General features: G+C 38.5%; 4 protein-coding genes and 2 pseudogenes across 11 annotated transcripts in view; 4 read left to right on the forward strand and 2 right to left on the reverse strand.

Annotated features, from left to right (window-relative positions):
* The window catches only part of LOC306850725 (putative JmjC domain-containing histone demethylation protein 2C), a 66,990-nt gene extending 26,843 nt beyond the window's left edge, over positions 1-40,147 (reverse strand). The window contains exons 1-3 of the mRNA XM_079386549.1: positions 39,760-40,147; positions 27,367-27,537; positions 12,107-12,220 (exon numbers count right to left, since the gene is read on the reverse strand). Coding sequence (XP_079242675.1) covers positions 12,107-12,220; positions 27,367-27,537; positions 39,760-39,888 — 414 coding nt within the window. The 5' untranslated portion in view covers positions 39,889-40,147. The remainder of the gene's footprint in view (positions 1-12,106; positions 12,221-27,366; positions 27,538-39,759) is intronic.
* Positions 40,148-42,500: 2,353 nt separating this feature from the next.
* On the forward strand, positions 42,501-44,912 carry LOC306850734 (dr1-associated corepressor-like). Its single transcript, XM_079386564.1, has 7 exons — positions 42,501-42,649; positions 42,736-42,808; positions 43,391-43,484; positions 43,567-43,683; positions 43,789-43,891; positions 43,997-44,054; positions 44,165-44,912. The coding sequence occupies exons 1-6, from the start codon at positions 42,608-42,610 to the stop codon at positions 44,036-44,038; spliced, it is 471 nt and encodes a 156-aa protein (XP_079242690.1). The 5' UTR covers positions 42,501-42,607; the 3' UTR covers positions 44,039-44,054; positions 44,165-44,912.
* Positions 44,799-52,684, reverse strand: LOC306850731 (activator of 90 kDa heat shock protein ATPase homolog 1-like). Its single transcript, XM_079386561.1, has 9 exons — positions 52,451-52,684; positions 50,787-50,977; positions 50,590-50,672; positions 49,884-50,001; positions 49,680-49,768; positions 48,688-48,816; positions 48,039-48,140; positions 47,832-47,883; positions 44,799-45,891 (listed from the first exon to the last, which is right to left on the reverse strand). The coding sequence occupies exons 1-9, from the start codon at positions 52,528-52,530 to the stop codon at positions 45,719-45,721; spliced, it is 1,017 nt and encodes a 338-aa protein (XP_079242687.1). The 5' UTR covers positions 52,531-52,684; the 3' UTR covers positions 44,799-45,718.
* A 7,562-nt stretch (positions 52,685-60,246) lies between these two features.
* On the forward strand, positions 60,247-71,359 carry LOC306850038 (alpha-amylase-like; annotated as a pseudogene). Its single transcript has 7 exons — positions 60,247-60,414; positions 60,608-60,725; positions 69,343-69,465; positions 69,538-69,637; positions 70,689-70,810; positions 70,924-71,049; positions 71,146-71,359. The product of its transcript is annotated as an alpha-amylase-like (transcript).
* A 2,318-nt stretch (positions 71,360-73,677) lies between these two features.
* On the forward strand, positions 73,678-85,995 carry LOC306850039 (mutS protein homolog 4-like; annotated as a pseudogene). The gene is made up of 18 exons: positions 73,678-73,789; positions 77,392-77,568; positions 78,453-78,563; positions 78,737-78,852; positions 79,339-79,512; positions 79,850-79,979; positions 80,055-80,097; positions 80,761-80,828; positions 81,118-81,192; positions 81,566-81,630; positions 81,905-82,074; positions 82,435-82,784; positions 83,695-83,897; positions 84,134-84,267; positions 85,130-85,245; positions 85,383-85,522; positions 85,598-85,686; positions 85,818-85,995. The product of its transcript is annotated as a mutS protein homolog 4-like (transcript).
* A 1,826-nt stretch (positions 85,996-87,821) lies between these two features.
* LOC306850726 (kinectin-like) lies at positions 87,822-121,393 on the forward strand. 6 transcript variants are annotated; one of them, XM_079386550.1, is made up of 36 exons: positions 87,850-88,070; positions 95,714-96,351; positions 98,538-98,723; positions 99,353-99,499; positions 99,868-99,998; positions 100,123-100,236; positions 100,821-100,943; positions 101,094-101,206; positions 101,330-101,474; positions 102,479-102,563; positions 102,643-102,851; positions 102,947-103,015; positions 103,094-103,131; positions 105,432-105,522; positions 105,618-105,686; positions 105,775-105,803; positions 107,138-107,228; positions 107,450-107,518; positions 107,653-107,690; positions 108,861-108,951; positions 109,041-109,153; positions 110,409-110,481; positions 110,630-110,670; positions 110,773-110,863; positions 112,472-112,558; positions 114,595-114,684; positions 114,811-114,909; positions 115,031-115,120; positions 115,239-115,331; positions 116,777-116,845; positions 116,973-117,056; positions 117,726-117,809; positions 119,280-119,363; positions 119,493-119,582; positions 120,164-120,274; positions 120,567-121,393. In XM_079386550.1, the coding sequence occupies exons 2-36, from the start codon at positions 95,715-95,717 to the stop codon at positions 120,603-120,605; spliced, it is 3,813 nt and encodes a 1,270-aa protein (XP_079242676.1). In that variant the 5' UTR covers positions 87,850-88,070; position 95,714; the 3' UTR covers positions 120,606-121,393. The 6 variants fall into 6 exon arrangements, with proteins under 6 accessions (XP_079242677.1, XP_079242676.1, XP_079242679.1 ...); XM_079386551.1 differs by lacking the exon at positions 117,726-117,809 and having other exon boundaries at positions 87,822-88,070; XM_079386553.1 differs by lacking the exon at positions 117,726-117,809 and having other exon boundaries at positions 116,973-117,047.
* The last annotated feature ends 503 nt before the right edge of the window (positions 121,394-121,896 follow it).

Here is a 121,896-nt window from a genome sequence, read left to right on the forward strand (position 1 = left end):
CAATATTTTCCCGATATTTAAGCATTTTTCCATAATTGGATATAAATGTGATAAATAAAATTACATCATATGACACCACAATGATTGGCCTCATCAGAGACAACGATGAGACTGCTTACAGGGAGGAGGTACAGCACCTGGCTGCATGGTGCGCTGACAATAACCTGCTCCTCAACACCAGCAAGACAAAAGGAACTTATTGTGGACTTCAGGAAGAAAAAAAGTGGAACGCATGACCCCATCCACATTAACGGTATGGTTGTTGAACGTGTCTCCAGCTTCAAGTTCCTGGGAACCCACATCTCGGAGGACCTGACCTGGACCACCAACACATCCAGCCTAGTCAAGAAGGCTCACCAACGCCTCTTCTTCCTTAGGACACTGAAGAACCACCTGTCTCCAATCATCCAGCGGAACTTCTACCGGTGTGCAATTGAAAGCATCCTGACCAACTGCATCACAGTCTGGTATGGGAACTGCACAGTTGCTGACCGCAAGGCACTGCAGAGGGTGGTGAAAACCGCCCAACGCATCACAGGGACACCACTTCCTGCCATTGAGGACGTCCAGAGAAAACGCTGTTTACGTCGAGCTCGCGGCATTCTTAAGGACTCCTCTCACCCTGACCATAGACTGTTTAAATTACTGCCTTCTGGGAGGCGCTTCAGGAGCCTCCGATCAAGGACAAGCAGACTCAGGAACAGCTTTTTCCCTACAGCTGTTTCCCTACTAAACTCCCCTCACACACCACCACAAACTCTTCACCCCTCCCCATCATTAAAATCGGTTAAAAAACAAAAACAAAAAAACATCCACACACTGAGTACTATGCACTGGAAATTTTTATTTCTATGCACTTTCAATGTTCATTGCACTAGTATTTATATATCTTAATGTATAGCTTATTCATATCCATTTGTAATTATATTCATAGTTTTTGCTCATAGTGTACATACATTTACTGTACAATCCATCTGTATAGTATGTTCATATCACCCATCTGTATATCATACTGATAGTATTTAAAAAATTTGTAAATTATGTCCATAGTACTACTGCGTTATCTGTATATTCTGTACATATGTAACTATTGTAGACACCGTACCTCTGCTTATTGCACTTCTGGTTAGATGCTAACTGCATTTCGTTGCCCTGTACCTTACATGTGCAATGACAATAAAGTTGAATCTAATCTAATCTCAGGATTTCGAGAGGTCTGATAAATTGTCAATAAGGTCTAACCAAAATTGTATTGTCTTTCTGTTGGCACCATGTATTTTGGCCATCTTGTGGATGTTTTGAGAATTGTGCGCAAAATTGCAATTGCAGCGCATCTGAGGGGAGATGAGACAACAACAACAATGGCGTGCAGGTACTTGATTTGCTGTAGTTTGTAAACGATTTAATTTTACAGTCATTAATGCACAAATTAGATGTATTACATAAATGCCTGATATAGTTTATGCAACTTGGCTCTAAAAAATATGATAAATAAGATACTCTGTCAAGCCCTGTCCCTATAAAGATATAACTTTGCCTGAAATAACACAGCCATGAATTAGCACATGGTGGAAATAAAAGCGCTGAATTGAATTCTCTCTCTGTTGTCTATTAGTCTCGTGAAGTCGCAGTCATGTAGATAATCCGTCAAGTCCTCTCCCAATAAAGACATAACTTTGCATGAATTAAATAACATAGCCATGAATTAGAGCATGTTGGAAATAAAAGCATTGAATTTAATTCTCTCTCTATTGTCTATATGCTCATCATTAGTCTCGTGAAGCCGCTTTCATATTGCAGTTCACTCAGCGGTTGATGCTCAAGAAATGCTCAGCACGGCCACCGCATGTAACTTTTAACAAGATTCACTTTTTTGAAGCACCCTAAATTGTATTAACACTTACTATATAACCATTATTTAGTTTATAAACATCTAAATTAATACAACTCTATGGAAATTCTCTGCAATCGATCGCAGTTTGAGTAGCCTATAGTTCTGTGTAAATGCATAGATAAACCGCGCTGTCAGCAGCATAATTTAGAGCAGGGGTTTTCAACCTTTTAGGACATGCGCCCCCCCCCAAGTTTGTCTAATTTCACTCGCGCCCCCCCAACACCCAAACCACTTCCTCAGAGTTTGCTAAACATTCTGTAATATTCTCGGTATATAGTACAGCATGTGTTCTATGCCATGCCTCGTCTTATTCGTTTTTGTTGATAAATGTTATGTAAGCTAGTTTGTCATTTTAACGTACTGTTTTATTGTTGTTGTGCATTTTAATTAAGAACAACAATGAATCCATCTTTTGTTTTAGTCTTAAAAAATGAAAGGTGTATAGATATAAACAAAACACAATGATATTTTCTTGTAAAATGTGACACCAAGATCGCGAATTTGAAATGAAAGCGCACGAAAAAAGGAATTCCTGTTCACAAAATTTAAATCACAAATACCGATGAAAAAGAATGAGTTGAATGTTGAACACTTTCGTTACCATATAACTATAAACTATGATAAAAGTTCATCAGCATGCATTGATTAATCAAATGTTCAAATGTGCAAAAACAAAAAAACTAATTGCAACCAAATTATGTGCTCGTGCGACCAACTGAGAAAGTTAGTCGCAAAAGTGAGATCAGTGGGAAGAATGAGTCTAGAGCCCTGCATGAAAGACTGCTAATTCTCAAAACATTTTTTGTTAAGATGACTGAAAGGAGGAAAAACCAAAGTGAAGTATGGACTTGCTTCACGCAGTCATTTATTTACTTTATAACAGTAAATAAATATCGGTTCTGCATATCGGTTATCGGGCACATAAACATGCAAATAATTGGTATCGGTATTGGTTATAAAAAAATCAATATCGGTCGATCACTATTCATAAGCCCTGTGTTTCCCTGCCTGTGTCCGGTCTGATCGTCTTCTGTGTCTCTCGCGATCCCTCAGTTTCTTTAAAAAGTTCTAAAGTTTAAAGAAGTTCCTCGCCTCCGCGCTTCCCTGTTCCAGGAGAGAGTGTGACATTATGACAGTTATAGCAGACACAACAAAATCCAAATCAAGCACCGATAAAAACTCAACTGCACTAAACAGAATTGATGGATGCGATGGTTGTATTTGTATTTTTAGAAACCGAAATGCACGGTTGAGTTTAGTCATCAGCCAAGGTTTAGTTTTGAGGTTTAGTGGTTTAATTCCAGTTTCAATCAAAGTTCCATTTGATCTTTTTCTCCACTGTCATTTCTATGTTCTACAGGATGAGAGAGGTGAGACGAGACATGCTGCTGCGGTGAGAGAGACAGACAGGATGGGCTGATAGAGTCGTACGCAGAGTGAGATGACCTCAGTCTAGCGCACAGCCAAAGCATCACCACGGCAACATGTGCAAGAGAGACATCGGGCTGATCCAACTATTGCATCAGGAAGAGAGAGATGGGAGTGGGGTGATGGAGAGAGAGAGAGACGGAGAGAAGGAGAAACAGAAAAAAGGAGGGGGAAAAACAGACATACAGACAGATTATTGAAAAGGATGAGCTAGTATGTTTGTAGCAGCATGTGTTTACGTATATGTACAGAGAAAAATCATAGCTGGAGAGAGCATGAAGAGAACAAACTCGTGCTCCTTCCTCCGGCGAGAACAGCCACACACACACATCCAGAGAGAGAGATACAGAGGGTTAGAAATAGATGATGCTGAAAAGTGCTTCATTGAATTCAAATTTGAGAGCAGAGAGAGAGGGAAAGAGAGGGAGATGTGCGTGTTTTAGAGAGGAGAGACAGAAAGGCTTGATTGAGAGGGACAGAGAGAGAGAGAGAGAGAGGTGTAGAGGGAGGGTGTTGAAGTAGATGAGATAATGACAAACAGAGGAGAGTGAGTGAGAGAGGAAGGATAGAGTCGCAGACTGACACACACAGAAAGAGTGCTCATAAAAATCAATGCAGAAGTCTGAAGACCTGTCCTTCAGTAAGAGAGCAACTACAAGTGCTGGATCAGAGACAGAGAGAGAGGCGCTCTTACCGCTTAAATAAGAAAACCTGTAATATATCACTGACAGATGAACAGAAATATCTACAAAGCAGATCACAGATTTCACTAAATGTAATTTAAAGCTGAAGACTGATTTGTTTCTGTTAAAACACTTCCTCCTATGCTTTACTGACACAGCAGTTCAGCCACTGGTGTGAGTTTGGGGTGAAACTGCCTGAATCTATGACCAATTTAGCAGATTGAGGAAGTAGAATTGAAGAAGCAGCTAGTTTTAAAGTCATATTTTTGATCATAATTGTTGACACAAGTAGCACAGAAATTCTGTTCCGTTAATAAATGTCTCCAGAATTATTTTGGATGATTAGCGCTATCAGTTGTGTGTGTATATATATATATTAATCTTTTTCATTTTATTATCAATAATATTTACTAACAATAATTCAACATCCAACTCATCAAATCCCAATGAACAAACTACTGATGCATCCATACAATGCGGCTTATACCAATGTTTAATAATTAGTTATGACTGATAATTGAAATACACACACACTACAGCAAAAGACAGAAATAACTGACTTAAAACCAATTTTTAGCTGCTGAAAATACTAATGTTCTAATAACTTCGGTCACCACTGCATACATACATACTGATAAAACAAAAAGCTGCTAATACAGCTATTGCCCCTGATAATCCTGTTGAACATTATAAAAGGCTGTTTCATATTGGTCATGCAGTTTATGATTTATTTAGAAAGATAAAATGTTTTATTATTAGATTGTTTCCTTTGTTACTACCATCATAAGTTTATGAGCCAATTATTATTTGAAGGTTTAATAACATTTTATTTAAGTGAAAGAGTGGATGAGAGTGAAAGTATAAATTAAATGAAAAATAACTCTTGTGAATGTATGTGAAACAGAGATGGAAAGCAGCTTTTCTTTTACACACACACAGAGTGAAGTCAGTGTGTTTGTGTGTGTGTGTGTGTGTGTGTGTGTGGATTGAGGGTGGCTGACTCACAGCCGAGTGTCTTTCTCACCACAGCCTCAAAAGGGAAAGTGTTCCACAGAGCCTAATGGAAACCACTCTGCCTGCTTTTCCCTTCAGTAAACCTCTCCCCCTTCTCTCACTTACTTCAGTCTATATCTGTCATACACAAGAACACACACTCACTCGCGCAGGAAAACACACTTTTTGGAGCTTCCTAAAAACAGCTGCACTGTTCCCATTTCAGCTTAACAGGTCAACAGTGCTTAACCCTTCCCTCTACACACACACACACACACACACATCCTCTCATTACTTGTCCACTTGCATACTTTCTCACATACACACACATACACCCTCCACTGGCCCCTTAACATGTGCTAAGTAAAAACACAGCTTTGAGTTGTCAAGGAAACAGCAATAAATACACACAATCCTCTGTACATGCTCCATTTTCCCTGATAGATCTCTCTCACACTTTCTCTCCACCTTTATCTCTTTCTGTCTCTGTCCTTCTCTCTCTCTCTCTCAGGCTGCTCAGTAATTCACTCACGTCTCAGAGCTCAACATTCAGAGCTGTGGGTAATAGAGCAGTGGAGAGAAACACAGTATAGTAAGTAGAGCAAAGAGTAAAGTTGAACATAAAGGGAACAGAATAGAATAGTTGAGTGTAGTACAATAGAATAAAGTAGAACAGAGTAGAACACAGCAGCACTGAATAGTACAGAGAAGAACAGATTAAAAGTGGAAAATAACGAAATCAAAAATTTGAGTACAGTAGATTAGAATGGGACAGAGTATAGCGTAGCACAGAATTTAACAGAACAGAGTGTAGCACAAATAGACCAGAACAAAATAGAGTACTGTCAAGCACAGTGAAATAGAATAGAATAGAACACAATAGAACAATGAAAGGCTAGAGCAAAGTGGGGTAAAACAATTAGGGATGCACAGAAATGAAAATTGTTGGCCAAAGCCGAAGCCGAACAAAATTAAACACTGGGCCGAAGGCCGAATACGGTTTTTCGCATTTTTTCTCCCATGTAGGCCTATTTTGCCATTTTTTTTCACTATTGCATAAATTAAATAGCCAAAATGTGCTTTTTACTGTTTTTTCCTGCTTTTCAAATAAAAAAACAACAATTTAAAAATATTTACACTGAACATTTTTTAACATTCTATCAGACATTATACCAACAATGCACAATTTAACTTAAAATTAATAAGTTACTGAATTAATATTTTTTGCCAATTTTTGGGACCCCCTTCTTGAATCAGACATGTATTTTCTACAGTACAAATAAATGCATGCCTTGCCGAGCAGAAGAGACTTCTTTTAAAACATTAGAATATATTACAAGTCCCAATTTGAACACTATGTGTGAATGTTATAATAAATGTACAGAGCTCTTGTAGGGTAATTACTATTATTGTCTTATTTTTTTATTTTATTTTACAGAACAACAGTAAAATAACAATACTAACATTTATGAATGTTGATGGAGTTGTTGCTTTTTCTTAGATTTTATTTTGGCAGAAACCCACAGGAAGATCTTAGTGCTTCTTTTTGTTGACAACAGCATGCAGATATTTAAATGATTCTCATTACGAATTTGGGAAGATGTTTGTCGCACGTATCACATTGTCACATGTCCTTAAAAAAATTGACAAAAATGTTATTGAGCAAATGACGAGTAACAGTGTTTTAGCACAGATCTTCCTCGCTTTGGACTTTGAACCCTGGCGTCGAGAGCTTGTGCAGCGCTGTTTGAATGCAATCCATGCGTGTTTTTGAAAACGTAACATTCTGCAGTTTATTTGCTAATCATTTAAGGCCAATTTGCGATTTCAATCATCACAGTAACCAGCAACAACCACCTCTTCCTCTTCTCATCAGAGACATGAGATGCAGCACTAAACAGCCTCTCGCTGTCGGTGCTTCATGCTTGTAATGAATTTTGCGTCTTTGGCAGTTTTAAATACTTCCACACTGCAGACGTGTTTACTGCATTAGTGCGTGCCTCTATTTGATCGCGTCACGTCATTGTTCAGTACAATTTATTCTGTCTTTTTGCTAATTTTGCTAAAAACTATTTCGGATGCCGAACATTCGGTGCATCAAGTAGAATAGAATATAATAATAGAGTAAAGTAGAATAGAATAGACTACAACAGCACAGTATAGTAGAATGGAATAAAAGAGTATAGCATAAAATAGAGTGTATTAGAACAGAATAGTAAAAAATATATAATAAAAACGGGAACGTGGAGAACAGTAGAATAATAGAAAAGTGTAAAGTACAATAGAATGGAAAACAATACAGTGTAGTAGAAGCATGGTAGAATGGAGTACAATAGAATATAATAAAATAGAGTAGCATAAAATAGAGTTTAGCAGAGTGGAGTGCATTAAAATATAATAGAATACAACAATAAAATAGCATAAAGTGGGCAAGTAATTAACAGAGTAATATAACAGTGGAGTACAGTAGAATTAAAAAGATCAGAATAGAAAAAAAAGAACAGAGCAGATTGAGTAAAACAAAATAGATAGAATGGAGAAGAACTGAACAGAATAGAGTAGAAAAGAACAGACTAAATGAGGACAGATGAGGGCAATAACAACATACAAAATAAAATGTAACTGAGTAAGAGTATAATTAAATAGAACAGAACAGAATAGAATAAAGTAGAACAGAGCATAAATTGTACAAACAAGTACGTACCACAAAAAAAAGAAATGTAGTAAAGTACAGTTGCACAGAATTAGAACAGACTTGAATAGAATGGAGTAGAGTAAAACAGAACAGAACAGAGTAGGGTAGAACAGAACAGAACAGAAAAGATAAAGAGTAGAACAGAACAGAGTAGAGTAGAGTAGAGTAGAACAGAAAAGATAAAGAGTAGAACAGAACAGAGTAGAGTAGAGTAGAGTAGAGTAGAACAGAAAAGATAAAGAGTAGAACAGAACAGAGTAGAGTAGAACAGAAAAGATAAAGAGTAGAACAGAACAGAGTAGAGTAGAGTAGAGTAGAACAGAAAAGATAAAGAGTAGAACAGAACAGAGTAGAGTAGAGTAGAGTAGAACAGAACAGAAAAGATAAAGAGTAGAACAGAACAGAGTAGAGTAGAGTAGAACAGAAAAGATAAAGAGTAGAACAGAACAGAGTAGAGTAGAGTAGAACAGAACAGAAAAGATAAAGAGTAGAACAGAACAGAGTAGAGTAGAGTAGAGTAGAGTAGAACAGAACAGAACAGATAAAGAGTAGAACAGAACAGAGTAGAGTAGAGTAGAACAGAACAGAAAAGATAAAGAGTAGAACAGAACAGAGTAGAGTAGAGTAGAGTAGAGTAGAGTAGAACAGAACAGAAAAGATAAAGAGTAGAACAGAACAGAGTAGAGTAGAGTAGAACAGAACAGAAAAGATAAAGAGTAGAACAGAACAGAGTAGAGTAGAGTAGAACAGAACAGATAAAGAGTAGAACAGAACAGAGTAGAGTAGAGTAGAACAGAACAGAAAAGATAAAGAGTAGAACAGAACAGAGTAGAGTAGAGTAGAGTAGAACAGAACAGAAAAGATAAAGAGTAGAACAGAACAGAGTAGAGTAGAGTAGAGTAGAACAGAAAAGATAAAGAGTAGAACAGAACAGAGTAGAGTAGAGTAGAACAGAACAGAAAAGATAAAGAGTAGAACAGAACAGAGTAGAGTAGAGTAGAGTAGAACAGAAAAGATAAAGAGTAGAACAGAACAGAGTAGAGTAGAGTAGAGTAGAGTAGAACAGAAAAGATAAAGAGTAGAACAGAACAGAGTAGAGTAGAGTAGAACAGAACAGAAAAGATAAAGAGTAGAACAGAACAGAGTAGAGTAGAGTAGAGTAGAACAGAACAGAAAAGATAAAGAGTAGAACAGAACAGAGTAGAGTAGAGAAGAACAGAACAGAAAAGATAAAGAGTAGAACAGAACAGAGTAGAGTAGAGTAGAACAGAACAGAAAAGATAAAGAGTAGAACAGAACAGAGCATAAATTGTACAAACAAGTACGTACCACAAAAAAAGAAATGTAGTAAAGTACAGTTGCACAGAATTAGAACAGACTTGAATAGAATGGAGTAGAGTAAAACAGAACAGAACAGAGTAGAGTAGAACAGAATAGAGGAGAGAAGAATAGAATAGAATTGAACATTCTATTCTATAGAGTAGAACAGAAAAGACTAGAGTAGAACAGAAAATACAAGAGTAGAGTAGAACAGAGTAGAGTAGAACATAACAGAACAGAAAAGACTAGAGTAGAACAGAAAATACAAGAGTAGAGTAGAACAGAGTAGAGTAGAACATAACAGAACAGAAAAGACTAGAGTAGAACAGAAAATACAAGAGTAGAGTAGAACAGAGTAGAGTAGAACATAACAGAACAGAAAATACTAGAGTAGAACAGAACAGAGTAGAATAGAACAGAACAGAAAATACAAGAGTAGAGTAGAACAGAGTAGAGTAGAACATAACAGAACAGAAAATACTAGAGTAGAACAGAACAGAGTAGAATAGAACAGAACAGAAAATACAAGAGTAGAGTAGAACAGAGTAGAGTAGAACATAACAGAACAGAACAGAAAAGACTAGAGTAGAATAGAACAGAGTAGAATAGAACAGAACATAACAGAAAAGATAAGAGTAGAACAGAACAGAACATGTGGGATCAGAGTAGAGAAGGATTGTGGTTTAGAGGCTGTTCCTCACAGAATTTACAGAACTGCAGCATTCAGAACACATCAGTGTCATGTCCCAGTGCTTTATCTAGACTCTAGTCTCTCTCTCTCTCCCTCCTAATACTTCCCCTCCCTCTGCCTTGTGTTTCTTTCTCACAGCCTCAGTTCCCCTTCCACACATACACTCAGATGAAAGAGAGGGGGTCTCTCTTTTATCATCCATCCACAGGCATCAGAGACCGGGAGTGATGAAATGATGCAGTGGTGTGTGTGTGTGTGTTTCTCCACAGCTCACAGTGAATGTAAACAGTTTTACGCAGAGGGCTACAGCCCTGTGTGTCATAGTGTCTTCTCCTGCACTAAATTTTATGATTGCGCCATGTGATTATGATAAACAAACACAGCTTGCAGGCGTATGTAAAGACTGAGGAGCATGTGTCTATGGCTAATTACACACCCCTTAAAAAAAACACACATTCAAACACTGCCAAATTCACTGTGAGAATAAGCTCTAAAACACTATAAACTAACATATATTACATACTGCAAAATATTTTTAACCCCTTCAGCATACCCTGGACTGTGTAAACTAAGAGATTATTATTCCATGTTCAAACCATTAAGGTTTCAGGATAATATGAAATGTTGCTCTTTCTTTGCTCTTCCCCAAACTTTGCAAAGCTGATGTAGCTTCTATATATAATTTTGTGGGAAAAATACTTGATCATGTTTTTTCAATAGTGGGTTTCCCTTTGCCAGTGACCCCTCAGATTCTTTCAGTTAAACCAGTATTATTCTTCAGCCCCCAATTTTTTTTTTACATTGGCAAAATGGCAACTAATCAACATGCACAATATATATTTAGATCTGAATAAATTTGCTTTGACATGCCATGCAGTAGATTGACTTTGACATGCAAAAAGTATTTTTAAGGGTTAAAAAAAACATCACTTTTCTCATGTGATTCTCATTTCTCAACCCCAGGCAGCTGTATATTGCTGGCCTCATTGTTTCTACTAAATGTACTAATTGTACATGTACATTGCCTGTCAAAAGTTTGGGGTCAGTAAAAAGTTTTTTGAAAGAAATTCAGTTTATTCAGCAAGGATGCACAAAATTAATCAAAACTGACAGTAAAGACGTTCACATTGTTACTAAAATTATTTCAAATAAATGCTATTCTTTTGGTTTCCACAAAAATATTAAGCAGCACAACTGTTTTCAACTGTGTAATAGTAAGAAATAGCAAGAAATGTTTCTTGAGCACCAGATCAGCATATTTGATTTGTTTCTGAAGGAATATGTGACACTGGAGTAATGACAGGAATCGCATCACAGGAATAAATTACATTGTAAAATATATTATAATTTTACTCTATTTTTAATCAAATAAATGCAGTCTTGGTGAGAATAAGAAAAAAATATTAAAAAATCTTATCAACTGTAAACGTTTGAATGTTATTGTACACTACAGAACATATTCTGAACACACAGAACATACTCCATAAACCCTGCAAAAATACTGACAATATTCTATATAAACATCCTCTAAAAACTATTAGATGAAAAGCCTTCGTTTCAGTGCTGTGCTGTCTGCTCTGTTAGTTTGTAGTTCATATAGGAGTATTATTATAGAAATCTATATTCCTGTGTTTACATCGTAATGCTATTTTCCATCAGTGTTTCCCCTGCAAAGCTACATTTAAATGGACTTTCAGCCGTTTAGTGAATATACATCTCATTATTCAACAAGTTTTATCACATTTCTTTCATTGCCATAGGATGAAATGGTACTTTTCAATTAAACAGATTGTCTGGGACATACACTCCTAAAGGCGCTTTCACAAACTCTAACCGGCACTACAAACACAGACTAATTAAACCAGTAATGACTGGGAAATATCATCATACATCACACTTTTATGAGGAGGTCTGAGAAAGCAACGACACAAATCATATCTTCAGCAAAAAATATAACACCTAGAGCAACAGAGAGAGGCTGAGCATGGTGGTTTATTAAATATGGTGGTGTTGATAGTAAATAAAATGAACTATTTTTTTCAGTATAGACTGTAAAAGGACATGAGAAAAGACTAAGTGAATTATTTAATGGTTTAAAATATAGCTTTCGATGCAATCGTATATATATCAGTATATCTTTGCTCTGATTCATTATATTCAAGGATCTTATGCTGATATTTTATGAATGCGTTTCATTCATGTCATAAAAGACTTCATGTCTAAAAAGATCTAAGAAGAAAACTTCTAAACTTTCGACATTTTAACAAAACTTTTTATATGCAGTGGACTATAATTTCATCACACTGTTATTTAATGAATCTCAATCATACATGGTTACACAAATGCAATAACAAAACACCCACACACACATGAATCTGAATAAAAACAACTTGCGCACACACCTCGAACGGCTGGAGCTCCTCCTGTTCTGTGTAGAACTCCAGCTGTCTGTCAGAGATGAACTCCACCACTGTCCAGCCTCCTACGCATGACTGACCAATCAGAGGCCGGAATCTCTGTAAAACAAATATCACAACCAATCAGTCTCAACACTTCATCAGAAGACTTCATCACAAACGTTTCAAGACCAGACAGTCTTGAACTCATGTGACTGTTCATTTAAAACATTATTGTTAAAAAAAATTTACATAAATTATTCTTTACAAACATAATAAAAGAATTTCATTTTGTTTCGCACCACATGATATTTTACAGAAATAGGATTAGAGTTTCTGAGGTCTTTCCTATTTTATGTTTGTCCATTTGACCATTGGACTTTTTGGTTAAGTAATAAGTTTTATTCTCTTTTCTTTTTTTTTTTCCAAAATCTGCATATTAGAATGACCTAACCGCTATGTAGTGGTCAGCTGGTTGATTACATACAGTACATACAGTAAGCATGTCAAACCCTGCGCACTGTTGAACTGACCAATGTGCGTGTGTGTGTCTGTGTGTGAGCCAATATCTTGTGAGAATTTAGTATCTTTCATTGATCAAGTCATATTCTCTATGCATGGTTTGCATTTATATAAATACTAGGCCAGCACACTCAGTTTCCATGTCTGGCTGCCTGTTTCGTGTGTGTGTGTGTGTGTGTGCACGCTCATGTACTGTAAGTTGATGTGTATTATGCAACACAACAATTTTCAAGTCTTTGAGGTATCCTGAAGTGAAACCTAATCTACATGCAGCCACAGTGTTATGGGATGTGACCAAAAGTCCAGCCAGCGTGGAAAACGACTTAATAAACATAATAAATAATGTCCTAATGAAAATGCAAAAAGGCTGGGGTTAGCTTTATGGAATACAAAATATCATTAGCTCGGTATAAAAAAAAGACAATGGAAAGTCCCCAACAAGATAGAAAACCAAATATGTGTGTGCTTTTGCAGAGGCCTGATGCATGTGATGACTTGAGCCAAACATCAGTCATCCAAAACCTCAATTCACAAGTACTGTGTGCCAGTCTGACTATGTATGTGTGTGTGTGACTCATAAACCATGAGCTGGAGGGTAAGGGGACAAACAGAACCTGTGTGAGCTATTTTTAGACACTCTGCTGTGTGTAATGCACTCACACACACTGCACACAGTTACACACGTTTACCGCACTGTGGTTGGAGACTCTGTTCTGTCAGTGAGGCAGACAGACAGAAAGGACAAACAGTCAGGACAAATATTCTTTTGCAGAAACTGCATATCGACTGACTATGACATCATGAGCACAGTAAACGCAAACACTAACAGATGAACTAATACAAACCTGACACTAAATATTAATGAATAGACTCATTTAAAATACTATAGGCCTACATAAAATAATCCAAGGTAAAGTGATCGACCAGGTTGATCTTTAACCATTTTGTGACTGTTGCCATTGGCTTGTTATAAACGAAGCGGTAGTCATTTCAGTTAGAAAATCATCAAAGAAGGCATCAGTTAGAAATCATCAACATTATAATAATAAATATGTTCCAAATATTTATTAAAGAAATTAATACTTTCATTCAGCAAGTACACATTAAATTGATCAAAAGTAACAGTAAACACATTTATTATGATTTTATAAAGATATCTGAAGGATCGTGTGACACTAAAGACAATGGTTGATAAAAATTCAGCTTTACCATCACAGGAATAATTTCTATTATACAATTATAAAAGTAAATATTGTGTCAGATAGGTGTTCATAGCTGTTTTAAGTAGGTCTCATTTCCCATTAATAATTTAAATATTTAGAATATAGCAGCATATGTTGCCATCATATTGCCCTTCATCCATCCTCCAGTGCAGATATCAGAGTTGGCTATTAAAAATCCTAATCAGCCGATCACTATGAAAATCATTAATGCATTATGTAAGGTGTCCATGTAAGAATAAACCAGTGTCTGGAGTGTGATAGCACAAAGTCCAATCTTACTCTAATCATAAACTTAAATGAGATCCACTCCATCTTCAGTCCATGCATGTCTGTTTAATAACTTGCACACCGTTTCCTCTCATGCTGAGAAGTTTCCATTGACTTCTGTCGTTTTATAGTGAGCTACTGATATTTTCTACCCCCAACCCTAAACGTACCCCTCACAAGTATGTGTGAAGACTGCAAACGTGTGCAGACCTTTTGATGACCCGATGGGTCACGCTTACAACATGGAGTTGTAAAAATGCAAGCAAAGTTTTTTATGGAGCTTTATTTATACATTTTGAATACTTTGCGCTTAAAAATAAACATCTAGATGTCTGTTCAGTCCCCAATGTAACAGACAACACAAATTAATTGTTGTGCTTAAGTGATAAAAATGCGCAACACTTTATGTTTTAGTACCAAGTTATATGTAATATCTAATTAATTTAATTTAATTGAAATATAAACTCAAACGGAAGATTTTCCATATCTCTTCTTTCTTCTGCAGAAGATATAAGAAGATATTTTGAAGAATGTTGCTAACAAAACAGTTTTGGTGACCATTAACTTCCACTGGACACTCGCTGAGACATTTCTCAAAATACATTTTATATGTTCCACAGAAGAAAGAAAAACCATATAGGTTTGGAACGGCACGAAGGTGAACAAATGATGATTTTTGGGTGTACTATCCCTTCAGGTCTTAGTTAAGAAAAATAAAGCTACAGCTGTGAGAAATAAAGTCACAATTACATGAAAAGAAGTCAATATTTTGATCTATAATATGTCAGAACAACAGAAATAGTCAATTTGGAGAATTAGGGTACTATTTTATTTTTGTAACTGTGGCAGAAATTCATAAGTGCTTTAAAAAGACATTTTTCTCATGAGAACCGCTGACTGCTTCCCAAAATGTAGGTGATTTCATGTTTTACGGCCATTGTGGTGACATTTGATCACCGCAGTGTAGGCAAAACATGAACCACACACACACACACACACATCTCATTCAACACAAGATCAAAATCTGGATCACAAACGCACACGTGATCAAACTCTGCATGGAAGCCTCAGTGATCACACACACACAAAACTACTTTCCCCTCTCCTTCTGTCCTTTCATTTCTCTCTCTCTCTCTCTCTCTCTCTCTCTCTCTCTCGCAAACACAATCTAGGTCACACACCTGCTGAAGCACGGCCATACACCCTCACTCTTGGCAGAGCACACAATGTTGCCATGGTTTTAGAGAGTGTGTGTGTGTGTGTGTGGAACATTAAGACTTCTTTAAGCCTTTAAAGCTGCTTGAGTCTGTCTCTACACATGCTTTGAGGGACAGAGAGTGTTTTTGTGTGTGTGAGGGAATGTATGAGCGTCTATATTCGCATTTGAGACTGTTTATATTTTGTGTGAAGATGGATGAGTGTATGTAATTAGAAACGTCTGCTCAGCACAAAGCCACATTTAGGAATACTTATTAAAATAGGTCAGAGTGCGTGTGTGTACACACACACACAAATACACAGAGAGACAATCAAACACAAGCAGGAGTCGCTGCTGATTGAATAAACAGAGATAAAACAGAAACAGTTAGATGGTAAATGTCATATCAGTCCACACCCAATGACAGAGAGAGAGTGACGCTGGGGAATAACAGCAGTGTTAATACTGACCCTTGGGCTATGACATACTGACACGTGTCTCGCCGCAGTAGCTGCTCTTTAACCCAAGCAGGATCAATTTCAGCTCGTCCCTGTAAGTAACGTGTATTTTCATTCTACTGCACTGAACTAGTGTTCAACAGGAAGGAAAATCACTGTTATATGCCAACCGTTTCACCATGAAAACATAATTAAAAGGAGAACAAACGTGAAGACTTTTGAGAAGTCTAGTCAGATTTGGCTTCTGAGAAAAGACCCAGGAAACTCTCGTCTCCTCAAGAGTTTCAGAAGCACAATGTCTCATACTGTGGTCACAAGCTAGACATTTACATTTTCAGTAGTTATCATCAAATCCTCACAAGACCATATTATTTATGCTAGCCACCTGAATTTTATAGAGCTTCACACATACTTTATATTATTTCAGCAAAAGAATTTTAAGAGAACGATCCATGACAAAGTTTGAGGTTTAAATGAATCACTGAGCTATGAAAGAGCAATCTGTGAGCAATATTGTCCTCTGGAGTAGAACTAGTGCTCAAGAGCTCCTAAATGTTTCACAGCAAGGCAGAGAGTGTTTCTGAGTTGTCCTCCTCTGTTCTCTGCTCTCTTTGGGTAAACGTGACCTTTCGTGTCTGTTTTTCCACCTCTTGGCGAGAATGCAGTCGCAAAGCTTGTTCTGGATGAAGAACTGCCTCTGCTTTGAATTTCTGATGAAGAGATTCAGCTAATACTTTCTTTTCGGTGCTTGACTGCTTTCAAACTGCTCTGATTTAGTGTTGAAATCCCGCCAAACTCAAGCTGTCTTTCATGAGAAATCTTTTATAATGGAAAAATGTGATTCATGTTTTATAACGTTATTTTTCCAAGAGTAGTTTTGCTTAAGAGAAAGCTTATTTGCTAAAGCTTATTTTCCCTTATATTTAAATTTAATTTATATTGTTAAATTTAATTAATTATATATATATATATATATATATATATATATATATATATATATATATATATATGTGTGTATGTATGTATATATACACATTATAAATATACACAGTACACACACATATATTATGTAAACAAAAACTTATATTTTGGAAGCGGTTAAATCAACAGCACTAATATTATATATCTGATTAACATATCTTTCTCCTAATATTCCTTAAGAGAAATACAGAACGAGTGTAAAAAGTTAAGCAAGAAAAGCTCTTTATTTCTTTATTCTCCATTTAGAATGTTTGAGATTATATTTTTAGTATTTATTCATATTTTTTTTTAATTCTAGTTCAGTAATTGTACTTCAACATTTTCAGCACTTCAGCTTACTTTATTTCAGTTAGTTGCAAGGGCAACATTACTAATTTTAAGCTATTCAAGTGTCTTTCTGTGTCTAATATTTTATTTTATTTCAGGCTATTTCAATTCACAAAAACACTTAAATACTTTAGTTTTAGTTTGACAATAACAACACTGAAACAGATCTCATTGATCTTTTTTTCTACAGGTTGAGCACTACTTGTTTTCAACATGCAGGCTGGACATTTCTTGTTTGTTTTCTTCATATTTTTCTGTAATTGTACCTCTTGAATTTAGAGTCTTTAAAAAGTGCTTTAAAAAGTGCTTCTTTTGGGTATTATTTGATTAAAATGCACCAGCTCTGTTAAGAAGCTATCATAAATCAGTTTTTGTGTTTGTGTGGTTCACTGAGCTTCTGTTAGGTTGTTGAACTCACTTTAATGCACAATAAAGTTGATACTGCAGCAGTGCGATAAGAATAACTCTGTGATCTGATATTTCACATGACATGACCTCAGATTGAGCTCTAGTTGACCTCCCTTTGAGTTCAGCCGTTAAATGAACGACTGCATGTCTCTGACCGTAATTCATGGCACAGTGGGGAATAGATGTATATGTATGTGTTGTGGGAATTACTTTAATTGATGCTTATTGTCACAGCATACAAGTTTCAATCTGTACCTAAAGAAAATATAGCCCCAAAAAATGTTCAGGGAAACCAAAATTTGACATCCTGGGAATGTAGTGTGATATGAGTGCTGATCCTCGCACTTTGCTTCATGACAAATGCAAACACACAGAAAAACCGAGAGATCTCCCAAAGTGCACAAAGACGGACGGAGAGGTTCTCTTTCCTTTCTCCTTCTCTCGCTCTGTTTGTGTGTGTGTGTGTAAGAACCCTCTTTGTTTTGGCTCTCCAAGTGGCTGACACACAGCCAACAGCCAGACAGAGCCTCAGTGTGTGTGTGTGTGTGTGTGTGTGAAGGAGAGAAAGAGAGCTACAGAGAAACCGGGTAAGAGAGAATGTGTGAGTGTGGTGGGTAAATTTATGTCCAGCTGAGTGAGTAAAAGTGAATGCACTTCCACAGAAATGACGCTCTCTTCTACACACACACACACACACACACACACGTTGGTTTTTGTGGTTTATGGGGACTCTCCATAGGCGTAATGGTTTTTATACTGAACAAACTGTGTGTGCTATTGCCCTACACCAACCCTACACCTAAACTTAGCCCTCACAGAAGACTTTGTGCATTTTTAGATTTTCAAAAAAACACCATTTAGTATGTTTTTTAACATTTTGAATTACGGGGACATAGGCAGTGTCCTCATAAACCACATTCATATTGTAATACCTCTGTCATACCCATGTCATTATACAAATGTGTCCTCATAAACCACATAAACGTGCGCACGCACACACGCGCACACGGTAAATAATAAAATAGATAGAAAATAAATAGAAAATACAAACATACATCATTCATGACCTTTGCTCTGCTGTACACACAAGCAAAACTAACACACACACCAGACCTGGGGCAATATACACACAAAAACAAATTTGCCAGTCATAAACAGAACTGTGTGTAAAAACTTTTCTGCTACACACACAAACACTGGCTCTCTGCTGTGGATCTAGGTCATATTTGTCTCTCTAGACACCAGTTAAACACACACACACACACAAACACATTGCCTATTACCTCCACAAGCACCAAATTACAAGCTCAACTGATGTTGCTAATGGCAACTTGGACAGACATCCACAACTACAGTCTTGCTCTGTGTGTGTGTGTTCTTGTTTTCTGTTTTCGTTAGTGTCATGGACAAAGCAGGAAAGAGGGACCGAGAAAGACACTTTCAATGTAATGATCAAATGAGTTAGCAATTCAGAGGCATAAACTCCCTCTCTCTCTCTCTCATAGACATACACACCCACACGCACAGACATACACACACCCACATAGTAATGGAGTCAGTTCCTGACTGAGTCACACAACTGATTAGTCATTTGGCAGCTATCTGCATATGTATGTGTGTTGAATATGAATAATTTGCTACAGTAAGAGATGAAAATCATTAGAGGTTCGTTTTGCAAAAAAACAGACGCATACATCTGGCTGCGTCTGAAAACGAGTGAGCAGCATGGACAGCATTTTTGGCCATTATAAAAACAATTCAAACGCACTTATGATGCCCAGAATTGCTGAATCAAATACTCAAAATGAACTTTGCATGCAGAATGAATAAAGTGCCTAATTATACATACAATATGACAGTTCAAAGCCAATGTTTGAACAACCTGTTGTCCAAAAATGCTACTTCAAATATACAAATATTTAAATCCAACTTATGAATGAAACTATGATTCTCAAAAATGTTAATTCGAACATATGGATATTGGAATCAAATGTTCAGATGCATCTACAAAGCATTCAAATATTCACGTTAAAGATTCAAATGCACTCTGATGCCCCGAACTGGTGAATCAAACACACAGTATGAACCTTCAAACGAACAAATAACACCCAAAGATGATGAATCAACCAAATGAACATTCAAATCCAACATATGAATGAAACCTATTCGCAAAAAATGCTCATTTGAACAAAAGAAGGTCAAAATCAAACATTTAAAACTATCTACAGTCCCAAAAATGCTGAACAGAAAGTTCAAATATTCAAAATGCATTATAATACCTCAAAATCCTGACTCAAACATATGAAATTACAAATTCAATATTCAAATGACCTATGATTCCCCAAAATGCAAAACCAAACATAAGAAAGTGCAAATCCAATGAACATGAGGCTCAAAAAACACTGATTTGAGCATATGAACGTCTAAATCCAACATTTAAATGAGCCCATGATTCCTCAAAATGCTGAATCAAACATAAGCAAGTACAAATCCAACGTTCAAGAAAACATATACACACATACAAATCTAATGTTCAAAAGAAACAGTCTGGCTAGGCAGTTCACTGACAGAGACAAGATGTGACCAGACATTTGTAAAAACACGATACAGGACAGAACAGGATGTCCATGAAGGGCAAACGTAGAAACATCAGCCTTTATCCACCGATTTATCCAAATTTCATCAGATTCATTCCTGGAAACAAAGTGAATTCAGTTTGTGAGGAACTTGAGATTAATGTGTCGTCTGTGGATTTCCTGAATCCGCTGTGATTCATTAAAAAAGACATTTAGGAAAAATGAGCAAGTAAGTGTGTGTGTGTGTGTGTGTGTGTGTCTGTTTCTCCTGCACACACACCTTGAGTCTAAGCAATCACAAAGCAAACAAACATCAGTGTGTGTGTGTGTGTGTGTGAGATCCTGTCTCTTCCTAAATGATGACATCATTGGCGCTGAGTGGAGCTCATCACACACCCAGGCTTATAATCTCTTAACCTGGATCCATTTAACCACCTGCCATTACTGACAGCAGAATCATCAGAGAGAGAGGCAGACAGACAGAGCACGTGTGTGTGTGTCTAACACACAGCAGAGCTCCGACACGTATGTAAACACTGTGGAGGGCGATTTTGTGTGTCTGAGTGTGTGTGTGTGTGTGTGTGCGACTGAGAATTAGTGAGTGAGAGAAGAGAGAGCGCGAGCGCGTCTGGTGGTAGATGTCGACATGTGGTTAGACCGTTACAGGCACGGTGCCAAGAACAGGCGAGGGGGCGGGGGTCTCTCACACACACACACACACAAACGCACTAAATATAGAGTCCTGCCGAGGCTTCAATCTCACACATATACATTGTGAGATGAGTACAAATGCATAGACAAACAAGTATGAGATGAACGGATACCAACATGTAGGGCCCTATGATTCCTGCGATGTGGAAATCGCAGACAGAATTGCTAAATCGAGTCATTAATGCAGAATTTACTGTATAAAGGTGCACTCACGTTAGGAAAAGCAGGCAAAAATAGGCAAATTTTTCAATACTATTAATATTTTTCAAAACATTCTGTTGGTCAGCATTGCGACTTTGTGTGGCCAACATGAACATGAGTGAAATCTGCATGAGGAACTACATTGGGAATACGGATTCCTATTGAAATGACTGGAATTTGCCCATGAAATATGCAATGTGACCAGACCTTAACGTGAAATGTCACAAAAACAATATTTGGATTAATAAAAAGTAAGACTGTGCAATTAATCAAATTCAAATTATGACATGGACTAGTGTCTGTTATATTAAACTGCAAAAAATACTGGGTAAATCTCTGTTGTGCAGCAGTTTATTTGACAAACAAACAATAAATAAATAAATACATTTTTAATTTGAACAAGTTTTATTAATTAATTTTATAAACATGGTTTCTGATGATAAATTTGTTTTAAATCTTAAAACACAAACTATATCAAAATTAAAGAATTTGTGAAAAAATAAAATGGAATTTAAGAAAAAAAAACTTTATAGGGCCCTACCATTGTTAAAATTTTAATAAATGATTAAATTGTTAAAAAGTTTTATGAATTCAATTGATTAGACATGCTTAATTATACCAATAAATCTAAACCCAGAACAATTCTAATGATAACCACAGAATTTGGGAAAAGATGAAAAGCATTTCAAAGGGCTCTAACTACAGATCCTTTTGTGAACAACTGTGTTATGAATTGTGTGCGTGTAATAAAGTCGGAAACATTCATATAGAGGGAAACCAAGAGTGATGAGAGAGAGACCCCAAACCCCCAGAGGAAATAAATTTCCTAGGACACACAGAGCCGTGCACACAGGCGTGCGGTTGACCTGTTATTCTGTGGGGTCATGGAGTAATGTAAGCTCTGCAGCTGGTACATAAATATGACTTTGAGAGCAGAGTCCAAGGTAACTCGAAACAACTCTACAGCTGCGTACAAACACACACACACACCACTAACTCTGTTTGAACTACATTCAGACTGATGAAGTGTAGCGAGAGACGGCGCTCTCTGTTCTGTGCTCTGCTGGTCTCTGGGAAGGTAGAGAAGGAAAAAAACGAAAAGACAAATGAAAAGAAAGTGTGCTTGTTGAAATGATGGCACTGCTGTGCAATGTCCCTTCGGAAATAAAGCACAACTGATGCCACACTCTCATGTGAAATGGGCACACGTTCACGTACGTCATATAGCAAATCATGAAATAGTAAATCAGATGCTGAATGTCCAGTCTGTGAAATCTCAGCTATGTATGCAGATGCATGGCAGACTGCATGAATGCTGTGTTAGTGATATATAATAATAATATAGTCATCAAGGCTGATCAAACACAGTAAAAACTGTAAATTCTGCAAAATATTATTACAATTTAAAAATGTCTATTTTAATATATATCATTTATTCCTATGATGTTAAAGCTTAATTGTCAAAATCATTGCTCGAAATATTGCTTTTTATCATCAATGTTGAAAACAGCTGTGCTGCTTCATATTTTTTTTAATTGAGATTCTAAATATTGCTATAGATACTTAAAATGTTTATATCAATATATTTTTATTTATTTATATGTTGATGCACAGTATTTCCTATATATTTAAATTAATGAAGCTAGCAGGTCCTCTAAATAAAGTGCAACTGAAACCATCATAATGTATTGCAATGAATATTGCATTGTGAGGTAGTTTATGATACAATAACAGTAAAAAAAAAAGTGCAGCCTGAAGAACAATGCCATGTTTGTTTAGTAAAGGTTAGCCTTTATCATAACAGGAGTCATATTCATATAAAAGTTTTAAAGGTGCACTAGCATCAGCTGTTTAACAGTAAAACGAAAAAGTCAAGTAACCTAAACTACAACTTTGTGGCAGAAGAAATCTTAACTAACATTTTAAATTGAACTTGAGAAACAAATGCCACAAATGGGTAATGTGGCTTCTTTAAAGCCTCTCAAATAAATGTTAAATAGTTTTGAGTACAAAATTAACTTTACACTCTCTCTCACCTCTCATTTCCCAGAAGCCCCTCATTTCACATTCGTAAAAACGCAGGTCTTTCTGTTTTCATAGTGTCAATGAAAAAGCCTGTAAAGGTCAAAACGTCTCTGTGCACTTACAAATATGTACAAATTTCCGCACATGCACACAAATACGCATACATGAAAGTAAAAACACATAATCTGTTCTTCCTCCTGACACATTCACATTCGAGTGCGTGCGTGCACACATTGACTGGCTTTCATCCCGTGAGTGAGCGTCTGTCTCTCCCCGTCTCTTCAAATCTCTCTTGCTCTCTCTGACAAGTACACTGACATACATGCTGTGTTAATTTTTGACAAAGAAGGTCGGATAGTGATAGAGAAAAGAGGGCCAGGGAGATTATACCAGAAAGAGAGAGATAAAGAGAGAAAGAGATGGTGTGTGTATGTGTGCACGACGTGTGTGTAGGTCACTGTGATAGAGAATGGCTGCTGACTCAGTGATATTCTACAGCAGAGAAAGTCACAAGCAGATCTCTGTGTGTGTGTGTGTGTGTGTGTGTGAGAGAGAGAGTGAGAGAGAGAATAAAAAAGGAAACCAAAGTGTGGCTGTGGCTGTTTCAACCCACATGAAAATGTATTGCTCAGAGGTTCTTTCTCAGTTATATTTAATTTAAGTTTCTACTAAAAGAACAGAGAACAAATGAGATTACCGTTGACATACCATGAAAATATAGAGTATTATGTATTAGATATTAGGGTTTCATTCATATGATGGTATCTAATGACAAAGATTATGCTATGCCATATCCACAACACAGTTTTTAAAAACACTGATATCAATCTGCACACTATCGTATGTAAACATTTGCTATGACAAAGATTATGTTGGATCAATTTCTGATTATTTACCATTATTTTGGAACAATTCAGAATTATATATCAAAATATGCTAAATAATGTATAGTTCAAATATAAATTAAGTTTGACATGTATAGGGGACAATAACAATATTGATCTTGCTGCTGAGCAATTCTGCCAATTTCAGTCAGACAGTCTCCAGTGTCCATATCGCTTTTATAACAGCTTCAATAATGGTTCATCACATCATATTTAAAGGAACACTCCACTTTTTTTGGAAATAGGCTCATTTTACAACTCCCCAAGAGTTAAACAGTTGAGTTTTACTGTTTTTGTATCCATTCAGCCGATCTCCGGGTCTGGCGGTAGCACTTTTAGCTAAGCTTGTAAATGTAATAAAATCTAAAGCTGTTTTTGCACTGATGCCAGACTGATTCATTTAAATTAGTTATGGATTCTTTAAAAATAATCTTATCTTTTGGTTTGCATTTACCATAAATTCCAAAAACAACAGAAAATAATCAAATTACATCAAGTTTCTTTTATTTGTAAATGATTTAATTTGTTTAAAAACTATGTGAGATGGTTATTTATAATATTACAGCTCAGTTACGATATAGTCTATAAATGATTGACGATGAGAGAGAGAGACTCCGTGTCTGTGAGTTTAACCGCTTCAAGAAGAGTGACGTTACCAGCTTGCTACTGAGAAATGTCATGTAGCTTTCAGCTGCTAATATATTTTGTTGATAAAGTAGCAGGACAGCACTTACAAGTTTCTTTGAGCTTGTATGTTTCCATGTGTGTGCCAGTGCGTCTCTGTATTGTACTGCCTGTACTAAAGGGACTGTGCTTTCTGTCAATAATAAAATATAATTTTATAGGAAAAACAGGGAAATATTTTATCCTAATATTTGTCATATGTACTGGCTTGTGTTCCTTTGCTGTTGTAGGCTGTAAGGACCTTTGAAATAACTTAAATCATTTGGCGAAGTAATATGGAACTATAATGTGATCAAGACCTGTCTGGAACTACTTTAGCCGTGCGTTTCCTGAAGAATAATTGCACACCTTAGAATGTTCATTAGCCAAACAGAATCAAGCTACTATTCAAACGTTTGGGTAAAAGTAATAATACTTTAATAATAATTACTAAATTAATACTTCTAAGGCCCGTACACACTAAGAATGATAACTATAATGATGATTATGTTAGCATCTACACTAATGCTCTCTAACATGATTAACTGTGATTATGTCATCTGCTGCTTTAAATACTCAAGCTCTTTAAAGTCAGAAAATTCAGATTGGCTGTCAGTGTTTCATTCATCAGCTGGAAAAAAATTGCTCTGAAAGTGATTCTAACAATCTTGTTTCTGTGTTGTTATTGTTATAGTTGTGGTGTGGACTTCCCTATACTCACAGAATTAGAATAATTATTAAAACTGTAGTTATCATTACAGTTGTTATCTTCCTTACTGTGAACAGGCTTTAATTCAGCAAGGATGGATTAAATTCATCAAAAGTGACAGTAAAGACATTTATAACTTTACAAGATTTCTATTTCAAATGTGGTTATTTTAAACTCTATCAAAGAATCCTGAAATAATGTATCGCAATGGTTTTCCACAGTGATAATCACAAGAAAACCTATAGCATCTTGTAAGTGTGTTTGTGGGGGAGACCAAGATGTGTGCGTCATTGAGAAAGAACTAAAAGAGGAAGAGGAGTAAAAAAGAGAAAAGACTGTGCATGAAAAGGGAAAGAAAGAGGTGAATGTGTGTTGGCAGAGTCAGATAAATGAGAGGAAAGAGATGAATCAGTAGAAGCTGTGTAAAATCGCTCTCTCTCTCGCTCTCAGATGTTGCTACAGAAATACCTTTTATACTGACCACCCTGACACACAATAACACTCTGCCCAGCACACACACGCTTGCACTGTTTTATCAAACACCGCTATAAACACACAGTGCTCTGAATGGAGGAGGTCCACACACACGCTCTTGTTCACTCTTATCTCTGCAGCCCGTTGGCCAAACAAATCTCTGTTGCCACAGTTACCCCATTTACCCATGTAAATGGCCGTAACCCATGGTTACTCCAGGTTACGCACGGTAGCCCATAATAACATGTGGTTAGCCACGGTTACATGCTGTCATAGATGAGGTCACATAATGCAGGATTGTAGAGTATGAGCCTGTAGTGCATTAAAGTCTTTGATCTTCAGTCTGGAACAAAGTGGAAAATGTTTTTTTTTTCTTTATGATACAGAGGCAAATAATAACAGCAGTTAGGACATATAAAACAGGTGACATCAGCCATTCAGTCTCCTTTGGTGGAAACGGTCCAGATATGAAAACAAAAGCCCATCAGTTTAATTCATTCTGCGCTGAGTGACTTCATAAATGCATGTGTTGTTGAGTGTTCAGACACAGGCAGTCTCATGTAGCGGACTATCAGCCTAAAGTGTGGTTCACACTGCAGCTTCAAGCAGAAGTCAGACTGACATTACAATCGCTAAAAACCACAGCTCGCTTTTGAGCATGACGTTTAAGGACTGCTAAATCAGTATTTTTAAAGAAGTGCTTCTTGCACCATTTTTCACGGCCAATAAAACGACAAGATAATTACAATTAAACAATGAGTTTTCACAAGAAATTAACATATGAACCAGTTGTTTTAATGATTCAGTCAGACTCAAAAGTATCACTTTTGAATCATTCTGATGAATCTTTCGCTGAAGCACTATGCATTATGAAATCATTTACTTACAGTAATTTATTTACAGTTTGTGATGCAGATGCAGTCAGATCTAGTGCCGCTTCATGTTTCTTTGTGAACTATCCATGACACTGTGCCTCGTTTATAAAACAAAATGCTCTGAACAACCCTCTGACATGATACGGGATGCCATTAAAAATAAACTATCCACTTGTTTCTTACACTGTCCTATTGACGACTCAAGCACGTTGACTGTATCCGAAAGCAAACACGCATCTGTATACTGTATCCACGGTAGACAAGATAGCGGCAGTGATTGTAATTTCTAATTGCTTTTGACGCAACATGACACTCGCATTAAACAAGTGTCAGTGGCTGAACACCAGTGGGTGGGGCCTATGGCGAGAAGCTGACTATTTGTAGTTGTCTTGCTCTGGAGGCAGCGTTTATGCAAATGTTTGTGCACCCCATGATGTCATATGTCAACTTAGGTCCAAATGAGCCGTTTTTGGAGCGCGATTAAATAAATGCTTCATTTATAAAAAGGAGGATGTTTTAAACTATGAAACTTACGGTATGTTTCAATGGTACAAAGATCTCTTATATGCCAAAAGACCAAGGCAAATTTGATTTCTCATGTCATGAACTCTGATAAAAAGACTGATAAAAACCAATGCACCCCAAATCTGACTGCAGGAAGCTAGCCAATCACTTTCAAGTTCTTGCCATTTTTGTGTGTAACATGCATCAGATGTCCATGAATAATTTGAGCAGCAGCACTTTCAGGGCTTTTGTGGACTCACCAGGGCTGGTTGCAGTCTCCTCTTCTCCTGGCTGCTGCTGCCGCCACCGTTTGTTCCGGTTCTTTTGGTGGCCCAGACGAGTTCCTGCTCCAACAAAACCACCTCACATTCCTCTCGGAGTCTCCTCCACTTCCTCTCTGCGCTCTGCTCGCCATCCCAGTGCACGCACACCTAACACATGGAGAGAGAGAGAGAGAGAGAGAGAGAGAGAGAGAGAGAAAGAGAGAGAGAGAAAGAGAGGGGGTTAGTAGGTTGCGGATGTATGTACAGACACAGGTGCATGTGCACACACAGCATATGTGTTCACAATTAACTTGATTGATGCAGCTAATTAATAGATGATCGAAGGTGATAAATCTAATAAATCAGAAACAAATGTCAACACACCAACTGCATACTTAACCACTTGCACAGAAAATGTCTGCTTAGAAACACACAAACAACATGAAACGGCAATGAAATAGATTAAACGCAAACATATGTGTTGCAAACGTCCACATGATGAAAGGACATTCTTGGACCACACACACACACACACACACGATCACACAGTCCTGTCCACATCAAGATACACATTTTCATGTGTAAATCTGAACTCAAAGATGTCACTTGCATTTGTCACCCAGTGTGTCATCACAGCATCATAAGAGCTGCGTCTGACTGATGACTGAGCCAGACGAAATTAAAACTCACTCACCGGCTGCAATGAGCCATTCAGCTCTACTGCAGCATGACAACATGGCTCAATCTGTGACAGATCTGAATCACAAAGTCACCCAACAGAAACTCACTATGAATACAGCACTGAGATCTAGCTCACTCGTAGTGATTCCGAATTCCAATTCATGAACTGAGAAAACATCAGCAGGTAAGGTTAAATAAAGAGGTGGAGGACTTCTGGTCCATGTGGCAGGAGAACGAGATGAATCTGACAGGGCTGGTAATAAAGCCTTAAGCCCCGTTCACACCAAGAATGATAACTATAAAGATAACGATAAAGTTCTAAAAATTGTTCTCAATATTAAAGAATATCAGAGTCCACACCACAGCTATAACGATAAAGGCAACAGAGAAACGATATCATTGGAATCACTTACAGAGCGATTTTTTCCAGCTGATGAAGGATACAAACACTGTCAGCCAATCAGAATTCATCCTGCTGTAATGATCTCTTTACAAGTGGCAGATGAGCGTGCGCTTAGAATAAACAGATGATATCGTTTGCTGGTGTGGATGCTAATATCGTTATCTTTATAGTTATCGTGCTTGGTGTGAACGGGCCTTTAGACATGGTTTGATCTTGTTCCAAAATAGAATTTTTGAGAATTGTAGGTCCATTTGGATGATTTGATTTGAATATCTGATCAAGCATGTCTAGATATTATAACTAACTACATTTAAAAGTAGTTGATTTAAACATCTGAATGTAAATATAGAGTGCATTTTTGGGCATCGTAAGTGCCTTTAAAAGTTTGATTTAAAAGTTTGAATGTTCACATTTAGAATGTTTGATACTGTATTTTTGGCTAGCATAAGCATGTTTTAACATTCATTAAAAAAAATAAAAAACGCTTAAATGTTGATTCAGTATTTCAGAAATGTGTGACCCAGTTGCTCAAATGCTAAAGGAAATCCAAGGTCACAGTTTCTATTTCCAAGTAACGTACTGCTGAGAAAATGTATAGCCTGAAATTAAATAGAATTAAATAGAACATAAAAACGTATCATACTTGCATTTAAAAGTCCATTCAAATGTCCCATTCAAAATGTTGTTTTTTTTTAATTGAATCTGCATTTCTGAATTGTTCGATCAAACAATTTTTGGCATTATATGGACATTAAAATTTTATTTTAACATTTAAATAATCATAGGCCTGTTCGGCTAAAATTTTGCCAGTATAAGTGCTTTTGAACACTTGACGCAAACTTTTAAAAATGTCGGACATCTGTATAGCCTGAAATCACTGTAAGTTACTTTGGGTAAAAGTGTCTGCCAAATACATACACGCTAATTAGAATATTCAGCATTTTTGGCCATTCTAGGTACATTTTGGAAGTTCAGTTTGAATGCTTGAATGTTTGATTGAGAGCATTCTAGGTTCATTCAAATGTTAAATTCAACATTTTGAGCTTTATAGGCATAATCAAACATTCACCGCATTGTGAAACAGTCATAATTAGATCATCTTGTGTTTTTGAATGAAGATCAGAAATGGTTATGGAGAGACAAAAGAGAGTCACACAGTTCTTCTACATTGCTCTATAATAGCAAACTTCACAGTTCACACTTAATAAAGCATACAGACACGTGTCTGTGTGTGTGCACGTGCCAGACAGATGTAGGGACACAAACCCTACAGAAAAATTAAAAAAGCCCTAAAATATAATGCATTGCAGGGACACATATTGCCATTGGTCAAGATCATCAGAGAGAGAGAGAGAGACAGAGACAGAGAGAGAGAGAGAGAGAGAGAGAGACAGAGAGAGAGAGAGAGAGAGAGAGAGAGAGACAGAGAGAGAGAGACAGAGAGAGAGAGACAGAGAGAGAGAGACAGAGAGAGAGACAGAGAGAGAGAGAGAGAGAGAGAGAGAGAGAGAGAGAGAGAGAGAGAGAGAGAGAGAGAGAGAGAGAGAGAGAGGAAAAAGGACATTTTTGAGTTGCTATGCTACCAACCTCTCTCTGATTAGCTCTCCATCTCCCTCAACTCCTTCTATTCTTCCTCCTGTCTTTCAATCTCACCTTTCCCCTTCATCTTCTCACTGTCTCTTTCACACAAAAACATACTCAAACTCTCTCTCCCGGTGTAAGGATGCGTGTCGGACACCGAGGTGATTTACGTGCACTCCTGCCATTATCTGCAAGATGTGTGTGCCTGACCGAGAGTGTGTGTAAGAAGGGGGGGGAGCGTGAAAGGAAAACAGCAATTATTCATTTAGAGGAGATCATTAGTCATAGAAACCAGTCCTACTGCCTTTTGAAACCACACACACACACATACATTCACACAGAGCTTCATCTGTCCTGCGAATGTGAAGTGAGTCTACCATCACGTCAGGTTGTCATTTTTCACAGCGGCTGTTTTTTCTTCTGCGTGTGTGTAATTACGATGATGTATGTGTGCTGTCTTTGGGTGTGTGTGTGTGTCTCAGACGGTATTTACAAGTGTGAGTGAGCTAACAAGAGGTTTTTTTCCTGCTATTCTCACACACACACACAAGTGTTGAATATGTGTGTGTGCAGCGAGCTATTCGGCCATGAAGAGTCAACAAGCTGTAACAGGTCAGAGAAGCATTTCACACATGCAGTCACATGGCCGCACACACACACATGCATACAAACTCACAGGCACAACTGAAAATCAACTCAAGCATTGCATACTCACACTCCTGCAGTATCTCTTATTGACAGACTGCAGGAGAGAAACATTTACACACACTCTCTCGCTCTCAGTAAACACTTCCCTGAGGCTTGTGGGAGGGAAACATTCACCGGCATCAGATTTCAGCCTGGACCACGTCCAACACTCCGGCAGAAATGTACTTATAGCATCAGCATTTATACACACACAACCTGACACTGCCTTCCTGTCTGACAAACCACACACACACTCTTTTTTTTTTTTTACTGGTGGTTGTTCATGAGATGTATGTGTAAATATATTTTGCTAACAGTAATAATCAGTTCTGATCATTTCTGCAACACAAGCGAGGAGTGAATGAGAAGGGTCTGGTTGTGTTCCTGATGAAACCGACACTGTGTGTGTGAAAGGCGAGAGAGAGAGAGAGAGCGAGAGAGAGCGAGAGAGAGCGAGAGAGAGCGAGAGAGAGCGAGAGAGCGAGAGAGCGAGTCTGGGGAATAAAAGCATACTGCCAACATAGTAGCATGAGACTATCATGTGACTGTGTGAGCGTGTCCGTGTCTGTTGTACATACTGTCTTTAGCGCTGATGAGTGCAAACACACACACACACACACATTCACAAACTGTGATCCACAGAGGCGCCTCACTGATCAATAATTTACTGAGCGGAGAAAGAGGGAGGAAAGGTGGGCGGATGAGAGAGAGAGAAAGAAAGAAAGACAGACAGAGAACAAGGGAGAAAAAAGCGACCGATGAAGAAAGTGAAAATGTGAGTGTCCATGTTTATAAAGTCGACTCACATCAGAGCTACATAAAACACAAGGTGTGACAAGCATTTCTCAGCTAATTACTGCAGCATTCACCTATCTGTCATTAACATTTAAAAGTAATTGTCTGTGCAAATTACAATAATTAAACAGATAAACAATTTATTATTGTTTTAATATGATTCTATTTTATTTGATATAATTATTTATATGAATTGAAAGATAACTAACATCAAATGTAATTAATATCTAATGTTTAACATGAACACTGTGATGTAGAGCAAACCATTAACATAAGTTGATGGATCAGTGTATTTCTAAATAAAATGCATTGCATCAGCAAATAATTCGTTGATGATGAATTTTGTTGATGATGGTCTAGTCAGTGCAATGCTTACATTTTGCTCAAGTTGTGAGTTTGGATTCTGATTAGGGATGTAACGATTACCGGTTTGACGATAAATCATGATAAAATTCCCCACGGTTAGTATTACCGTTTCATATTTGAATTTTCATTAAAACCGTATTCGATTACCACAATCTGAACAACTCACGATAAATAAATACTGTCCAGCATAAAGCAGAGTGTAACAGTCTCACGTGCGCACAGCAGCAGAGTAGTTTCGTTTTGAGTGAAAATAGGACGGAAAAGCTGGGAGGTTTTAAAAGAGTGCTGAGGGAATTATACAGATGAATATATCAGTGAATTAATTAAATGAATGTACCTCTGAAGGATCTGACTGTCTTCAGAAAAGATTCGATGGCATTTTGTTTTCATCTCAGCTCCATGTAATACCTAAAGGAAGTGTTCTTAAACACAATACTGCTTTGTTCGCGGAGTTCACGGGAATCAGCTGTAATTCAGCTTTTCCATATAAAGCGCCACAGAGAGTGGCTTTACAGACACTTATTTACATTCAGCCTGTGTGCAGTTTCTGTCTGGCCAAAAAACGCACCAAATTTGCATGCCCTGCTGTAAATTTTAACCGGTTGATGAAAAACAAGCTTATGTGGATTCTACACATTTAAACAATTCAGTTAAGCTATACAGAATTATTTATGGAGCAGAAGTGGATAGAGAGTTGGACTTGTAACCTGAAGGTCGTGGGTTCGAGTCTCAGGTCCGGCAGGGATTGTAGGTGGGGGGAGTGAATAACCAACACTCTCTCCACCCTCAATACCACGACTGAGGTGAGACCCTTGAGCAAGGCACCGAACCCCCAACTGCTCCCCGGGCGCCACAGCATTGGCTGTCCACTGCTCCGGGGGTGTGTTCACTACTGTGTGTACACTAGGATGGGTTAAATGCAGAGCACAAATTCTGAGTATGGGTCACCATACTTGGCCACACACCACTACCCCCCTCCCCTTCCCCTTATTAATCAATTATCATTTTGACTTAACTCTTTTCTTTAAAGGCTGAAATGTGAGGTTTACCTTTATATGAAACTTTTTCAAAGCTTTATTTGAACATTTGCATTATTTATTTGAACATGCTATTAAACTGGTGTCAGTCAAGTTGTCATTTAAAATCCAGACCTCATTGGTAATGTTATTGTTTTAGTGATTATGCAAAAAAAAAGTCATTTTATTTGCTGTTTGTTGATTTTTAAGTATAAAACTTGAAGTGATTTATGTTTCGGTACTTTTTGAACACATTTTAACAATACCGTGATAATACTGATAACCGTGATCATTTTGGTCACTATAATCGTGATGAGAAATTTTCATACCGTTACATCCCTAATTCTGAATTTAATGTGATTAGATATAGTAGCAAAGTTTTATTTTTAAGGTTTACGGGGGAAGACTCTTCTGCTCACCGAGGCTGCATTTATTTGATCAAAAATGCAGTAATATCATGAAATATTATTACAAACTGTTTTCTATTTGAATATATTTTAAAATACAATTTATTTCTGTGAAGGCAAAGATGATTTTTCAGCATCGTTACTCCAGTCTACAGTGTCACACGATCCTTCAGAAATCATTGTAATGTGATGATTTGCTCAAGAAACATTTCTTATTATTATCAATGTTGAAAAAAGTTTAATTTTTTTTTTTTAATGTTTATCAGCTTTTGTCATAACGTAGTGTTAAGTAGCAAAATGAAATGCACTACAGTCTGAACCTGACAGAGACAGACTCTATCAATGAAGGTGGATGTGAGCACAAGAGTGTGTGCGGTTAGGTGTGGTGGAGGACTGCATCGTACATGTGAGTGTGTGTGTGTGTCATGAAAGAGTGACCCAGAGCTGTGATTTAATGCCAGCAAACATCATAATACTATAACCTACAGTTAGTGTGCATGACAAGAGAGAAAGACAAAAGAAGACACCATATCCTTTAATTGCTTCATATTATACTAGCAAAGCAGCAGCAGGCATTCATTCTTTCACAGGGAGAGTGAGAGTTGGACACCTTGTGCGGCTGTTGGCCAGCTCTCCAGTCCCGTGACTGTGATTCTGTCATGCATGATATTCCGCAGTTTAAACAAACGCACTCTCCTCTGTCTGCCAAACACACACACACACACAATCTCTCACCTTCACACTCTCTCCTCCGCACATATAAAGACACGAAAACATTCACACAGATAGTGTGAGAGTCAAAGAGATGTGCAGGATTACACAAAAATCCAAAACAACCACACATCCTGCCACCGAACTCCCCAGGGCTGTTAAATCAAAAGACAGAAAGGATTTCACAGAGTTCTGCAGGACTAATAGGAGATTCTCTTTCTCACACACACACATCAATGCAAGTAATGCATCATCAGAAGGAGAAATGACAGAGTGGGAGTTAAAACAGCTCTGTATTGTTGTGTGTGTGTCTGTGTGTGTGTGCACGTTTTTGTGACAAATGAGGACATCAATTTGTATAATGACATAGGTATTAGAATCAGAATCAGAATCAGAATGAGCTTTATTGGCCAAGTATGTTTACACATACAAGGAATTTGTTATAGTGACAGAAGCTCCACAGTGCAACAGAAGGACAGTAACAGGACAGGACACAGGTAATGAAACAAAATAACAGGAAATAGCCAATAACCAATGTACAAAGCAGCAAAAAAAACAAAAAAAAACAACACAATATATAATATAGGCGACTATTACAAGGTGAAGGTGACTTTTCAGGACATTGACCCATGTCCCCACTTTTCAAAACGCTTATAAATCATACAGAGTGAGGTTTTTTGGGGAAAGTTGAAATGCACAGTCTCCTGTGAGGGCTAAGTTTAGGTGTAGGGTAGGTTTGTACAGTATAAAAACCATTACGCCTATGGGATGTCCCCAAAAACAAGTGTGTGTGTGTGTGTGTATGCGTGTTTTTGTTTTTATATACCGGTGGGGACTTAAACCTGAATACACACAGACTCATGGGTACTTGTGTCACAGTGGGGACCTAAATTGAGGTCCCCACGGGTAAACAAGCTTATAAATCAAACAGAATTAAGTTTTTTGAAAATTTAAATATGCAAAGAGTCAAGTGTAGGGCAATAGAATATACGGTCTGTACAGTAGAAAACCATTACGCCTATGGAAGTCCCCACAAGGATAGCGAAACAAGTGTGTGTGTGTCTGTCTCAGTAGGGCTTAAATCTACAATCACACAGCCTGAGCTGGACTTCTTACGTATTTCAGGAGATAAGCTACAGCGCACACACACACACACACTCATGCAAAATCTGTCTGGTCTGCAGAATCACACAGTGCTTCCCTGGCAAAGCTTCAAACCATCTGCCAAAGGTCAAGGGTCAAATGAAAAGAAAGCTGTATATAAAGAACACCAACACACGCATTTTCCAGACTGACTGACTGAGAGGGTCACATAAACATATAAACAAGAATTCACAACTTTAACAAGGTATTAGAGAGAGAGAGAGAGAGAGAGAGAGAGAGAGAGAGAGAGAGAGAGAGAGAGTGTTTAGAAATGTTTTGCTTCTCTCCACATGAGCTAATTAAATTCAACCCTTGTCTCTGACACTGCAGAACCATATATCTGTGTCTGTGTGTGCTTATGTGGGTGTGTGTGTGTGTGTGTGTGTGTGTGAGTGTAGACCGACAAACACACGTGCGGAGAGCTGGAATACGGTCCTCAGTGCCAGCATATGCACGGACGGGGAGGGGAAGAGGAGTGCTTAAATAGAGCACAGTACAAACACACACAACCACAGAAAAAGACAAGACAGAGACGAGGCCAAGCAGAGACATCTGGCTTTAGTTAATGCAGTGCAGAACAGAATTAGAGCGCTATCAGAGCGAGTCGATAAAAACACACGCGCAGCTGAAATTAATAAATGTCTGCATCAGACGAATGATATCACTGCAACATGCACACTTGTGCAATCCAAACAAAAACACTGTCTGCACAAATAAACCCTCCATCAAATCTGTGTTTGCAACTTCTTTAGTGGATTAGACTGCTATATAGATTGTTAATAAGAGTTCAAGAAGCTACACTGTGAATATGGTCATGGTTAAAGTCATGGTGTGCAGCTTTACAATATAAGCACAATCATATTTAAAAATTCTCTACTTAATTTCATAGGGAAAAATAATTTAGCATGACCGATTGAAGCTATTTGGTTACACTAAAACAATCTCATGGTAATTCACAACTATTTTACATTTTGCCGAATTAGTCGCTAATACGTATGAACTTGCATCATCTAATTTCCTGAGATCTGCTTACGCCCAAGTGACGCCCAAGTTATGTTTAGGTGTGGGGTGGACTTTCTTAGTTTAAAAAAAAAAAAAATAGATGTCAGTTCATGCGAAATTGTTTTAAGGGTCAGATCACTGAGGGTCAGAAGTTTTAATTAAAAAATGTGTCATGTGTGAATGCAATGATATTTATGTACATTTCACAAAAATGTTTAATTGTGTCATCAAGAATTTCCCCTCCTTCCAAAACGATAAGTCTATCTTTGAAACACAAATGAAGATATTCAATAAAACCTGAGAGCAAAAGAGCTAAATTAAATCTGTTAATCATATTACGTGATTGTGTCACTTCAGAAGATTTGGATTAAACCACTATTCGTATGGATTACTTTCATGATATCTTTTTGAACTTTCTGAAGCATCAAAGTGTTGGATGTCTGGACTTTTAATGGATGTACAGAAATCTCTCACTTTTCATTAAAACATCTTAATTTGTGTTTTGAAAAGAATGAAAGTGTATTTTTTCCATCACATTTAATTCATACACAGAATAAAGATATAAAATCGGTCTCTGTAGCAGTACCTTTTCAAAATGTACATTTTACATTTTATACACTTTAGGAACTAATATGTACATTTAAGGTACCAATATGGACGCTTTAAGTACAAATGTGCACCTTTTGAAAAGATACCATCCCAGTGACAGCTTTTATATCTTTTTTTTTCTGGCAGTGTAGCTGTTAATATTTGCGTGTGTAATTTAGTACAGCTGGTTTGCCATATTCACCCATCAGCATCCAGGACTGCAACCATCTGTTTTATTGTATATCACACAAAGATAAGAAAACAACATTCTTGTATCATTCCATGACATTTTCCTGTAGTTTTAAAACTAAAAATAGAGCATATCTCAAGCTGTCAAGTCCAAACACACTGCAGATATTTGGAAATTCAAGCAAACCAGTGTTTGTGGTAAACCCCTGAGAATACAGCACAGTAAAACAACAGGTTGTGAAGGAGATGAGAAGCATTAGGAGATATCTGTGTGTGTGTAATACGGCAGGAGGTTGTAACCTAGGGAAAGCTGTCAGTCACACAGCTAAGCCGCTATTGCCACGGGGGCGTCGTCTAGCCAATGGTGTAAAAGACAAGAGTCCCCAAACACAGATACACACTAACACACATGCACTTACAGTCTCATGAAATACACAAATACACCAAGACAGAAAAGCAACAGCTGTTCTGATGAACAAACCGAGCTGTATATTCCCCAGCTTTAAAAATAAAACTACAACCACCAAAGAGATTTTTTACAGCAGATCTAAACTGAGGACACAATCCAAATAAATTGACTAAAGTACTATAGGATTACAGTTTTATCTAAAATAATTGACCTCACAGAGGGTGAACAAACTCTCATACAGTGAGAAAATCCTGTTGGTGCGAGTTTACAACCACAAAGAGCCTGTTAGACAAACACACACACCCTTCAGATATACAAGCAATCCTGCACCTGTACTGGGAAAATGAATGACAGATATGCACGCACATGAATGCAAGCCTTTGCCAAACATGATCTGATCTGAGCAGCAATGCGCAGTAACAACTATGCATGCTTTCTTTCCCTCTCTTTTACACTCGTACACAGCTGGAAGCATATGACAGCACGACTAAACTATCAATGCACACAAACTGTCAGAAGAGAATGAATAAAACACAGGGCACTTGCCGAAGTTTCTACACAGAAAAAACACAATTCTCTATTTTTTGCACCCTAGTGGAACACATACTCTACATTTGATTTACACTTTAAATGTCATTGAAACAAGCCGCCACAACTTGTTCAATCAGTTACGCAGTGCGCTCCTCAGAGGGTGATCTGCTCTTTCGCTGAGCACTATGTAGGAGGAAAGTGTGCCTTTGACCCTCATAATTAACTTCACAGTTGTAAAAATGCAAATATGTCTACTGCGGTGCACAGGGTGCCAGCAAAGATTCAAATGAATGAACTGTAATGGCTTAACTGAAGTCAACTTGCATTTAGTAATGCGCAGGGTTCCCACAGCATTTTGCAAATGAATATCCATGGCTTTTCCAGTCGTTCATGAGGGCTTTATGGATTTTTAAAAGCATTTTATATCTTTGAAATATGTATATTAACTCTTAACTTTTTAAGCCACTTTATGCATGCATATATATATATATATACTTGATTCATACATATGGATGCATATGTAACTACAGAAATTAATTGCATGTGCAATTGCATGCAGATATTTTTAAATATAAATACTATGTATGTACACAATAAGGGCATTAGGCCTACATCAAATTATTAATAAATGTTAGTACAGCTAAAGACACTTCATATAATGTGGGTCCATATAGATAACACTATTTTACATTGTCCTTGCTAAACGTCACATGTACTTACCATAGAAATAACAGTAAGTTATGCATGTAACCTGTAAGTGTACTACTTTTCCAGGAAAATACTATTTCAAAATCCTGTTTTCTTGATTTTCCATGATCATGGGAATCCTGAATGTGGATACACATCGGAAAAGCTAACAAATGCTAGTAACACATATTACATGATGTTATATTGTGTATTAGTCAAGTCACCTGCATCTCTACAGCAATTTATACAATACAGATTATGTCTCAGCAGCTTCACACACACAGAAAAACAAGGGGCCAGAATTGTACCTTTCGGGGTACAACAGCTTGTCCCTGGAGCAGTACCCTTAAAAGGACATATTTGTACCCTTTTACCCCTAATAGGAACATACTAGTATCTTAAGGGTACTAGTATGGTTAAAGGTACTAATATGTACCTATTAGGGGTAAAAAGGTACAAATATATCCTTTTAAGGGTACCGCTCCAGGGACAAGCTGTTGTACCCCAAAAGGTACCCTTTTAAATCTGATAAACAGGAAAACAGCAGAATCGATTACTGAAACTCAACTATGGAGACAGTAAATCTCCTTATTTAGTTCAAGTCAGTTCAGTGTTGTATTACTAATACTTAAAGTGCAATTACATACATATTCTCAGATAAGTACATACTAGTTATTCACTAGTTATTTCGCAGTAACGTTACTCGCATATGTAAACACATTAATGCTGTAGTACAAAGCGTATCCGTTCTTTCTCAAGATCTGTTTGAAGTAAATACAAATATACAAAGATAAAAGGGATGTGAATATAAAATAAGACACCTCGTGATGAAGCTGTGGTGGAGTGATGGAGTCATTAGTGCAGTAAACTGTCTCACAACAGCTGATTATAGTCCACACACACACACACACACACACACACACACAGTTGCTATCTCTCTCTATCATAGTAACACGCCCAGCCTTCGACTCATAGTAAACGCCGCCTGAATGTCTGTTGACTAAAAACTGACAGAAACAAACCTAACGTGACCAGCTTTCAAAACAATCAGCTTTCGCTTGTCATATCAGCGGTTCCGCCAAACTTTTTTTCTGACAAACAAGCGAATAGGAATTTGTAGAAGTTATATCAACTGGAAAAGGCTCAAAAACACGCGTAATTTGTGGTAAATGAGGGTCGTGAGGTGAGTTTTACCGTTAGCGCAGGAGAGTCGCAGGCGCGGATGACTCCGGCTCTCCAGCTCCAGCGCGAGATCCCCGCGAGCTCCAGCCGCTCTCCGCCGCTCACGCACAGGCAGCGCTTCCCCACCAGCTCCGCCGCCATAGTCCCGCGAAAAGTGCGAGAAATGTCCACGGACAACAAGCAAACTTCCTCCTACTGCGGGCTACGGTGTTGACACATTATTAAAATATGGTGATTAAAAGTAGATTTTTGTGAGTGTGAGTACAGGGGGATAAAATTCCCTGCATAAGTCCTCTGGCGAACGCTTATGTCTCTGTGCGCCGAGAAACTGATTTACACTGAGAGTAGTAACAGTCATTATGGCTCTCTCTCTCTCTCTCTCTCTCTCTCTCACTCACTCACACGTGGTATTCATCCGCCCCAGTCAAAGCACACAGGACTATCAGACCGCAGCGGGCAGACTTCTCCGTCCGCCAGACTTCACTCCGCTTTCTCAGCGCACTGCCACAGACTACAGAAAACTAGTCCCACGTCTGCGCTTACATTCTGAACTTGAACTTCACAAACACATGTTAAAATTACAGTTTATAAATAACTGATTGGTTTTATAAGAAACTGCAACTTTATCGCAAAATACAGTCTAACAACACCAAATTATTTTATCGACCTTATAGGTGCCAAACATGTCACATACTAAGTTAAACATAACATAAAAGTATAAACAAGAACGTGTACTATTTATTTGTTTGTTTGCTCGCTTGCCACAATTTAGTACTGTTTGCTTGGAGAATGCAGGCATTCTTAATACAACTACAGCTGAATTACTTTAGGCCGCGTTCACACAGCAGCAGAATACAGTTATCAGTCCCGTATTTGAGTCCTTAATACGGTTACGTTCACACACAGTACGATTATTTACGGGTGTGACAACCGCATTCTGTAACCGAACTCACAGACGTAAATGACTCCCGTTGACTCCCGTTGCTCGTTCATACAGACAGTATTCTAAACACAACTGTAAGCTGCTGTGTGAACGGGACATTTCGAGACTCACACCTGTAAAGAAAATGCGGTTGTCAATCCCAAAAACGGATAGTTTTGCTTGGAGAAAGCACACATTCTCAATACAGCTACACCTGAATTATTTTTTAATTACCTGATTATTTTATGAACCTTGCATTTATGTCCATTCTCTAAGGAAAACGGTTTGGTAAATGGAAATAAATAAATAAATACCCGCTGCAGATTCATTTATTTATTTAGATCAGACACCACTTTTTTCCTTGGAGAGTGCACACATTCCCAATATAGGTACCTGAATAAACTATCTCTTTCACCCTGTAGATTTAAAAGTGTTTTATTCCAAAGTAGACCTAATATTTTGTAATTTCTAATATGACCTGGATATAATCATGTGTATAATGTTGCTAAAAGCATCCAAAAGTGGTGTTAGTGGTTAATTCTGTATCAGATGACTAAGTGTATACTTGGAGCGGCATGACTGGTGTTGTCATGTGAATGGTAAAAATAAACTCACTTACGCAAGCATAATCATAGATATGTGGTAACAATGAGGAACTATTATTTCTAATGTCTACATTCCGGGAACCTCTCAGATCTTATGCCATATAACTTTCTCAGCTTTTCAACGTTTAGGAATGTAAACAGTCCATTGACTGAGGGAAAAACATTACGAATTTATAATGTTGTTTGACCGTCCTCATGTGTCGTGCACTGGAAATGCAGCAGACTGCACTGAACTGTCTTCTACAAAAATGATAATTGTATGAATATACTAAAAATGTAAAAAAATGCAAGGCTCCTGTCCTCAGTTTGCACCAGTCAAGAATAGTATGACTTATTGCAAATATATATATATATAATATTTATTATTTAAAATGACAGTGCATTACATAAAACATTAACTGGGATCTGGCATCTACTAAGAAAAAAAAAGTAGCAGGAAAAAAAAACTTTTTGCAGTTACTTCTAACCTGCAGGTCTCATTCTCAATCAGGGTTATGTCAGCTAAAAACAGTCACCTTAAATAAAATTAACGTTAACTGAAATAAAATATTAAACATAAATAAACACGTTTTTTCATCTAGTAGCAAACATTTCTCATTGTATATTTTTTTTTTACAGTCTATGTTTTAACTTGAGACACTAAATACAAATTACTCTGCAGGGTCACTGCAGCAGGTTCGCCTGATCGGTAATTCAGTAATAAAATGTGACCCTGGACCACAAAACCAGTCTTAAGTCGCTGGGGTATATTTGTAGCAATAGCCAAAAATACATTGTATGGGTCAAAATTAATGATTTTTCTTTTATGCCAAAAATCATTAGCATATTAAATAAAGATCATGTTCCATGAAGATATTTTGTAAATTTCCTACTGTAAATATATCAAAACTTAATTTTTGATTAGTAATATGCATTGCTAAGAACTTCATTTGGACAATTTTCTCAATATTTAGATTTTTTTGCACCCTCAAATTCCAGATTTTCAAATAGTTTTATCTCCGTCAAATATTGTCCTAACAAACCACACATCAATGGAAAGCTTATTTATTCAGCTTTCAGATGATGTATAAATGTCAATTTCGGAAAATGTACCCTTATGACTGGTTTTGTAGTCGGATTTAAAAAGAAAAAAAAATGTTAGATGAATGTTTACAAACCTCACGCCGCACGTGACAGGGGCGTGGCCTCTGAGGAGCTCGACCCCCTGGTTCTTTCTCTCCCCAATCATTTCTCATTCAATACTTCCTGTGAAAGGTAAACAAATGGCGCTCCGCACTCCAAAGTGTAAAATGGTTCAAAATGTAAGCCGAATACGCTTATTTAAGAGTTCAAAATGCCCGGACAGAAGAGAAAATATAATGTTCGCTTTCCACCCGTGAGTATTTCTTAATTTTCGTAGTTTTATGAGCATTGTGTGAAGCCTCCTCAGACTGAACCTCCTCCTCTTCTCCACATGGTCAGGGACGCATCAAGAAAATAATGCAAAAGGACACAGAGGTCGGACGAATCGCTACAGCGGTACCAGTCATCATATGTATCCTTTCAAAACACCCAATGTTGAATGCTGGTGGAGAGTCATTCGTAGTCAAGAGTCATTTGCGAGTTGATTCTTATGAAGCGTGTAAAAATTCTGGGTTTTATTTATTTTTTTTAAAAAGGAAAGAAATAAATAAAGAAAAAAACAGTCTATGCACTATTAATATCTTTTTTATTTTACCATTATAATCATTATACTTAAATAGAAGAGTGGACTCGAGAGTCGACTCCAAAAGAGTCATGTCCTCGACTCTTCGATTCTTTTGTTCTAACGACTCCTTAGTTCATATTTTTAGAACGCTGTGATTGGCTCTAAACAACATTCTAGAAACCAATCACATTGCTTATTTTAACTTAATTCAGACTTTTCAGGCCAATTATAAACTAAACTATAAAGTAATTTAGTTAAATGTCTAAATGAATATAACGTTTTTTAAAATTGCAATGACACTAAAATAGACAATTCCCTTTATGTAAAATATGTATGTTTATTTAAATAAATTAATCTATCTATCTATCATCATATTGTTCATTATTCATATGTAGTTCTTCATGCTATGCTCCATAACTGCAGATTTAGCTAAAGCTTTAGAAATGTTCCTCAGATCCCTTCTCACCATGACCAGTAAAATAACCCAGTCCAGGAACAGCAGAGTGATGTCCATAAATCACATGTGAGGTTCAAAATAGGCATCCTCTTGTCTCTGTGATTTTCCATCAATTTCTGTTCTTTTATTATACTTATGATCTTTGTAGGAAACAGTGCATTCATTCAGAGAAGTTGTTTGACTTCCTGAAGGATTTGGCAGATGAGGCCAAATCTACTGCATCAACATCAGAGTGCAAAACTAAGGGCAAATGGCAGTCACACAGGTACAGTATAATTTGTGAAAATGCACAGGGGCCCAGCAAATAGATAAAAGCAGATACAGTGTTTTCCATACAAGCCACCATTGTAATCAAATGCTCTTCCTTTAGGAAAAGGTGGCAAAGTGCGTCTATCAAAGCCAGGGCACCGGAGACGGAGGAGCCGCCCCAGAAAGCCACCAATGATTTGGTCATCAACAGTGATTCATCCAGTGTGAGTTATTGTGATTGATTTTACTGACACAATGTTAAGGAACTTGACTAGGGATATTTGTATTTTTAATCTTGTCAATGTTCTTTATGTACATTTCTTTTTCAGGAGTCTGAGCTGTTCATCTGCTTGGAAACTCATTCACCTTGACCGGGCTTTTGAAAAGGTGAGATTTGCGCTGATATAGTCATGTTGAAAACTAACAGATTATAACTACATCAATCCCAGTGTTCTGCAAATTGTAACTTTTCCTTTTACTCTTATTTGTTTGACAAGATCTCTCGCTGAAAACTGCTGTGTTATTTATGAAGACCCAGCATGGGGGGGGGGGGGGGGGGGGTGTTATTGTTATTCTTAGCATCTGACATTTTTAATTTGTGAAATTGCTCTGCTGTGGTATTATATTGACCACGAAATTAATGATAGAATTTTTGTTTTCCAGGGAGTTTTAAATTCCGATAAAGAAAATCATTTGTTTATTATATACGAGATTTTGAGCAGCTCCACTATTTTTCTTTCAGTTGGATTGGTAATTAAAACTGTAGTTTGAACTGTCTAATGTTTATAATGTAACATGATTTTCTGAGCTGAGGCATATGTGATTATATAATATTTATAAAGGCAAATATTTATTATTTTCTTTTCTAGCGGTCACCGTTTTGTTACTATTATCCGCAGTAGGTTACAGGGTTCTTTAAGCGGCATATTGTATGACAAAGTCAATTGTATTTTATAGTAAATGTTCTATAAGGTATATTTTAAGATGTCAGTATTACACAATATTGTATAAATATGCATTTTCTACTCCTAACCTAACTACTGTGATATATGACAAGATGTAGTAAACAAATGTTTAAAATAACCAAGAATCTATTATAGGGTAAAGCAAAATAATAGCTGAATAAAATATATGAGTATGATGTTTCAAAGGTACTTTTATTTTAAGTAAATGATGCTCTTTGCCTGGTCACAAAGTGTGATTCAGAAAATGTACAAGAAAATAAATAAAACTCAAACAGGCCTCAAACATTTTTCTGGATCGTAATTTGGGGCAAAACAACCGGCATTTTCTTCTGAGTGACTTAAAATTGGTCTGTGGTTCCCTTTTCAAACATTTCAGCAGCTAAAACCAGGCAAACCCTGTAAAAGCTGAAATACAGTACTTGCAGTAATATAAAGCAAATAGAAAAGCAGTGATCTAAAAATAACCAGTTGTGCATTCTACAGGATTTTCTTTTTAATACAGTCTGTTTGAGACAAAAGAAACAGGCTTTCTGAGGCTTGCATCTGTTTTGGTGAATATAAATGACTGAGTAAAAATCACACGTTCATAATACTATTAGATGTACATGAATTACTCCATTTTTTTATCAGAAAGAAACATTAAGTGGTCCGAAATATCTCTTTATTGTTCTCTCTCCAAACCATCTTCAAGAAGATCCAAAGGAATGGATCAAACGTATCAAAAACCACCAAGTGCATAAAAGGCACCGTTCAACCCTGTGTCCCTTTCACAGGACAGAAGTGCCATCAGAGAGTAACCATGCTAAAATAAGGACAGTATATTACACACATACACATATTTCATATGACTCAAGTCTCCTCTTTAGCACTCATCTCATCTATTACATTTCTGATTTTTCCATCTTTTTATTTACTGTAAACGTCAAAATCATCCAAATAAAGGAACGTGATAATGGAGCAATGTGATGCCTGCTGTTCAGTAGTCACATTCTGATCTTATCTTTTGTAGGTGGAGCAAAAGGAACAAAAATAAAAACAATAAAACAAACAAAAGAGCCAAAAAACGGAGGCTGCTACTTCCTGGGCTCAGCAGAGTCGTGCGCCATAGCCAAATGTCTGTTTAATGGCATGGCAGTAGTACCTCTGCCAGCCATCTCGTGTTCGTTCCTCTTCATTCTCAGGAACCGCTCGACACTCAATCTTTAACTCTGTCTCGTTACCCTTGTCTGTGAAAGTCAATGTCACCATCGCATAGTGCTCTGAAATAAAAAGGAAAGGACAGACAGTGAGCGTAAACAATGAGCAGAGATAATCAGCTAGGCGTTTCTCAAAGTCAGCTGTCAGACAGTAAAAGAGAGCTGGTAAAAACAATATTTATAACGTGGCATGCATCAAAAAACAGACCACAATTTATTATTATTCTGCCATATATTGAACTACACTACCATTTAAAGCTTTCTGGTCTAAGAGATTTAGGTTTAAGTTTTTAATTTTTTTAAAGAAATGTGCTTATGCTCTCACTTAAGGCCTTTTTACACTGAACGTGAAAATTTGCTGCAAATGTTCATTGCTATGGCGCTTTTAAATCAAAACAATAGATCCCCGTGGGGCTATTCACACCAGGCACGATCATTCGAGGATTTTTTTTGTCCTGTGTGTCGTTTTTTTCCCGTCCCTCTGCGATGAAATGGCCATCCAATCAGATTTTAAATTTAATTTAATTTAATATGAAAGCAAACAGACATATGAATATGATAATATATTTTCTGTATGGGTTTTAATGCAGCTCAAAGTATTTTCATAACAATAAAGGATGTTTATGACAAATGATAAGCAGGTGTAGCGTTCAATCCATTATAAAACATACAAAGAGTGCATGTCTGCCTATTATAGAATAAAAATCCACTTTAGATTAGTTAGAAGTACTCTATGGTTTAACCAAAGACATTAATAATCACATAAATACGTTTAAAGTGTAGCTTGATGTTAATTGTACCTAATTATATTTTAAAGGAGTCCTATTATGCTTTTTCACTTTTTGAATTTTAGTCAGTGTAAAAACGATCAGATAAAACGATCTACAAACTTACAAATCTCAAAGTCCATTCCAAAGGGAGATATTTCGGTTCACCAATCACAACGCTCTGGTACAGCTAACCAATCACAACACATTTTGTTTTTTGGAAGGCGGGCCTTCATCAAACCCAGAACTAATCGAGCCGTTTGTGCCAGGCTGGGGAGAGAGGTAATGTAAATTATGTGAAAAATAATGCGAGCATTAGAGCATGTTCTAGTACACCCCCAAAACAAAATCAAGACTTTGTAAAAGAGCATAATAGGACCCCTTTAAGATGTATTTTGGTAAGCATTATAGATAGTTTATATTTCTGGTATAGAACCAAACTTTATTTGCGATACAGAAAGGCACTAAATAAAACTTCTTCTATTTATCTTAATTTAGTGCTGTATATTGAGCAGGAGATGCTGTTAAATCCATATATGAGATACATATCTGAGGGGAAATGCATTATTGGTCAGCGCCACCTAATGTGTAGGTGTGAATTAGCAGATAGAGAACAATGGTTTCACACTCGGTGTGAAAGCACAGTTCGTCGGTGATTCACCTAGCTTTTTCACATCACGCTCAGAGTGAAACAGCCTTTAGGCTGCATTTATTTGATAAAAAACAGTAAAATCAGTAATATTGTTAAATATTATTACAATTTAAAATAACTTTTATATTGTAAATTAATATTTTAAATGTATTTTATTCCTGTGATGGCAAAGTTCCAGTCTTCAGTGTCACAAGGTCCTTCAAAAATCATTCTAATATGCTGATTTGATGCTCAAGAAACATTCCTTATTATTATCAATGTTGAAAGCAGCTGTGCTGCAAATTTTTTTGGGGGGGGGGAAATTGTGATTCTTTCATCAATAGAAAGTTCAAAACAACAGTATTTATTTAAAATACACATAGCATTATTATTGTCAATTTAATGCATAATTGCTAAAAAAAAATGAAGGTCTGTCCATTTTTCCACACTGATAGCTCAGTTGTTGATTGGCTCTTAGCATCCAACACTTACATCATTACTAGCAAACAGTGTAGATATAACACACTAAAATTTATCTGTTTGCAAAACTTGCAAATGCCAGTGTGGTCACTCAATTGTCTGCAGGGTGAGCAAACTTCTCTTACCACAAGGCCATGAGTTGAACCTCCACTTCATGACTATCTTCTGCTCAGGAACCTGTCAAACGCACAGAACATGGATTCATAAATCAAATCATAATTCTGTCATCACTCTCGATCGTCACTGAATGTATTTTTGGCTACATTGTTGATTTAAAGGACAGCGTCTCTTCCAGTCATCAAGCTTTATGTGATTTGAAACCGAAATCTCACCAGCTCCTGGAACTCTCCATTCACGTTTCCATCCAACAGGCGAAACTTTCCACCCTTCTCACCCTCAACCACAGCACTGCTGCGAGTGAAAGCCTGCACCATCTGTAACACACCATTTGTCATTCCTCTCAAACAAAAGTAATCACTAATTAGAAATTATCTGCTCATTAGGAGTCAGTGGCTATGTTTCCATCCAAAGTTACGAATTAAACGGATACGCAAAATTAAATAAAGCATGTTTCCATCCAGCGAGTTGAAGAGAACAAAATCATCACTTCCTGATTAATATCAGGTAAATATAATTCGCTGCAGTATAGGAGAAGGCTCTGTATATAATGTTCTTTGTATAGAGCGTGCAGACGAAACGCGGTCATGTTCTCTTATTTTCCGAGTCTGTTGTTTGATCTGATTTTATACCATCCCATCGCAAAGTCACATGTCTTTTTTGATGCGCATTAAGGAATTTATTCTATAAAAGTGTTACCATCATTGTTTATGGGCATGTTTTCTTACCGGATAAGAAATTTATTATGCACATCTTGGCATTTCCATCCAGGATTTTTTATACAATATCCCAAAATGCGCTTAAAAATAGGTAGATGGAAATATAGCTAGTGGCTGTCAGCTGTGGTGGCGGCAGAAGACTCACATCCTGATTAAGAAAGACCCTGTAAAGATCTTCTGGTGAGGTGAGGAAGGTGTCTTTTAATGAGAACTTGCAGGTGGGGATTTTTACCCCTGTGTTAGGAGGAGGAGGAGCAGCGCTACATGAGCCAATCTGAAAACACAAACACATAAGTTTAAACTGAAGCTGCAAGCCAATTTGATCACCATCTGTGGTTGAACAAAGCATACAGTATGTTAAGGTGACCAGATATAACAATGGAGGGTTGGCCGTTAAGAACTGTCCATGTTACATGCTAGCTAGTCGACTAAGGAAAATTCTGCACAACACCACTATTTATTGTAGATTCAAGCCAACCATGATACAGAAGCTGGAGCTTGTTTTCTGTATTTACAGATATGACACAAACACATAAGAATGAATTACATAAGCCTGGCATTTTCCCACAAAATCCAACCCAGCTGCTCAAAACAAATCATTATTGTAATGATCGGGACTGAATCAGGATAAAGCAATAATATGAATTTGAACACTGACCACTTTAGTAGCAAAGCTTTAATAACATTTTTAGCATATTTAAATTAATGTTTTCAATACATCATGACATGATTTGTCCATAAACTGTGGCTTTAAAACATATGGGGACACTAAAGCATGTATAAATGTTCTAAAATACATTTTCACATTGCGTTATATAACAAAATATCAAAGCAAATGCCATTTATTTTAATGAAAGACAGTACAAAGACAGCAATGGTAATGATAGAAATAGATTAAATGTTCAAAATTAGAGCTTACTCGCTTCGTAGACTCACCAAAAATTGCATCCACTAATGCCAATCAATTGGTTAGAATTAAAAAATGTAACATTAAAAGAGAAAAGGTTTGACCACTTGTTTGTAGATGCTTCATGCTTTGATATGATGTATTTAAAACAAACTCATTCATGTGGCCAATGGGTAACAAACAAATCAACTTATTCATAGTAGCACTTAGAAGTATAATTTATAGCTCACCTGAGTTTTGTTTGACTTGGTTGTTGCTTGCGCTGTCTGCTGTTTCATCACGCCATTAGCTGTTGGCAGGATCATGCCCTGTGTGAACTCTACAACAGATAATAACAGATTATAACAATCCACATCCAATAGACAATGCCGTAGCAGCAATGCTTTTAAAACTCATATGCATGGTGCTGGTTTTGGCGTCTCCGTGAAACTTACCTGTTTTGAGGAATTCCACGTAACTGGCCAGCGCCATGCGGATTTTTTGGACTCCCTCGCTCCTCATCAGAGAAAGCAGCTCTGTCTCGGGCTCATCTTTACAAAGACTCACACTGATCTGCGAGTGACCCCCCCCAAAAAAATACTCAGACTCAATTTGATCACTTTAATAGTAGATATACTCAGCATAGCTATTGAATCCATCAACAAACCAATTACTTCTGTTTTAGATACTCTAGATGCGTGCGTCTTAACCTTTTTTTTGGCTCCAAGCCAAGATTTTTTTTTTAAAGGCCCCATGACTTTTCCAGTTCTGTGTGATTTACAGAATAAGGATTTAAAGAAATATATTCAGAATGTCTACCTGATAAAAACATGGCATAACTAGACACGTATATTCATTATAAAAATACTCATTAAGTTGTAAGATGTTTGTACATGAATTATCCAGGTCTAGAAATCATACTTTTAAACTGAGGCTTCCTCATATATCCAGGTTTCCAACACAGTGGAAATAACAGTTCAATTCAATATTCAGTATTCAATATTTAATAATAACAGTTAAAACAAAAAATGAATTAAAATAAGAAACATCTTGATTTTATAGTCATTTCATCTTATTGTAGATCCTTTTAATCTTGAGGCCTTAGTCTTACGTAAAGAATTTAGTCAAGTGAAGGCACAATACATAAGTTGTGTAACTTACATCAAGGTCATCCATGTCATTTTCATCCGAAAGGTTTGGAACTTCAATATTCCCCTTGTATTTGATGCCTGATTTTGATGTCCCTATGTGAACAGACAGCCCAAATCATGTAAATAGTTTATAAAGCCACCAAAATAACTGATAGTTAAATATTTATTTGGCCATATTCATTCTCTGATCCAAATCTCTTTCCTCACCTGTCCAGTCAGCCTTCAGATTCCACTCATAGAAGAATATAAGCTTCCCTTTGCGGTTATTGATGGATGCTTCTCCCTCCAACTTGCTGACCTCGGTGATCTCACACTTGCCTTCTTCACTCTCCACCTGCAACCCCATGAGCAGCTCCTTCAGCTTCTCCGATGACCAGTTTGTGGCGTCCCTCTCGGTCCTAATAATACAAGGCATATGCATTCATATTACTCCATTATTTGTGCAGAGTTCAACACTAAGAATTTTTCCTCTGACCCAGTGGTTTGTACTTGCCCTACCAAAATTGACATTTACTCTGCTAAAAAAAAAATAATAATAATAAAAAAAACAATAATTGACCCATATAACCTTTGTATTCTACTAAAAGATTAAGACACCAAAACTTTAGATACTCGTGAATCTTCAGAATCGTCTATTACAATTTCGATATAACAGTGAAAATATTAGTCTCACCACTATAAATTGTGATTAGCTTTCAGGTATGTATAAATCTCAATTTCGACTGGTTTTGTGGTCCAGGGTCACAAATGTAAAGATCAACAACAGTCGGTAATAAAATAAGAACAAATTACAAGCAATAGGACAAATAAATACAACAGAAAAAAAGAAAACTCTGTCAAATAGTGCAGGCGCACTTGACCTTACGTTTAAAATTGCTTAAATGTTTAAATTCAAGACATAAAAAGACATGCAAATGCTAAACGTTTGTGACAAAGCATTGTCAATTGTATAAATAATAAATAAATTATATGCAGATCGTTGATGTCGATTTCCATTTGTCAGGCGTCAGTTCTTCGAATGAACCAACTAAATTATTAGGCTATAATAATTAGCATACACATGTCTCCACAAATACATAAATGTCCTGAGATTTGAATGTAATTCAATGGGAAACTGAACGAGCAATACCTTATTCATGAAAAAATACTTTTCCAGGCCTGTATCCAAAAAAAGTAATATTTATTGTCTTTATTTCCTGATTTTCCATGACTCAACCCTTGACAAACCATAGATTTATGTCACTGTCTTGCTTAATTATGCTTCTTAATGAGGTCATAGTTGAAACTGAAGTATTTGACAGACTGACATATAACGGTTGAAATGCTTCAGCTTACGGTTCCTTCACTCATTATATAATTCTCCTGATATAATTAGCTTCAAAATCCGCGTTAACCTAATTAAACTCCCATTTATCACGCTTCATCATATAATTTGCTCGAAGAAAACCGAGAGTATGTAATATTCCGTGTCCATGCTGCTGAAACTGAGACGAACAGCGTAAACGATGAAAACTGTCCGACGACGACAACAACAGCTGACAACCCAAGTAATAAACGAACAAACACAAGATTTTCGCCAGCTATCGACAAGAGAGCAGTCGCATTAAAGATGCTGTGAAAGCATGGCATGAATAAACTTGAGACGAGGCTAACGGACGACTAGCAAGACAACACCGTTTCACTTTATTGATTAAATAACCACCAAAACAACAACAACTTAAGCTATCTCAGTCGCAGCGAGCTGTCCCGTTGTCCTTCTTATATTTTCTTCGGCCGAGTCTTCCTGAGTCAAAGAGGACAGCTCGGGTGACTGTGCTTTAGCATTTAGCATCAAGATGGCTCGAGTGAGTGGATGTGCCGGTGACTCTCACCAGTGCCAGTTGTTGACATTTGTAGCATCCGCTCTCTCCTCCACGATCCAGCGAGGGTCTCCTTCTCCCCACTTCGCCATAATGATTTAATACAGCTATTCTGCTGAAAATGAATGAAGCTGTGGGTTGTGACAGAAATGTGTCCGCCACGCGTGAACTCTCGCTTCTGGAACCCTCTCGACGGCTGCCTCCGGTTTTGTTGCTCGTAGAAATTACTGGAAACGGAAGTGAGTCGCGCTCAAAGCTGTCCGTGCTAAACACTGGCTGCTCGGAGAAGATTCCGCTCGCGAGTGTAGATGTAGTTCTGTTTGTTGGTATTATACTAACAGTTTGTTTGTTTTAGGACATGAACCATAGCAGTGATATTTATTCTTGGAAATGCCTTGTAGCAGGTAAATTATGAAAGAATTTAGCTGGCTTTTGAAATGTATTATGCAGAATGGTAATGTATAATGTATAATGTATGAGTATATGTAAGTGGCAGATTACTTGTCTATAAATAGACGTTGTTTTTGCAATGATATAAACATGAAAATGCGAAAAAGGCAATGATTACCATACGATCACTGAAATCGTCTTAGGTTACTTATGTAACCCCAGTTCCTCGAGGGAACGAGACGCTGCGTCGACGACGCTTTGGGGAACGCCTACAGCGTAACCGGCTCTGAATACCAATCAAATCTGTCCAGAAAATGGGAAGGGACGTCACAGGGGAGGTGACGTAATGACCAGCTGGTATAAAAGCATGTGCGGTGAAACCGGCATCAGCTTCTAGAATGAAGCAAGTGCTGGCAGGGATGCCGGAAGTGTGGCCCCGTGACGCAGCGTCTCGTTCCCTCGAGGAACTGGGGTTACATAAGTAACCTAAGACGTTCCTATTCAGGAACTCGAGCTGCGTCGACGACGCTTTGGGGAACGAGATACCAACGGCACCAGACTTCCACGCCCCTGCCCTGTGTGTCCAAAGAGGAGCTCAGCTATGGCAAGAGAACGGAAGAACCTGGAGTGGCTCGCATGTCCAGGCCATAGAATCTGACAAAGGTCAGAGGCGTGGACCAACCCGCAGCATTGCAGATGTCCTGGATAGGGACACCTGCGAGAAAGGCCTTGGAGGCCACCACACTCCTAGTGGAATGAGCCCTGACTCCCAACGTGTGTTGGGACACCACAGCCAGGTCCCAAGGAGGGACCCGAGACCGTACCGGAGGCCTTAGCCTCAGTGCACCACGGAGGAAATGTGTAACTAGGGGTTGTGCGCCCACTGTCAGTCCACCAAGAGGGGTGTGGTAAGCAGAAATTGCCGCCACATAGACCTTCAAGGTGGAGTGGGCTAACCCTGCGGAGAGTCGAGCCTGCAGGAACTCCAGCACTGTACCTACCGAGCAGTTAACTGGGTCGAGCTGGCGATCTCCGCACCATGAAGTGAAGCCACTTCAGGGCGTACCGTCTCCTCGTAGAGGGAGCTCTGGAGTGGAGAATGGTCTCAACAACCTTGGTTGAGAGACCGGAAGCTATGAGCTGTGCCCCCTCAGGGGCCACACCCACAGCTTCCACAACTCCGGGCGGGGATGCACAAGGTGCCTCCTGCCTGTGAGAGGAGATCCCTCCTGACTGGAATCTCCATGGAGAGCCGTCGGGGAGGGAAATCAAGTCCGAGAACCATACTCGGCCCGGCCAGAACAGGGCTATTAAATCAGCCAGAGTCCGTCCCGGCACACTCTCACCAGAACTCCGGGGAGCAGAGCAATCGGGGTAAAGGCATACAGACGAAGCCTCGGCCACGTCTGTACCACGGCATCCAGCCCCTCGGAGCTGGATGACGTAGAGAGTACCAGAGGGGACATTGCGCTGCCTGAGTAGCGAGGAGGTCCGCATGAGCCTGGCCAAACACTCTCTAGATCTGCTTCACCACCTCGGTGTGAAGCATCCATTCCCCGGATAACAGCCCCTGCCTCGACAGGGTGTCTGCTCCCCATTGAGATACTAACTCAGATGCTCAGAAGGGAGCGGCATGCTCAAAGGTGACCCTCAAAGTTGAGGGGAGCAATGCCAGCTCGACCAACCAGGAGAGCTCGGCCTCATAGCCCACACAAGGATCTGGTGCGCCAGCCTGTACAGGGGGCACGAACCGCAGACTTCCTTGGTGGTTGCTAAAAGAGACCACCGATGTGTTGTCGGTGCGAACTAACACATGGCAACCTCTTAGGTCTGGGAGAAAGTATTTCAGAGCCTGAAACACGGCCAGCATCTCGAGCCTGTTGATGTGCCAGGCGAGATGATGACCTCTCCACCGACCGTGGGCAGGGTGGCCACTCATGACCGCTCCCCAACCGGTGAGGGATGCGTCCGTCGCTAGCGTGCGCTGCGACATGGAGCTCCCCACACCAGGCCCTGGGACAAGAACCAAGGTTGTCGCCACATGTCCAAGGCACGTAGGCACCGCCGCGTGACCTTGATCATGCGAAGCGGGTTTCCCCTCGGGGAGAACCCCTTGGTCTTAAGCCACCACTGTAGGGGTCTCATGTTCAGCAGGCCAAAAGGTATCCCATTGGACGCAGCTGCCACCAGACCCAGCAGTGTCTGAAACTGCTTGACAGTGAGTGACTGGCCTTCTTTCACCCTCCTGACTTTCGTGAGGATTGACTCGATCCGAGCAGGAGACATACGTGCCTGCACTGTGGTCGAATCCCCACCACCCCCAGATAAGTGGTTCTCTGTAATGGAGAAAGCACACTTTCCTTGGGGTTCAGTCTTAACCCCAACACTTTTAAGAGAGCGAGAACAACACCTCAATGTTGAGCCGATAGAGCGAGAATCAACCAATGGTCGATGTAATTGAGTATGCGGGCGCCACGTAGCTAACGCGGCGCCCACACACTCGTAAAAGTGTGGGGTGAGAGTGCTAGGCTGAAGGGAAGCACCTGATATTGGTAAGCTTTGCCCCCAAAAGCAAACCTCAGGAACTTCCTGTGAGTGGGAAGGACGGAGACATGGAAGTATGCGTCTTTAGATCTACGTGTCAAACCAGTCCTCGGACTTGATCTGAGATACTTACCTGCGCATCTTGAACTTCAGTCTTGCAGACTGAGCGGTTCACCTGATGCAGATCTAAAATGGGACGCAATCCTCCATCCTCCTTGGAACCATGAAGTACCGGCTGTAGAACCCGGACTCTCTTTGTAAGGAGGACCCACCTCGATGGCTTCCTTCCTTAAGAGAGTATCTACCTCTTGTTCCATTACCAGAGCCTGCTCAGGGCCCACTAACGTGGAATTCACCCCATTGAATTGAGGCGGATGAGAATCGAACTGGATTCTGTAGCCTCTCTCTACAGTGCGCAGGACCCATCGAGACACATTTGGCAGTAGTATTCACGCTGCGAAATAGTCTACTAAGGGAACCAGTCTCTCGAGACTGGCCTCTGGTGTAACCCGGAGCGGCTAGTTTGGTGCCCTGAAGCGGAACCCTGGCAGGGAACGGCCGAACTAGCTGCTCCAGAGACCCCCGAAGGGGTGGCGAGCATCTCAGCTCCGCTACGATAGCGGGCGGAAGAAACTGAGATATGCGCTCGCTGGAGACCGCTGCGCCCTGAAGCAAAAAAGGCCAGAAGGCAAAGTGGGGCGTCCAGAAGGAAGGCCCTGTCGCGGTTTTTCATAAATCCGACAGGGTCAACCAAAGATGCCTTTCCGCCACCACCAGGGCTGCCATAGATCGCCTTGATGGTCTCCCTGGCGGCGCGGAGAGACAAATCAGCGGTTTTGCGGAGTTCACCGATGTGCTCCGCACTAAATCCCTTGCCCTCATCCAACTACTTGAGCAGGTCAGCCTGGCATGCCACCATGATGTGCAGACATAAGCCAGCCCGACCTGCTGCCGCGTACCCCTTGCCTTCAGAGACGACGCAGCGTCAGGGGACAGATAGCTCGCAAGCGTCTGTTCCACCCGCGGCATCGCTCTGTAACCGCGCTCACTCGTCCCCATCACACTACCGTAGTAATAGAATGAGGGGACGAAAAGGCGGACCGAAATATTTTCCCTACGATCTCGACACCTCAGTGTGGAGGTCGGGGAAAAAAAGGCAGGCTCCGATGTGGAGGTGAGTCTGAAACCGCAGAGAACGCTAGTATAACCCTCTCTGTGGTTTGACAAGACACTCCACAGGCTCCTCATATGGGGCGACAGAGTGGGTGCAACTTGCTCGACGCCTCCCATGTCAACCTCCTCGGAGGAAGACGCGAGAAGCGCCGATGCCGCTGCCCGAGGGGAAAAAAACCGCCGCGCGTGCTTCCGGACTCGAGGAGCGGTCGCGGGATCCGGCAGGTGAGGATGGAGAAAGAGACTCGCTCGTCTCCGATCTCTCTGCCAGATCCCGTTGCGAACCCCACGAACGCCGTCTCCGCTCCGCCTCAGCGGAAGCTGGTCCAGTGCCGCGGGGAACGCTAGTGAAAGAGCCCTCTCCGGAGAAGAGAGCCTTTCGGGAGCGAAGCACACGCAGAGGAAAACCCTCGCAGTGCGGACAGACAGCCCCCTCGAGGGCTGCCTCCGCATGCCTCGCTCCCAAGCAAAGCACACAGATTGTGTATATCCTCCGCACACAAATAACGTTTGCATGGAAGAACACAGCCCGTATTGCGCCTCACTCCTTTTCCCACTTCGCTTTGACATGTTTACAAAACAGACAGACAACGGTAAATAGGACTCACAAGACACAGAGCGCTTAGCTGAATGACAGAAAGCTGATGCCGGTTTCACCGCACGTGCTTTTATACCAGCTGGTCATTACATCACCTCGCCCGTGATGTCCCTTCCCATTTTCTGGACAGATTTGATTGGTATTCAGAGCCGGTTACGCTGTAGGCGTTCCCCAAAGCATCGTTGACGCAGCTCGAGTTCCTGAAGATGAACTGCGTAATTCATCTCCTATTATTAAAGACAGTGTTGTGCAAGTTACTTCCAAACTGTAATACATTATAGATTACTTCTTACTGTTATTTAAAAGTAATTCCTTACCTTACAATATTACTGTCTTAGAATTGTAATGTGTTGCATGACTCCTGTATTACTTTTGAGTTACTTTCACCAAAATAACTACAGAAGTAGAACTTTCTAAAATGGCAAATGTACTAGAGCCCTGCCTCAAATTTAAGCCCTAGCCCGACCCGTGTCCGACAGTTTATCAGAATTACCGACCCGTGTCCGACAGTTTATCAGAATTACCGACCCGTGTCCGACAGCTTATCAGAATTACAGACCTGTGTCCGACAGTTTATCAGAATTACCGACCAGTGTCCGACAGTTTATCAGAATTACTGAACCGTGTCCGACATCTTATCAGAATTACCGACCCGTGTCCGACAGCTTATCAGAATTACCAACCAGTGTCCGACAGTTTATCAGAATTACCGACCCGTGTCCGACAGTTTATCAGAATTACCGACCCGTGTCCGACAGCTTATCAGAATTACCGACCCGTGTCCGACAGTTTATCAGAATTACCGACCCGTGTCCGACAGTTTATCAGAATTACCGACCCGTGTCCGACAGTTTATATCAGAATTACCGACCCGTGTCCGACAGCTTATCAGAATTACCGACCAGTGTCCGACAGTTTATCAAAATTACCGACCCGTGTCCGACAGCTTATCAGAATGACCGGACCTGTGTCCTACAGTTTATCAGAATTTCCGACCCGTGTCCGACAGTTTATCAGAATTACTGACCCGTGTCCGACATCTTATCAGAATTACTGACCCGTGTCCGACAGTTTATCAGAATTACCGACCCGTGTCCGACAGCTTATCAGAATTACCGACCAGTGTCCGACAGTTTATCAAAATTACCGACCCGTGTCCGACAGCTTATCAGAATGACCGGACCTGTGTCCTACAGTTTATCAGAATTTCCGACCCGTGTCCGACAGTTTATCAGAATTACTGACCCGTGTCCGACATCTTATCAGAATTACTGACCCGTGTCCGACATCTTATCAGAATTACTGACCCATGTCCGACATCTTATCAGAATTACTGACCCGTGTTCGACATTGGCCATAGCCATTTCAACCATTTTGAATGTCCTGAAGAAGAAAGAAGCCACTGGTGTACTAAGTAACAGACATTGAACAGGTAGACCACGGAAAACAACTGCAGTTGATGACAGAAACATTGTGAGAGCTGTCAGGAAAGACCCTAAAATAACTGTAAGTGAGATCAGCAACAACCTCCAGAGGGCAGGAGTGAAGGCATCACAATCTACTGTTCGCAGAAGACTTCATGATCACAAGTACAGAGGCTACACCAGAAGATGCAAACCACTCGGCCAGTCTACAGAAACATTTTGTCTGCCAATTTAAAGAAAGATGCAACCAAACTGATTTGGAGATCCTTCATCATGCAGCAAGATAATGACTCAAAACACACTGCCAAAACAACAAAGGAGTTCATCAGGGGCAAGAAGTGGAAGGTTTTAGACTGGCCAAGTCAATCTCCAGGCTTAAACCCTATAGAGCATGCCTTTTATCTGCTAAAGAGGAGACTGAAGGGGGTAACCCCCCCCCCCCCCCCCTATATTAAGTCTTTTTCACTTTAATCTGTTAATTCTATCTGTTCCAATACTTTTGCTTACATCAAAAATAGGTGGGTTCAAACAAAAGGTGATATCTTCTAAGTTGTGTGTCAGTGTCACGGGACGCCGTGAAAAGACGAGGTCAGGGTCCAATTGCAGGTAAGGTTCTTTTAATGAGCAACAAAAAGGCCAACACGGCACAAAAAACAAAACATAAAAGGACTGGGACACAAAAACGGCAATGAGGTGCGTGTATCCCAGCCCAGAGCAAACACTCGAAACAAAACACTGCAACACATCCAATGACAAATAACAAATAATGCAACCAGACAGAGTGGTAGGAGAGGGGAGACTATATAGTCCGTGGTAATGGGGAACAGCTGCGGGTGTAATGAGTGTGGCAGGTGTATGTGATGTGGCAGGTGTATGTGATTACGTGAGGTGAGTCCGGGAGGAAGGGAGATGGTGACCTCTAGTGGCGACAGGGAGAAGCACAGGGCCCAGACTCGTGACAGTCAGATCCAGATGAAAATACCTGGAAATAAAAGCCGACATGTAAATTTCTTGTCTGATATTTATCTTTTGACGTCAAACCCAAATGGTTTCAGTCTACAGCAAAAATAAAGGAATTGGCCTCACTGTCCCAATACTTTTGGAGGGGACAAAAGTATGTGTGTGTATCTATCGATCTATCTATCAATTTAAAATTTAAAATCATACACTATTTCACTTGTAACAAATAACCAGTTCTGACAGTAAATTGCTTTTGGCAGCACTGTTTTATAGATAATGGTTTGGCATAATCTGAGAGAAGTCAAGGACAAGAGCTACTAATATTGCGAAACAAAATCAGATGGTGGAAAGCACTGTTTCTTTATAACGAGATTTAAAACAGATGAGATTCTTCAGCAATAATTTAGTCTTAGTTTTTTTTTTTTTTAACTATCATGTGAAGTTTGTGCATTAGAGAAACAAAAGACATTACATGTTCGTTAACGCATTTGTCTTTACCATTTACAAAAATGAATTATTACCAACTGCAATTTAAACATTAACATTGGGAGTCGGTTCAGGATTTCCGTGTCGGTTCAAGCAACTACACCGTGAGAGCAACGGCACTTTACATGTGTTGTAGTCTCTTCGACTGTAGATTATTTTTCAGCATTCATTGCATTGTGTTTATGACGCTGCGATCACTCACCCTAAGCTGTTTTCCTCTGCACAAAGGCACAATGAAGCTTCTGATTGTGGCAACACTTGTTGGACTGTGTCTTGCCCAGCACAACCCAAACACTAAACATAATAGGACCACCATTGTTCATCTGTTTGAGTGGCAGTGGGCAGATATAGCTAAAGAATGTGAGAGATACCTGGCACCAAATAGCTACGGAGGAGTTCAGGTATGTTTATAATTCTTATTGATTCCAGCACAAATTCGCCTGCACTATTTTTAAGTAACAAAATGATAGATGTGATTGTTTTGAGACTTCCTGAGCTTTCAGATTAGATATGGACAGAAGGTTTTGAATGATAAAGTATTATAAAAATGTAAAAACCTATACAAGAAGTTCTTTTTTGTGTTTAATTTTCCAGATCTCTCCCCCAAGTGCGAGTATTGTAGTGAACTTGGAAGAGTGACAGAATTCAAGTACAGTGCAAAACTGGGTAGAGTCATTCGTAAATGGGACAAAGAAAAGCTAAGCTATCTCAAGTATGAAAGAGTAATTTAAATTATGATACAGCGCTCTGGAAAACTTGATTCTGATTGGTCAAATGCAGCATTGAGTAGCCATATATTCTTTTATACAGTGCTGCTTGAAAGTTTGTGAACCCCTTGCAGAATCTGTGAAAATGTGAGTCATTTTAACAAATTAAGAGAGATCATGCAAAATGCATGTTAGTTTTTATTTAGTACTGTACTGAGTAAGATATTTTACATAAAAGATGTTTACATATAGTCCACAAGACAAAAAAAATAGCTGAAATTATATAACCCCATCAATTAATTATGATCCGGGGGGTGAAAACTTTTTGAATTTGAAGAGCAAGGTAAATTGTACTTAAGTTGTCTTCTGGGAAGCATGCAAGTATCTTCTGTTGCTTCCGAAGGGCAGTACTAAATGGAAAAAATATATATATTTCTACAAAATAAGAAAAATTGACATCTTCATCCTGTTCAAAAGTTTTCACCCCCCGGCCCTTAACGCATCGTGTTTCCTTCAGGAACATCAGTGAATGTTTGAGCCTTTTTTAATTGTTGTTTTTGAGTCCCTCAATCGTCCTCAGTGTGAAAAGATGAATCTCAAAATCATACAGTCTATTCTGTCCCTCTATGTCCTATAGTATTGTATTAGTTCGCTGGTGCATTTCTTTATTTTTTCCACTTGGGGTCAGTATCTCCTTTAGTGTTTCTTTTGGGTTCTTCTTCATGGATTATAACGCGTGTTCTTCTCGGCGCTCGGTGGTGATGTGCTGACGCTGCAGGAAAGTTAGTTACACGCGGTGTGAGAAAATGTCCGGAGGTCAGGTGTTGACATTCTTCCCTCTTCTCAGTCCCCTTATCTTTGGGAAGCTTTGGCATACCATAATCTGTAAGTTATTAGCTGCTAATTTAGTTTTTCTTTGTTTAGTTATTTTTTTTGGTACTTAAGAGGTCATTTAACTCTTTCAAGCAAAAGGTTGTTTGTTATCTAATCCAAGTCAAGCTAATGTTGCTAGCTTCTGTTTAGTATGTGGTTGTACAATATCTTATAAGTCAATGTGAACAATACTTTTACTCAATTTAGGTCGTCAGGTTGTACATACAGGTCGTAAAAAGTAAAACTAGTAGCTTTCGTTTACTGTGTAGCTTTGATTAAGGCTTGCTGAGTTCATGTTCTGCTAAATCTAGAGGAAAAGAGTCGACCTGTTATATTCCTACTGATATGTTGAATAGTATTTTGAATTGCCTGTGAATCTGTGCTCTGAAAAACTGCAGTATATTCTGCAACCACATGGTGGCAAACTGTATCATTTAAAGATGTAATGTTGTGATTCTTATATCTTGAACTCTGGTCACTTCCAGTATTTAAATTCACAGCTATGAGTCTTGGTTCGTTAAATAATGTATTTTTAATTACATTTGCTTGTATGTTCACAGTTTTACAATCAAAAAAGAGAGGTCTTCAGTAAAGACACTAAGAAGAAAACTGTGTCCTGTTATTCCTGGAACCACCTTCTCTTACTGTTTAGCTCACTGCATAGGCTGAGTAGCCACACACTCAACCGAGGGCAGAAGAGTAAAAAGATTATCTACTTATCAAGCACCCAAGATGTCTCAGCCTGAAGCTACACCGCCTATGTCCCAGATGGTGGCCCGGTCGGAGTGCTACTCACGTTCTTCACGCTGTTCGTCTACCAGCCAAGTTGCAGCACGAGCCCGAGCAGACGCAGAAGCCGCCCGCACAAGAGCACAGTATGCCAAACGCCAGATCGACATGGAGGTTGAGAAGGCGCGCATCGAGGCAACGCTAAACGCTCTGAAAAAGGAGGGTGAGGCTGAAGCAGCGCTTGCTGCAGCTCATGTCCTGGAAGCGGCAGCCGACGAGGAGCACCACGCCATCGACCTCACTGAGCAAGGCATCTCCCCTAGGACGCCTCCTTCCATCAGACGTGCTCGAGACTATGTGAATGCTGAATTCACCAACTTCAGTTCGGAAGTGAAAGAAGAAAAGCCTGACACAGGACAACTGGTCAGTCATAACGACTCTCACTATCTACAACAGAGCCAAAAACCAGTCGCTTCCTCTCCAGGTGAACATCTCACTGATTTTGTAGACAGGGAGCAGCTGAAGTCCCCTCCTACATACATAAAAATGGACATTTCATCCCAGCCTAGACCTTCAGCGACTCCTCAGACGGAACTGTCGCATCTAGCAGCCTACCTAGCACGCCGTGATCTGCTGACAACGGGATTCAAGGTTTTCGACAATCGTCCTGAGTCCTACTTGTCCTGGAAGTCCATCTTCTGCAACGCCATAGACGGCCTCAGCCTCAAGCCCAGCGAAGAGCTTGACCTTCTAACCAAGTGGCTCAGCGGGGAGTCACTTCAAAATGCTCTGAGGATCAGGGCGGTCCATGTGAACAACCCACAAGCAGGCCTCCAACGTTTGTGGCAGCGTCTAGACAAGAGTTACGGCTCTCCAGAGGTAGTCGAGGCATCACTCTTCCAACGCTTACAGACTTTTCCAAGGATATCCAATAAGGACGCTCACCTGCTGCAGGAGCTTGCAGATCTTCTGCTAGAGTTAGAGTATGCACAAAGTGAAAATTATCTGCCAGGCCTTAGCTTTCTCGATACCCCAAGGGGGATAAACCCGATAGTTGAAAAGCTCCCTTACGGACTCCAGGAGTCATGGGTGAAACAAGGGACAAAATATAAACGAGACAATGGTGCAGTTTACCCACCTTTCTCATATTTTGTTCAGTTTGTAAATGACTATGCTGAAATGAAAACAGACCCTAGCTTTATGTTACAAAGTTCAAACATAGTAGCTCCAAGAGTTGACAAAACTCTAGTAAAACCAACCAGATACAGAGTTCCTGTTGCAGTGAACAAAATAGATATCAGTCAAACAAACAGCACAGCTCAAACATCCGTTCTCAATCCGGACAAGCAGTGTCCTATTCACCACAAGCCCCATTCACTCGCTAAATGCAGGGGATTTAGGACAAAAACACTGGACGAAAGAAAAGGTATCCTCAAAGAACACGCTATTTGTTATAAGTGTTGTTCTTCCACAAGTCACAGAGCTAGAGACTGTAAAGCCATTATCCAATGCTCAGAATGTAATAGTGATGTGCACGTGTCCGCCATGCATGCTGGTCCACCTCCGTGGACACCTAAAGACTCTAACCCTCTGCCTCAGAGCCACGGCGGGGAGTCCGATTCCCCAAGCACTGTAACTACAACCAGTTGCACAGAAGTGTGTGGCCAAGGCCTCAAAGGTAAATCCTGCTCTAAGATTTGCTTAGTCAATGTGTATCCCCGCACATTCCCCGAAAAGAAAAGGAGGATGTACGCCATGTTAGATGACCAAAGCAATTCATCCTTAGCCAGGTCTGCCTTCTTTGACATGTTTAATGTAAAAGGTACCATACTCCCATACACCATGAAAACATGCGCTGGCTTATCAGAGATCGGAGGGCGCAGAGCTAGTGACTTTGTGATTGAGGATGTAAATGGAAAAGTGTCCATGCTGCTGCCCATACTAACAGAATGTGATCAGATTCCAGATAACAGGGAAGAGATTCCCACCTCTGAGGCTGCATCGGCTCACCCTCATCTACAGACAATCGCTTCGCAGATTCCTCCTCTGGACCCATCAGCAAAAATCCTCCTCCTCTTAGGCAGGGATATCATCGAAGCTCACAAGGTTCGCAGTCAGGTGAATGGCCCAAACAGTGCCCCTTATGCTCAATGCCTTGATCTGGGATGGGTAGTTATAGGCGATGTCTGCCTCTCAGGTGCCCACAAACCCACAGTGAACACTTATAAGACAAACATTCTTGACAACGGCCGCCCTACCTTCCTCAGGCCCTGTGAGAACAAAATCCATATCAAAGACAAATACACAGAAAGCTGTCATACACTTAAGACACAAGCTGAATTGGGCAGACACATTTTCCAGCAAACAGCAGACGATGACAAAGTGGCACTTTCAGCAGATGATGCTTTGTTCTTGGACATTATGCACAAAGACTTTGCAAAGGATGATGCGAACAATTGGGTAGCTCCTCTCCCGTTCCGCACCCCCAGGCAGCGTTTGCCCAACAACAGGGACCAGGCCCTCAGTCGCTTAATGTCGCTCCGCAAAACGTTGAAAAGGAAACCTAAAATGAGGGAGCATTATGTTGAGTTTTTGGATAAAATCTTCAGTAAGGGCCATGCCGAACCAGCTCCTGCTCTTACTTCAGACCAAGAATGCTGGTATCTCCCAAGTTTTGGAGTTTACCACCATCAAAAGCCAGAGAAAATTAGGGTAGTCTTTGATTCGAGTGCTCAATGTAGTAATGTTTCTCTCAATGACGTGCTACTAAAAGGGCCGGATCTCAATAACACTCTTGTGGGAGTTTTGATGCGTTTCAGGTCTGACCCATACGCAGTCATGGCAGACGTGGAGCAAATGTTCCACAACTTTCTGGTCAGAGAGGACCACCGCAACTACCTTCGCTTCTTGTGGTTCAAAAACCATGATCTGGATGGGGAAGTGCAGGAATTTAGGATGAGAGTACATGTATTTGGGAACTGCCCCTCCCCTTCAGTGGCTATCTATGGACTGAAACGGTCAGCTATGGAGGGAGAGGGGGAATACGGCAGTGATGCAAGGGAGTTCATTGAGCGTCACTTTTATGTAGACGATGGACTGAAATCATTCTCTTCCGCAGATGAGGCCATCGACATTCTCTGTAGAGCTCAGAAGATGCTGGCTCAGTGTAATATACGCTTGCACAAAATCTCGTCCAACTGTCCTATCATCACAAGTGCTTTCCCAAGTGAGGACCTTGCAACGGACATGCAGGGCCTTGACCTCTGGCAGACTACCCCACCTATGCAGCGCAGCTTAGGCTTGGGCTGGGATCTGTCCTCAGACCTGTTCAAGTTTCAGGTAACAGTCAATGAAAAGCCCTTCACTAAACGAGGAGTGCTGTCAGTCATTAATAGTGTGTACGACCCGCTTGGCTTTGCTGTCCCAGTCATTGTAGAAGGCAGGGCCATAATGAGAGGCATTTCCACTGACATTTGTAAATGGGATACCGAACTGCCTAAAGACAAATTACAACAGTGGCAACAATGGAAAGACTCCCTCAAATATCTACAACAACTTGAAATCCCCAGAATGTACACCTCAATACCACTATCTGCAGCTCTAACTAAGGAGATCCATGTTTTTTGTGATGCCTCCACTAAGGCAGTGGGCGCTGTCGCTTACCTCAAACTCACAGATAGAGATGGACACAGTGAAGTGGGTTTCCTTCTCGGCAAAGCACGGCTTTCCCCTAAACCAGACATCACCGTACCTAGGCTTGAACTTTGCGCAGCAGTCCTGGCTGTGGAGGTGGCCGAGTTAGTCCTGGAGGAGCTGGACATCGCTGTCGAGCAGGTGAACTTCTACTCAGACTCCAAGGTAGTGCTCGGTTACATCTTTAACAAAAAGAGACGCTTTCATGTTTATGTGCATAACCGAGTGGAACGTATTAGGCGCTTCACACAAGCTCACCAATGGCATTACGTGCCCACTCATTTAAATCCTGCTGATCACGCCACACGAGCACTACCCGCTGAGCAGCTCTCTAACTCCACATGGATCAGTGGACCCGCTTTCCTTTCCAATTCAGGAGAAAGTCAAGCACAGGCAGAGTTGTTTGATCTTGTAGACCCAGAGACTGACAATGAACTGCGACCGGAGGTCACTACTTGTGCCACCTCTCTCTCAGAGGATAGACTCAGTAGTGTCAGATTTGAAAGGTTTTCGAGTTGGAATGTACTACTTAAAGCTATATCCAAACTCCAACACATTGCCCTGTCATTTAAGCCGAACATAGAGGGCTCCTGTCATGGCTGGCACAGCTGTAATGAACATCTAGCTGAAAAACAACTCAACCAGGCCAAGAACACCATCATCCACACTGTTCAAAGAGAAGTTTACGCTGAGGACATAAGACAAGTTGAGAAAAGTGTGCCCCTGAAAAACTCAAGCCCACTTAGTAAACTGAGCCCTATTGTCGACACAAATGGAATCCTCAGAGTGGGCGGGAGACTAAAACGTGCACAGTTGACATCGGACGAAACAAATCCCATACTCATCCCTGGAAAGCACCACCTCGCCCAGCTCATTATAGAACACTTCCATAAGAAAGTATGCCACCAGGGCAGACATTTTACTGAAGGGGCAGTCAGGACTGCAGGTTTTTGGATTGTGGGTGGTAAAAGAGCAATAAGCAGAGTGATATTCAACTGCGTCACATGCCGCAAACTAAGGGGCAGACAACAGGAACAGATCATGGCTGAGCTACCTGAAGACAGGTTGTCCACGGACCCTCCTTTTACATATGTAGGCCTTGATGTGTTCGGCCCCTGGCCTGTCACAGTCAGAAAAACGCGTGGTGGACAATCGGACGCTAAGCGATGGGGAGTCATATTCTCATGTATGAGCACACGCGCCATCCACATTGAGATTATAGAATCCACGCAAAATCCTCGATGCAATGCTCCTAGAACATAGAAATGCAAAACTTACCCATGAGATATTAGTGACATTAATGGCTGAAGTCACTGCAATAGTAAATGCTCGTCCGCTCACGGCAGTTTCTACAGATCCAGAAAATCCAGCCATTCTTACCCCTGCCATGCTACTCACACAAAAATTTGCAACCCCACCAGTCCCACCAGGTCAGTTTGAGAGCAGGGATCTTTTCAGAGCGCAATGGAGGCGCGTGCAATACCTTGCAAATGTTTTCTGGAGCCGATGGCAAAAGGAATTCATCTCAGGACTTCAGAACCGCCGCAAATGGAAAACAGTTAAACCAAATTTGCAAACAGGAGATGTTGTTCTGCTAAAGGAGGCACTTGAACATAGGAACAACTGGCCACTTGGACTCATCACCAAAGTCTTTCCGAGTGAGGATGGACTTGTCAGGAAAATAGAGGTTAAGATTTTCCGCAAGGGGGAACTCAGATACTACACAAGACCTATAAGTGAGGTTGTGTTATTGGTGTCTAAAGACAGTACTTAGAATCAGGTACTTGTTTCATTGTATTTTGTCTGTAGTTGCATGCTAGTTATGGATGACATTCTACTGATGTCAGGCGGGGAGTATTCTGTCCCTCTATGTCCTATAGTATTGTATTAGTTCGCTGGTGCATTTCTTTATTTTTTCCACTTGGGGTCAGTATCTCCTTTAGTGTTTCTTTTGGGTTCTTCTTCATGGATTATAACGCGTGTTCTTCTCGGCGCTCGGTGGTGATGTGCTGACGCTGCAGGAAAGTTAGTTACACGCGGTGTGAGAAAATGTCCGGAGGTCAGGTGTTGACATTCTTCCCTCTTCTCAGTCCCCTTATCTTTGGGAAGCTTTGACATACCATAATCTGTAAGTTATTAGCTGCTAATTTTGTTTTTCTTTGTTTAGTTATTTTTTTTGGTACTTAAGAGGTCATTTAACTCTTTCAAGCAAAAGGTTGTTTGTTATCTAATCCAAGTCAAGCTAATGTTGCTAGCTTCTGTTTAGTATGTGGTTGTACAATATCTTATAAGTCAATGTGAACACTACTTTTACTCAATTTAGGTCGTCAGGTTGTACATACAGGTCGTAAAAAGTAAAACTAGTAGCTTTCGTTTACTGTGTAGCTTTGATTAAGGCTTGCTGAGTTCATGTTCTGCTAAATCTAGAGGAAAAGAGTCGACCTGTTATATTCCTACTGATATGTTGAATAGTATTTTGAATTGCCTGTGAATCTGTGCTCTGAAAAACTGCAGTATATTCTGCAACCACATGGTGGCAAACTGTATCATTTAAAGATGTAATGTTGTGATTCTTATATCTTGAACTCTGGTCACTTCCAGTATTTAAATTCACAGCTATGAGTCTTGGTTCGTTAAATAATGTATTTTTAATTACATTTGCTTGTATGTTCACAGTTTTACAATCAAAAAAGAGAGGTCTTCAGTAAAGACACTAAGAAGAAAACTGTGTCCTGTTATTCCTGGAACCACCTTCTCTTACTGTTTAGCTCACTGCATAGGCTGAGTAGCCACACACTCAACCGAGGGCAGAAGACAGTCACTGCTGGAAAGGGTTCAAATATGCAAAAGATGCTGGAAAACTGAAGATTCTGCAGGACCTGGAGGATTTTTCTGAAGAACAGTGCTCAGTTTAACTGTTCAGAACAAACAAGGGACTCGCGAACAGCCATCACAAAACAAAAAAACAGTTGTAGATCATCCAGATAACCACACACAGTATTAAGAACCAAGGGTTCCCAAACTTTTGAATGGGGTTAATTTAATCATTTCAGCTGGGGTTTTTTTTGTCTTGTGGACTAAATGTAAACATATTTTATGTAAAATATCTTACTCAGGACAGTACTAAATCAAAAACAACATGCATTTTGTATGATCTCTCTTGTTTTGTTAACATCACTCGCATTTTCACAGATTCTGCAAGATCACAAACTTTAAAGCAGCACTGTATATGCTTGTTTTAATCTGCATTTGTACTTAAAACCTTGCTGAGCATGATTTTGGCTTCTAGGAGTTATCGAAAGAGTTGTAAACCGTGTTTTGTTTTAGGAACTGGGGAGAGGGTTGGGGTTTCATGCCTTCTGATAGAGCTGTGGTGTTTGTGGACAATCATGACAATCAAAGAGGCCACGGCGCTGGTGGAGTTTCTGTTCTGACATTCTGGGACTCTAGGTAAAATATTTTGCAGAAGAACTATGACTATTCCTACTGTGAGTGGTATGTTTTACATTGTGAATTGTTCAGGCTTTATAAGATCACTGCAGGACTCATGTTGGCTCATCCATACGGTCTGACCAGAGTCATGTCTAGCTACCATTGGGATAGACATTTTGTGAATGGAAATGGAAACGCTTTCACAAAAAAATAACGATTACATCAAAGTCTTATAGTTGGTTAAACCCACATGCTTGACATTACATGAATGAATAGTAGGGCTAAAGGCACAGTGGGGTAAAAGGTGCATTTGATTTGATTTTCCCCTAAACCACTAGATGGCACAGAACCCCACTGCAGCACTGTCCTAAACATCCATGTTTCACTTTAATAGGTGTAGGTGGAAATTTGGCTGATGTGATTGCAAGGAGCAATGAAAAGTTAATTCTGCACTAAGCTGATCTAATAATTAATGTTTATTAAAAATGTTATAGATTTATGTAGCAAATAAGAATAATTAAAAATACATTACCAAACATATTTTGAGACCACTTTCTTGTTAATATTCAGTTTTGTTCAAGGTAATTAAATCAACAGTTTATTTGTTGGTTTTGAGGAAGGATATGTGAAAGTATGGTATTTGGGGTAAAACACGTTTTGGACTTCCATGACTGGATGAGCACGGTTCAAATGATCGATACAATTTTAAGTTGGCATCAACCTTAGAGATAATCACCATATTTATAATGAAAATGTTTTATTTGAAAATATTAATCATATTAAAAACATAATTTGTTGATAATGTAAGGCTGTATTAAATTATGTGATCTCCTTCAAGCACTGTAGTTTTTTCTTTTTTTTTTTCTGTTTTTAAAATGATCAAATTTTAATGGCAGTATATTTATCAAATAAGGCTATTTTAATTATTTTAGCTATTGAAATCAACAGAATATTGTAAAAACTGTGGAAATTATTTTGAACAAGTGTCAACCATGATGGTGAGCCTTTTACTCTGAGTGTGTCTGTACAAGTTTATATAACATTTAAACAAAACACACTACTTTTATGATTTATTTTCTGACAAAATGTGTTGCTCCTTTTAATGTTTTGTGAAAATATATGTATTTTTCTGAAGTCATGTTCAGTGGGACTAAAAAGCACATTTTCCTTAACTTGTGCCATGAGTGTGCTAAATGTTCAGAAAACCTGAGCAAATAATGTTTTGGTGAAATAAAACACAGGATCAAAATGACTGGATGGGCCCTCCAAGCAATGCCAATGGATCCACTAAGCCAGTACCCATCAACCCAGACTCCACCTGAGGGGACAAGTGGATCTGTGAGCACAGATGGCGCCAGATCAGGTGAGTGTGAGGGCTTGTTGTGTGTTTTTTTGTTTTTTTTTTAAATGGGTCTGCTGAACACATTTTCCTAAAGTCAAATCCCAGCTGTTCACTTGCTTTATTCCCCACCACAGAAATATGGTGATTTTCCGTAATGTGGTCAATGGCCAGCCTCTCTCCAGCTGGTGGGACAATGGTAATAATCAGATCGCCTTCAGCCGTGGCAACAAAGGATTCATTGTCATCAACAATGATGATTGGTGAAAAACTTGCAACACTAATCCATGAATAATGAACATTTTATAATACAAATTGGCTCATAACCACTCCGTAACTGGATTTAATGAATGTCCCAGGGCACTGAATGTGATGCTGAACACTGGCCTGCCCATGGGTACATACTGTGACGTGATCTCTGGAGATAAGAGTGGGGGCAGTTCCACAGGAAAACGGGTGTCAGTGGGTTCAGATGGACCCGTCACTTTCAGCATCAGCAACACAGATGAGGATCCATTCATTGCCATCCATGCTGACTCCAAACTAGATTCAGTGAGGATAGAATTAAAATAAAGCAGGATCAATTAACAGGTTGAACTTTTGTTAACAATCACAGTGAATCATATGAAAAAGATAAACCACAGTGTTTTATACAGAACCGTAATCTCCCAATTCAGTGAACAAGCATCCAAACAAGTCAGTGTACTGTTAAAAATTGGTGTATCCAACCATGTCAGGGACTGGATTGTGTGAACTCTGCTGTCTACATTTGGATGACACGACATGTGAAATAACAATGCAATGTTTAAACTTTTCTTTTTTTTTTAGTATTGAGTAGCATACTGTATTTTAAAACAGTATTTAGAGCTTATATCTTATAACATAACATCTTAAACACAAGATTTTTAATGATAATGTTTAAATAGTTTATAAAAAAATTAAAAGAAAGAAAGAAACGACGATAATAACATATAGTTACCAACATTACCACGCGAGCATAAAGTGAAGCTGATATTGGCGCGAAAATCAAACGCCAGAAGCGACCGTTTATTTTCCTATTTGCAGGATTTTGATTGTTCCTGAGGTGAGCCCACTATATAAATCACTTAAATGTGTTAAGAATGGCTGTATAATCATATATTCTATTGAACACAAATAGAAATATTTCAAATGCGGAGTTTATTGGAGGTAAATGATGACCAGGTAGCTATATTGGTTACAGTAACAGAGCCAAGCGGCGAGAATCCATTTAACTTTACTTTACTTTTTATGAACACATCCACTTCAGGGCTTTGACTTAATAAAACGTTATAAAAGAAAGGCATAAATAAACATCTACGTTCTTACCGTTCAGCTAATAAAGTAAACTGAGTATATTCTACTGTACTGTAGCCTATAATGTCTTGTTATCATTTTATATTTCGGAATTTAGTATTTTGAGAAATATTTAGCAATAGTTATTTACTATTGCTTTGAAACATTTCCTATTTTCACAGTAGGCCTACTTATTGAAACCACGCAACTGATATTTTAGCTGATATTGGCACGAAAATCAAATGCCAGAAGCGACCGCGGTTTTCTGTCAAGATTTTGATTGTTTCTGTGGTGAGTAAATTATATTTTTTCCATTATATAAAATACTTAAAGGTGCCATAGAATGGAGAACTGTATTTACCTTGGCATAGTTGAATAATAACAGTTCTGTACATGGAAATGACATACCGTGAGCCTCAGACACCATTGTTTCTTCCTTATGTAAATCTCGTGAATGCAAAAGACCACTGAAAAATAGGCAAATCGGAACACAACACAGACTGTTGTGGTGTTGCAGTTGAAATCATTAATATGTACACACCCAACATTTGCATATACCCACCCATGTTCTACCGAATCATCAGACGTTGTGCAGGTATTGTGAAGAAACATGCGAGGACAACAGCGAAAATGGCAGATCATGTAAATAAATGTTATGTTCCAGGCTGTGCAGGGGGTGTGAAGTGCAGGGATGGGTTGGTGTTGGTATTCAGAAAGGCACGGAAAGCAAATAACGCGAGCCACTAAGGCAAGGGTCTCCAACCCTGTTCCTGGAGAGCTACCATCCTGCAGACTTCAGCTCCAACCCTGTTGCAACACACCTGTTTGTAATTATCAAGTAGCTCTGAACACCTTGATTAGCTGGTTCAGGTGTGTTTGATTGGGGTTGGAGCTGAAATCTTCAGGAAGGTAGCTCTCCAGGAGCAGGGTTGGAGACCCCTGCACTAAAGGGACATGGTTAGCTTCTTGCTGGCGGTAGCCTGTTACATTACAGTACATAAGATTTCACTTAGCACATAAGTAAGGAGAGATGACAGACCATAAGATAATAACAGACCATTTAATTCTAGGGACAAATCCTAGGGTTGTAAAACAGTTTCTGGAGATCTGTTCTACGCTAGAGAATCTTTCTACGCTACTTTAGTATAAGTATATTTTGACTTTGCTGCCCTAGTGAACGTTTATGTGCTACAGTATCTACATATAACCACTAAATGGCGCAAAAGCCAATATTGACTGGAAAGTAAGAATTTCAGCTCTAAATCGAGTAGTTTAATTACTATTTTAGGCGGATGATGATGATGATATTTTAGGATTTTAAGATGTCTTGGATTTATCTGTGAAATAGAAGCTATACTATATAGGCTACCTCAGTGAAAAGCGTGTATGTTGTGAACGACATGTATTATACTGTACTGTATAATGTCTTTTTTTTAAATAATTTTATACTTAGGAATTTATTATTTTGAGAATTGTTTTGCAATAGTAATTTACTATTGCTTTAGCACATTTGGTTTATTTTCACAGTACTTATTGAAGGTTTTCCCATTCTTTTCTGAAGCTCTGTGAAAGCAGACATGTTTTGTAGCAGCACTGAAGAGGTGACCCCAGGTTCGAGCTCTGAGGCCGGGCCGAGCAGCAGCACTCTTACCCCACATAACCTGGTCTACTACAGACATGTACAGACATGTAGACTTCTCGTTTGGCTCTGTTCGAAGGCGGTCGCATTTTTCTACCCTCCCTATCCTGAACTTCCCTGCTTGCTCTCTCGTATTGTCTTGTCCTTCTTAAGAGACTCTCGCTGCACTATTTTACAAAACCGAAATTATGGATCTGATCAACTGGTCTCTTAACGCAATTGACACCATCTTCTCGACTAGAAGATCGGGATCTGGAGAACCGGAATGTCCTGCTGGGACGTTTGCTGCTGGCTACACGATGGACGCATGGGAGAGATGGCGGGTCGTGTGTCTGGCGGCTCTCTCCGTGGAGGACATTGAAGACATCTTCTTATTCGGAACCATGATAACTGGGTTTCTGCTGTTTGGATTAGGCGTTGCCCTAAACTATCGGAAAATTAAGGAGACGGGATTGGCTATCCAAAACCTCTCAAGGCTGCCCGTCATGATTGAGGCTGTTGGCAGAGCGATCGGCTCTGAAACAGTCGATTAACCGCAATATGGATTCGATCACGGCTAAGCTCTCGGCTTTGGAAAGGAAAATTGATGGACAAGGAGATCAGAATGGACAATGAGAATAGCTGTGAAACCAGAAGACAGCTGTTCGCCCAAAGTCAAAACAATCTTATCTCTTTCCGGCTTCCCAAAACAGAACGGCTTGGCAAGGCCGCTCTGGTATCAACTCTCCTGTGAATACTGCAGGGAGACGCTCTTTCTTCCCTCCCCCATCAAACACCTTGTTATTGGATTGGATTGGATTGGATTCAATTTATTGTCATTGCACATGTAGGTACAAGGCAACGAAATGCAATAGAGAAGAAGAAATACAGCATAACATGAGGAAAGAGAGGAGAAAAAAAAGTGTCCTCACACTACGTCCTTGGAAGAGAGTGCAGTGTGAGAACAGACAAAAAACCTCAGCATAAAGCACAGTCAACACAGGAACATAACTTGCATAGTAATCCTAGTTCAGACGAAACAGCCATCCGGCCAGCCGCCATTACAGCGCAAACCCACGGACCCGTTAACACCTGACAGGATGAAGCGACGAAGGCGTGGGATGGGGGTAGGGAGGTGTATGAGTGTGTGTATGTGTAAGTTCGTGTGAGTTCGTATGCCTTGAAATCCGTTTCGCCAGTACTCCAAACCAGTTGTCTCAGTTCGCAGGTTGTGATGCGACATAGCAATTGCCATGGAAACGACCTTGGACAGAGCACAAGCGCCCGACAATAACAAGGTGTTTTTGGGAGGAGGGAATGGAAGAAAGAGCGTCTCCCTGCAGTATTCACCGGAGAGTTGATACCAGAGCGGCCTTGCCAAGCCGTTCTGTTGTGGGAAGCCGGAAAGAGATAAGATTGTTTTGTCTTAGTGCGAACAGCTGTCTTCCAGTTTCACAGCTATTCTCATTGTCCATTCTGATCTCCATGTCCATCAATTTTTCTTTCCAAAGCCGAGAGCTTAGCCGTGATCAAATCCATATTGCCCACAGACTCCATCATGACGGGCAGCCGTCAGAGGTTTTGGATAGCCAGTCCCGTCTCCTTAATTTTCTGATAATTTAGGGCAACGCCTAATCCAAATAGCAGAAACACAGTTATCATTGTTCCGAATAAGAAGATGTCTTCAATGTCCTCCACGGAGAGAGCCGCCAGACACACGACCCGCCATCTCTCCCATGCGTCCATCGTGTAGCCAGCAGCAAACGTCCCAGCGGGACATTCCGGTTCTCCAGATCCCGCTTTCCTAGTCGAGAAGATGGTGTCAATTGCATTTAGAGACCAGTTGATCAGATCCATAATTTCGGTTTTGTAAATAGTGCAGCGAGAGTCTCTTAAGAAGGACAGGACGATACAAGAGAGCAAGCAGGGAAGTTCAGGAGGGAGGGAGGGAAGAAAAATGCGACCGCCTTCGAACAGAGCCAAACGAGAATATTGTCGGGCGCTTGTGCTCTGTCCAAGGTCGTTTCCATGGCAACTGCTATGTCGCACCACAACCTGCGAACTGAGACAACTGGTTCGGAGTACTGGCGCAACGGATTTCAAGGCATACGAACTCACACGAACTTACACATACACACACTCATACACCTCCCTACCCCCATCCCACGCCTTCGTCGCTTCATCCCATCAGTTGATAACGGGTCTGTGTTCGCGCTGTAATGGCTGCAGGCCGGATGGCTGTTTCGTCTGAACTGGATTTTCTATGCAAGTTATGTTCCTGTGTTGACTGTGCTCTATGCTGAGGTTTTTGTCTGTTCTCACACTGCACTCTTGTTCAGGAGCGTAGTGTGAGGACTATTTTTTTTCTCCTCTCTTTCCTCATGTTGTGCTGTATTCTTCTTCTTTATTGCATTTCGTTGCCTTGTACCTACATGTGCAATGACAATAAATTGAATCCTATCCAATCCAATGTAACCCGTAGACAGCAGGATCCTCCATCGTCTTCTGGCCTACTGACTTCACACAGATCCGATGATGTTAGGAACCGTGTGTGTGTCCAGGATCAAACACTGCCACTGACACTGGTGCTCAGACAGCTGTGTTCACAGACACAACACCGATTGGAGGTGACCACTGGTAGAACACTGAGCCGCTAAAAACGGCTGCATCCTGTGGATCACCTGATTCAACCTGATTGTCCGGAGTCAAACACGGCATCAAAATCTATATCTGACTTTTATCGTTATCTCCATATTTCCCTGCAATTAGTTTATGTTGTTAAAAAATGCTGAATATCCTTTTATGGCACACAGCAGGCAAGCATTATACTATAGTATTTCCTCCAAAAAAATGACTTACAATAACAATTTAAATGTATTATTAACTACATTATATGCATATTTACTTATTAGTTGAAAATATTTATTTATTATTATTCTTTATAAAACATTTAGTAAAGTGGCTAGGGGGTCCCACAAGCTACGCCCATGATTGTTTGGCTCCCTAAAAGCACCAGTGAAGATAATGTGGACTGAGAAACATAACTAAAAAGATTTTTGAAAAATAATAATTAATTATAATTAAATAATTAAAATAATTTTTCAGTCAATGCAAATCATTTTTATTCTTATTCAATGTGGTTACGAAAAAGGGTCCAACCCCTTTTCAATATCCAAATTGAACAGAATAAAACTTATTTGTAATGACTGAAAAAATATTTCTTAATTTTGCTCTCAAAACCAGATTGATGCATTTAACTTTCGTACAATTTTTGTACAAATGTGCAAGATTTTCTTTTGGAAGACATTTCCTCACAAACGGTAGGAAATTCACAAAATATCTTCATGGAACATGATCTTTACTTAATGTCCTAATGATATTTGGCATAAAAGAAAAATCAATAATTTTGATGTGTTTTTGGCTATTGCTACACATATACAGACTGGTTTTGTGGTCCTTTCTCCTTAGCTCAGAGCCTGATAAACATCAGTGGAAGAGCAGACAGGATCAGCTCTTCTGTGGGTTCATCTGTCCACACCTGGATCTCCAGCACTCCATGGCTGAACCCCTCAGAGACACCTTAACAGTATTCAGCAAACTAACCCTCTTTCTGTAGTCCTGATTAAATCTTAAATCAAAACTGATAACGCATTGTACAACTATTTTAACATAGTGACAACGTCTTCATCTGCGTCTGCGTCTGCGTCTGCGTCTGCATCTGCGTCTCATGCGGCCTCTGTGATAGTGGCTGTGGAGGGACGTGGTTTAGCTCGGGGGGAGCATGGCCAGTAATGTGAGATGCCCAGAGCTGGTGCTCTCACAGTTTGCAGACACTGGAACTTATGCTAAGGTAAAGATCCATCCATTCTCCAAACCACAAGGGTATGGTAAAAATGAAACCTGTTATAAATTGTAAAAACAACACACATTTTGGCAATAATATTTAATTGAGTGATCAGAGTTTTAAATGTTTGAAACTTTTTTTGTTTTTACTGTACTATTTTAAATCAATTTTTAAACGTTTTTAAATTTCTGGTTTTATTGTTGTGATTAATTTTTATGATTATTTTGCTTCCTTTTATGTAAAGCATTTTGAATTACCATTGTGTATGAAATGTGCTATATAAATAAACTTGCCTTACTAAACCTTAGTGTAAGAAACTTAAGTTTACACTATTCATTACATGATGGAATCTAATAGAATTTGCTCCCAGCTTGGCTTATTTTAATTAAGAACATTTACAGGGTAAATACTAAATTTATAGATGCTTTAATAATAGGTCATAAAAAGTAAGTAAATAACATGATAGCCCCAAAAGTCTCAATAGTGGCTGTATCTATATCCATTCCAGGTGCACAATGTTTCTTCTAGATATTAAACTCATTTAAGCAATTCCCCATTGCATACAGATAGTATGTTTGAAATGTTTTAAAATAAAATTAGCTAAAATGCTTTGCTCTGGGCAATTCTCCAGAACAAAATCTTTCACACAGTGAACCATGACAGAATTAAAAAAAAAAAATTAATGACTGCCCAGAATGTAGTGTAACCAAGAAAATGGATTTTTATTGGTCTTTAAGTAAAGTCATTACTTCATTTTTAACCATTTTATTGCTATTTAATATGCTTGCGAGGTGAAGATTTTTTTTTTAATTAGAGACAGTATCATGCAGTAGAGGACGACATTCTTTGTAAAACTAGCACTTACAAAATGATGCTTAATTTTAATACAGGTTATTACCAAGCTCCATAACCTGATGCTTCTGGAGATTCTAATGCCAGACACTGCTAGTGTGAGAGGACAAGGAACCAAACTCTACACCCTCATCACAGAGACTTTCCCGGTATCATACGTTTACTGCATCTATCCTGGCTATAAATCAGGGCTGGGTGACATACAGGCTGTAAATTAAAACTATTGTTAGAGATTGTGCACACACCTTTATCTGATTTAATTCAGAATTACAGCTGCTTCTTTCAACTGAATGCAGAATATTTGCTTTTGCTATGTGTGCAGTCAGTCACATTCACTGCCTTTCAAAGGAAGTACTTCAATGAGAAGAAGGGCCTGGAGTACACACAGCAGCTCTGTGTCCCTGAGTTTAGCACTGTCCTGATGGAGGTGCAAACCAAGTAAGTCATGGATTCCTAGGGTTCTTTTTCGAGTTTTTGTTTTAGTTCCAGGATTCTGGATGTGCATGATTAGTCACATTATTAGTACTAGTATAGGAACTAGGGCTGCATGATTAATCGCATACTATTGTCATGCGCATCTCGTCAGTAAAGCCCGTTCTTTGATTAGCTGTAAATCTCCATCACCTGCTTTCAGATGGAGCGGCATTTAATACACAGAGCCGTAGTTCCCTGACAAGCCACGCAAAATGCAGGCCTAATAGGAACTCCTCCTACATGTACTCATAAAAATTCTCAAAGTAAACATGATCTCATGGTGACCTTGCATTGTGTCAGTGTGAATTATTTGACTGTTTCAATTCTGTTTCAGATGAGTGATATCAATGTGTTTTTATAAATGCAATAATCTGTAATAACCCTATGTGTAATACATATATGATCAATTTGATTAAACAATATCAAATGAAACATCTTCTCTGTCTGTAGATACTACTGCCTGGCTTCTGCATCTGCCCTACTAAAATACTTTGAGTTTGTTCAGAACTCTATATATGCTCCTAAGTCACTGAAAGTGATCTTCACCGGCAGTGAGCAGACAGCCATGATTGATGCAATATCAGCCAGCAACTTGGAGCTAGTAGTGAATCACAGAGATCACAGGTTAGAGGACATTACTATTCTGCAGTTTTATGTTGACCTGCATGTTACAGAATTCAAACTAAAAGCTCCACAGAGAATTTGAACACCTGTCATCCACAAAGATCTACAGATCTACACATCCCCTATCCCAAGCTTAGCACTGTTTCACACACTTTATTGTATTTAAGTACTTACCAAAGAATGTAGAAAAGCACACAGATTTCTATTGGGTGTTAGAGGTGACATGTAGAGGTGCACAGAAAGCTGTGTCATTGTAAAATGGTATTGTGAACTATGTTGACTATACTCATAATTTGCTTGTGTCTGAATGTCAGTAACCATATGCTGTTGTATGCAGAAGTAAAAACACTCTGTTTGGGGTCTTGAACTACACTAAGACTGCTGGAGGGGAGCGACGGTTACGCTCTAATATTCTTGAGCCCCTCCTGGATGTGATCACTATCAACTTACGCCTGGACACCATACAGCTGTTATCTGTCTGCCTTTTTTCGTTCTTTTTCTTTGTCATTAATTAAATAATCTTCTCTTTGATCTGTTTCCAGAAGCTGCTGCAAAATGAGGAGCTCTTCTTTGGTCTGAAGAATGGTAATAACACCACATTTCATATGTCTGAATTTTAGAGATTCTTCCAGGATGTTTTTCTCCTCATTTCACCCTTTTGTTTGAGGCTCTTTTGCTAATGATTTTATGTTTATTAGGTCTGTACTGCACCACATGCATAAGCAGTTTACTAAAGTTGTGATTTCACACTGACAGTGTTACTGGGTAACAGTTCCTCTACATATTAAAAAGTTATTTCTTGGTTACTGTATTAAGAATTTGCTTTCGTAACAACTGTGGTTATCAGAAGATATAATTGCAAACTTGATGAAATATCATTTACACAAGGGGGAATGCCATATTTACATTCAGCTGTTAGCCTAATTACACAGATCAGAACCCAAACCCTAAAGAGTTGCATTGCGTCAATTTATTTTTAATTATTTGTGAGTACTGAAACTACTGAGTAGTGAATACTGTAAACTGTCCATATGGGTTCTAAAGAAATATGCACAGCTTATTGCTGAAACAGGCCTTACTTGTTATTGAGTAATTTGTTGGTGATTTCAAAAGCTCTTAAGCTCCTGGATCACACCTACATGGAACTGAACGCACAATCATAATATATTGATGTTAACCAAATGCCTAAATGTCTGGCTGGCACCACACCATGACGGGACTTTATTGATGTTGTGCTTTAATTCACAGCCATTGCACACTTCCTGGATATAGATGATCTGCTGACTGCTCTTGTTCAGGTCCCAAAGCAAGAGACACATTTACCAGTTTAAGTACTGACCAAAATAATGTTGCTTTCTTATTCAGAGCGATGTGGTGGGTAATTGATTTGACAAAAAGTTCACTAAAATTCAGTTTAAATTAGCGCATCATTACTTTTTTTTCAGGAGGTCTAGTTAAATACCAGGCAAAATCCTTCAGCAAGAGAGCTTTTTGTCCTGTAAATTCAAGATTTTCATCTATAAAATGACTTTTTAAGCCACCATTGTTAGGTTTAGTTTAGCAGTTACTCTAATTAGCAAAGATCATCTTTTTTATGGTTTGTAGATACCAGTGGCTGAAGCAAAAATAACGCAAGTAATTCAGCTGAAGCATACTCTGGAACTCGTCCCATCATTGAAGGTAACTCGTGCCTATGCATTTTTGAAAAAATACTGTCAAATAGTACTGTAAGACACAAAGTCATTCAGGCCTGTACTGCATAGGTCTGTGGAAAAGCTCAGCAGATTTCCAAAGAATTGCAGTACTCATATTTTAATGCTTTCAACCACCAATAAGAGCAGTAGCCATCTCACCTCAGTGTAAAGTCAACATTAAATCAATTGACCTTATTTACTATCACTTGTAGCATTTTGGTAAGTGAGGAAATGACACCTGTGATTATGTCATGATTGTATACTGAGTGTATTTTTTCTGACATGGTTGAGAAGGCCTATTAAAACGCTCAGTTGCATATGTAATTTTGCCACATAATAAGTATATTTTCCCTGATTAGGCGATGCTGTCACATTCCAAAACAGCCTTGTTGGAAGCATATTACACCTCACTTGATGACACCAGGTAATACATTTTAGCAAACTATATTTGCATATATGCTAACATCTTGCACTGGCCATTTTTGCTTAACATGAAATATGAGCCTGTTCTTTCATAAGAGTAGATAGTGTGTTGTGTATACCGCAATAGCATAGTTGAAGATCTATGAGCCCCACATGTTTGTCGAGATCAATCAGCATTTTATATATGCATTTGAAGGTTTAGTTAGAGTTCTAACATGCAGCCCAACAGAAACTACTATTTCATCTTTAATGTTTTCTCATTTGTGTTGGTTTAGGTTCAACAGCATTCTGGATCAGATCAAATCACTGATTAATGATGACACCAGCTACATGAAAGGCAGCTTGACCATGTGCATGCAGAAGTGCTATGCTGTGTGGCCCAACGTCAGCGAATTCTTAGATATTGCACGGCGAGCCTACACAGAAGTGGTAGATGACATAGCAGGTGAGCTCCTTAATTTCACTAGAGTGTGAAAAGGTTTGTTTGTGAATTGTGAATTACCAGTTCATTCGCCCCAACCACACCACATGATCCCTTACCATTACAGGAGTTAAATACAGTTTTATTATTACATTTTGTTCCTGAGATCTATTTATAATTTTCATTAAATTTCATAATTTAACAAAGTTTCTTAATCTCAAATAGGCATTGTAAATGTGGTCAGACGTGTGCACACTGTATGTTTAAATGGCATGCCACAGTCACTTATATCAGTTACTAATCAGATCTTTCCACATTCCATCCTATTTATATGTTTTGTCATGAACATCAGCATTATTGATGTGTTGTGCTGTTGCTGATCAGGATTAGTGGCTCAGCTTGGAGAGAAGTACAGCCTACCCCTCCGGACAAGTTTCAGCAACACACGTGGCTTCTTTATTCAAATGAATACATTTGACATTTCCACATGTCTTATGTGTGAGTATATAGTGGATCAAAATACGTTTGTCTTCTGTTAGATAACTAGTGTAAGAATTAAAAAATGCAGAGTTTTAAGCATAGATGTTGTTTACTTACATTGCAGGGTGGTGTCCAGGTTACTGAGTGATGTCTATGAACACATCCACTGCCTGTACAAACTGTCCGATGCTGTGTCAATGCTGGACATGCTGCTCTCTTTGGCTCACGCTTGCACTGTCTCAGATTACGGTAATGTTTAAGAACCAGATAAACATAATACTACATTTATGTGAGCAAATTATTTTTTTTTTTTCTCCTTTTAGCTATTGATAGCATTGATATCTTTTTATTATTTAAAGGAAACTCTGGGTATTAAGACTTGTATGGCTTAATATAACGTAAATAATGTCTCCTACTGAGTAATGTAGTAGAAAACCCATGAAAGATTTATTTAAAAAAAATATTCACCTTATACATATTTTGGACTATGGGGCGGGGCGCCATTATTTCGATGGTTGCACTCCGTGAGCTACTTGCACTACCTGTTGCTATTTTTACCGCAACACAACTTGTAATACACAACTCGGAAAATAAAATACTGATAAGATGGATATAAGCATAGGATTAAACCAAATGCTGTACCATTGATTTTTCCCCACAAGGAGTTTAAACGCCCCCGGATATCAAGTGAAATCCGTACTGGGAAACTCTTTCAGTGGCTGCAGCATCATGACAAGTGTCGGCATGTTTACATCCTGCCAGGATGGCATCTAGTGTTTCTTGTCTCTGCCGTTTGTAAGCTCTTTCAGTGTGGTTTACTAAAAGCCTCAAAGGCATCAGGGCTGAAGTGGGTCTTTTTTGTGGGAGTTTTATTCGTCCACTGGCATCTTCCCATTCTTTTCTCCTTTTCTTATCACTAGGAAAGACTTGCATCGATTTTCTTGTTGTCGAAAACAATGTTTCATGTCATCAAAATAATGGCACCCCCCACAGTCCAAAATGGATCCACAATGTGTATTTTTTAAATAACATAAATCTTTCATGTGTTTTCTACTAAATATTTCAGTAAGAGACATTTGCGTTATATTAAGCCATACACATCTTAATACCTGAGGTTCCATTTAATAACCTTAAAGTATAAACAAATAATGATTTGTTTCCTAGTCCTGAATTCACTGATACATTGGCAATAACGCAGGGTCGCCACCCAATCTTGGAGCGCATTTCTGGTCAACAACCAATCTCCAACGACATCTACATCTACATCTCTGAGGGAAGCAATTTTGTGATCATAACAGGCCCCAACATGAGTGGCAAGTCCACCTACCTTAAACGGGTGGCCCTCTGCCAGATAATGGCTCAGATAGGTACACCGAGTATCTTTTATATAAAAAAATAAGATTTGTTTTATGACTTGCTCACTAACTTTTTGGTCACTACATAGTTCTCTGTAATTTCCACATTTGCAAACACCGCTTATATACAGTAAGTGGTTGTGGGTAATGATAAGCAAGATTGGGGTTTGTTCTAGGATCTCTTCTAGGGTCTCTTCTAGTCCTGTGGGATCAAAACAAACTTATTTAGAAAGTCTTCTTTGTCCCAGGGTCCTTTCTGCCAGCAGAGTTCGCCTCTGTTTGAATTGCAGATCAGATATTCACCAGAATAGGAGTAGACGATGACTTTAGACCAACTCCTCCACATTTATGGTTGAGATGAAAGAGGTCAGTTTTAGACACTGTGGAAGAAAAAGCTAATTTTGTTGATATTTGATTAACGAAACTTAAAAATGTAGTGTCAAGTCTTAAAATTTGTATTTACACGTATGTTTTTGTGTACACATGGTCTCAATATGTATCAATGAATAGCATATACAAGGGCTGCCTAGAAAGTATCCTGCCATGTAATATGAAAGATATGAGAGCTGTAATCTGACAAAAATGGCCACAGCTATGGACTAGAGCCCTGCACGGGCCTCAAATTTAGGCCCTAGCCCAGCCCTGGACCGAGATGCTCAGGCCCTAGCCCGACCTGTGTCTGACAGCTTATCAGAATTACCGACCCGAGCCCATCTTTTTTCCCCCTTCTCCCAAAACAGCTTATACTACTGTTTCAGCTATTAATGTAGTTCAGTTTTGAATGTAATGGCGAAGTGATGATATTTTGTTTCATTTTTTTATTGTTAATTTAGAAAAACGTTTGGAGCATTTTTTGTTTTAAAGTAACGAGCAAGCGGCATACAGTAAGCTGATCATAGTCTATGTTTGATCAATTTAGCCTTCTCAAATCATCACAACTTTTTTTTGCTTTGGCCCAGTCCGCATCTGAACTATGACGTGAAAATTGGCCCGAAGCCCAGCCCTAGAGGCGTAAAAAAAGTCGGGGCCTATCGGGTCCGGGCTGAAATGCAGGGCTCTACTATTGACAACTGGTGATTGGCAGCTTCATCACAACAATGTACCCACCTGTGTATCCCATCTCATGCATAGTTTTTTGGGGAAACATCTAATCATCTAATCTCTTGTACAGAGATATATACAGATAGACCAAGTACTCATTCAAAAAAAGTATTTTCTCATTGAAATGCTCAACTGTGCTCAACTCCACAATGCAAGCGCCAAGTCCCTCATCATTATCGATGAGCTGGGGCGAGGCACCAGTCCCGAGGAAGGCACTGGCAACTGCCACAGTGTCTGTGAATTCCTCATCAGTCTTAAGGTGCTGTTTTTACTTCATCAAGAATACATATATGATACAATACCGAGAGATATAAAAAACAAACATGCTTGAATTGTTATTCTAACATCCGTACTAGCAGTATTTTTATAAGTAGCTAACAAAACTTTGTGCTGTAGGCCTTCACACTCTTTGCCACGCATTTTCTGTGGAGAACCAGTACATGCAGGTTCAGCACGTCCGCAATGAAGATGGCAGAGACATGGTTGTCTACACACATACCAGCTCAGCCGAGGCCAATCAGAGGAGCGCAACTATGGTAGGTTAAGATGTTTCCAAGTTTTTCTAAACTACATTTGTTTAATGTGTATAATAAGTGAAGCGGTTTGGTTAGGTATAAGAGCAGTGGAGATGACCAATTTACCGTCAGAAATTATTCAGGAAGCCAAAACCGTTGCAGCTAAAATCAACCAAAAGCTGTGGGTATGTTTCTTCTTGTTTATGACTCATGTATATTGTATATTGTATAATGTATATTGTAGAGGTATAGGAGAAAAATCAGATACAGACAGCCTACAAGGTTATTGACCCTGTCTTCATTGTGTTGTCCAAAGGCCAAGCATTACAGTGATCCTGACACGGTCAAACAGAGGGCAGTCTATCGTCTGGCCACCAGACTGCTGTAACTCACGGCTGGATCCAGAGAGCCTGCGTCAATACCTGAAGGGGTTGAAGAGACAGCATGAGGCTGAACTTCAAAGTGCTACAGAGTCGGTAGAGAATGAGGAATAAGGAATGGGATGGAGGGGTTGGAATATAAGGGATGGATTTCACCTGTTTGAGAAAAACTGACAAAATACACTTGTTGAACAAAGCCAGGGAGATAGTTACTTATGTAGACCATACACGGATATAAGGATTTTTTTATATTATTTTAGAAAAGTAACTTATTTTCACAATTATCATTTATTGTTTGTTTAGTTTAGTGAGACCGAAACCATATGAGGTTCATGTGTTCCACTTTTGTTAGAAACTGTTAACTAAATAAACACATGGGATGGTTAAGTTTCACTATGGTTCATTCATTGCACCAATGTTTTTAATGCAAATTTTCAGTCTCACAATCACAATCAGTCTCACAATCATGCGCTACTGTGCATGTATTAGTCTATGAGATTTTGTGAGTTGTTGTATTTGTGGATTGTATAAGAAACAACATACAAATAAGAACGAGTGCTGATGTTCCAAATATTGCCAGACCTCTGACTTGGCTGCAAATAATCATAGATGTGTTGATATTTGGAACAAAAACACGAGTAGATCTTTTTGAGTGAGTGAGTCATTGATTAATTTCCCCCAGCCAACTGGTTAAGAACACTGATTCGTTTAAGAACAACACAAGTTATGAGTCAAGCAGTGAATTACTCACACGAATCATTTGTTTAGAACTGACACTGACTCAACTCATGAATTAAGGTTTTTTGAGTCAATCTATGACTCTTGTATAAAGAGTGCTGCTTGACACCATCTACTGCCATAACGATGTAGCCTGCAAGAATGAGTCATCAGTTGTACTTCATGTCTAATGCACAGACTATCTGGAAGACTCACAGACAAGCGGAGAGATACAAACTCAAGGTCTGAAGTCAAGAACACAACCCTATTTATACTACTAAGGTCGAATCATGTGTTATATTTTGCGTGAGTCTGAATGTGTTCTGTCAGTATCAGTAATACTAGCAGCTGTCAGTCTAGCTCGCTAGGCCAGTGAGATTGAACAGACAAATTTACCTTTTTATTTTTAGAGTAGATTCATATCTGCACTTAAGCCTTCTTTGATGGGTGGATTTCTAAGGCCTCTAAATGACCAATTTATATAATCTAATATACTACATGCCTTTGGTCACCTGGCTGATAGTTCATAGGTTTTTCATAGTAAAAGGCCTTTTAGTTTAATTATAAAAATGTCCACATTCAGGTTGTGGTGCATGTGTCTTTATTATGTGAAATCTGTACTGATTTTTATAAAGTTAACAAAATAATGACCTTTATACTGTTATTAATAGTGCAATATGAACATTTACTAGACTGAAGCAACTTAATTTTACCTTAATTATTTTTTATCAGGTTAAAATGTAATATATGAGGAACGTTTATTTGTACATCTCTCAGACAATACACCCCCCCCCAAATTACTACTACTAGTACAACAACAATAATAATAAATACTCTTTTATCATAATCTACTCACTAAGACATATTATTGGGAAGAAGTATTGCATTTTAGTATTCAGAAATTATATTTCCATGCATTTCAAGTACATTACAAGCTACCATTTTTTGGTAAATAACATCATTTGCACGAAATTGCATATTTCTGTTCAGTTTAGGCCATTTAATTTTTCTTTATCGAGTAAAAGCTCCATATTCTCACTAAATTATGCTATTTAACCTGATGTATCAAATATGATAAAAAGCATAAAACACATGAAAACTAAAGATAAATTATTATATTTTTAATTTAAGTCTGACTAATATTTCATATGTCAGGCTTTACGAGGTTAAAAAAAATCGTGTGTAAAAACAACCCATAAATCTCTGTGCTTTAGCCGTGCTGTTCTTCTGAGCTCCTAAATCCCAAGCTCCACTTCTCGCGAGAGTGCCGCGGCTCGTCATCCCCGGTCTCCCCGGCAGAGTTCCGTCTTTCTCTCTCTCTCTCTGAGCGCTTGAGCCCATACTGACCTGACCCTGCCAAAGCGAAACAAGTGCCGCCTACAACCGGGCCGGAGCCACAGTCCACAGCGCTTCCGCTTCAGGAACGCCTTTACACCCCGACAATAGCAGTAGTAGCGAGGACACCACCGCAGGTACGTGAAGCGGCGGCTTTATCCCGCTTTATATCCAGACCGAGGCAGTGGATGGAGCGGATCACACGGGGCCTAGCGCTCTGTCTGCTCCGCTGATCCCTCACCGTGCCATGCCGCCGGAACACAGGCAGCCTTTTAACTGGACCTAAACGATAAAGACCTGAGATCCAGGCCGAGAAAACACGAGCTCACGACCTGAGTGGATATGTGCTGCCTTGTATGCGGGTTTGATGATGTCCGATCAACCGACGCCTCTCTCTTTAAAGCTAAGCTAGTGATACTAATGAGTGCGATAGAGCTGAAGACTCGCGTTTTGGTTTCCTTGCTGTGATATTTTCACCTCCTTTCGCTGCCAGGTTGAGAAACACGCTTGACTTGGCTCTCCAGCACACGTTGTGCTTCTGTTGCTGGTCAGTCAAATGTGGGGGCCAGTCAGTTCCTGAGAAACGCCTCGACCTGCTTTAAATCTCGACTGTCATGCAGTCATTTCGGTGAGGGACAGTCGTTCTCTAAGGACTTTGCTCCTTGTCCTAACCCACTGTTATTTTATGAAAGGCGTGAGCTTTATTGTAGACCTGCTGGTGTAAATATCGACCTCACAATGAAAACATTTATTATTTGGTCTTGTGTTTTCATTGAGGCGCTTATCACTGCCATTAGAGCCAGTTTGGTCTTAACTAGCCGTATTTCTCTTGATGTAGCTGACGTGAGGCTTATCTGTCAGTAGTAGTTGGGTGTCTTTTAATAGTCGCTTTAATTTGCGCATGCGCACTGGCGTGTCATTCAAAGAAATGGGAGAAAGCTTTCATGGCAGGACACATGTCTCCAGGTTTTATTTAAAGACCTCATGGAATCATGTCGTGGCTTTTAATCCATGTCTGTTGTCTGGCACATTTCTAAGGGTTTACTACAACTAGCAGGTGTTTTTAAAATATACAGTAATTTCTAAAGGGAAAATAAATCTAAAATGTCCATGACTCATATATAGAGTGCAACAGTCAGGTTTCAGGAAGTAAAAATGAGGTGATTTTCTCCATGAGAAACTGTCTTTGACAATTTACCTAAACCTTTAAAGACAGACAAGTTTACCAAATAAGCCAGGTTTATTTCAGTTAGTCTGATTTATAGTCAGTTGATTTGGTTCAAAATAAGTCTGAAACAAGCCTGTCTTATTTGGTAAACTTGTTTTATGAAACAGGCCCCTGCTGTGAGCTCCAAGGGTGTTAATTGATGGTATATGCTTTTGTTGAAACCATCAGCCCGCATTATTTCAATTTATTTCTTAAATAATAGTTTAAAAGTGGGACTCCTGGTGAAAAGTGGCATTACTCTGCGACGAACTCTCCACAAATTAGAGAAACAAGTAAATTGCATACTCTTTAGCATCCACCCACACACATGAAGCACTGCAAATGACATATGTATTCCTATTTTACAATTAATGTTATATATTATTTCTAAGTACATAATCAACATCTTTAAATCTCTAGTTTTATAGTTATCCATAATTATTTTTATCATATTCTCATTCACATTGCTTCATGGAGTTTAGTACTCCCTTATTAAAGCACACAGTATAGTACAGTAAAGGTGTAGTACTGTACTCTTGTCTTTTAGTTCATACATTTTTGCTTCAAATCAAAGTTTGTAATGTTGTGATTCACCTTGCAACATCAACGGTAGCTAATCATGGTCCCCAGATTTGAGGTAAATTCATGCATATTGGCTTTTTAATAAAACAGAAAGGATATGTCCAATTCCAAAACATCTGTCTGAAAGTGTTTTTACAGAAAATTGTGTTATTGAAGCATTTTGTGAAGTTTAGGTTTGTTTGGTGTGGAGCTGCTCTTTTCACACCATGCCGCCTTTGCACCAATATGTACCCTTATTTTCCTCTCTTTGTCTGAACCATTGTTCTGAGTAGTGTGTGTTTAAATAAACACAGAGAGAAGTTTACGTAATAAAGACAAGTAGATTACTTTTTCACTTCCTGTGCCTCTTGGGTTGAAACATACTACACAACTCGCATACAAAGAAAGGCTTTCCTATCTTTATCCTCCATGGTTCTGAGGGACCGTTTGTTTTGAACTGTTCTGTACAAATAATAGTTTAAAACTGGATCTGTTTCTGTTCATTTCCTAGTTCAGGGACTCAAAATGCATTTGATTAGTAGTCAATCATGGCAACGATTGGCTATTTGGATTGGAATATGCTGTGTGTATACTGCCTACAATTTTATGAAATATAGGCTGAAACTGTTTGCAAAGTGTAATGATAAACATTTAGTGAGCCCCCTAGTATGAAATGTCACAGCATTTTTAATTTAGTGAGTGAAATTCAGTTAATGTCTCAAAATAATACATTTAAATTCTACATTAATACATTTTAAATTCATAAAGTTTCTATACATTTTAAATGTATAATTCTTTTTTAGAAATGTTCTAAATTAAATATTTAAAAAATAAATTTTAAATTATGAATTCATTAAATTTTAATTCACAATTAAATGATTAATAAATTCTTCCAAATTTTGGTAGCCTAGTTAATGAGATTAGTGCTTTCCAACAATTAATTGCGATTAATCACGCCCAGAATAAAAGTATTTGTTTACATAATGTGTGTGTAGTGTTTATTTATTTATATATAAATCCATGCACATACAGTATATATTTAGAAAATATTTACACGTATATATAATCATATAATTTAATTTATATACATGTTTAATATATAAATTTAACTTATTTTTCTTAAATATATATACATGCATATGTGTTTCTATTTATTTATATATATATATATATATATATATATATATACGTATACGTAATAAATATTTACAGTACACATTATGTAAACACACTTTCATTTTGAATGCGATTAATCGCTATTAATTATTTGACCGCATTAAACGAGATATTAAAAATAAAGGTTGGTAATGGTATTACATCTGGTTTATTTATAATATTGGAGATGCTTGACCACATTGCATTGTTGGATACAGTACCCATCCCAGTAAGCTGTCTTACACACTTTGGAAAATATAGGCCAGATGGGAATTCCGTGCATGCAGACAGTTTGCATACTATGCATGCTACAGAAATAGAAAGAGTATAGCAGTATGGTATTCTGAACATAGCCAGGCAAAATGTTTATTAATCCAGATGGAAGTGAGGCATAGTGTTGTCGAGCAGATAGGTCCACCAGCTGCATAATGCAATAGATCTGCCAGAGCTGAAGACCTCCTGTGGCATTGCTTACAGACGCACTGCTTCTAAGTGATTCACATCTTTGTTTTTCGTTTTCCTCTTAGCAGGGCAAAGAAAAGTACACGCAGTTCAGAGCAAGTGAGCGCACCACACCCATCTCCACTTTGATCTCTGTGCACAGGGCTGTGTGAATCGAACACACGTGAAGCCTGAGAAATGTGTTTCCACTTACTTAACCGGGAATATGCAAGTAAGGGCAATGAGCAGATTGAGTTTACACCTCAACAGCTGCTTGTCCCGTCTTGTATGTTTTCAAAATTCCTTTTCTGCATTTGCAATAGTCCAATATGCTTTCACTTAAGTATTTTCACACAAGTATTATATTTTAATCCATATTTTATTTGTTTACATCAATTTTATTTATTTGTTTACATCAAAATTACAATTTAAATGAATACAAACCAAGTGTATTCATTTAAAAAAACTACTAATTTCATTGTTAAACATTAAATAAATGTTAACATTTAAAGGTTTGTGGTTGAAAGTTTATATATATGTGTATATGTAAGCAGATATGATTGTATATTAAATGAGAATTTAATAATATTTAAAGTATAGATTTTAATACAAGTGCCCATACAGAATCTGCATTACAAAACTAATTTAAGTTCTGATAATGGTTATGGATTCATTTTCTTTGTTTTAATTCTGCCTTTTTACACAATACATGATTTTTGGACTACAGCAAAAAAACATGAATTATGAATGTTTGCTATTAATAATTAATTTAATTAATTATTAATAAAAACCATATTGGGTACTTACCACAAGGTACCATTTATTGGTAGACCCTATAATCAATAACCAATTATTAAAAATATATATATATATATCAGTAGAAAATTTAGCTCAAACCACTTATCCATTATCATTTATTTATTTATTTAAGTGCAGTCATTTTAATGGAAAACCTGAGAAATGCTGCGGAATGAATTTAAACATTGCAAAATGTTTTATGCAGAGCTGATAGCACTACACTTTTTTTTTTTTTTTTTTTTCTGGTAGCTGAAAGCATAATCAGATTAGACAAAATATTTAATAAATGTGCGCGCACAGAATTTAGTAAATGACATGCATTCCATTTCCACCCAGATTCTATCTCGGGCCGTCATGGGACTAATTGCTTGAATGAACATGGCATACTATAAAGTAAGAGTTCATATGCATCATTCTTGGAAATTATGTCTTTTGGCTAAGTAACGTTGTGAGATGTGACCGGAAAATGGAGAATGTTAGACTGATGGCCTCTTTAAGGGCTCCTGGGAAATTGCAGTAGAATGGTGTTCCTAAATGTATTCTTAATGTAATCGGCTTATCCATATTCCCAACACAGTAACTCTCTCGGACACGCTGAACTGAACAGACTCCAGTCAGACACAGAGCAAACGGCCGTTCCAGGACCTGGTGCTTCTTGTCACTGGTTTTCCTCCCTGTCCTGAAGGCAGAATTCAGCCAGGCATGTCATCCAGCACAACAGCGCACTGTTTCTGTGTGCTTAGCATTTTGTACGAAAGCACTCAACCAAATGTCCACTTTTATGGCTTCCATCAAGAGCCTGTCTTTTCCTTGTTGCCTCATCGTAATTAAACATCAGATGGGACATTGATTTTTTTTTTTTCTTTGGTAGTAAACAGTTTTGTTCTGTCAGACTCAGGGTTTTTCGTTATCATCAAATTATTGTTAAAGGGATAGTTCACCCAAAAATAAAAACTGTCATTACTCGCCCTCATTTCATTCCAAACCCGTCACAGACCTTTGTTCATCTTCGGAGCACAAATTAAGATATTTTTTATGAAATCCGAGAGCTTTCTGACCCTGTATAGATGGCAACGCAACTAAAACTTTCAGGCCCAAAAAGGTAAAAAGGACATTGTTAAAATAGTCCATGTGACATCAGTGATTCAAAAGAAGAAATTGTTGAATAAAGTCATTATTTTTGTTTTCTTTGAACACAAAACATGTTCTCGTAGCTTCATAGAATTATGGTTGAATCACTGGCGAACTCACATGGACTATTTTATTGATGTCCTTGCTACGTTTCTGGGCCTTAAACATTTCAGTTGAGTTTCTGGCCTTTAATGGCTAAGCTTTGGATAGATTAGCATTGAAGGGGAAGTCGGTGCTGTTTTCATATCTGCGACTATGCTTCAGCGTATTGACATTTTCCCGGCTGGATATTTTTGTTGCTTGCAAAGCCCCTCTGCACTTGAGTTTAGGATGTCAATTGAGTTAGCGAAGGGTGTCTTGAATGACCACTCTGGCTTTGCAAAGCTCCACAATGTCATCCGTTCAACAAACAAATGTATTTTTTATAATAGTAGCGGTTTAGGCTTTATTTATTAGCTCAGTGATCATATTACTTGTATACAGTCTCTGGGGAAAAAAAAAAGTGAATGTGAGAGAGTGAGTGTCGCCCACTCACAGGTACTTAGCTTGATGTCAATAATTAAAGCCAGATTGCTGCCCTCAGCACACACATTAATTGGATCATACCACTGTGAGAGGGTGGAGGTGGAACGGACAAGCTGGAGATATGGAGGTGATGAGGTGTGATTTTTAGAGTAAGAGAAGCAAGCAGAAGTCAACGAGGAGGCAGCGTTCCAGGGAAGTTGGTGAATACTGTTGGTTGGCTATATTAGAACATCTTATGCAATTTGCTGAGTAAGTGTGCCAAGGTGTGATGATTTTGCTTTGCCTGAGGCATTGTTATGCACTGCCTTTAAACAGCACCTGGTGAAAGTACAAATGCATTTGGAAGCAATATACTCAGATAACAGAGTACAACACACAATTTTATAACGTGTTATTTAAGATGATAATGAGATCGATTCCGATTAATTCCGACTGATGTGGTTTAACTGTAGGTCTGTTGCTTTGAATTAGATGCCATAAAAGCAAATATAATATCCACAGAGTTATCTAGTAGCTGCATGAAAAGGACGCCATGTTGCCTTGTACACAGTGCTGCTAAATATAACTTTGCTTTCCATTTATTACTTAAAGCTAAGTACTTCTTCGATACCACTGCAGAAACTACTAGCCTAACCGAGAAAGCTCAAACATGATTACAAGCGAACAGCCAGTAAAAATAAGAGCAAATACACAAATTACAAGCATTAATAAATATAATAAAACAGTTACAAATAAAATAAGGTCGGTAGTGTTCAGGTACAGAAAGTAATAAAGTTTAAAATAACGCTGCATAGTGTTCACTGTATAAATTAAATATAGATTAATTTTTGTCAAAGCTGTGTTTTGTTGTTTGATTCACATTAAGGACAGCAGCAGGTATTTATTGGCTGCTGTCCCTTTAATACCTGATGCATGGAACTAATATAATGATGATACACATCCGGTTTCTTTCTAAACCGGATTTCGTTCACTAAACCAACTGCGTTTACCAGAATGAGATGAGTATTTTGTCATATTTTTGTGTGTGTGTGTGTCTGTTCAAAAGCAAGGAGATGAATCACGGATTAACTATGATCCATTCAACCCCTAATCTTGATATTTTTGGAGATATACCCCCCCCCCCCATAACAATAATTATGCAATATTTTGTGTGAGTGTGTTTTTGTGCAGGTCCCATGGCTAGTTTATACCCGTCTGAAACCAACAGTAGGTGGCAGCCCAACTTTTCTCGATGAGTGATTCAATAATTCATTTAAAACGGGCGTAGAAACAAAGCAAATGGCTGTATGAGTGGGTCATTGAATCATTGACACAAATTCATTAAAGTACGAGACATTGCAGTATTGCTCTGAAACGCACAACAGAAACGCAAAAACAGACAATATTATGTCCAAAATGTAACTCACTCAATATTTACAACTGTCGTCAACACAAATCAACACATTTGCGATCATGCTAATGTGCTGATATTTGGGAAAACGGCACTCTTGCTTGTGTGATATTACTTAACCATATCACATCTTACAAATATAAAATAAAGGAATATTTTTGCCTTTATAACTTATCATAGTGTCACCCAGTAGGCTCAATGAAGCATTGGATGGTTTTGGACTCTCAAGGCTTGTTTTTGTTTGTTTTTTGCAAAGTGAGTGACTTATTTGGTAATGTCAGCTTTCATATCAGTAAAACAATAATTACAATATTATTGTAGACTATAAATATCGCATAACCCTAGTTGCCACCCACATACTTTTGCAGTGTGTCAGGGACTTGGGTTTGGTTAAGTATTGTAGATATTAAGCCTTTTTCATGTAAGAATTTTGGCTGAAAGACCTTGAAGTAGGTCCATATACACAATTAAGATCTTTGTAGTCTGCATTTATCAAGTGGCCCTGTTGTCACGCATCCTGCTGAATATTTGTGCTCACTTCTGTCCTTCTGCTCTTTATTGCATTCTTCAAGAATGGCGCTGGACATGGCTGACTCACAGTACCTGCTCATCCTGGCACCGTCGCTGGTCATTGCTCTCATGTTCCTCTTTTTCTGGCTCTTCATGAAAGAGACTTCCTACGATGAGGTTCTGGCCCACCACAAACGAGACCTTAAATTGCCTCCCGCCAAGCCCGATACTCGTAAAAAGAATGAGAAAAAGAAGAACAAGAAGAAGGAGACCGGCAGAAGCGGAGTAGGAGGAGGTGGGGGCGGTGAGTCAGAGGAAGACCTGAGGGATTTCGATACATCTGATGCCACTAACCCTGCCTCGAATGATGAGGATTTCGAGGCAGTGCCCGTGAGTCCACCGGTTGCTGCTCCGGTCCTGGCAGAACCTCCGTCCGGGATAAGAGAAAGGAAAAAGAAAGAGAAAAAGCCAAAAGCTTCTCCAGCTGCTGCCCCAATGGTTGTACCCCTTTCTCGTACAACCCCAACTACCCCTCCTGCCTCAGAAGAACCGGAAGTCAATGGCTCCAAACCTGTTGTCCGTAAGGAGCAGCCCCTCCCCCTGACCAAGCAGTCCAGCCTACCGCAGCCTCAGGCCACGCCCCCTGCACCAACTGAGACTACCAGCAAAAAGAAAGCCAAGAAGCAGAAGATTGAATCTGGTGAGTGGACTACCTACAAATAGGAACATGTGTTATGCAAATGCCATCTAAGTTGTGTTAAAAATGTGCAATGTTCTCTTCCACGAGGGCGATCCAATGTACAATATTCAACTTGTGAATAGTAAAGGCCAAAGTATAGCAAAGACCAACACTTGGCATATATGTACAGCTGGTTTTTGCAGCTTCGCCCCAAAAATTTCCAGTTGCCGAAATTTTGGTGCACCACTACTAAAAACCATTCAAAACCAGAACCATTCAGAACACCCTGGTGAGCCACCCCAGGGCTCCAAACTGCGACTAAAATGGTCGCATTTGCGACCAAAAATATTAATTTGCGAGTGAAGTTTTTGCTGAGGTCGCCACTGGCGACTATATATAATTTGCATGAAAGGACTTTTTTCCCGATTGTTTTGCGCTCACATCTTTTGTTATGTTCACGTATTAAACTTACATAAGACGATGCGCATCAAAGTTTTACTGAAAAGAGTTTCAAACAGTCCTCGTCTCTGCCGCACACAGTCTGCTGAACGCAGTGAGAGAGACCTGAAAGGGCCTGTTTACACCTGGTCACTTCATGCATTTTCTCTGATCGGATATCTATATGATTTGTTAAAACGTTTCCCCATTTACACTTGGCCACATAAATGTGTCTTTGCAAAACGGATATAAATCCGTTCTTCAATTCCCGCTTCATATGCAAATATAACGGAGTTCACGTCAATGAAAGCAACGGATAATTTTATTAATTATCAGCTAATTTCAATATCAAGAGAGCGCGCGGCATCAGCACTGGAAAGATAGGCTAGTCTCGCTACTTTTAATGAAGAAGATTGTGTGTTGAGCGTCTGCGGCTTACTTTCAGGTTCATTCAGTTTGCGCGTCGCTTGCTGAAGAAATACTCCGCAACTCATCCGCGGTGATGCGTGTTGCATTGCGCTGTCATATCTGACTATAACATGCCATATAGCCTATAAAACGCTCTCACACGTCTATTATTTTAATATTATGGGAGGAGTAAAATTACCATATGTGGTTTCAACAACCAGATGCATTTACACTTGTCCGGTCGATCTTCTTATCGAGATCTTAGTCTATATGCTGTGTTCTGTTAATGCATGGACTTCCTGTTATTTGAAGCGCACTTGCCATCCAGTAATCGCAAAAAGCTTTGTGCTGTCTTACTTTTTAATAAACAAAGTATCAGCTTTAAAATGCTACGAAATTCAAATGATGCGGTTTGGGTGCTCTTTAATGCGGAGCACAAGCGCACACTTTGGGTAATATAAACACCAGTACCCCGCGTCCACACGGTCCGTGCATGCGTCCGGATCGCGCGAGCGGAGAGTAGCGCACTTAATGCTCAGGCGCATCTCTTTAGCACCTCAGTTAAAGCAGCAAGTGAACCCATTATATATTTCGATTTACTACTATAGTATGAAATGATCAAAAGGTAGGCAATAAGAAAGCCTATAGTACAACTTACTGAAATGTTTTATGTAAAAGCTCATTGTTTCAAACTGAGGAAATGTATAAAGCTTGTAAACATTGCATTGTAATACATTTACCTCAGAATAACCACTCAGTGTCCATAAACTCATCAGTCAGCTAGAAAAATAACTATAAAGAGGAGCGTTTTGCTATATTTATGCTCTGTTGCATATTAATATTTTTACTTATTCTGTTGTACATGATTCAACTCCTCCTATAAAATTGCATTTTACTAATGAAGAAAAACAGACTGAATGTGTGAAAGACGTGACAACATTTATAGGATGCACTGCACTCAGTTGCCAAGTGATGCTTATGGTCCATGATATTGGTACAGATTCTGTGTAACGAACAATTCTTTGTGACTGTATATTTCAAGTTGTAAAAGACATTTAATTCACACTTTAAATGAACCTTAGTCCCTCGGTTGACCTGATCATCTACAAGATGGATTAAAATGCTGATAAAGCCTAGAAAAGATAAGACAAACACATGACAAAATGATTGAAATGTTAAAATAGGGGGGAAAAATAAAATGATAATAATAAAATAAACCACTTTTATTCTGTGGCACCTAAAAAAATAATTTGGCGCCTAAGTTTTTCTTTTATAGGAGCCAATGGCTCCTTACTCGATTTTTTTGTCTGGAGCCCTGCACCCAGAACACCTTCTCATGCTCCTCTCTGAATATTTCACAGAAGAGCATCCTCCTGAGATCAAGCCTGATCTGTCTCCTCCTGTGGTGAAGGAGGAGCCTGTGATCATCGAGGTGGAGATAAAGGCAAAGGACGGAGCCGCCCCTGTTGCCACAGCAGCACCACCAACTGCCTCCAGCGGCAGTGGGCGTAGGAAGAAGAAACAGAAGGTGGAACCTGTCATCACAGGTAAGAATAAACCAAAATCAGACAAACTAGAGAGGTTAAAATTCTCAGTTGAGTCAGTGAATCAATAAAGTGGGTATCTGGTCTGTGAGATCTATAGCAAGATTTTATAAACTAAAGCCAGTGTTGCACCTATATAAAAGGTCTAGTTCAAATCTATCATCATGTGCTCACTGTCATGTTGTTCCACCCCATATGACTGACTTGCCTCCAAGCAGCACAAATGGAGATGTTCAGAAGAAGTTCTATATGCTGCTCTTTTCTCTGTTAGGAAATTATGCCGTGAACAGGGTTTGTGAGCGCTCCAAAACTAGCAAAAAAACACCATAGAAGTGGTCTATATGCTTTCATATCTCACTTGGGCAAATTCAGTTTCAAACTGCGTATTTGAGAAATATTTTCATGAATTCTGTGGACTACTGTAGAGCATCTTTAACTTTAGCTTGGAAGTGTCCTTTCTCATTCTCTGTTACTGTATGGAAAAGAGCAGCATAAACATTCTTTTAAACCTCTCCTTTTGTGTCCATAGAAGAAACAAAGTTAAACCGGTTTGGAACAACATAATGATGAGCAAGTCATTTTAGTTTTGTGTAAAGTATACCTTTAATAATTGCTGTGGTCATGTGTTTCAGTGGATGAGGCACATGTCCAGTCCTCAGCTCCGGTCACTGACTCCACCACCTCAACAAACCACCAGAGCAAACAAAACAATGAGGCTCCGCCCCCTGCTCCTGCACCCACCAAACATGGCAAGAAACAAAAGAGTGAAACCAACAAAGGTACTTGGCATCTTTCATACACTTTTTATTATTATTATTATTATTATTTTACACAAAATAGGGGGTATAGCCAGATTTGAATTATTAAAAAAAATGTATTGATACTTCTCCATGTTTAATGAGGAATAGGAATATTCATAATCTGCATTCTCCACCATCTTGGAATATTTGTTCCACAATGCATAATGGGACGGCCTTTTCCACAAAGTATGTAGGCAAATGCTGCCTTAGAAATTGGCCTAAAGAAGGCATATTAGGAAACAGCATAAAATACTGCCTACGGAGGGTTTAAAATTGTGATTTATTTATTTTTTTCCTGATGGCCTGCGGTTTGAACAGGTGGCTGATGCGTGTCTGTTTTTGTGCAGATAACTCTGAGGTGAAGCTCAAGGAGCTGCTGGCCAGTCTGAGTGGACTTGTGCTGTCTGATTCTGATGTGGTCAGTCTCGTCTCGCTGCTCCGAGACAAGAGTCCCAACGCTTTGGACAACTGGTATAAGGTTAGAAGATTAGGTTGACTTTTGTTTTTCATTTAATGTTTTTTGCTATCATGCAGTAATGTGTTCGATAGTGAAAGCTTGAGTCGTCAGATTTCTGATGATTTTTCTGCTTTCGCTTTCTCAGTCTGCAGCTAAGTTTGAGCCCTCAGCCCAGCAGCTCGCAGAGAAAGATCGTCTTCTGAGCACGCTACAGGAGGAGGTGTCTATCGCCAAGGGCAAAGTCAAACAGTTAAGCCAGGTCTGTCATTTATTTCACTTATATTTCCTGATGTGAGTACCAGGCTTCCCGGTTTTGAAATCTGTGGCACTTTCCATGAATACGCTACAAATTGGTTACTCATTATATATTTTAAGTTTTAAAAATGCATAAATACATTAAATTTGTGTACCCAAAAATTTTATTAATTTGGACCCTTATGGGGAATAAGGAAATAATCTCATTCAATTTTCAGCCCTGTTACCAGTTTTCATTTGGTTTATTGGTTAATTAATTAAATGTTTGTTTACTTCGTGTTTATTACTAAAATTATCATTTCAGGGTTGTTAACACTATTCAGACATGTTACCAAAATTTACAAACCTCAAATAAAATAAACCTGCATATAATATTTAGATTAATTTGAGAAAAATATTCTGAATAGCTAAAATATTTCTAAATTTTTCTGACAAAAATAATATAGTATTTTTATGACTTTTTGTTCATTTCAAGGCACATAAACATGCTCTAGTTATGACACAATATAGAAAATAAGTACCATAAATATAAGTTTAAAAATATGAATATAACTGAGCTTGGTAGTAATTTATTGACTGGGACTTCAGGAACTGCAGGCTGAGAAGCAGAAGACGGGCCGTATTGAGTCTGTGCTTCATGAACATCGTGTTGCCAGAGAGAAAGACATCATGCAGGTGAAAGCTCAGAGCTACCAGGAGATGCAGATTAAGGTAATCAATCAATCTCATTGACCGATGAGACTGTCATGCAGAGGGTCTAGATCTGACCATGCAAGTCATAATAGAGCATAAGAAAGCATGCTTGATGTGGTATGTTTGTGTGTAAGAACATCTAATTACAAGTTACCTTTCTCTCTGCAGTTCCAAAAATTAAGAGAACAGCTGGAAGGACAGACTGCACGACTGCAGCAGGAAAACGGCATCCTGAGGGATGCTGTGGAGCGATGCTCCACCACCAACCAGATGGAGAACAAGTGAGTCCCACCAACTCCCAAATTCTTCTCCTTTGATCCACTTATAGTGTCAAGATTCATAATATAGTCTTTCATGACCATCCATCAAATAGGCTGTGTTTTTGTTTAATGTGTTTTTGTCAGGCAGTCATCCGAGCTGAATAAACTGCGTTCGGAATGCAACGGTCTGATGAAAGAGCTAGCAGAGGCCAAAAACAAGCTGCAGCAAGAAGAGTTGCAACGGAAGAGTCTAGAAGTCAACTACAAGCAGAATATGTCCCAGCTGGAGGTGCCTACATAGCCCTGAACAATACATGTCTTTTTTAACATCTTTTTGAATCCCACTTCTATTAGAACACCAATCAAGGCATTTAAGTTTCTAAAAGGAACTATTTTAAAGGTTTATGATGTACGAAGTGCAATAAGTAGCTTGTGACGTAGTGAGACTAACTATACCCGGTAACTCAAAATCTCTTGTCACAGAAACGATATAAAACACCCTCCTACAATTTCAACTGTCTTTTCTTTTAATTTGAATCTTTTTGTTAGCGTAGTTCGTTACCATCACAAACTACCCTGCACTAGTTAAAAGTGTTTTGTTAGCTTAAACATTCATGAGCAGATTAAATGTTTCCAAGCTTGCCAAGCTATTTATAACTTTAAAAATGCACTCAGAACAGCTATATAAATATATCATATTTGCATCTTTTTAAATAATTACCAGATTTTAGAATGAAAAAAACTGTTTTGGTTACAACAACACTGAAGATCTCAATCAGGTTGCCTTAATAAAAATGTAATAATTGAATACGTTTCACACTTTTAAATATCAGATATTAACTAAATAAAAGTGAAAGATTTTTTTTGACAAGATGGCTTTTGTGACCACTGATAAATGAGGATTGGTAAATTTATTTATTTACATGCATAATTACTCTTTTGCTTTTCAACATTTTACCTGGTCATTGAAATTAATTAATTTGATTAAACAAGCCATTCACACCAACTAATTTGATTAAATGAATAGGATTTTCCTGTATTTAAGACAGACCGAAATCTCTTGGAGAATGTTTGATTATCACCTCTGCTCACTTTGATTTTAATTTTAATTTAAGCGTTAATTTCCATTTTCCTTACACCACTGCTTGTTTGCAGAATGAGATCGTTACAGGAAAGGCTACTCTTGAAAACAGCTGAGTTTTTGTTTAGTGTCTCTATAAAATGTAGCATCACTACATTTAGCTACTTAATCCCCAACCCCATTGAGCCCCCATTAACCCCCTTTTGTTGCAGGATGCAAAACGTCGTTGGGAAGAGCTGCAGAACTATTTGCACAACGTGAGTGCAGAGAGAGAAAAGCTTCAGGCCGCTAAACAAGGTAGAAACACCCACACCATTTTACAGACACCAAGTGTTCTGCACACACCGCTTAAGCAGTGTCTCCTGTGCTCTCTCAGAGCTACAGAATCAGCTGATGGCTGTGGAGAGCGAGATAACCGGTAAAAACAAGGAGATCCAGGCTCTCCACAGCAACCTGACGGACACGCTCATCTTTAAAGAGCAGGAGCAGCAGAAGGCCAAGCAGCTGGAGCAGCAGGTCAGGCAGCTGTTGGAGGCGTCTCAGCACACCATGCAGCCTGACGACCAACTGCAGGAACAAGTCCAGGTACCTGAGGAGTCACAGTGCTCATTAAGCTCATTAAAGAAGCATGAATGCATGTTATATGGCTGCTGATCATCACACAATGCTGTCATTTACAGGATCTTCTTAATGAAAACAAAACGCTGAAAGTTCGGATTGATAATCTTCAGACTCATCTCAACACTCAGGTATGTGTGTGGACTGCTGGTCTCTGCTTGTTGGTGGATAGTCATGTTTAAGAGTAATTTCTTTGTTCTTCCTCTTAGGCTACAACAGTATCACATTTCGATGAGCTTCAAAAATTGTAAGTGGTCGCCTCAAAGCTTCCTTGTTTTATGGTTTTTGCTCAAAATAAGGCCTGTTTTACACTGCACGTGAGCGGTGCAAATATTTTGACACCCGTATTAACAGGTTATGTTACAGTATTCACATTGACAGTGCACAGAAGAAAATATTGAAAATGGGTTTTAAACCTGTTTATCAATAGTCATGTGTTTGTCATTTCTGATGCAAGCTACTCATACATTGTTTGGAAAAAGATTGGAGTTTCAGCAATTATTCAATTTTAATTTAAATGATTTAAGCAGGTCTGACAGCAGAATGTGTAGTAATGCGTGTAATATATGTAGCTAACTAGCTGCACCAGTTTAGACATGTAACTAGCTTTAACCAGTTTAGAAATGTAGAAATGACTTGTTAGCTAAATGTTGTTGAGCAGCTAATTGACTTTCACTTGTGAAAGCTACTTTGAAACTAGCTTAGCTTGCCAAACTACTTATAATATTTTGCTTGTTTAAGATGTTTTATCAAAAAATGGATGATACTACTTTATTTATTTATAACCCTATTTATTTTAACCCTAACCCTATTTATTTTAACTTTTTTTTTGTTTTTTGCAGTTCTCTTCTGCTCACCAAGGCTGTAAACATTATGAAATATTATATAAAAAAAAACTTAATGTACTGTAAAATGTAATTTATTCCTACGATGGCAAAGCTGAATTTTCAGCATCATTACTCCAGTCTTCAGTGTCACGTGATCCTTAAATCATTCCAATATGCTGATTTGCTGCTCAAGAGGCATTTACTCTCACATTGGTTAAATTAATGCATCCTTACAGTTAAATAATGCTAAAAAGAACATTATTTGGTGTAATGCAATTTGTTTATCCTGTTTAATGTAAAAAAAAAACACATTATTTTCCACATACTGTACATTATTGTTGCTCCTCTATGCCCCGCCTTTCTGAAACGCACCGATTTATACAAAGCTCATCGCTCTGAGAAGCAAGGCGTGCTCTGATTGGCCAGCTATCCAGTGCGTTGTGATTGGCCGAATACCTCAAGCGTGAGACGGAAATGTTACGCCCCTTACCATATTGTGATGCCGTGTCATGGCGCGACGACACACAAACAATAAAACCCATCATCAACGAGGCATTTGTTGCATCCAGTGGGGACATAATTACTGATTATAATGATTTATATTGTCTTTTTACTTTTCGTGTTGCATTACCATGTCTGCATTTGTGATCGGAGAAAAGACAAACAACAAGCACTACTTTACACTGCTCAAAACTCATGTTTGAATCATCAGTGGCAAATTCTTTAAATAGGAAAACCTACTTACAGGCTGTGAGTCAGAAGCACCAGACTGTCCTTGCAAAGTTGGAATTGCCCCACTTTATAGAAACCGCCTTTGTGCAAGCCAGCATTGTAGGCTACTCTTCCAGGATCAGGAAATAGTCCTCGTGTTGTAAATACAACTTAACCACTGATTTCTAGTTGTGTCCTCCTTTGGAAGCCCAAACAAAATACTTTCGCTTTCACAATGAAACGCACAGCGTCTCCACGACATGGCAGCAGCAACAATACTACAGCTAGAATAAAAGCCCTCTTTCTTTGCGTGAACATTTGGGGGGTGTTTTGCAAATCTTCCCACATCGTGACGTAGACATGTGGGGGCGTGTTTGAATGAGCCGTTTTAATGGGCCGTGGCAGAGTCTTTTATAAAGAATATCTCTTTGGTTTTGAGACTTTAGTCTTTGCAACTTCAGGGATCTTATCTACGCACAAACAGCTTGTAACACTCCAAAGAGAAAGGAAAACCGCATCATATGACCCCTTTAAATGTATTAATGTCTTTATTATTATTTTTATTTATTATAGTTATTACTATTATTATTATTTTTTAAAAAGTTTACTAACTCCAAGCTTTTGAATAGTAATATTCATTAATATTACCATTGTAATATTAATTTCTATTTAACTAATGATTTTTCAACCCAGATATATCGCTGGGTGAAAGCATGACGTGAGCGTCGCTGCCACTTCACTTGCACGATGCTGATGCTTGCGGTGTGAAACAGGCCTGACTGCATCCTAAGTCAGTTTTCAGCGTTAAGCAATAAAATAACAGCTTGTTAGTACAGTATTTGTTGTTTCATATACAGCTATGTAAAATAAGACCTTCTACTTTCAGCTAAAAGTCCTAAGATGAAACGGATTTATCACTTGCCACTTTGTCACATGGTTGGGACTCAGCTTAAGGCGGTCAGCTGTCTTAAACCTCATTGTACGTTATCTTGCATGTGTCTCTCATTAGGCTGGCTGAAAAAGAGCTACAGAGGAAGAGTCTAGAAGATTCTCTTAATGCAGAGAGGAGCAGCAGCGCTGGCAGGGAGACAAAAATGCAGGCAAGTGTCAGCACCATCGTTCCAGCTCACACCAGTTAAACTGAAGTGTGGTTTCCTCTGTGTAATAAACACACGGCTCTCTCTACCCTCTGTAGGCCATGCACAATGAGAACCTGACATTGAAGACAGACTTCCAGAATCTGCAGGCACAGATTTCTGAGCAGGTTAGACTTTAGTTGCTTTTCTTTCTACTAATCCATTAATACATGTTTACACTGATGCACGCCACTGTCGTGTCTTCTCTTTCCCCAGGCTGTATCTGTGGATCAGTTAAAGCAGAGGTGAGTGCATTGAAATTGGTTAGAAATATGAACAAAATACAGATGCACTAGTGCTATACTGATATTAAAAATCTGGCCAATACCGATTATTTTCGTGTTATAGCAGATATTAAAAATCAACATCAACAATATAAAAAAATGTCTAAAAACTTTGTTTTTACAATCTACTTGTAATGTTTTGCTTGTTTAAAATTTTTTATTAAAAAATGGATGATGCTTTTTAATATTTATTCCAAAAATTATGCATTGAACTACCCACAAATTAGTTTGGGGTTGGTAGGTTTTTATTATTATTATTATTATTTTCTCTCTCTTCCGCTCACCAAGGCTACATTTATTAGATCAAAATTACAGAAAACATTATGAAATATTATTAAAATTGAAAATAATTTCATATGTTGGAAAATGTAATTTATTCTTATGATGACAGCTGAATTTTCAGCATAATTATTCCAGTCTTCTGTCACATGATTCTTAAGAAATCATTGTAATATGCTGATTTGATGCTCGAGGCATTATCATCAATTCTTATCAACATTGAACAATTACGCTCCCTAATATTTTTTGCAGAAACCATATTTTATATATTTTTTGATAATAGAAATGCCAAAATAGCAATATTTATCACACTAGTGCTGTACTAATGTTATAAAACTGGCCAGTACAAGTAACCTGATTATTTTTTTTGTGTTATAGCCAGTATTAAAAATCAATGCCAATAATGTAAACAATAATGTCTAAAAATGTATGAATTAAATGAAACTGTTTGCCTGCTATTTTCATGGTATGGCCAATATAATATATCATTAACAATTTATATTTAAAAGAAGAATTTTAGCAAAACAAATAATATATTATATTGCATCTATAATATTAAAAATATAAAAAAAAGATAACTAAACTTAAACAGTAGCTTTACATATATTACAAATGGATGTACGACATTACAATCATGCGTTTACAACAGAAGCTATACACTTTGATCTCAAACAAAGTGCTTGAATTAAAAAAATAATAGATTATAATATATACACGTTTGTTTGTGTGTTTTATTAGATGTGTATCTAAAGTAAAATTTAAATTTAGACACACTTGTGAAATTAACAAAAGCCCTAAATTAATTTCCCAATTAAACGAAGTACGATTTAGAGCTATAATTTAGCATTTCATTTAACATTTGGAAAGTGTGTAATGTTTATTCATGAACACTCACAGCTCTGCTTTGAGTGGAGAAAGTTTGTTTCTCCAACCAGTAATTTTTCAGGATAAACGCATTGGCGCATAATGTTTATTAAAGATCATTAATTAATGTTTGTTGTATTATGTGTCTTTAGCCTTCAGCAACGTGATGACAAAGTTAGAGTGGTGGAGAACTTGCTGGAGTCCAGCCTCATTCAGATGGCCAATAAGGAAGCCGACCTGAAGGTGAACAAGAAATAATAGTAAAAATTATATATATATATATATATATATATATATATATATATATATACACGCACACACTATGTTGCCAAAAGTATTGGGTCACCCCCTTCTAATGAACATGTTTGACTACTTTAGTCATTTCCATGAGTACAAATCTTAATGTATAATAAGTTTATATTTGTGTTGATTACCTCTTTTAAAATGTTTTCATTTTTAAACAGGCAGTCAAAAATGAGTATGAAGGTTTGAAACAGCAACTGGAGGCAGTACAGAAACAGACCTCAGAACAGGTAGCGAGCCACTACAACACACAGGCATTGTTTGGTGGAGAAGAGAGAGCAGTATTGTGATTAGCGGTGTTGTGATTAACTGCCAAAGCTGCCCACTCACATTCTTCCTGTTTCTTTCCACCACATTTTTCCAGACAATATCAGAAAAGACACTAGAAGAGCTACAGCAAAAGTAAGTTACATAGTCACAACAAGGGCCAGAGTGGGGCCCATTTTCAGCCTGATGGTTTAATGCCCCCATATGTCTCAAGAACAAATGACATACTAAACGTCTTAAAGGGGTCATCGGATGGCCATTTTTCACAAGTTGATAGGATTCTTTAGGGTCTTAATGAAAAGTCTATAACAAATACACCACATACAAATTAAGTCAATAAATTAATATCAGACAACAATATGCATTATGCTTTTCTATAAAATATTCAACCACTGTATAAAAAGAACATTATTTGGAAGGGGTGGGGTTCATTGACGGGTAGGGGCAGAAATTGTGTTACACATAATATTTCATGATATCCTGTTTTTTTTTTTTTTTTTTAAACACTAACGGATTATAACTTTTTTTCCATCATCGTGACTGAAAAAAGCAAACAAGAAAGAGCATTTAAACCTAGCACCTAAACTTTTATTTTACAATGGTTGACTGTACTTTACATCGTCGTACATATGCATGTGTGGATTCACTCTTTCTCTCTGTGTGTGTGTGTGTGTGTGTGTGTGTGTGTGTGTGAGTGACACAACACTTTAATACATAGTGTGAGTAACTGATGTGCTGCTTTAAATACAAAGTAAAGATGTGTGATGAGTTACATTTTAGTTATCAGTCACACAGTAATGCAACACATGCTTTTTCCATGTATGTGTGTGCAAAAAATGGAGAGAAAGCAGGGAAGAAGCTGGGTATTTATATACGGCATATAATAATATTTTTTTAAAAACGCAACCGAGAGCTGTGCACACGCAACAAGCAGGATGCATGCTTCTACAGCCAAAATCCCGCTGTTTGCATGTGCACAGCTCTTTTTGGCAGCTATAAATATCATTTATTTTATAATACAGTATAGCACACGTCTTTGCCACTACGATAACTGCCTGTGATTTGCCTCTTTCTGTGTGCCTCTCATTTAAAATGAACTAGACATTTGCTCTTTATGCGTCCTGTGTGAAACTGGCTTTGTCTAAATGGCCAAATTTATGAGCAACCACTCCAGGCCTATAAATTAGAGTTTGTAAAGTTTTACAATGCCAGAAAACACATTTAGAAACAGCATACAATGTGAGTTTATAAAGGCAGAAACTATTTCTTGAGTGCTAAAATATTTTAACTTTCTGATTTGATCAGGATTCAGGAGAAGGATGAAAAAATTCGGTCAGTTGAGGAAAGTTTGCAGTCAGCAATGGACAAAGAATCAGAGAGAAAGAAGGCAGTGGAGGTAAGTGTGTACTATTCATTGCTCTAGAACAGTCTGTGCTCATCCATTTGCATGATGCATTAAAGGCGTATATGTATGTGTGCTCATAGGATCTACAAAAGCAAGTCGAGACTCTAAACACTGAACTTGCCCAGCTGAGGAGCAGAGAAACTCAGGAGTCAAACTCGGACTTAAACACTAAACTCCAGGAGCTTCATGCTCAGTATGTATCACTTCTGTCACATGGACATTTGCTTGTCATTTAAACTCAATAGAATTAATCAAGTAACATTTCACATATAAGTACTTATATGTAACAAGTAATACTTATTGTTTTTGTTGAAAATCTTTTTTCCGCTTTGAAATTGATCACATTACTATGGAAGCCCGTTTCCGCCACTGAATAACAAATTAAAACTTTTTATCTCTCAATTCTGACTTTTTTTCTTGCAATTCTGACTTTTTTCTCAGAATTTCGAGTTTATATCTCACAATTCTCAGAAAAAAAGTCAGAATTGCGAGTTATTTCGCAATTGACTATAAATCGTTATTTTGACTTTATAAATCGCAATTGTGAGTTTATATCATGCAATTCTGAGAAGTCAGAATTACGAGTTTGTATCACGCAATGAGAAAAAAGTCAGAATTGCGAGATATAAACTCGCAAATACGAGGAAAAAGTCAGAATTGCAAAATTTGTTTTTATCTTGCAATTGTGAGTTTGTCTCACAATTCTGTGGAAAAAAAAAAGAAAAAAAAAGCCAGTTGTGAGAGAAAAAGTCCCAATAAACTTTTTTTAATTTTTTTTTTATTCAGTGGCGAAAATGGGCTTCCATACATTACAGAAGTAAAGTTGGATTTATGTAAAATAATAAAATTGCATTGTTTTATTGTAAATTAAGTCAAAAATCTAATTTAATTTAAAAGATTAAAGCAAGTTATGAATTAAATTTAATTATACACAATTATTGATGATAAATTTGTATTAAACCACAAAACCCAGAACTTAGAAAAGATTTGGGTTTGATGATTTTATGGCACCCAAATTAGAATTTACTTATAAACAATGTTATGTTTGTTTTACATGTTCTCAAGGTCTAACAAACATATTGAATGCATTTCCTGCTGTTAATGGTATGAAACAAAAATCTGTATGATACTGAAAAATGACTGTGGTTTAATATTTTTAGCCATATCACCCAGCCTTTCCCAAAGTTGTTCTCAAATTCAGTTTCATTAGTCAGTTCCTGAAATTAAATTAAATTGCAGTTCTGAAAACATAATTTAAATGAATTTTAAGAATATTACATTTACAAAACTTTTTGTGACGCTAATTATAGATTTGACCAAATTGCATATTTTTCTCGAATCTTTTGGCCACAGTTTGGCACTATACAGTTATTACATTGTACAATACTTCTTCTGGAGAAAAAATGAATTCTGAGTACAGATCAATAATGCTTAGGTGTATATTGTAGGTTAACGGCCAAGGATCAGGATGTTGAGAGACTGCAGAGAGAACTTGAGAAGGAAGTCCAGCAGCAGCAGCAGGTGAGAGTGCTGGGAAATTCATATCAGATGCAATAAACAACTACAACAGACTATCAATGTAAAACATTAGATTTACTTCAGGTACATCTTTCGACATTCAGTTTGTGTTTTGCATTGATGTAGTAATTTGTGTCTCTTTTTCCCAAAGCAAACGGTTTCAATAGTTCCCAGCCCGGAATTATTAACAGTGTAAGATTCATATTCATTTTTTTTATATGTTGATCATCTGTAACAGTATAATAAAGGCTTATCACACCAGCTTAATACATTCTGCTATGTGTGTGTCTTCAGGCTGGCAGAGAAGGACCAGAGGCTGTCTGAACTTCAGGAAGAGCTGCTTGAGTTGAGGGAATCAGTGGAGCTTCATCGTAAGAAGAACAATGTAAGTTAAGCAAGATTGAACCTTGAGCAGCTCTTTACCTGTAGAAGAGGGAGCAGAAGCCAAGCTTTAGCTTTTCTTGCCTAATGCACATGCAAATGAGCATGTAAAGCAGGTGACTTGAATTTGAATGGCAGCTCTGTAGTCTTGACCAGATGCTGTGACTCCCTGAACCTTTGAGAAATGTTTCTTACAAATGTTATTGGATGTTTTAAGTGTGTTAGTAATCATTTTAAGGGTACTGGTGACTGCAAAGAAGGTGCACTAAATTAAAAACACTTTTAAAGTTGTTTAAAATATATTATTATTATATTAAATATAATGTTTAAAATTGTGCGTTAGGTTTTTCTTTGACCCCTTATATTCAGGTGAGACTTTTGTCCCAAAAAATATAGTAGACTCGCATGAGATTATCAGTAAAAAGCTTTTTTTCCCTTTACATACATGTGGTCCCCCATCATGGAGGAAGCTTTTTGAGATATCTTGAGAACTCTACATTGTGGAACATTTTTGTTGAGAAAAAAAATGAACAGCATTCTGCTGATAGGGAATGGTAATGTTTGTTTTGTTTTTTTTTGTGCATCCATAGGTGTCAGTATAAAGTCTGAGATCAATTTTGCATCGGCCACAAAACCAAAAAATGATCAAATACACCTTTAAGTAATATAATTCTTTGACTTAAAACATTGCATACAAAATTCTGAATCACAGCTGATATAGTATGAAAGAAAAACATAGAGAAGCATGGGAAGTCTGTTTGGATCACTGGTTCTCAACCAAGGGGGTGTAGCAAACTTATGTATGTATGTTTATTCAATATATATATGTATATATAATGTATAGTAATATATACATACATGCATACTTAAAGTTCTTCAAATTAGAACATTAAAATAAACTTAAAAAAAAAAAAAAAATGTTTCATATTCACCCCCTCAACAACTTTTTTTTTTTGAAGAAGAACCAGGGTTCCCACTGTCTTGAATAACCTGAAAAAAGTTGTGTAAATTAATACTATCTCCATGGCCATTTTTAATACATTTTAGAAAAACATTTTTCTTGTTGTGCCATAGTCTATTATTAATATTTTATGTAGTAGAAATTGTGATTTAAAAATCCTTAGCCTTAACAACTGGAAAATTCTGGGTTCTTCAAATATTGTTGTGTACAGTGGTTTAGATAGTCTAAGAGTACATCAGCTCAGAAATTTGTATTTTATTTCTTTTTTTATTTTAGTTCATTTATTTTCGAAATGCTATGATGTTTAAATATCTTGCATTTATTCCACCATTTTTGTAGCTGAACATTCTACGTTCTCTTTTTTTTTTTTTTTTCTCTCATTTTATTCATGTAATTCTTGAGTTGCAGCATGATTTTGTTCATTGTTTGGGAATTTAAATGTTCAATTTTTTTACATTTATTAACCCTTCAAAATAGTAAGGCTATTGCTTCTAGTCTAGAAATGATTTTGTGAACCTTCAATGTCAGTGGTACAGGGAAGTGTCCAGGTTGTACTTTGGACTGCATACATGGGTCTATAAATGGCAAAATGAATGGGACAATCAAGAGTGTAGGCTGAACTGAAAGTGGTGTTTCTCTGAAACTGACTAGGAGCTCCGGGAGAAAAACTGGAGCGCTATGGAGGCGCTGTCAGCCACCGAGACCATACTGCAGGGAAAACTCACCAAGAGCGTCAAGGTTCGCACCACAACTCCCAAACTACTTCACTCTAGAGTCAAATCAAAGCATATCCAGTAAGCCTCTGCCATTTATTGACCAGTGAAGTTCTCATTCCTTATTAACGTCCTCATTAACGGCTGCATACTCATTTCATAACTCTGACCTGCTCAGCTGCATGCTACTAATGCACTATGCTGAATGCTGAGAGCTGTAAAAAGCTTTAAAACTTGCCCAGAAATTTTGGCTGAATCTTTGTTTTTAAATTCTCCTCCGTGGTTTTTTTTTTCTCTTCTAAATGGTTGTAAACAAATCACCTGAAATGAGTGTGCAGCAATTTTTTTAAATCCTTTTTTTTATTTTTTTTATTAGATTAGGAATCATTTCATATCCATTGTGTTATTTGACCTCCACTGATTTCCTCTTTCCCAGCATGCTGATCACTGACTGATTTCCGCTATTCAGTCGGCACAAATTTCAATTTTATCTCAATCATTCCAAAGAACCGTTATGAAAAAAGCCGATTGGGATGAAAATGACCCAATCTGAAGGCACACAGAATGATGTACAGCTTGTTCTCTATTTATTGGTTTGATCCTTCCTGGTTTTCCCTTTCCCGTCACATTTTAACGTCTCACCATCTCTTTCCTCCTGCCAGGTTTATAGACCTGTCAGTAATCAGAAACTCCTGCCCCTTCATGGGGTTGAGCGGTCATCTAAATGTAGCGAGGCATAGCGGCATAGAGTAACCAGTGACCTGAAGTGTCCTGAAGCTATAACTAACCCTGCTTGCATCATGAGTTATTCTGCTGTGGCTCGGCCTGCTGTCACTAGTCGGGCGGACAGCATGTACTGTCCAGTGTGTGGACATCTGCTCTCTGTCATCTCCAGCTGTATGAATCCCAGCCCTGCACCTGCTGGACAAACTCAGCATTCGCCAGATTTCTGTTATGTTCTTATGCTCCTACTCTTCTGTGGATCTGCTCAATTAATACGTTCCAAAAAAGTTGTATTATTTGGCCTTTAAAGCCAACCTGAAATCAAATTGAACCCTTTTTTGCTTTATTACTGCACATTGAAGGCCTTATTGTGAAGTAAAATTTCCAAAGAAATTCTGATCTTTTTCTAATCAAAATGTGATAACTTGGGAGGAATAGATTTAGTTAATTTGTATTCCATTTGATCACAGTCCAGTCAGTTGCCAATGGATATAAACTCTTTTTTCCTGATTAAAGAGTAAATTCATAGAAAAATGAAAATTGTCATAATTTAGGCTACCTATGTTGTTCCCAACCTTTATGACTTTGTTTTGTGGAACATAAAATATATGTTTATGAAATAAACTGGTCTTCAACATCTACTTTTTTGTTCTGCAGAAGAATGAACAACATGAGGGTAAATAAATGATGGCAGTTTTCATTTTAAGGGGACTATCCCTTTAAATATCTTGATTTACTTGACTATACTTAAAGTCCAGTATTTATTTCAGTAATAAAATGAACTCAAACACAAATAGTTTTTTTTTTAATGTCTAGATGAAGTATGTTTTGTTTTTCCTTTTTTAAACTTTTATTTTTAATTTAGTATTTATCTACTTATTTATGCTTCTTTTTATATACATGGTGTTTTACAATTGTCTTAAGACAAAAATGATCTATTGAGCCATTGTCCTGAAATATCCTGATCTAGTGCTGGCTTTTAGATATTTAGTTGTTTGTATTGATGAGTAGAGGGTTGAAAAGGTTTGATTTAGTGATTAACTTTAGTCAGTCAGGGAGTCAGTTGGTGCTGAATGTTATTCAAAACAGTTGAATATTTCATTTGTGTGCATATATGCGAGAGTACATTTGGCTTATAGTAGAAATGAGTGAAATTGATAAAAGCACAGGGATTTTTAGGTGAAATTGTCACTCGTGGGGAGGACCAGTGGCTTGATACAAATCTAGGCATAGTTTTTGTGGTGTGGATTATGGCGTGGTTTTAAGATGAACTATGAAATGTAAGTGGAGCACTTTTAAGCAGTTTGATTGGAGTGTTTGGTCTGTGTTTTTCCACAGGAGCATCAGACAGTGCTGGAGACAGCGGAGGCCGAATGCCGAGCATTGCTGCACAGATTCCTGCCGCACGTGCCACTGCCCACTGACCAGGTGCACAATACACACACACGCACAAAACATTTATTTAATCTCCCCATCCTAATAAACTGAATCAGGATTCACATCTGTGCATGTTTGCATAATCGTCTAATGTAAATGTACATTCTGATTGTGCAGAACCACCAGCAGTGGCTACAGAACTTTGAGTCGTCTGTGAGAGAGAGCTCTGCTGGAGAAGTGACCTCTGCCCCTGCGTCAGGAGCTGGAGATGCCCAGGTACAGAAGCATTGTAAACCTTCCAGAGACATTGTCTAATGAACCAATTCCAGTACTTTATGAATTTAGTGGGTGCACAAACATTTCAGAAGACTTCAAGATTTTTTTTTTATTTGGGCAGGCTTTAGCAGAGAAGTTGAAAGAGGCTGAGGAGGCCCAGAAAGTTCTACAGAAAGATTGTGAGACGTACAAGAAAGTGCTAGCAGAGACGGTGAGTTGTTCATGGCATCTGTCTGCGATTTTAAAAACCAAAATGTGTGGCACTGACAGTATGTTAGCAGCAGTGGGCTGAGGGTTGTGTAGTGATGGTGTTGGTGTTGGGTGCACAGGAAGGAATCCTGCAGCGGCTACAGAGCAGTGTGGAGCAGGAGGAGACGTGCTGGAGGAAGAAGTTGGAGCAGTCACAGGCTGATCTCAGAGAGGTTGGTAAACACCTCTCCTTTGACATTGTAGACCGTTAATAGTTAGGTTTAATGCCTAATGACAATGATTCGGTGTGGTTATGATTCTCTACTAAATCCTGCATTGTGTCATTAGAGCTATTATTTTATTAAATCAATTATTACATTCTGCAGTTGATGCACTGAATCACTGTCAGATTCATCGCATTGCCATGTGTTTTTGACACTCCTATATTATTATTATTATATAACCGATACAAGTTCCAATATAAGTTAATTTTTATTTTATTTTTTTGTAATATCACATTTCTTTTTTTTTTTTATAGTTTGGGGTTGGTAAGTTAACTCCAGTTTTCAGTGTCGCATGATCCTTCAGAAATCGTTCAAATATGCTGATTTGGTACTCTGTAAATATTTTATTATTACTAACCATGTTTGTGGATACTTTTTCTTCTGGATTCTTTAAATAAAGAACAACATTTTGTTTGAAATATAAATATTTGCAACTAGGGATGCGCCCGAATACGTATTCGGAAAGGTAATGATGTGTACTACAGTAAGTGTAAAGGGAATAAATACGATATATACGAGAAAAATATATTTCAGTGCTTTCAGGGAGCCGTTATTAAAATGCGGGACATTGAAATCACTTATGAATGCGCGTTTACTTTTTACTTTCACTTTTGAGATTCGCGATCACACGCAGCCTAATCTACTAAGGAGCAGCACTACTTACCACACATTTCACAAGATTAACGTTAGATGTTTGTCAGTGGTGCTCAGGATCTGTAAATCATTCGACGTCGTCCTATCGGTTATCTCTCCTTACCTCTCTCTGTTTATGTGGTAAGTGAAATTTTATGTACTGTAATGTAACGGGCTACTGCTAGCAAGCGGCTAACCATGTCTCTCTTGTGGCTCCGTAGAACGCATTATTCGTTTTCCATGCCTTTCCGAATATGGATTCGCTATTCGGGCACATCCCTATTTGCAACATTATAAAAGTCTTTGTCACTTTTGATTAATTTAGTGCATCATCACTGCTGAAGAAAAATATGAAAAAACAAAAAAAAAAAAAAACTTGCAGACCCCAAATCTTTGATTGGTAGCATATTGCATATAAATTTGGTATAATTTTCTGATTTCTTATATAAAATATTATTATATAATATAAAATTTATATATAATGTATGCTATATTATATGATCTTGTAATAGTACAATATATATTAGTAGTATAGTAAAAGGTAAATAAACATTTAATGTGAACTAAAAATAATCTTGGCACATAATAGTAACGAAAATTTGAGGTGAAAATGTGCTTAATTATCATGAATATAATAGCCATATCACCAATTTTTTTAATGCGAAATGTCTTTTTTCTTATTTTGGAGGCTAAGACCTAGTGTTTTTGTAAGATTCACCAAGTTAGGCTGCAAAATAAAAATGTGATGCTTTGGTGTTTAGATGACTCAGAGGGTAATTGCGCTGGAACAGGAAGAGGATAGACTGAGCTCAGATGGAGATGTGGAGAGTGTGAGTTTGCTTTCGGTTTGAACAGCTCTGAAACGCAGTACAACTTGCACCTTAAATTTGAAAAACAAAACAGCACTGGGCTGAAGAGTATCCCTTTGAATACTGCTTTGCAATTTATATATCGCAGCTAAGGAGAGACAAACAGCACCTGGAGGCTGAACTGGAGAGAGCGGAGCGTGAGAGCGCCACCTATGTGTCAGAGGTCAGAGAGGTAAACGCAAATACTAACACCTTACTGCATGCTTTTACATCTGTCTCTCGCTCTTTTGTGTTTTAGTTGCTTGTGGTTGTGTCGTTTTGAAATGTCTAACATGTGAGATTGTAGCAGCTAAACTAAAACCTGTTGAAGGGTTGGCATCTACTTGTCTGTCCTCAGTCCGAACTATTGCAGCGGTGAGTGAGTGATGGATGAATTTATGATGTAATTGAAGAGATCTTTCCAATGCTCTCAGCTTTTATTGTCTGGACTGAGGATAGAACTTCTTCAAGGAATGTTCCGGCTTCAATATGTTAAGCTTTATGCATTTACAGCATGCTGTCGATTACCAGAGAAAGAAATTTTGACTCGTTCCTTCCTTCGAAGTAGAGGGTTTAAATATTGCCACAGTTACTTCCATTGTAAGGGAGTCAAAATTCTTTTCTGTGGTAATCACTCAAGCTAAACTTGCCTGGATGTTTCTCAGGGAACATGTCCTATATTTATAAATCTCATAAACCCGTTGCATAGACCTGGATTACTTTCACCAAACCCAACAAGGTTGATCTTCCATGGACGTGTTGGAAATTACACTGGACGTCCCTTATATACTGTATTAAACTAAGACACCATCCTCCAAAACCAGCCCCACTCGTTCCTTAAACATCTCAAACTTCATTTCAGCTCAAAGATCTCTTGACCGAGTTGCAAAGCAAACTCGACGGCTCGTACACAGAGGCCGTCAGGCAGAATGAGGAGTTGAATTTGGTAAGACGTCCCCCTGGTTAAACTGAAGTAGCTTTCCCTTTCTCCTCTTGAGCTCACATGGGTGAGGGCGCTTGTTTCAAGCACCTGGACTTTTATGGCAAGGGCTTGCTATCTGTTATCTCTCATTTCTAAACATTTATATTCATTTTCCAATAATAACAATGTCATGCTCCAGCGAAGACAATACAGCATCATGAATTGCAGTTAATTTTGCAATAAATGCTGTTCTTGACTAGAGATTTGAATGTCTTGATCATATGAAACATTAGAGATGACAGATACACCTTGCCAAAGTTATGATGTGTTAATATCTTACACTGTTTACTCTGCGGTCACAGTTACTGCCACTTTTGCTTAAAACTTGGAACTGCAGGCACAAGCACATTCCTAACGGCTCAGCATTTGTCTGTTACATACACTACTGTTTAAAAGTTTGGGCTCAGTAAGATTTTTTTTAATAGTCTTGTTTGGCAAGGATGCATTCTTTTTTTATATAAAAAAAAAGAAAAAATATATATATTTTATTTATTTATATCGATAGAATCAATAGAAGAGAAGGATAATGGTGTTAATTTCTGAAGGATCATTTGACACTGAAGACAGAAGGAATGATGCCAAAAATTCAGCTTTACATCACAGGAATAAATTACAAGTGTGCAAAATATTAAAATACGAGATTTATTTTAAATTGTAAAAATGCTTCACAATAATGATTTTACTGTATTTTTTTATCAATTAAATAAGACCGTTCTTTTAAAACATTCAAATCTCTTATCAACTTTAAACTTATGAGCAGTAGTGTGGTTGTTGTTGTCTTTTATTCTAGTGTAAAATGTTGTCCATTGTCTGTTCTGTGAACTTTTATTCTCTGAACTAGTGTCAAATCCTCAGTGTTTGTGTGTTTTTGACATTTAGACCTCATTCTTTACCCCTTTTATGAAGGAAACATACATTTCCCCAATTTAAATGTCCATTTCCATCTTTTGGAGTAGCTATTGTTGTATCCGAAACTTTACTGCAAACATTTGTGTTAGAGAAAAATAAAATAACTTTTCTCAAGTATTCAGCAGAGTGAGCTATATTCCTTAAATGGATAGTTCTCTTCAAATTCTGTCATTATTTACTACTTCATTCCAATCCTGTATGATTTTCTTTCTTCTGTGAAAGTCCAAAGGAGATGTTTAACAGTGTGTCCAAGCTGTTCTCTTCCATACAATGACAGTGAATGGCCACCAGATTGTTTCCAGCAAAATGCCAAAGTATTACCAAATTAGTCTGTTCTGTTCCTAAAACTAAAACTCCTGACAAAAAGAATAGGAAACGTACAGCCTGGACGTTCTGCTCTAAATTTCTCCTTTTGTGTTCCACAGAAAAAAGTCATACAGGTTTTGAAAGAGTTGGAAGTGAGTAAATGAACTGCCCATCACTGACTTTTCAGTAAAGTGATATTTGACTTGGCTTTTTCTTCAGCTTAAGACTCAGCTGACCAAGACGCTGTGTAAGCTTGAGACAGAGGAGAGTGAGCGACAGAAAGTTGCTGGAGACCTTTATAAGGTAAAGATTGCGATGCAGGAGGGTCTTTCTGTTACACCGTCTGCATTTTAAAACAGTTAAGTGATTAAGAAGCTCGTTTGTTATCAAGTTATTTTCTTTCCCTCATTGTATGTCGTGTCACCTGATCAGGCCCAGCAGTCTCTGGAGTTGATTCAGGCAGAGATCGTTAAAGAAGCAGGCCAAGCTGACCTGATAGAGACCAGCAGCCTCACGCAAACGGTGAGAAGTTTGTTAGCTTGCAAAACAATATACTGTTTAACACATGTGGACAGTTTTTGCTTGTCAGGTGTGAGTGGGTTAATGAGATGAACTACACCTGTGGATACTGTACTAGAACACCTGACTTAACACTCTCTTTATAATCATCATAAGTTTAAATACCACTGTTTTATAGGGTTGCTTACATTTTCTAGAGAGAGAGAGACTGTGCAAAAAGTCTTAGGCCATTAGTATTTAGTACATCATCAAGAAACAGATCAAACTGAGACGGACTAAATCCAGAAGAACTGTGGCAACGTCTCCAAGATGCTAAAAACTAAAAATGAAATCAATATTATAAATTTATAGACTATATAAAATATATAACTAAATACAATGTATAATAAAACTATACAACTATATAAAACAACTATTAACAGGAATAAAAATTAAAATATAAAAACAAAAATGTTAAAAACTCGGTATCCCAAGGATACTAAAATAGCACTGCAAGTATGGTTATTGGGTTTAGTCTTTTTGAAAACTGTGACTTTTTAAAAATGTCTGCCTGACTTCTGCAATCTTTTGACTCGTGTTCTTAGGAGGAGATTGACCGTAAGGAGAAGATGACTGCAGGGTTGAATCAGACAGTACAGGAACTACAAGAACTGCTTCAGTCTGTCAACAGACAGCTTACTAAGGGAAATGAAAGGGTAGGATCCATTTTTTGTTATTGTTTTTTTTATGTATTCTAGTGTTTCTTAGATCAAATCACTGTAGTTAAACAGCATTTAAAAATAGTACCAATGTTACACATTTTACACTTGGCCTTTTAGCCAACATTGCCTATATATGCTTTTTCTTACATAATATAAAAGCATTATAAAGTTCACAGGAAATGAATCTGATTGCGGTAAATTCATTAAGCTTTCTGTTGGCTACTCTATTTGCTAATGTTAGTTCCCAGTTATGGTAAACAAGTGCCTTATTGTCTTTTTGTTTCAGGATGATGGTGATAAATTATACTCTAATTATAAACTGTAATGAAACAGAGGAAGTGTGCTCTCATAAAGCCACATGACGTCATGCCAGAATAACCCACCGTCAGATTCCAGCCCTGTTTACTGCACCTGATCTACCATGTGATCTCCAGTTACACCAATCCCATCACACTCCAGCCTGGGGTCCCCTTCTCCCAGCAGGACCCTGAAGACGTGCACTCAGTGAACCGGATCCTTTCTAAAGCGGTGTCAACTCCTCTACCGTGGCATTGCTCATATTCACTAGACGTACAGTGCAAAGGCATCCCATAGACGAGACGGTTAGACTCATTGACGTTTCATTTGACCATTTTTTCAGTCCAAATACTTTGAATACTACTTTTTGTTAGCTCTCTTTGACCAGAGAGGTTTTTATCCTTTCGTATAAAGAGCGTTGAGGATATTTGTGTTTTAAAAATAAAATAACTGTTAGGATCTACTGACACTCAGAGTGCTTGCAGCTCTCGTCTTAAAACCCTTAAACTCAGAGGCACATGCAAGAGATCCGTTTTAAACCAATAAATGCGTTTCCTGACTAATTATGCTCAATTTAGAATTTGTTTTCCTGGGGGCTGTTGTAATGAGGGACATATTACGGTATCGCGGGTGAAAGACGGGTTAAATCTGTGCTAAACACCACTGCAAGTAATTCTTTAAGTGCTGCTCAGACAGAGGCATCCTCCTCATCTATTGTTATCACACTCTATACTGTTGCTAATTTCATTTACACTGAGATTTCATTTTTTGTAAAACAGGTGACCGGTAATAAAAGGGATGCTTGATTAAAAATGCAGTCTGGCCTCCATTTTTGTTTTGTTTTTTATAAGTGTTTTCTTTCTTTCTTGCTTGCTTTCTTTTCCTATCTTGAAATTGTAAAGCATAAAAATAAGTGATTGCCCTTTACTTTTGTGAACCAATCCATTTTCGGAGCTATTTGGTGGCATGGTAAATGTTGCACACAGGAATATTTGGCTGGCTAAATATTATTATTATTATTATTATTATTATGCATTATAAAATCTAAAATATTGTATTTTTGGAAATAAATCTTATTTTCTCCAAGGCTGCAATTATTTGATTAGAATTATTCAAAAATACACTAAGAACAGTAATATTGTAAAATATTATTGCAATTTTAAAAATGTCATTTATTCCTGTGATGGCAAAGCATCATTACTCCAGTCTTCAGTGTCACACGATCCTTCAGAAATCATGTCAATTTACTTCTCAAAAAATATTTCTTACTGATTGCAATGTTGAAAATGCTGATTAATATTTTTGTGGAAATTGATAGT

Source organism: Barbus barbus (genome assembly GCF_936440315.1).
Source record: "Barbus barbus genome assembly, chromosome: 30".
Lineage (NCBI taxonomy): Eukaryota > Metazoa > Chordata > Actinopteri > Cypriniformes > Cyprinidae > Barbus > Barbus barbus.

Coding starts and splice junctions, on each gene's coding strand:
- LOC306850726 (XM_079386550.1), top strand. CDS start 95,715: ATGGCGCTGGACATGGCTGACTCACAGTACCTGCTCATCCTGGCACCG. Junction 99,500..99,867: donor AAAGAGTGAAACCAACAAAG/GTACTTGGCATC, acceptor GTTTTTGTGCAG/ATAACTCTGAGGTGAAGCTC. Junction 114,685..114,810: donor TGCCACTGCCCACTGACCAG/GTGCACAATACA, acceptor CTGATTGTGCAG/AACCACCAGCAGTGGCTACA.
- LOC306850734 (XM_079386564.1), top strand. CDS start 42,608: ATGCCCGGACAGAAGAGAAAATATAATGTTCGCTTTCCACCC. Junction 42,650..42,735: donor ATAATGTTCGCTTTCCACCC/GTGAGTATTTCT, acceptor CCACATGGTCAG/GGACGCATCAAGAAAATAAT. Junction 42,809..43,390: donor AGCGGTACCAGTCATCATAT/GTATCCTTTCAA, acceptor CTGCAGATTTAG/CTAAAGCTTTAGAAATGTTC.
- LOC306850731 (XM_079386561.1), bottom strand. CDS start 52,530: ATGGCGAAGTGGGGAGAAGGAGACCCTCGCTGGATCGTGGAGGAGAGA. Junction 49,769..49,883: donor CGTGGAATTCCTCAAAACAG/GTAAGTTTCACG, acceptor TATCTGTTGTAG/AGTTCACACAGGGCATGATC. Junction 45,892..47,831: donor GTTCAACTCATGGCCTTGTG/GTAAGAGAAGTT, acceptor TTTTTATTTCAG/AGCACTATGCGATGGTGACA.